Below are 126,920 nucleotides of genomic sequence, written 5' to 3' on the forward strand. Positions count from 1 at the left end.
TTCAGGCAAAGATCCAGTATTGCAGTACAGCAATACTGGTCAGTCCTAGTGGCTAAGAGGCTGAACCAGCCATTCCTAGCAAGTTCTTACAAGCCTTAGCAAGTGTTGCTAAGATGAGTCACCTAATGGAAGAGCAGCTTGGATGAGATAATGAAAACCTAAGTCTGCAATAGCAGCCAGGAAAGAAGAGCAAGGGGCTGAAAGATCATAATGTTACAATTTGTGATTCAATTTGCCCATGTTAACTCTGAACTAAAAGCCTACATATCCAGTTCCACCTGGAGATGCCACTATCCATAAAGGCATTATTACTGTTCATTGTTGTCTTCCAACCCACTGGCCTCCTGAACTGTGGTCAAACATTCAAACAGTTGTTCTACACTAAAAGGGGAGAATATTGGAAGAGTTGGAAGAGCTGTAATGCTTCCAAACAACTACAATGCCCACAGCTGAAACTGGCTATAAGACCACCTAGAGACATAAGAGATCACTTGGCATTCCCAAATGAAGCCCTGCAACATATGACAACAGGCAAGGGGAAGTTGTACAGCGGCAACTGTGTATTTTTTGCCCGATTAAGTATTTATCAGCTGTTCGCTGCTCATATCTTGTCTTAAAATGCTGTTCCAAAACATTTCCACATAAATATCAGAACCAAATAACATCTTCAAATCACAGCAGAAAGTGCTGGGAGAAACTTGGAAAAGTTATCTTGTCTGGTCTCAAAACCAAACTGCATCTATCTCTCATTCCAGATTGGCAGGTGACCAATAGCTGTGCATCAATAGCCAGAAATTGCAAACCAGAAAATCTTGAATAAAAACATTACCTCAAAGATAGTGGCCCAAGAAGAACACTTTCCACTTTATTCTAAAATGTTAATTGCGCTTGTGGGTTTTTGCTAAATTTGTTTTTACTGCACCTATGCTATAGGGTACTTGCTTTAAAAAAGCTAAACATTTTAAAATAATGAATTGATGCATTTTCAGTTCAAATACAGAACTAAAAAGCCGGCTCATCAGAGCAATTTCAGGCTGCCCTCAGACCACATGTACAAAGGCACATGCTTGAGCACTGAGGAATGAACCTTTTACAACTACCCACACATGATGAGCTCAGACTCTGCTTTCTCTAACATAACCAATGTGCGAGATGCGCCTCTGTGTACAGTGTTTGAGTCACACCCAGGAGCCAGGGAGGGTAAAGATGTTTGTAGGCAAAGATGCTTTGTACTCTAATATCTAGTCCTAGTTTACCCAAGATATTAAAGATCCAGTTTACAAAACAGCTACACTTAAAGCAAGAGTATAGCAGCCTGTGTTTCCATGACTTTTCATCTGTAGTCAATTACAAAAAGGTACTTTAATGATAAAATGACAAATGTAACAAACAGGAAATGCTGAAGAAATTTCAACCGAAGAAAGAACTTTCAGGGATTCAGCAAAATTTTTCTTCTTTCATGCGATTTCAAGAGATTGGTGAACTGCTATGAGAATTACTATTAATTTTAACACGTTTTCCTTTCAAAAGAGTAGCAGCACCTATTACACAATCTTCTTGTAACACAGGGCAAGACATGGATACAATTCAATACCTGTTAAATCACACATGTAGATTCACTTGAAGAAAGAAGATCTTTCTCTTCCCTGGTCACACAAAAGAGTACATAGAAGCACATTTAAAACATAAGAAATCAAGCTTCCAATCCTTGCTTTCCCTAAAGACACCTGAATTAATATTTTCTATGTTACTGCGAAAGAACTTAGTTATTGGGTATTCTTACAGATGAAAGAAGTGTATTTAAATTTTTTTAGTATTTATAAGAGTAAGGACTGAAGTCTAAGCATACCATGCCTTCTAAAAATGCCCTAACAAGCTGTGTTTACTGTCACAGCCTCATGAATATTTAGAGGTACTTATGAGGAGGAACAGCTTAACCTGACAATATGCTTTTCTGGTATGTGACCAATTATGACAAGATACTATTCTCAGTGTATGTGGTAAATACAGTCTCCCATTCTGAAAACTTCTAACAGGGTAAGAAACATTTTCCTGCACCACTAGCTTGAGTTACTCTTATCCCATATTTCAGAAACCTTTCCAAACAATACCAGTAGTTTTGTAGTTTTGCTGGAAGCAGAATAATAGAATATGCATGGACCATGAGTCAGAGGACTTTTCTACACACAAGTTGGATATTCTCTGTGAAACACAGCACTTCCCTTGAGGAGCACAAATTCTGAGAGAAGTTATGTCAGAAAAATTGCATTTCCAGCACAGCATTGGATAAAGACTTTTCCACAGCCTTAAAAGAAAGTCACCTCTGCTGCTTCCAGCTATCATCCCAGGAGGCAGATGAGACCAGAGGCTACATATGCTTTCAGAGAAAGCAATTTTTAGTCATGCTTTACACCACCAAAGACTGTACTTTATCTAAATTTGTTTCACCATTGCTACATTCTAAGCAACTACTAGCAGCTACTATTTCATATCCTATTTGCTAAGCAATCTTCCCAATAGCCTAAGGAGAAGAGTAGAACTATCCCTTTATCAACACCTTGCTGGTGAACTGAGTGTAAATCAGACACTAGATCACTACAATCATCATGAAAGTTTACTTTTAAGTTACTTCTCTTGCAGTGGCACCAACTGACAAAGATCCTACAGAAAATAATTCACAATACAGCAGATTCCTATCTCTACCAGACTTATTTGCCAAAATGCAGCAGTGGTGTAGGAACAGGGAAAGCACCAGATCTTCAGCAAAGCTGCAAAAGACCACCAAGGGACTATAAATAAACACTTATCCAACCCTGTAATTTTCAGTATGCATTTCTTAATCTGAGCAGTTCACAACAGTTAACAGAGCTGTACAGAGCAACAGTTCAGCAAGAAAAGAACAGGAAGCACATTAAGACACTTACACAAAGCCTTAACCTATCCTATGCCAAGGGCCTTCCACCTTCCACCGTTTGCAGCCTCCCCCTGGAGCATTGCAGCCTTCTGTTCACAAGTCTGCATCCCTTCCCTTGTGCTGCTGTACTGTTTTTATCCATGTCCTTCTGTCATCTCCTGTTCTCCTTGCTCTCCCAGCTCCCTACCTGCAAAGTCCAAGCCTAATAAGTTAGGGTTTCTGCAGGAAATGGAGGACACTGATGCAAGAATCATCTTTTCCCCACCTCATGCTTCCCTACCCTCATTTCGTATCTTTTACACAAAAGAAAAAACAAAATCTAGCAAATAAATGGTGGAAAGTGGTCCTTGAAACAGCATGCAGGCATTTCCCAGTGACATCCATGCTTAACAATCAATTAACATGCAACTCTTGCCTCTGGTCAGAGCGTGCTTCAACCAGCTCCAACAGCATCGCAAGCAGGAAAACAAGCAGGGATTTTGAGCTGGAGGGGATTTTGACCTGGTCTTAATGAAAACTATTAGGGCAAAGTATTACCAAAAACCACCTGTGGCACGAGAGGGGACACCCAGGGGAGAAGAGTCACCTGGGGAGATCCCTGTGATAATTTTCTTCTTTGATGGCCATCAGAGAGCATTTTCCCTTGAGATTCTTCTTTCACTGTTACCAAAAGTAACTGTTACTATTAAAGCTGTCATTTGCCATCAGCCATGGACTGTCTCATTATCCTTTGTGCTTGAAAAACACTACTTCATATTGAAAGAAAGTACAAAAGATTGCATTTGTTCTTGTGCAGGGGGGCAACAGCAGGTTTATCAATCACATTCTTCATGAACGTTTGTGTTACTGCAATGACCTCAATTTAAAGACCACAAGGACACAAAATCAGAAGACTGTTTTCTGTACAATTTCCTCCTGTAGCAATGTATTTGTATTAATCAAAATGTTCTTAAAATGTACACCATTATTGACAAAAGTTCACCATGATAATTAAGTACAGGCTTAATACAATATAAAAATATCAGTTGTCTCAAAGATTATAAAAACTTCAAAAGCAAAAGTTACATTTTTAAGAACTCAAATGGCCACATGGCTATTATCCTTTTGGCTCTGCTGAAAAAGGAAAAATTAAACTCACTGTACAAATCTGGTTTTTCAGGCTTGGAGGTACATGTGATCCAGTGTCCAAAACAGAAAGAGTTCATCAGCAATTAACCAATATCCTGTATTTTAAAATATATTAGCCACACATAACACATTGGTGTTATTCCTAGCATTTGAAGTATCCTTTAGTGTAATTCATGGCTTATATAGTCCTTGACTCCAGGTTGTTCTCATTCTTTCTTTTTGGTGAAGTCATATGGTTTCCACCACTGTGCAAACTGCAACACCTTTTTCCGCTGCTCCTCGAAGTTCTGTCTGATTCCTTTTCTCCAGAGCCGTGGTTCCAAGTCCAGCATGCCACCAATAATTTCCTTTGCAGGTAAAAGTAAGATAGATAATGATAAATGCAAAATTGCCATATAAGTTAACACTATCTTATCACAGAATAAAGAAATATGTATTTTCAACTTATGAGATTGTCCATTTTCTTCAAGTGCTAATTAAAACTTCAAATTCTGAAAAATATATCCATTCAAACATAGAACTGCAGTTGTTAAATGGTTGCCTCAGCAAAATTCTTGTAAGCACATCACACTGATGTACTGCTTAAATATCCTAACATTGCAAGACTGTTCATGCATTAGTGCATTTGTGATTAAGGTTAGTTCAGAGAAAGAAAGCTGCTCACTTTGCTGTTTCTAGTGTTATATTTCTCCCCCAATTTCTCCCATGTTTTTGCAACACTGACTCTTTCAAAAAAATGTTTTCTGTGACACAGTAAAGAAAGGAAGAGTGTATTACAGCTCTCCCTGTATATGCATTTTACACTATACATACCATGAGTAGCAATTTAACCACACAAGGATTTTAGTAGGAGTTCTCTGTAAGTCTGTATGCGTATGCACACTCATTTATAAAAGCAGGTGTCAGTGCACCTATGTATCAATATTATGGCCATGACAATTCTTAAGTAGATGCAAGTATCATCCATCTATAAGATTTTATACCCATAATTTCAAATATCAGCAGTTCAGATCAAATTAAAAGAAACACTAATTTAGAATCACAATCTTAGTATCAACTAGTGAAAAAATCAACTACTTCATTCAACAAGCCAAGTTACAATGACTCATCAAGAAAAGACAGATAATAAACGCAGATAAGGTACATCAAAGTAACTGTTCGGGCAGCATCTTGGTTTAATTACTGAAATTTTCCAAAACAGACTGTAATTGGTAAATTAATCTTTTACATAACAATACCTTTCCAAAGTAATGAGGGAAATTGTGTTGATCTTCAATCACGTGAGCAAATCCTCCCTGAAGGCCAAAGTCCACAGAAAAGTATGGCAACCCTTTAGGAACCTACACATGCAAAGCCACATTTTCAGATGTTTAACAAACATTGCTGGCATTTAGTCAACCTCCCCCCAGGAGAATGAATTTGAACATGGTTTTGCAGTTGATAGCATCATGTTTTATTTTAAACTACCTCTCAAACCAACTACATGTAGGATAAAATTGCAACAGAGAAACAAAAAAGCAAACTGGTAAGGGAAAAGAACAATATACAGCAACTGGACAAAAAGACACTGAAGAGAGGATGACTGGGTGGCAGAACCTCCAGAGGCCACAGCTGGAAAAGCAGGTAAGAGATGGGGACACCAGGCAGCAGTGTGCACAGTGGGCAAATGCCTCCCTGACTCCACATCGATGAATTACCTAAGTTTAACAAAGATAACCACTAGCAAGCTGCATTTATTAAAGATGTTGACTTTGGTCAACATTCCTATGGTAATGGGGAATATTTACCCAGTAAAAACACTGTCTCTTAGGGGGGAAGGGCAAACACCTTTTTGGACAATAGATTACCAGAAACCCCCTCTATGCGAATGGACAGATATTATCCTTAGCTTGCCAAATCAGACAATAATTCTGTCAGCCTAGAGGGGAGATGCGGAATATCTGCCACAACAAAGACCCTTCCGTCTAACAGAAGTGGATCCATTTACTGCTACAGTACTGCAAGTAATTTGTGCTGTTTGACTGCAACAAGTTATTCTTCACTCCTTTAATTGCTGAGGACGTTTCTGTACTGGTAAAATTTACAAAGCCTCCAATTCATAAGCATTTCCTCTGCTACAGTCCAAATAACCATACAACTTTCAGGAGGCATGTTCCATATATTGCTTGAAATACTGACTCTCAAAATAATTAAGATTTAATAGAGAGGAGCAATGTAGCATAGCAAGAAACATTTAACACTTTAAATTGACTTTTAAAAAAATCATTAAATAAGGAAAAATTGGTTGGCAGGTGACACCTTAAAGAAAAGGTCAGCTTTTTCTTATTTCTCATGATTTCTGCACACAATCCACTCACTAGGTAATGTCTCAGCCATGTCTGACCTTCTAGCCAGGTGCCACCATCTCCCAATACAACTCCCCAAATTCCCAACCTCAGCTCAGTCTCTAAGCCACACTCTCCAATCTTCCTGAAGCCTACAGACATTTCTTACCCAACAATAATATTAAAATCACACAACTGTGTAACAATTTATGCTCAGCTTCATGGTATTACTGTAAAGAACTGTCCTGACTTAATCTGAAAACTGGCCTACCTTCAATAAATATATATAATAGTCACAAAAATGTATGGCTACATGATACACATCTTCCACCTCAATATTAAAATGACAGAACAATCTTTGAACCTAACCGATCCAGCAGTATTCCTTTAAGATTTGTTCATATAAAGATGTTTCATCTCAGTATCCAGGAGACAGAGAGGGTTCTGTTCCCTTGTTTTACAAAACAAAAAACATTCATAATGCTATTTATATTTTCACTTCATAAACTTAGCAACACAAACAGCTGTTCTAGGTTAATGAAAAGGACAAATCATATTTGTTCCAGGAAAGCAATTTGCAAATCTTTGATCTACCTTAATTCTTAATCAAGAAAATTATGCCAGTACATGTCCTCAAAGTGTCAGCTTTGTTCCCAACTAATGCTGGCAGCTTAGTTCACCAATTGTTGAAATAAATGGGAATCTTTTCCCTAATGTCACTTAAGAGTGCAGACTGGTAATTCTCCTCATACCTATGCCATCTTCTGGTGCACTAATCTAATTGTGTTCCCTTTCTTCTGTCTTTGAAACAGTTACTAATGGAAAAATGTTAGAAGAATTTGATGATAAATTCAGGATACAAAACACTTCATTACTTACAGATTTCCGAATGTCTTTTGAAGAAAGATCAATTAACTTCTTGTTCATGGACCACTCTTCATCAGACTCCATTATAGCTTTCTGTAAAATTATTTTATCAAGAGGTGAAAACAGTCCTTCATACAGCAAATAAAGAACTAACTGTAGTGAAGTACATAGTAGTAGGGCAAGTAACAATAACCTCTTAACAAAGTAATTTCATTTTTGGTAACCTGTCTCATTTCCATAAGCTACTTTATAAAGACAGTATACAGTATCTTCAGACTCACACAATTCAGATCTTCTGTTTCTTTTTTATTTTAATTTAAGTTTTGCTTGACACAAGTTTCAAACAAAAGGTCACATTCTCTTTTTACTCACCCCATACAAAACCTGTTATGAATTCATTACACTAAATTAGCCTTCTTTCTGTTTTAAACACTAAGAGAAGAATCCAGCTGAGAAGGATGACTGCCCTTAAAAACCCAAAGCTGACTCTGTATTCCCCACAGTATGGAATTGGGTATATTGTAGGGGAGGTACCTTTAAATTTAATTTGCAGTGCATTTTAATGGTAGATACTTCTGAAATAAATGACATTGCATTAAATCTTGTTCTTTCTGTTTCCTTGAGTATTCAAAGAAAACACAGGTTTTACCAGCACCTGAAGCACAGCAGTCAGACCTGACAGGGGGAGGGTTTCAAATGTGGTAAAAGTTACTGTATTGTTGCTCACCATACCGCTGCCTCACTTCATCAAAATCTAATCACATTATTTCCAAAAAGCATAAATAGTATTTCAAAAATCAAATAATATAATTTACTTATAAAAGGCAAATAATGAGTCAGTTGCTGAAAGCTCAAAGGACACAGTTCCAGGCAGAAGCCTCAATGAACCTTTTCTTAAAAGGTCAGGGGAAAAAGACCAGAAAAGCTGTAGAAGAAATATCTATCCTGCTGTAGAATGTTCATCAGAGGCCTAAGACACATGTAAAATTTGGGCTTACTGAAATAAAATGGGGATGAAACAATGTCTACATTGGTATTTCTTAATATAGGTAACATTATTTTCTCACTGAATGTTTGCCAAGGCACAAATATTCTGTTTTTAAGTTTATAGTACAAGACTCAAGTAAGAAGTACTGCAATCCTTAAAGCACTTCAAGAGGCTACAATTCTCTCATCTTCTTCTAGCATTTTCAGTGCAGACTTGGGACAAATGCTCAGTGAAAAACAGCTCTTCCACTGACTACTTGAAAGACCGAATTATTTCATACTGCTTATCTTAAGATCAAGGAATATTATCAAAGAATTGACCAGAAGAAGGACCAAAGAATATATACTTTCAAAACCAGCATTTGAATATATTTTTTTCCCAGAAACAGATGAATTATTATATATTCATTCAAATTACTTAATAAAAAAACATTTTCATGTACCTTAAAGTAGATTGGAGCCATATCGCCTACTTCTTTTGGAAGAGGAATGCATTCATATACCATATGATACCTCTTCTTCATACTCATGTTTGTTTCTAGGAACACACAGTCCAAGTCTTTAGCTTCAAACATTTTCACCAATGCATTTCGGAACATCTGTTTAAAGGAAAAAACATGTGTTATTTAAACTAACTTTGCAGAAATATCAGATATACTGTATTATTTCACTAGCTTATTATATTAGTAATAAACTAACAATAAAATGGAAAACAGTAGTAATCATACTAGGAAAATTCTTTATTATTTACTAATTTAATATTAACTATATTTCCTATGATGAAAACATAGGAAGCCTAGGAAACTATTTTGAAATACACAATATAATTAATGCAATACACAATATCATTAACACTACAAACTTAGTTTTAATAAATACCACGTATTATTACAGCTGAAATTGAAACTATGTTGAACTTCTCAACTGTAGTGCTGCACAAAACAACATGGTTTTAACAGCAGGCCCCAAGCTTGCAATTCCTAAGAAGGTAATGACCTGTCTTTTACTGACTATAAGTACAATTAGCCTTTTACTACTCCTTCCAATTATACAGTTCAACAAAAAAAAATTTAAAAATGAAAGTATTTTCACTAGGCCTGCTTGATCTTTAAGTAAAACACTAATAATTGCCTCAAAAAATAAATCCACCATCTTCACTGTTTGGAAGCAAACCAAATGTAATACTCACTACGTGTGGCCTCAAGCTACATTTACCAGTTCCCTGTCAGAGGGAGGAGGTGCTGCACCTACTCAAAGTGTATTTCAGTCAACAATTCTGATAGCTCCAGTGTCAGGGTCCTGCACACACCCAAGAGGCCCCGCAGGGGCTGGACCCTACTTGCTGGAGCTCTGGTTGCCTATGCAGGTGGGAAGCTCTGATGTGCTTCAGTTGTGAACTGGATCAGGTCCAGCAGAAAGAGATAAGGTATTACAGAGTGGTGACAAGTGTGGTCCTGGCCCCCTGTCACTCAGGAGCTGCAATTAAGTCCAGGCTTTTGGTCCTTGCCTAAGCTGTTTCAAGAATGCCTGGTACCTGGCAGTTCTTGGCCCTGACTTCATTTCAGACCTAAGCCATCACTGTAAACCTGCCTGGCCATCATGGGGCCATGGATGACCTTGGCTTCTACCACAGGAACACTCCTGGCCTGGTCCCATGGGAGTGTTCCTTGTCATGAGATGACTTCCCCTACCTGCCTTGACCATCACCTTGAACCCCTGACTTGCTTTCCTGCAGAGCAGCTGGCTCTGGCTGTTCCCTGGCTCTTGACAGTTGGCATTTGCATCCAAGATATGCAAAAGCATCATTCTATAGCTTACAGTGTTCAGATGCTGAACAAACTATCAAGAACAGGGGATGATTTCTGATAGTCATTCAAATGCTTTTTCAAGTGCACAAAAGATCTAACTTTCTGATAGGGTGAATGCTTCTGAAAGTTTCTCAAGATCTTGAAAAATGCTTTTTTTAAAATGAAGATTTTTGTCTTACATGTGCTTCTATGACATTTCCAAGTGTAAGCCAAGAAATCACTGAAACTGTAAGAGCCTCATAGACCAAGGTACCATAGCCCGAAGACTCACATAATTCATAGGTAGTCCTTTTTTCACTGCTATTTTTTCCCAGTTAACAATGCTCAGCAGTACAAATAGCACCATTAAAGGGCAAATCCCATCTAGATTCCTTATCTTAATATAAATGGAGAGTTGATGAATCAAATATACATAAAGAAATACACATCAGCAACATCAGCAAATACTGAAGTAAAATAGAAGGAAAACAAATCACTACCAGGTTTTATTGCAACAGGACTAGAAATTGAGCTCTCCATCCTTTTGCCATCTTGTTCAGTATGAATCAAACTAAAAGTCTTAGAAACATGGCCAAATATATATATATATAAACTAGGCATTTAAGCTCTTCAAAGCAGGCCCTTGTGCCCTGAATTTTTCCTCACTAATGAGCTGACACAAGAATGCTACCATCATTCCCCAAGAGCAACTGATGAATTACAGCCAGAAGACACTGCCCAGTGTTCCATGACTGATATGGGACTCTGCAGGACAGAGTGACAGGCTACTCTGGATTAACAACTTTTTGTCCTCTCCTTGTCACTCCAGCCACCAGACCTCTACTTCTGAAACACACTGAAGCAAGCAATGTGGTGAGACACCAAAGGCTGAGAAAGACTATGACTTACAGCTGCTACCCTGCAGTATCAACTGAAATGCAAAATCTACCAAAAAGCCTGGAATATCAGCTGATGTAAGCTAACTTTCACCAGTTGCATTTTCTTGTTTTTAAATACATTGGACTTTTCCTCCAAATTCTGAGCAGGCCAAAGTATCAAGAATAATTAACACTGGAAAGGAGAAAACTATCCACAAGAGGAAATAAGGCTTGGCTTATGCTTGGATGCACACAACATTAATACATGCAACAGTTCAGTCAACACAGAATGTGTAAAGATTTGTATCTTTTCATATTAAAAATATTCCATGCATATTTGCTTTGGCAAGTGAGCACATCAGCATCTAAACTACACAATACATAAAATTCAAGAGCTTGAAGGCATACAGCATAAAGGAACTGTTTTTGCTTTATTCCAATATATCCTAAAAAAAAAAAAAACAGTTTACACAACATTTTTTGAATACTTAAAGTGTGGTAATTTTTTTCCCTTCAATGGTAATAAAAAATATGTCTCTTGCATCAGAAAGTTAGTTTAGTCATTGACTGTCTGCTTATACTCTTGCTGATGTTTTCCAGACCCTTTCTTCTGTCATGCATATATATTGGGGGAAAAAAGTAATGTATTCATCACCTTCCAAAATACTTCACTGCAAAGAAATATCTAAGAATATCTATATTCTGTCTATGAATATATTCACAGGATCAAAGGATAATGGTTTTATCAACTAGATGCCTTTTCTAACAAGTAAAAGACTAGTGTTGAAGACAGGGACTGCATTTTCTTATCTTTTCATTATCCTATTTTCTTTCCATACAATTTAAAATTCGTACTTGTTTAGTTAAGAGCTTGGGGTAAACAGAAGATCAAGGATAAACATATTTATCACTTTTCCACATGCTCTTTTGTTCCTCCTGATCCTACTCGTTGCACTTATTTGTTTCTTATCCAACTTTCTTAGAGAACTCCTTTTCTTTCAGGTTGGAAGGCAGCATAATTTACTATATGAAACAACATCAGACATGAGAATCAATGTGGGGGGCAAATTTGAAAAGTCAGAGAATCCATCTGCCAGATTTGAGGCAAGACCAACGTTATTTAAATTATTACAAACTTATAAATTATGCTGGTTTTAAATCTCAGCAACTACAACAATGAAACCTTTCTCTAGTCTGACACAGTTTCCAATATTTCAATGTAAGAGGTGGCAAATTGTTTTCCCCTTGTAATAATGCTGATGGCAGGATAGGGGATTGACAAACACAGTCAATCTCTTAGGCAGAAGCTTGTTACATCCCTCCCTTGCTTTTCCAACTCCAAAGAAAACAGAAGTCAAAATCTTCAAAATGTCTTCATAAGAGACTTGGAAGCACATGCTTGGTGCTTTATTTTAGTAATTCTTTTCAAAAAAGATAGAAAATTGGATTTGAACAGGGATCTCATGAAAGTAAGGTGTTTCTCTTTTGATTAAAATCCACCCGAAAACAGATTAAAAAACTGAAGATATGTAAACAACATATTTGTATTTAATTTTAAATGATCTGCCTGCTCTGACAATTCTTTTCCTTTCCTTGGAACTCCCAAGAAAATCCTATGAAGCCAGTTATTCTATTTTCTGTAAGGGATCAGCTGTACCTTCTTCATTTCCAATAGACATTCCTCTAACATGGTTTCAAAGACCTCCAAGGATGCACGCTCTGCAGCATTCCAAGAAACTTCTTCTAGTGCTTATAAATTGAAAATTTGCTCCAGTATTTACTCTGCCTCTCTTTCCTGTTAATATTTGACTACTAATTTTCATCCACAGTGTGAGAAGGTTCTGCCTCTTAGTGGAATCAGAACAGAGCTGCCAGACCGCCAATTATGAAAATACATACTTATGACAAGGATGTTATAGTCCACAACAGAATTATTTTACAAAAGGGTAAACAGGAAACAGGAAACACTTTTTCAGCAGACCTGGATTTCTTCCCAGATGTCTTCATCCAAAAGAGTGGCTGCAGTATGGTGCTGTAGAGGGGCTATCAGGCAGTGACCTTCAGTAAGGGACTGGCTGCTTGGTAGAGACAAGTACACCTAGGAAAAGCAAACAAAAACTCAAGTGCCCAGCTTTCCAGCATTAAAAACCTTCCCATTGCTGAGGCCAAGAAATTCATCATTTGCTAAATTCAAACCAACAGAAGCCGTTAGCTACTAACTGCAGCAAGCTATCAGCAATTTTACTACTTTTTAAAAGGGCCCATTATCCAGTACATCAAATGAACCAGTATTCTGAGAGCTGAGTATCTTGAGTTCCACCACCAAGGCAGTAATATCACCCTTATAAACCAACTACCAGCTGGTATCATAGCTGCTATGAAATCACACTGTCTAGTGCACTCCAGTATTTTTTAATATAGATACATGGCTGTATGCATTTTATATATATATATATATATATATATATATATATATATATATATACAAAATGCATACTCTGTGTCATGGTTTAACCTGACAGGCAGCTAGACATCACACAGTTGTTCCCTCACTCCCTGTTCCCAGTGGGACAGGGGGAGAGAATCAAGAAAAAAACGAAGAATTTGTGGGTTGAGATAAAGGCAGTTTAAAAGGACAGGAAATTAAATAATGATTATGATAATAACAACAGCAACGTACAAACCAAGTGATGCACAATGCAAATTGCTCACCACCCACCAACTGTTGCCCAGCCACTTCCCAAGCACTGGCCCCTGGCCAACATCCTTCAAATTTATCCACTGAGCTTGATGTCATATGGTCTGGAATATCCCTAAGGTCAGCTAGGGTGAGCTCTCCTGGCCATGTCCCCTCTCAACTCCTTGTGCCCCCTCCACCTTCTCACTAGCGGGGCAGTATGAGAAGCAGAAGAGCCTCTGAGCACTACTCAGCAACAACTAAAAACATCAGTGTGTTATTAACATTACACTCATCCTAAATCCAGAACACAGCACTGTATCAGCTGTATACCTCCCAGCTGTATAACTCTGTATACTTGTACTGGCTGTGCAACTCTATAAAGAGTTTCAGGTCAAACGGAAACATCATTAATAAATGAAAACCATAGTAAAAAACTACAAAAAAGGCTATATTGAAGCATTTCAGATGTTATAAATCCAAATATTTATGCAACTTTTAAAAGCATTAACAGAAACAGAAAGGATTCCAAACCAAACTTCTGTCTATTTCAAAGGATTCTAAGCTTAGAAATTGAATTCTCCATCTAGTTTTCTTTGATATCAAGGCACAGTTCTTCAGCAGTTCAAATTTCCTTCAGTGAAGTGTGATTTAATCTTCCACAAATCCACTGACAGTCTAATCTCTGCACTGAGATTTTTCATTATTACTCTTGTCTGCTACAAATGTGAAGTCCTGACATCAAAGATTAGCTTTAAAATTCATGACAGATTTATATCTTTTTTGTCCTCACCCCTGATGAAGTTGTGGAATCAACTGAAAGAGCAAGGAAAGTAAGATGCAGAACAATAAACTGTCCATAGAAGCAACTTCATTCCTAATTCCTAAATACTCTAATATAATTTCTTTTTTATTTCTACGTTTGTGTTAAATTGCTATTTTCTTACCTTGGTGCCAATTGCAATAATAAGATGTTTAGAAAGTTCACTGCTGTCAAAGCAGTAGGGGCATTTTTCCATGCATGCAGCAAGTTGCTGGTGCTCACGGATAGCTTTTCTTCTTTGTACTTCCTCCTCTTCCCCACTGCGTGCTCTCTTGGCTGCTTTGGAAACGAACATGTCATCCAGAGTGTAGTACTCTCTGTCTGTTTTTTCCATGAGCTGAAAAGATATGCAGAAAAATTGCACTTATTTATAAAGTATCAAGAAAAAACACTTAGCTCTTTAAAAAAGAGCTTTCTTCCTTGAAAAAAAGCATAAAATAAATAAGCAGTAGCATTTCTTCCTTTCATATGGAATCTGCTGCAGATGGAATCATCAGGTACCTCTCCTGAGAGCAGTCATACACAGATGTTAAAATATAGATATATATGTGACAGCAGTGAGAAGAATATATTACTATATTCCATTTCAAATTAAGGGCTAGGTATTTCAATATTATCTTGACATAACTTTGGCTATCTTTAAATAGATGCACAATTTCATATATCATTTATATTATATATTTTATCCTCTCCCGTCTCCTCCTCCTCTCCTTTTACAACAACAGTTAAATCATCTTTTGTGAATTAACTAGATCATGACTCTGCACTTCATATTCACACTCTGCGAAAATATGCCAACAGTTATTCTTACCAAGGGAACAGGACTAAGCCATTTTGGGAAGAAAACAGTCTTTGCCTTCAATACTAAGTCCTTCCGAGTGCACCTGTTGCACGCCACAACAAATCTTAATATATTTTAGGATACTGACTAGGGTAGCCCTAGAAAAGAACTAATGTTAACTGAAGGCATTTGGAAGACACGCTATCATAACAGAGGCACAGTCTTCAAATTAAAGAAATACTTCCAAATATCCCAGGCATAGTTTCTGTAGATAATTTGATATTAAATTAAAAAAAAAATAAAAAAAAGGACAGAGTACGTAAGTAAATTTCCCCCCAAAAGACAAAAGCTCTTGCTTTTTCCAAATACTGCAGTTCTCTAGCACAGACCAAAACCTTGTTTTAAATATGTTGAGTAATCTTCTTATCAAACAACTGAGGAGGAGCCTCCTTAATATTACTTTATTCAGCTATAATACACTGAACTGCGTATGTGCATTTCCTACTGGAAGCCACTGCAGACTACAATCAACAGTTCAAGAGTTTAACTCCATTCTTCTTCTGCCTTGCTGTAATTCTACATTTAACAGAAAAAGGAGATTTCTGAGATTTAGGAAAAGTATGTCGTGGTTTGAATGTCTAAAATCAAGTCTCTGTTCTTCTGTCACAAAAGCATTAATAAGGTAAAGTTAGACCTGCAGCCGAAGCACTGCTTAGAGAATAGAAGCATTTTGTTATTACTAAACATTAAGTTTGGGATTTTTATTTAAATGAAAATTCTGCCATGAGAATGGAAATACACAGCAAACATGTCAGCTGGCAGACTAGAAAGGAAGAGTGGAAATCACAACATTTTGCCCTTCAGGAGTATCACACAGAGCAGAGAATACCATTACTACTCTGCTCTGCTTGCACTTAGAAGTAGTCATGGAAATTCCTGTTTGTTACACACTCCACAACCTCTTTTAAATAACAGTACTTTTCAAAATACTCCACAGAATACCTTGTGATAGAATAAATATTCATCTTATTAAACAGCCTAGAAGATGCCTCTCTTCAAGATGGATAAATTGCTGTATACAACATGATATCTGGGATCCAAAGTAAAATTCTTACATACAAATTAGCAAACTTTTATAAAGTAGGTGCTGTCTAAAATCCAGATTTTGTTTTTTCTGGTACAGTCATGACCAACAGATCATAGAACCATACAATGGTTTAGGCTGAAAGAGACTTTAAAGAGACACCTTCCTCTAAGCCAAGCTGCTCAGGGCCCCATCCAACCTGGTCTTGGATGCTCCAGGGATGGGGCATGCACAACTTCTCTGGGCAATCTGTCCCAGGGCCTGATTTCCCTCAAAGTAAGGAATTTCTTCCAAAAAACTGAACTAAATCTACCCTCTTTCTGTTTGGGGTCATTAGCCCTTGCTGTATCTGCCTGTGTGTAAAGTTGTTCTCTGTCTCTTTTCTAAATCCCCTTTTAGGTACTGGAAGGTGTTATAAGGTCTCCTTGGAGCCTTCTCTTCTCCAGGCTGAACAACCACAACTCTCTCCGCCTGTCTTCATAGGAGAGGTGCTCCATCCCTCTTTTAAAATATTTATACTTCTATTTGTACAATAAGGTGCCCAGTGAGTTCTGCCAATTGCATTATTTGGCTATAACTAAATCTCTCAAAAAGAAGTTAAAGGGGAATTGAAAGAACAAGAAGAAATCATTCTCTAAAACAGCAGAAGGAAAGCAAGTAATCATTTAAAAACCAATTTATTTCATACATATATATTCTTCCATACAAAAGACAGAGCTAGTACCCATCCAAAGAAGGAACTATGCTGATGTACTGGAGTTGCTGGAAAGCTGCTGTTCACACCTGCCAAACATTTTGGATGTCAATGCATTTTGGATGTTGCGTATTTAGTTTACTCTCGCCATGATTGATATTGTTTGGTATCGCCTTTGCTGCTCAGGTGCTGCAGAGATCAGAAAGATGCAGGAAGTAATTGTGATCTATTAGTTTAAAGTTGGGATGTCCTACAATACATCATTGAATTACCTAAGGCTAACAAAGGAAATTCAGGTATCTATAAGGGCAATGCACCTAAAGTCCTTGTTTCTAGCAGATATGGACCAAAGCCCAGAGCTGTGCTAAACTGACATGCTCATAAGACAGATCAGCTCTACAATCCCCAGTCTTCTTTTTCCTACTTCACTTTTCTTTATTCTGGGCTTATCTGCCACATTCTTCCTTCATATACATCCCCTTTTTTTCCAGCCTTCCCTTCTCTTTTGGCAAGCACTGATTAACCAGAGGACACAAAGGCAGCGTTAGGACTCCTAGCACCAGGCAAAATGACATGGCCTCCCACATTTCATAGCATAATTGTGCAACTGCTTCATTGCTACTCTCCATCTGATTTTCCACAACCAGGATACCGGTTTCATTTAACCAACAGAGAAGAATCACAAGAGTGCTTGCCCTGGCCAAGCGAGGCCTGTAATACACAAACATTTAAACAGCATTCAGGAAAGGCATCCAAACTTCCCTTAGGAGCCCTCTGGGCTTTCATTTGGACAGCTCAAATGCAGTGCAAACATGGCTAAAACCCAAGAAAAGGGGTGAGATCTCTAACCATTCAGCAGAGGAGTTTAGAAAGAAATCAACATCTGACTATGCATAAATTAGAATGATTTGAGAGAGAGAAAAATTACAGTGTTGTATTTTCTGATTAAATCCTTATCATGATAATTACCATGAATAATATGAATAAATTACATGGATTATTTCCTTATATAACATTCTGTTTACTAAATAATTGAAGCTCTTTTTAATTTTCCATGTTAGTGAAGCCATCAGGCACCGTGGCATGGGGCTACTTCCTGAAGTAACTCTTGCAAATCTGTGCAAAGTACACTCCAGGGGTCAGCCTCATTTTTCTGCCAACCTATGTTCAGGCCACTGGAACCATATCTCACAGCTTGATTTTAAACAAATTCTTTTTTTCATATTCCATAGTAAAACCCCTGGAGTCTTATACACTGCTGGCTTCCTACACACTCCACCTCGAGTGTGCTGCACGTTGTGTCTCTTATTGCTCCCTCTGCTGCTACTACTTGCTTTTTGGGTGGCCCCTTTGAATAAAAAGCCCTGCTAAAGAATTTAGTATCATTGTGATACTGAAAGGAAACCTTAAGAGACAGAATTCCTAATGATTGAGATTATGCTTGTATAATACCTCAAGTATACTTTTTTCCCCCACTTCAAATTTCCTTTGAAATTTGTGGATGAAATGGGAAATTCTATTAAACACAATTACCAGAGAAACAAAAGATACCTGCGTGGTTCCAGTGTGGGTTATTTTCAGCTTTTTTGTACTGTTTCTTTTCTGCTTATTTTCTTGCTCCAATTTGTATGCAACTATTGAACTTCTGCTTTTTCCTGTTTCCTTGCTAACGCAATCATAGCTGGAGTTACTTCCATATAAGCTAATAAAAGTGCATCTGCTTGAAAAATTTGTCAAAAAAAAAGTCTATAGATTGTATAAAATGTATCAGTTTGGGTTTAAATTGTCATGGCAACACTGACGTCTTTAAATGACAGAGCTAATATTTGTGGAATGTTGTATCATAATGTATTTCAGGAAGCTGCAAAGAAGAATAATCTATTATTTTGGAATACAAACCTGAGTGACATAAGAATACATCTCATCACATTTAAATTTATTCAGCATTTAGCACCTATTCTGAACAACAACATCACCTCAAAAAAGTTCTTCTGATCTCAAATAGTATTTGTTTAAGACAAATAAAGGCAGAATTTTATCATGTAAACCATATTACAATTCCAGTCTCCCTATGAACACAGACATTTAAATTTGTAGGTTTAATTCATCATATAATTCAGTGAATAGGCATTTTCAAAACCTATCATCACACTGAATTAAAGAATATTTTAAACACATAGTATCAAAGGATTTTAAGATATCAGTGCACAGAGTTCTTTTAAGGCCTGTGTCACTGACAAGACTACCCACCATGCTGGTGAGCAAGGTAGCTCAGGATTACCTTTGAGCAGCAGAAGTCAAGCGAAAAACAGATGACAGAGGACTGCTCAATGGCTAGGGACCAACCTCCTTTTTGTTTCTGCTATATGCAATGAAAACTGTAGATTTTGCTTGTGGATTAGGACTGATAAAACTGTAGATTAGGAGAGATGAAACTTTATATAAAGTCAATGGCAAAAAACGTAAACTAAACAAAAATACCTTCAGCCATAGAATTCTACTTTTAAAATTCTGATGAGCATTTCACTTTACAGTTATTCCTGGCCATAATTTTAATGTCTAGGAAAGACTGTCTTGCACAAGTCTTCAATTGCAACATATCTTGTAATTTTAACATAATTCTGGCAGAATCCTAAACGCTTATGCAGGAATCTAATATGGGCTACATCTACACAGTTCTTACTGTTCGCAGGTTTTCTTCCCTAATGCAGCTGTCACTGCTGTTGATTTGTTTCCACATGCAGAAACAGCTTTAACTTTGTGTCCACACAATATACACAGAAGGATGTTTAGTGAACTGAATTGAAACGTAGCAGAACAAGGTGTTGGAAATTATTTCTCTTGGGTTATTGCAATAATTATTTACAACAAACCATGCACATGATCTTTAAGTAAATGTAAAAAGCAACAGGGCACCAGAGCTTTGCTGGCTTTGTCATGTCCATTAAATATTGTGCTAAAATTGCTTCACCATGTGAAGAAGGAGAAGAGAAAGGTTCATTACATAATAGTAGCAGCAGCAGCAACATTTTGCATTTTTCACTTTAGCTTCTAAGGCTTTTTCAAGACTATTATTTTGGTTCATGATGATGGAAATGCAAAAATGTGAACAGGTAGATTTGCACAGCAAGCAAAAATGATTAGACTGAAAGTAATTTTCCATTTTACAGACTTTTAGAGAAGCAAGGAAAGGCAACATGCAAATTTCCTTTTTGCAAACCTATAATACCAGAATACCACTTGGCTAAATCCATAAAGGAAGGTCAGCATTACTAATAAAGCATTTTATTTTTCACTGCTGAATTCCTCTTAGGAATTACTGCACATATTTTAAAATAAAATTAGTTTCTGGCCAAAATTAAAGTGTCCTCATGAACAACTCAAATTAATTGTTCTCTCTTTCTTTAAGTAAAATATAACAAGAAAAGACATGCTTTAGTAGAATTAATACATACAAATACAAGGTAATTTCTCTTGAGGTTATGTTCTAGGAATCAGTCTCTAAACACCCACAACCATCTATTGACATGAGTGAAAGGATTACATAAGCCTTAACAGCATGAATTTGGGAAAATTGAACCACTTACAACAGTCAGAGGCTGAAGAAACTACAAACAGGGTACTTAAAACGATCAGCAGTGAAAATCTAAGACTTTGCACATATTTTGTACTCTAGAAATGTCAGAAAAAAACAGTTTTCAAATATTTTATTGACTTCTTTATATCCTCAAGTCATGCTTCTACAACAGTGAGAACCAAAACCATTTTCAAAGGTGAAAAAAAATAAAAAGTAGAAATAGTGTTTTTAATTTATAGTTTTTTCATTGAGACATAACAGCAAAACGAACAAATCAAACTCTAGGCCTGCCTTTTCTTCACATATCAAAATGATTAGTGTTGGGTTTTAAAAAGGTTTTTTTCACCGCTGTAAATTAAAGATTTGGGCCTTTTTCATGGTATTCATAAATTTGACATAATACCATGCATGGGACAACTGTGGGAAAGGAAACATTTCAAACTGCTAGGTAAGTGATACCCACATCAGCCACCTTCCAACAGAGGCCGAAGGGGAACAGGAGGCAAAAGCCTCAAGCACATGAGGAAACATGACTACAAAAATAAGAATGGACAAGAGGGCAATGATAAGTCAGAATCTAAATTTAAAACAAAGACTCAACAGGTAAAGAAACAGCAAGGAAACAGGAAAATCCCTCCATCTCATGTCATTGAGCTCTTGAGAAAAGGAGAGGTGGGAAAAAGATTTAATAAATACAAGTATGGCTTGAACACTGTAGATGTTTAGTCTGTCAATCTGAATGGGAGTCTGGCATGAGATAACATACAGACTTCCACCTGCCAATGGGATTAGACAGAGGTCTCATGAAGAGAGACTTTGAGTCTACATACTGATATTTCTTCCAAGTCCCATTCAAGAAAATAAATCCTTTCATGAATTATACTCTTCTATTTCAACATCCCCATCTCTCTCTAGAAAACTGCAATTATGTTATTATCTTCAATAACAACTAGCCTGTATTTCATTTGAAATACTGGTAAAGTGCTAAATATGGGGAAAATAACACTGATCTAGAGCAGAGCATTCAGCTGTGTAAAAGTCAGAAAACATGCTGGTCTGTCATTCTCCTTCTGTTACCATTTGTGAGAGCAGCACCTATTTCCTCCATCTTCAACAGCTGTGGGGCTGGAAGTTTCTTTTGGGCATAGTCTGGGAAAGCGATAGAACCCCTGAGAAAATCTCTGAAGGAAATAATAGTGCCCTAGACAATTCACAGTGATTAGATGACTGAAATTATTGAACAGAATTTAAGGGACACAATCTCCCTTCTCCCATTCGAGGCAGGATATCATTTGTAGACTTACAGCAGTTTCCTCCCACCACTCCACTGCAATACGACAGATTAATTTTTGTAGATAATTTTTTCATTTCTCAAATGAAGGCAGAAGGAGAAAGTCATTTATATGTGTCAAATTTGTGTACTATGTTATCAAACTAAAACTGGCAAAAGAGGTTTGTTTGCTAGACTTCCTGCTGGAATAAAACACCTTGCTGAAACCACTGAGAAGAGATGCAAGAATTTTGAACACTAACTTACTGAGCCCCAGATCATAATGCAGATACTCCATGTAGTATAGGCTTGTAAAGCACATAAATAATCATCTAGAATATCTGAGATAAAACCCAAATTTTTCAGACTGCTGTCAACACTTCAGTGGTAACACTGATCTTGTGCTGTGAATAAGAATGCATTCTACAGACATGGAAAGACATGGAAACCTCAGGGAGGCCTAGGAACCAGTTTCTTAACCTAAGATCAAGAAACAAACACCATCTGGGGAAGACCATCACATTTTGTGGTGACAGGATCTGGGAATCATCTGCACAGAAACTACCAAAAGCATTTTAGATCTTAACGGAGAAGAACAATTGCCATCTGAGATGCTTCTTTTTATGAAAGCCGAACAAAAATACCTTCAAAACCTAAATGTGACATTGCATAGGACTGAAAGACTACAGTACCATGAATTAAAATATGGACATTGCAACAGTAATTTTGGCTTTGACAAAATATCTACTTTGAGCATATGCTCCAACACACTTAGCCAGTAAATAAATAGTATGGCTGAATCTTAAAAGGTCAGTCAAGAAGCTTGTTCTAATAAAACAATGTGATGTAGTACATCTTTGCCTAGTAACAAAAAAGAAACACATTACTTAGCATCTGATCCAAAGCTCACTGAAGTTAGTAGGAATTCAGAGCCTTCCAAAACTACAACTTCCTATTTGTATAGGCTAGGAAACACAATACATTCTTGTAACATTATTAATAAATTCTATCCTTCAAAAAACCAAAAAAAAAAACAAGAAAAAAAAAAAAGAAAAAAGAAAAAAAGGAAAAAACCTTTGGAATGAAACAGTGTGACCATTTTATGTTGCAAAATCAATCTCCAGCAATGGCTAAGACGTATGGGGGAAACAACAGAATTGACTCTTCGACACATTTGCAGCTCTCAGCATTTACTGTGGAAATCATGAGCCAAAATCTACCTAGATCTCCCTATTCAATATTTAACAATGAAACTGTATTTCACTAAGTTGCTATATATTTTTTGCTCCCACTCACAATTAAGGCCTCCACTGCATTTCATGCTCTACAACACAAGTTCTAAAATTACCTTCTTCACTGAAAAAAAATCTCAAACCACTCCTTCATGTTATCTGTTCTGTGGCCACTTGCCATATAAGAAACAAAAACAGTTGTATTCTATTAAACTTTTATGCTAATTGTTCTAGTCTAGCAGCTGCCTTCCCTTACCCATCCACCCATTCCCCCCAAGCTGAAGAAATTTTGTTTACTTAGGTTTTCTTCAAATGGCCACTGCTCTGTGCTCCTGATTACAGGATATGCTTTAACAGCTTGGGCAGCATCCAAGATATAGGTGCATGATGCATTCACTAGATGCTTTAAAATGCTAAATTTTCACTTTTCATAACCTATAAAATTCTGATTTTCCTTTTAATCACACCATCACTGAGACAATGTTTGCAGACTCACGATGACTCTCAAATCAGGCATTCAGGCATCAACAGCCTCTTGTATATGTACAGTCATGTTCTCACTCAGCTTCAAGATTATCAACATTTTGCCTTCACCAACCCTGTCTTTCATGTGAATTTATTGCCTCAATACCTGTGATGGGACCTCTTCCTTTTTATTTGAGAGTTCTATAGAATAATCTCCTGTGTCTGAACCAGACATTTTAATTCCTTTTATACCCATAATGCCTTTCAGAGAACACTTAAAATAGGACAGGTGACTCACATCACTAAAATATGTACATCTCTCCAGCAACTCTTAAAGTGAATCTTAAGAATCAGCTCAGATGTTTCACAATGTTAGAAAAATCCTCTCTTTGTACTTGGAAATTCTACAATTTACAACGGCCCCCATTTTTGACAGTCCTGCATAATTCTGTAACCATAAACAATTCTCACCTTCCTTCAGGCCTTCCCTTTACTCAGGCCTCATGTCCTCCCTGATATTTCTAATAATAAAATGCTTAATTAAAAAGTCATACACACAGCACCTTACCTTTGATGCCATACGCATGAACAGTGAGTTTTGATCCTCCGCTGTTCTCATCTTCTCATTTTTGACCAAATCCTTCAGGTTCATACTATCATCATCCTGAAAATACCTTACTCTCTCTTTATCTACATGAGTAGGCATCTGGAAGCGAAACACATTAAAAATAAATATTAACCTGATCAGAAACATCAGTTAAAAAATTCAGACCCTAAAACCTTCAACAAGTTTAAAGAATCATGAATCAAGCTAAGCAGATCCGAAACAACTGGGCTAACAGGTCCATTTTATCTAAAGAGAAAAACATCTTTCCCTTTCTTCAATTGCATAAATACGTCTAAATAAAAATATAGCCTCTTCCCAAAGACACGATATGCTTATCACCCTTAAGGTATCAGAGCTACAACATTACCACTCGGGAAAGATAGACAGTACTTCACTGAAACAGTTAATTAGGTCATAAAAATGAAATATCCTAAAAAGTAATTTTCATTATTGACAATTCTAAAGCTTTTGTAAAGTCACAGACATCACTGAAACACAGTAACCACAGACAGTACTGAAAACTTGTGTGAACATGGTACCTCTAGGAAATGTTGCCACCTTAAAGTACACAAGGGAACAGAGATGTCCCTTAGGATAGGAATAAACTAAATTCCAAAGGAGTACAGGGAGTGGTCATTAATATAAAGCAGGATACCATTTTCCAAAATGGAAACAACAGGACGATGACAACAAATTCCTCACCCTCTTGTGTCTTTCACTTCTCCATAGCAGTGTTGCAAGCTGATCTGTCCGACTAATCAAGAATGCCTGCTAGAATTATGAGGTAGTGTCACCTCCTCTTATCTCAAAAAGATCAAAGTGCTACTATATTTACTGTTGGAAGCAATTATCCTAAGAATAAAACACTGCTCCAGCTTCCAAGTTTCTCATTGTTCCCCAAAGCACTTTGTTGCAAAGATTATGTCATAATTATTATTGTCATCAGTAGCCATATTTTTTGTTAGAACTAAAGTGAAATTAGCCCCCGTGACCTGAGTATCTCAGCAAAATCTTTCTTAATTTGGAAATATTCAGCTCTGCTAATCTTTGTTATTTACATAAGTTTATGTAATATAAACTAAAGAGACTGTGATAACTTTTCCTTGTACATGCATTTAAATAAACCCTAAAGTGATCCCTTGGGAAATGCAATCTGAAAATAAACTGAATATATGCGTAATAAATATGTACTCTAATACTTAATTACAATCATCTTCCAAAAGGAACTTTTTAACTACCAATTGTTATTCTGAAAAGATACTCATTAATTACAGCATTATAAAAGTAAAACTACATCAGTTAAGAGTTGTAGTTCAATACTCAGATTTGTAAAACTTACCACCTGCTGCTTTCTTCGTCCTCCTTTTGGCTCCAGTGGCTCTGCTGGTCCCATCACAGGCCATGCCCTTCCACTTCCATCTGTTCTCACAAGGACCACTTGTTCATCTTCTTGATGGCTTGAAGCCTGTGTCAGGTTTTAAGACATATTTTAAAAGACATGGTACAGACAAGCCAAAAGAAATACCTAATCCACATTAAATAAATGTTTAAAATCCTAAAGATTAAGTAACAGATTCTTTACATTTTGTGTGTTCAGTATAATTCAAAGTAGACAGTTTCACCTTAGTGAGGTATTCTTTTCACGTTCAAAAAGAAGAAAAGTACTAAAAATACATTCAAATAATTAAAGGCAGAGCTTTTCTTTCCCAAATAACCAAGTTTGTATTCTTGCTTTTTTCACATAAAGCTTTATCTCCAGAAGACACACAATGCTTCTGAAAGAGTTAAAGAGATAATACTGAATTAATAAACACCACCATCATTATAATGCTGTATTCCTGAAAACCATCTAAAAAGCTACAGCCTATTACCACTTCTTTTATGGATTGGGAGTGTAGAGAAAAAACACCCTCACTTCTGTTCCCCAAAAAGTTATAGAACCTGTCTTCATGGAAAGTTCTTTATATGGCCCTCACTTGATAGAGGGCCCCTATGTGGATATAGGGGATAGATATATTATACATATACACATACAGAGGGAAAAAAAGGCAGAAATTCTTCACCAAAAAGTAAGTATTTCAGTTTCTAAAATATTAAGAATAATTTAAAAAATAATTTAAAAGCCTGTGAACTTCCTGATTATACTCCAAAGATGCTTAGATAAATCACTTGATTAAATTAGAGCACATAATGGGGCCACTACTTAATCAGATGATATTAGGACAGCCTTTGTCAAATTTTATAAACAACTTCATTAATCTCCATTTCAAGTTATTTTCTACCAAACTGCTTTCCACCTGCCATCCTTGCCTAAGGAAAGCTTGTCCCAGAAACCCAAATAAAGTCTGGAAAATCTGTAGATACTGAAGCATACTTCAACAGCTTAATTACATTTTTCCAAGGAAAGTCATATGAAGGTAGAAGTTATGGACCAAAAAGCTACCTGGGTAAGCCAGACCTCTCTCTTCTGTAACACCAATGGCAAATCTCATTTTGCAAAGCAAACCAAGATGTCCAGCACAACTTTGGCTCCAATAACAATACTGATATTTGCAGAGAACACAACACAACTTATTTTCAGCATCAGCCAGATACATGTTATCTGTGTGTAACCTGTACCTATTGTGTTCCTTTTTCACAAGGTAAGGGCTTTTGTCCCTAATGGGAGGGGGAGAAAAGGTGGTTCATCCCAAGAGGAGTATAAAAAGGCTGTATGCATTCACCTCACACACGTCATGTGATAAAAAAGTCACAGCTGACTGAGACACAAACAGCCAGACTGGGGGGACCAGGTTTTACTGTGCCATAAAACCTTATTCACAGCAGATACAGAAAACAAAGATGAAGTTAACATCAATAAGAACGTATCACAGGAAACTTCTCCAATGCCACAATTCCTTTAAAACTTGGGTGACTTTACAAGTTTGGAGGTTGAACACATAACCATAGATATTGCAGCAAAATCTCAAAAATCCAGAGCATTGCTAATTAGTCTGAAATGAAATTTCCTTTGCAGAGGAAAAACTCGCCATATCCACATGGCCAAGTAGGGATACAAAGCTCTCCCAAGAGGACTAATCAAATCCGATAGCAGACCCTTTAGATCCCAGATCCCACATAGCAGACCCTTTACAGTTTTCCATGAATACTCTACCAAATAGCCACTTCTAAAGGGCCCTGTTTATGTGAAATCCTCTGCCAGGAGCATCTTTCCAGTCATTCAGCTCCTTTTACCAGCTCCTTTTACCATACAGTGTCTCCAAAAGGTCTCCCCTTCCCCACACCTTTGTGTTACTGAGACAAGAAAAGGATGAACTTTTCCATTCCCAGTCTCTAAACTTTAACCTCACTGTATACAAGACTTTTAAATAATACAAATCACTAAAACCAATAGTCATTACAACAGCAGTGCTTCAACTGCAAAGAACAGTAAATATCAGATTCTTATATCAACTTACAAACATTTAATTCCTTTTAAAGCCAGCCTCCCCAAATTTGTCTACACTAAATTTCTTAATACAGACATTTCCAAAAGCATTTGGAAATGTGCAGGCTGCTATTTTCCCAAAAGTTAATGGAATTCACAAGGTGTTCTTTGTGTTAGACTTTATTTGCCTTTGAAGAAGGGCTCTAAAATATTATATCCAAGCAACATTTGCACTTTTTTTTTCTTCCCATTTCTGCATGCTTACACACTAACAAGCAGCAGAAGAATATCTTCTTGATCTGAACTATGGAATGAGTTAGGACAGGGACATGGAACGGAGAGGGGAGCAACAGATATAATACATACTGAACTCTTTGGGTCAGAACCCTACAGCTGGCGAGGTTTTGTCTGCTTTATGAGGCTTTGAGGTTTTTTTTCTCCCTAATTTCCAAGAGTTCTGCATCCCGACACAAAGCATGTAATACTGACTATAATGTATTTAGATTTAATATTCCAGAGGGGGGGAAAAAGGCAAAAAAATTATAGTAATTTTTAGCTTTAGAATACAAAGTACAAAAGAATCTAAGTGGTCCTTCAAAGAGAGATTAAAGGAAGCAGATAAAAGGATAAAATAATTATGAACAGTATGAAGGCTAATGTGAAGTCATGTTAGAGACTAACAGCAAATGCATACTAGGAACCAAAATGAATTCAATGGATGCAAACCAAACATGATTATTCAGAAGATTAAAGATGTTATTAGAGGTAAAGACATCCTTCAGAACTCAAAACCCTATCTAAATAGAACTGACTTAAAAATACAGCATAACAGAAAGTGAATTGTATTCACACAAAAAATGGATTTTTTACTAGAATCTTACTAACAATAATTAGTAAAGCTATTTCTAAACACATCAGAAGCAAAAAGCTTTCTGGTAGAAAAAGATGCTCAAGTGGTTACAGCATTATCAGAAGGTGACATTTGAATAATATATTAATTAATTGTATTTTATTCAACAGCACTTTTTAAAATTAAAAAAAAAAGACCTAGAACTTTGGAAATCATCTTTAAACTGAAATATCAGTAAAAAGAGTTTTTTAAGTAAGCTGCCATGAAGTAATGATTTTCACTAGAGCTTCCAAAAAAGAATTCCAACATATAATGTCCACATCCTTGAGCATATACTATATCCCTTAAACAGGTCTCAGTACAAAAATATTGGAAAGCGACCAATATAATAAAAAGCTTTAAAATGTGCCAAAGGCTGATCCTGGGAATTGTGGGGCAATGTATCTAACATTTGTAATGGACAAGTTCACACAAGTATAATAAAAACTAGACTTCCTATACACTTGAACAATTACACCATACTGAGAAAGAGCCTTTGCAAGAAAAATCCACCACTCACAGATGTAATAGACTTTTTCAAAGGAGTGTGGATATCAATCTAACTGCAAGAGTTACTTAACCTTCTCTTTTTATCTATTGATATTTTCTTTACACTTGTATTCCCATGTCTATATGACATGGTATATGGTAACACAGTGTGGCCACTGTAATATAATAATACTCATCAATAATTATGCTCAGATAAATAATATTTCTATTAAGTACAAAAATAAATTTAAAAACATATATTAAAGTACTTTTAATATACCTATTGTTAAATGTTAAAATTGAAACTGGAGAAGAGGCTCAGTCACTATCCCTACATCTTGTGATGATTGCTAAACAAACAATGTAATTTACAGTCTGAAATGAATAAAAATAGGGTCTATTTCCAGAATGAGAGAGGAATTGTTTGTTGCCATTAATTAAGGAACATGACTTTTTACTTCAGGCCAATTAAATATGCAAAGTACACAGTTGTTCTCACCAAATGTACGAACTGCTATACAGCAATTAACACTCAACTGAACAAAACAAGCAGACAAGTCTGGTTCTGAAAGATAAAAGCTTTAAATTAAATACATAAATAAATAAGATACAGATCCGAATAAGAATTTTGAACTCTCCAGAGATTATCCCTGTTCCAAAGATAAGACTAAGAGAACTTGCAGCACGAGGAAGAAAAGCAAAAGCAAATTTCTAAAAACTAGGTTAAAAATTTAGTGTTTCAAGAAAGACTTCATAAATATATTAATGAGTCACTATTACACATTCAAAAGGTGCTAACACAGTAATGGGATTTTTAAAAGGTTTTACAAGATCAGAAAGTTGCACTGCCATAATTAGGCTCTTGTGTTTAATGCAAAGAGAAGCATTAGAAAATCTAATGCAGGCTGCAACACAGAGGTGAACTATTCTACAGAAGAGCATCTGTGTCAGATAGTGATTGGTTTGTATGTAAAGCACTGGACTAAAAAAATCCCAGAAACTCCAAACCATGGAAAAGGATTAGGTCTCTATTATCCTTTTTTTCTGCTAGTAAGTGACACCGGTTAATAACACAATAAGTAAAAAACTTCATTTGCTTCTATTGATATAAAGTCAGTTGCCCCTTTAAATTCAGCAATTCTTTGTCCTTATATTACAAAAAGGTTATTTTGGCTAAACTGTTTATTGCTCAGAATAAGCAGTTTATGAATCTTCATTAATTTCCTCTTTACAATTAATGTCTCTGACATTAGCCCTGCATGCAGAAATCCTTCTATTTCCACTCAGTACTTATTTTCTTAGAGCATCCTTACGATAGAATGATCAGAATATCATCTCTTGAGTAGAATGGCCACACACACAAATCTAGAGTCAAATTCATTAAGTCATACTGCCAGCCTGTGGAAGCAACACTGGAACTAGTGACATATAACTTTAAACAGTTTGTGATGTGTCTGTCCATTGATGCACCTAGAAATGGGGAAAACTAAAGCAACTAAATCTAACTTTAAAATAATATCCTGGATATCAGGAAGCCACATAGCCTTGAAAATACAACCTTAAAAAAAGCTCTAAATATTCAATTTGATACTTTAAATTGTTAGCTACACTTTGAAATGGTTAGTCACTTAGCTACATCAATGAGCCACTGTAGGTATGAGATTTAAGAAAATTTGTAAAAACTGTAATGACTAGATGGCTTGTTTTTACAGCAAGAACATCTGACAAAAAACATGTATACTCAGACCATAAAAAAAAAAGAGAAGTATTGCAGCATGTTGGTTTTAAAGTCCACAGATTTCTATTTCATCTTATCAACTGATTTAACACAGTGAAAGGGTAAATATAACAGTAAAGATATGCAGAAATTTAACATGGTGCTGGGAGAAAAACACAGCCAGAAAAAATGGCACCATCAGTTACAAGTGCTGCATGGCACTTGGATATGGTTTTTGTCTCTGGTGTTAAAGCACACTTGGAAGTTTTTGTATCCTCAGTTCAAACTCTAAGAAGTCTTAGCCATTCTGCCCTTTTATACTTTTTTCATGTACTGAAATGGTAAGATATTTTACATTATCTACTTACTGATACAATTTTTTCAACATGTTTTAATTGCAAAAGCAAATTTCCCATAAATTACATTCAGGAAGATAAATCGCTTTGTCTTAATTTGTCTTTGTCTTAAATAATTGTGTAATCCAGTCTTAGTGACATCAACAAGAATGTTCAGGAAATAAACTAATCAATAACACATACACCTATTATTTTTTAAAAGTATGCACTAATGATATGAAAGCTGTTCTGCAGCTCCCCCTTCATTATTCTGTGTTACATTTAGAGCTAGTCAAGTCTGTAGGGAAAACACAAACTTTTGCTGGAGAAAGAATGGCACAGCCATCTTGCAGACAAGAATCAAGTGTGATGGAACAGCAGAAATCTTCAGGAATTATGATGAGCTGAAAACATCTGAGAGTAAACAGGCCATGAGCCATCTGTTGCTGAATCTCCCCACCATGTGAAGTTCCAAATAAAATCTCAGATTTTTACTGTGCATTTAGTGAGGATCATTAATCCCCAGCCTTCCAGTTTTTACACAAGTGTCTCAGCTATACTTCTATGTCAAGCAATTTAAAATAATTTTAAAGGATTCTTTATATATGGTAAGTCTATCCTACAGCTGTATTTAGGTTCTGCATTGGTTAAGTCACAATGAAAGTTATGAAAACATATTACAGGTGAATTTTGACAACCAAATATTTTCATTGCAGAAAAATATCTGTGTTAATAGTCTCAATTCCCAAACCTAAAATTTAACAACCTGGTACACCTGCAATTTTGAACATTAATTTTCAGGGTGATTTGGGTTTTGCTTTCTTTGTGTTTGTTTAGCACTGGCTTGGTTTCTTTTTAAATAAAAACCCCCACACATCAGAGGCATTTCTTCTTTCTTTCACTTCCTACTCTGAAGTACTAATCACTATGTAAATTTTACATGTATACACACATACACACAAACACACATGTACACACACACACCACCTGACTTTGAGATAACTGCCTCTTTCTCCAAGGAATCACTGCCATTTTTAAGCTATTTGTGAACAGGTCAATCTTCAAAACATATGAAAATTAAACATACGTTCTTGCTTTCCTCATTATCGTTACTGGAACCGAGAGAACATTATTTCAGGTTTGATCCACATCTGATTCCTCTCAGCTACTCACTCCTAATGTGACATGGCTTACTTGTCTCAGGATAGTAACTGTGCAGCAAGTAATTTCTCTGGGTAAAGATCCAGCATGTTTCATACTGTCTCTCCTAAGGCAGAACTATATACAATGGGATGCTATGGACACAATTTCATAGAATCAGAGAATATTAAGGGTTTGGAAGGGACACCAAAGATCATCTAGTCCCAACACCCTGTCACAGGCTGGACCTCCCACTAGACCATGTTGCTCAAGGCCTTGTCCAACCTGGCCTTGAACACTGCCAGGACCGGGGCATCCACAACCTCGCTGGGCGGCCTGTTCCAGTGTCTCACCACTCTCACAGTAAAAAATTCTTTCTACTATGTAACCTAAAGTTTACCTCTTTCAATTTGCACCCACTACTCCTTGTCCTGTCACTACAGCTTCTAATGACAAGTCCCACTCTGGCTTCCCTGTAGGCCCCCTTCAGACAAGTAGGATTTGAGATTTAAGCCAAACTGTTTTATTCAGTTTCTTTTCTAAAAACCAGTGTTAGTTCTTCAAAAAGAATTTTAAAAAGCTTTATTTATATTGAGCTAGCTTCCCTAGAATTCTCCCTCAGTCTGGAGTCTAATGAATCTCAGGAATCCAAATTAAACATCAGAACTTCAAGACATCAAAATCTGTGTTCAGATAGGAGGTGTTGGAAACATAATCAACCTTATTATTTATACTCAAGAAGAATAATTGAATAAAAATAGCAGAAGCGCTTGAAGTACACTGAGTTCTTAATATTATGAAGGTTTTCAGTAAAAGATGAGCCCCACTTATGCCATGAAACTCACCAAATTAACTTTTCCTTGAACTATAAATCTTCTCCACATAAGCTGCACAAGCAATGGCCTGGAGTCTATTACTCTCACAGATGCAGCAGGTAGCCTAGAAAAGGTTTTCTCCTTTAAAGCAGCATCATGTCAGCCATTGCCAAGTGAAATGCTGTGCCTGCCAAAATTCAAGCCTTACTCTACAGATATCTTCTATGCCCAAGAGGCTTCACATAAGCACTGAATATTTTTCAGTAGAAAAACACTCATACTAGACCAAAGGCTGAAGGACTTCCACAGAAAATTCAGTTATTCAAATGAAGATTTTCTGTGATTAAATAATTCATATTTTCCCTACATATTCTCAAACGCATAACAGAAAAAGCCTATAGCTGTTTCTATTTTTCAGAACTCTCTTCCTTTAAATAATCAGTGACACTGTACCCTACCATGTTATTCCACCCAAAGTACCACCTTCCAGCTTTCATTCAATTTTGTATTGATTTTGTCTTTCAAATGCAATTCATCATTATTGCAAACTGTCTCTACCATTTGCTCAGCAGAGACTACTGTCTGTTTCCTGCATACTAATTATGTTCTATGGAATACCACAAAAAGCTTAGGGTTGAGAAGCTTTTCTTCTAAGCCATACTTCATTTGGGATTGAAAACACTTTTAAAAGATGCATACTCCTACACTACATTCATCCACCACCATGTTGTTGGACCAGATGTTCATGATAAGTCCCTTCCAAAGGATGTATTCTATATTCTGCCTCTTCCTCATTTAAATTTTTACGTTCCAATTTTTGTAGTAGCAAAACCCACCGCAAATTATGTGTCCCATAGGAGTGCTAATGTTCCAGATACAGTTTGTTAAACAAAAATGCTGAATAAAAGTATAAATTACATCAGTTGTGACTGGTACTGGCAATGGCAGAGGTGACATCCTCATAATCAGTATAATATTGTGTACCACTTTCAGAACAGAAATACAAACTCTGTTTAAGAGGTAAACTATGAACACATGGAAGTTGTTTTCTAAATGCTGAAGTCTCCACAATTTTCTGCTGTTTCCTTACATTCAATAGATATCATTTTCATCACCTATCCCAACTCAGAAACCCTATGATTGGTCCAGCAGCTTTCTCTTTACAGAGTTTCACCGGACTCAAAGTGCAGCCTTGCTTTCTCAAAATGCCCACACATTAGATAATAAGCACCTGAAAATAAGCATCATTCCATTCTATCCCAAATGAAATCAAAAGTTTTTTGATTTCCATAGACTCTGAAGGTTGCCTCCTGCTCAATCTTAAAGATAAAACAAGCACAATCTAAATGTGGCTCAACCATTTAACTACAATACCCATTATGAACTCAAATTCCATTACCAGATAATTTAACTGTATTCATACTAAAATTCACAGGGTTACATACTTAAGGCAGCCTACAGTGAACAACAGAGGGGCTCTACCCAAGCTGAGACTTGGTGAAATATATCAGCTGAGAAATACAATGTTTTTAAACTCCAAACATCAGTTTTTGAAAACTGTACTTCACAAGCACATTTTTTAGATTACTTGAGGTAGAATTCTTGTCTATGTCAAAAAAATCACAAAACTGGTCACTAAGTCTCACTGTAAAAGCTATATTTGCCTCTACTCCCGCTTACAAACAAAATAAAATTATATAAAATTAAAATAGGATTTAAGCTAGTACTTTATAGTCCCTTCAGTCTGTAGTTTCTTGGTCACTTCAAGGCAAAATAAACCAGCACCACTATCAAAAGAATTGATCCTGTTCTCTGTGCAAACCCCAGCCATTCATACACCCCCTTATACTAGTGAAAGTCCTCACTCAGTCACACAGGGAACAGAATTGGGAAATTGATCCGTGTCCAATTAATTAAGAAAAAAAACTTCCTAGGGAGATGAATTCAAAATTGCCTTCACTGCTTCCTGATTTATCTCCCCAGCTCTCCCAACAGAAACTGAAATAAGGCAAAGCCACACTTTAGGACCACTCAGCACGACACTGGCCATGCTGCTCTGTAGAAGCAGAGACAGACCTGCCTGAAACAAAATGTTTGTTACTGGTAATGGAGGCACAGCTATCAAACTTTGGGGTCAATAGGATACATGTTTGGAAAACCATTTCTCTGGCAACACTTCAGGTACCTCACTTGGAGTACACCTGGCTGAAGTGGCTGAGGCTGGCACTTGGGTGGTCTACGCCACAGGAAGGCTGAGTCATGCAGAGCCAAACACCCCTTCACAAACCAGCTTCCCTTGTGCTATGGGATGGTTTCTGAACATCTGGGCTGTTGACACACAGTGTGACATAGCTGGCCCTTGGTACACAGGAGTACCAAACACATCCTGCTTGCGTCCCACTAGTCAAAACCAATTCAAAGCTGTAAAACAAGTAAAAATACCATGGCATCACAAAGACAGCGCTTAGGACAGAGCAACTGTAAGCTCTGATGGACTTCTGACGCTCACGTAATACAGACTAAAAGAAGCCAGGAAATAGGCACAGGCAAAGGATATTCATAAATATTTACATCTGGTATTTTTGTAATGACTGTTAGTTGTAAAAATGCTCTAAATAAAAATTAAGATAAAAATCAGAATATGGTTGAAGACCACATCTGACCAAAATTGTTACCCATAACTCAGTACCTAAGGAATAGATGTCCACCAACATCTGTGAGGCTCATCCACAACATACTCTTTACTTCCCAATTTTAAAATCTGAATGGATTTTTTCCTGTGTAATTATACAACTCCAGTCTGCCTATTTTAGGGTTTTTTTACATATATGAAAAACATGCACTGCAATGAAGCAGAATCTACCTACACAGAGCTTTTGTAATTTTGAATTGTTCTGAGTTCAGGTGTGAGACTTAAATACTATCGTCACAAGGTAGTCAGGCAGAGAGCATACATTTTAATTCAGTTTAGTTTGTCTTCTAAAGACTGGACAAATACTAGCTGGTGTATGAGGTCTGACATGAAGCCTTTTAGGACAAAAAAATTTAGCGACTTCAAACTCAGCTCACTAACACCTGAGTTTTTACTATGGCGTTGGGGTCAAATTGAACAAGAACATTAGTTTTTGTCTGAAAGTTTCCTCTCCATTATGAGAGGTAATAACTTAAGGTATTAGCCCTGTTTCCTTATTTCACTGTTGGTACAGAAGAAGCTTTGTTACATTACTTAAATACCACCCTTCAAAAGGGATAACATTTGAAGTGCCAGCTTCTTCAGAGACAGCAGTCATGCAACAGCCAGCACATATCAGTTTCATTTTTAATGGAAGATTTATATCCTTGCTGAGGAAATATTATGAGTAAAAAAAAAAAAAAACATTGAATTTCCTAAAGTACCACGGACAAAGTTTTGTTTACCAACAAAAAGTACAATTCAATTTGAACAGTCACTCACCTGAAGTCACACTTTGTAATGTTCCTGCGTACATCTGATGTTCTCTAATTCAGCTGCTACCCGTATCATACATATAACATTAGTGCAAAGAAAATAAAAATATTTTTCCACTTACCTCTCTGCCAGACTTTGCTGGAATCTGTCCCTGAGTCTCTCGCAACTTGCGAGCACTGTCAAGTTTTGCTTGAAGTTCTGAAGCTAAATCCTTCAATGAAAGCGAGAGTATTCCATTTGTTTAACTATCTAAAACTTTGAGGATATTTTTATATCAAAGTGAACTATTCATTTCATTTTTTTCATAGAACATTTTAAACTCTAATGACACAAAATAGTAAAGAAAACATCAATATAATTCACACAATCCTTTATAGGATATAACATGAAAAAAATGTTCAGAATAGAGGCATCTGAAGTACAAGAACAAGCATTGCCATAAAAAGACCAGAAAATGTATTCTTAAGCATTATTAAATTCTACTACTAAATGCTTTGCATTAACTAAGCACAGGTATTACTTTACATATAGGAAGCTAAATAAGGAAGCCTGAATACATCATATGCTTTTTTATTTTTCTTGTACACACACACACAGACCCACACCCACACCCACACACACCTCCACATACTTTTACACACATCCATCAGCTCTATGGGTCTAGGGAAATATCTCTCAGAAATTTTTGCTATGAAGTTTCACAGCTCTCTACACTCCATCTCCAACTTCTGAGCTTCAGACCTTATTTTGAGAATTAAAACGTACAAGAGGTAGAAAAGAAGAACACTTTACAGTCTTGTGCCAATTGGTTTTGATGCTCCTGTGCTCCCTTAACCATCTGACTATTAACTAAACAGAAGTATTTCAGAATATCTTGGATTGCTAGGAATTGCCAGCCTATCAACCTGTAAAGAATAGAACCATTTATACCCTAACCCTCTGTCAGTTTCACTGACTGCACTCCAACCATCGTGCCCATTCTTCCCGCCCCAAAATTAAGTAATTTGATCAACACCAGGCAGCAAATCAGTAACAAAAATAGATTCAGAATTCATTTGGCCCACATGGCCAACCTTGAGCTCCAGCCACCAGAACATGCTTTTACATAACCATCTGTTCTGGTATGTGGGGATGAACTTGATTAAACAAGCTGCATTTTCAATCTGATTAGAGAAAGACCATGAAAAATATATAAAATGCCACAAGGCTATTATATATGATATATATTATATTAGGTATTTTATTATTTAAATTGTTGTTGTTTGGTTTTAGTTTTGTTTTGTTTTTTAACTAGGTTGATTCAGGGTGCATATACAGAAAACTGCATCTATAAAAATAATAACAAATTGTAGTACTGGTTTCTGCCACATGATTCGGGTCAAAACAAAACAAAATTATAAAATATTAAATGAATTACACTGTCCCCACAGGATACATGTATATTTTTCATCAAATCACTTGCATTCAGTTCCCACCAGGTTGAAAAGAAAAAAACCAGATTTATGCCCGAAGTTTAGTTAAGGCAATGCTACTGAATCTGAGCAGTATCAGAAAAAAAAGTTTACAAATTTTTGCTGCTTTCCATCAGTCTTTGGAAAACCTTCCCCTCCCCAGTACTTTAGCAATTAGTGTACAGATAGCTTACACTACACCAGTCCCTCACAAACCTATCATAATTACTTCCGTAAACATATTTTTCCTCACTAGTGTATGCTTTTTAGTATTAACTAAGAAAACTAGAGATTAATATATGAACACACCCATTTAAATCATTAACACTATACCTTAGTAGGAAATACATTCCTTCCAGTTACTTTTAATTCACCTTTGAAGCTAATAACATGTAAAATGGACACGATTTCTAGATAAGGTATTGCTGTTCAAATCTTTAAAGCTACATACCCACATATATGTCTAAAATCTGTGAAAAAAAAGAATTCATAACATAAAATTGGTTTGAGAAGAAAATATTTGTAAAATGGATATTTTCTCCTAACAAATTTTGAATTATCTGATAGGGCTTTAACAAGGATCAACACTGTGTCCTAGTCCAGCAATAATGACAAAACACACTAAAACTTTCCACAAATCAAAGAATCAGTAGCTCTTGAGAAATATTAATTTACCACTTGGAGACTTAACATGTTTTATATATTACTATAAATAAATATTTATTTATTATTTCTTAAAGATGCAGATTTTGCTGCAAATATTATGTCACAAGAGGCAACATAAACAGGTGCAGTAAAAATTAATCTTAAAAAAATAAATAAAAAGCCCACAGTGATAGCATTTGCTTCTAAAAAATATGAAAACAGCTCCTTAAGAGCAGCTATTCAGAGCCAAGCACTTGAAAAACACAGCTTAAAAGCTAACAGACTCTGACCTTGTTATAACTGAAACTTCCAGACAGTACTACTGAAGGGAATTAACTCATTATAGCCATATTTAATGTAATAAATAAAATACATAAACCTCCACATTCAGTGTTGCACAAGAGTGCAGTTCTTGTTCCTTTTAGGTAGCCGGCAAAACAAGCCACATTAAACGTGCAGCTGTTTCTCCCAGCTCCACAGAGCAACCTCAGAGCAGGACCACAAAACATTCCACAGCTGTTCTCAGTGCAGAGCTGGCTGCGGTGGCATATGCTATTCCTTTCAGTTTTACAATTTCCGTATCACAACTAATAAGCCCGCTTATACAGCAGAGCTGTGGACCACAAGCACCTACCATTGACAAAGCTGATGAAATAAGCAAAGCTCCAGACGCTGTTTACCTTGTAACAAAGACAGGGAGCTTTGCAGTTTTCACCTGCTCCCTTTTTTATAAAAAGAGAATAAATAATATAAAAAGGGCAGAGAACAACTGGTTTAGATGTGCTGCTTATCCTAAAAAGCCCGGGGTCCTGAATCCTCTATTTGACTCTATGAACTACTGCATTTAAATCAGAAATTACAGTAAAAGCAGTATTTTCAAATCCTATCAGATTCTGCAAATCTTTATTTGCTTGAATCAACACCCTTTTAAAAAAAAACACCCAAACAATTAAGTTGCTGTGAGCTTTGAAGAAAAACTGCAGTAAATCATGACAGTTTTTCACAGCCATTACCGTGTCTCCCATGAGCTCTGCTTTCACAATCCTCGCTCCCAGTCTGTTCATCTCCTCTTCACTAAGGACCCGAGGCGGCTCATCCTTGGATGATCTGCAAAACAGCAGGCGCACTAAAGACACAGAAAAACAGAGCAGTATTCACCTGTACAATTCAGCATGAGAAGCCTACTGTACTTGTACATATATGTCCACTGGCAAAATAATTGAAAAACAATGTATTATAAAAATGTATTTGCAGACTGAAGTTGCCAAAAACTCTGAAACCAAAGACCTTGAATCAAATTTTTATGAGGTTTGTTTCCTTTAACTTTTGAGAGCAACTCAAATGAAAAGCACTATCTATTAACATTCTCCCAGCATGAAAAAACAGTCAAGAGTCAGTAGAAGGTATAATCAGGAAAAAACAAGGGAAAGAGAAACAGAAAGTGTTATTTTAACCTACTCTAATTCTTCTTTCTGGCTTTGGCCATGCTTTTACTTCTCAGCTTCTGCAAAATCACCCATTTCTGAGTTATTATGTTTGTCAAATGGCATTCCTCTTCAAGATTACTTATTTTTCCCATATTTATCTGCTCACAGTACAGTCCTTACATCTGAATATTTTATGGCTGATACAGAAGAGTTTCCATGGAAAATTAACTGGTACCATTTTAAAAATATGAAGTCCTCCTAGAGAAGCCACAGCTGGTAATAAAGAGTATTGTACCTCAATGTAAGTATTAAAAACTTAGAATACAACTTTTTTATTTTTATAACAAATAATTTTTATGATATTCATTAAATATGGATCCCAGAAATACTGCAAAGAGGCATCAAAAAGGAAGTTTGGCCCTTGTTCTCAAACTAAAACAAATTAACTCTAAAAGTAAAATACTTAACACAAAAGATACATAAGAGTACAGTTATGATATTGGTTCCTGCTGTTAGAGACAGAATTCACTCACTAATCTATATGGTTAAACCCTGTAGGAGTAGAAGAAGGGGAATCTTTGAAGATGGTGTCCTCTTTAAGCAACAGATCTCCCCAGTCCTGAGAAAATTACTAGAGTTGCTTTTCTTTATTTTCAAGATGCCCAATCCAAACCCCCAGAATTCGGAATTTACTTTAATTTCACCAGAAATAAAACATGCAAAGATTAGGTTCCCAATGTTCCTTAAGCTGTATCCTTCAAAGAAAGGCAGACTACTTCAAAAAAGGGAACCAAAGGTGTTTATTAATTCATAGATGCTTTTTTTAAATTGTGCTAGTGCTTGACTCATTGTCTGAACTTTTCGAGACTTGAGACATTGCTTTGATTTGCTTTTTATCTTGTCTCAAATTAAACTCTGAAGCAGTCACATTATTAAGTGTGACTTCCAGCAAACACTAGCTGATGGACTTTTCCTCTGGGGAGATCCCTTGGACATCCAATCAGCACTTTTAATTAACCTGTGTCATAACTGTCCAAAACACTTTGATTTATAGGCTGAAGAGACTTCCTCTGTGCTTTAAAAAAGATAAAATTTAAAAGCCGTACTTTCAGCATGAGAGATGAGGAACTGAACCAGTAACACCTATTAATTCAAGCCTTCACCTCAAAGATTTACTTTTTGTGACTGAGGACTCTACCAAAAGAGTATATGTATTATAAGACTTGAAACTTTAAGAAGAAAAAGAAAGCAGCAGCTTATAAATTACTCTCAACAGGTATCTACTACACAAATCCAAGCCTGAAACGTTCCAAAAGCCAGAATTTTCTACAAAATACAATACAAAAACAAAAACAAAAAACAAAAACAACAAAAAAAAAACAAAAAACAAACAAACAAAAAAAAAACTTCTGACTGCTAGAAACAGGAAGGCAGGTTATTGACTATTCACTATTTCAAAACACAGAGTCTCAGGAGTTAAGAAGTCATCTTAGAAGAACTTGGAAATAAGTTATGTCAATAAGCAGAGGCTATATGGTTTTGCAGGCCTAAGTAACCCCCAGTTTACTAATGAGTCAGCTTAGTAATTGCATTGGCTAAGAAATATAATTAAAATATCAAAGAAGATGGACAATTGGGTTTAACAGCACCAGAACGGAAAACACATGCAAAGAAAATATGAGCTGAACAGTTTCTACATCTAGTTCGCTTCTGTGAGGAAAGAACTACCTTTTTTGTCATAATAATTGAATTCTTTGAACTTGAGCAAGTAAACCACTTCCGCACACAATCTCATTTCCCAAAATTTGCAGCTTCGTCCAGTTACAATTACCACTGCACTTAGTAAATGTGGCAGTTAAAAAAGGTACTGTTTTTGTACCTGCAACTAAAAAAAAGTGAATCACCATTCTTTCACAAAAAAAAAAAAAAAACAAAAAAAAAAGGACTGAAAAGAATAGCTGCTTCTGTAAAGAAAAGAATACTGAGGCAATGGTAACACTAACTTCCACTCAGTGATTACATGTTCTACAAGGTCTGGCTGGATGGGATGGAATTTATTTTTTCCACAGCAATGTGGTGGTACATTTTCCTCCACATTGTGCCTAGCCCTCCTCTTCCCAGGCCATTCTGCAATCCCAGGAATTTCCATTATGCTTTGGCCTTTGAAGACCAGTGAAGTATCCTTTGACTTCAGCAGGAACTCTTGCTAGGCTAAGGTGGGAGCACATTGTCTGCACCCGGAACTCCTGGTGCCTACCACAGTGGGGAACAAAGGCAGAAAGACTCAGTCAGCCCCTGGCAGCGCTGATCATTACTCACCTGAACCACAGCCTGAGTGGAACTGTACCATTGCTACTGGAAGTTTCAAAATTCTAGTGACTGTGCCAGACTGTGGCCAGGATGTAAATTTACTGATGACTGCAGCCCAGCACCTTGCGACCCCACCGAGAGCAGAAATGTGTGAGGCCCCCTGAGCTCTCCTAGACCACAGCAGGCTGTGCCAGCATTGCACTGAGTGGGGACACCTCTCAGAACTCACCAACTCACCAGTTTGCAAAGATTACAGCACCGTCATAGAAAGCTGAAACCCTCCACTCCTTGAGGCTCAACTCCTGCTTGTTGATAAATTTCAATACATTTGAAGTACTTCACTGAACTCAAGAGGAACTCTTAATAGGCATTTTTTATATATTCACATATAAGTATTTTATACATTTATATACTTCTATCCCTATATATGTCTTTTCATCCATGTGCATGCATGTATGAATTATTGGGACAATCTGAAAGAAAAGATTCATAGTAACAACCACACTAGTCAGATGACTGGAAGAACCAGCAAGCTGCTAACACTGGAGAACAGGAGGCCATGACCAGAGTGAAATGTCAGTTCTCTACAACTTGTCTGACCACCTCTCCTTACTACTCTCCATTGTCTTTCACAAAAGCAAGTCATGGAAAACTAAATTCCTGCTGCCTATTAAGTTTGTGTTTCCTTTCCCACTCCTATTAATGCTTCCTCTTCACCACAGAAAACACACTTTCTATTAAACACCTTCCGCTGTTTTTCATATGCTACTACTTTAGCATATGAGCTCATCTCACAAGTGGCAAACCTATCCCTGCTGTATTAATTATTTCAGTTTTCAGTCAGCATTTTCTACCATTTCAAAATTGTATTTTATAAATTCAATGACCGTTAAGATATTTTGGAGGTTTTTCTGCCTAAGAGGCCAATTTAGCCGCAGTGTGAAAGAAGCAGAAAATAACCTATCATTAGCAATTCTCAAATGTGCTGAGGAGACAGATCAGGTAGGGGATGTTCACTACTTCTGCTGAACTTACTTCTTCTAGCTGCCCTTAGCTGGAGGCTAAGACTCCTCCTTGAAACTAAAGAGATCTGATATAATCAGTGCTTATAATGTCAAAAAGGAGATAGAGCTTTCATTATATTTTGCCATGAAAATTACAGCAAATAAAAACCAAGTAAAGATGTTCATAAAATACCTAGAGGATGATATTTTACAGTCAGATAAAATTTGTTTCTTCTCAGGGGTATCACTTGCGCGTTCCTGCCGCGACTTCTCTTCTTCATCACTTGGAGATCTTTTCCAACTTTTGCCATCAATTTGTCCCCTAGTACCTGATGATTTTTGATCAGACTTTAATTTCTCATTGCTATCTTCTGTGTGTGTTTTGGTCCACAGTGCAGTATCTTCACCGGGTTTCTGGAAACGGCTGCTCAAAGAGCTATGAGCTGAGTCCTCCTTGGAAGAGAACTGCTTTAACTTGGAGTCTCTGGATGCACTGTAAGACATTAAATCATCTTCAGAGGGTTTCAAAAATTTGTGTTTCAAGTTGCTTAGAGATGAACTCCCCTCCTGATTTCGTTTTTCACTGGAGTATTTTTCTGCTTTGGAGCTGTAGCCCCTTGGTACTGAGTCTGTGCTACTGCGTCCACATTCCTGGTCTGCTCTTGACGCATCTCTTCTGTAATTCCTGTCTTCCTGCGCCCACCCCTTGCCATACTTCTCCCTGGAATAGCCCCCAAATGTGTGTCTGTCTCTATCATCTTCATCTCGTGTCACCTTTTCAATATGCTGCTCTTTCTTGTCTTTCTTCTCTTTCTCACTTTCTGAATAGTCAGTCTTCTTCCATCTTCCACTTCTATAATAATTTTCCTTTTTGGATGCAGCTTTTTCAGCTTCTTCTAATCGTGACTGAAATACCTCCATTGACTAAAAGAAAAAAAAAAAGTCATACCACTTTTAAGGCAATGGGATATTGTGTAAGTATTTCAAATTTGCTATAAGATCTCATATATTAAAAACATTTAACAAGAAAAATATGTAAAAGGCTGGGTAGCTTTAAACCCTTCATCACTTGAGAGAAGCTTCAGGTGCTGTTTTTTCTTGCTTCTTTTCACATTTTACTTTATACATTAAGTACTTGTGCCTTCATATGAAAGTAATCTTTTCCAAGCATCTATTAATATGAAGAAAATTTAGCTGAAGATCCTCACCCCATATCTCTCAGCTACAATTTCCTCAAAATTCCGCTTCTCTCTTTCAGCCTGCTCCTTCATCCTCTGGTATGATTTTCGCAGCCAACTTAATCCAGCATCTTCTACCACTGTAACTAAAGTAGAAAACAACAAGAGGTTGTAGTTTTACATCTCAAGTAATTATTCCTATTTAACCTTATTCTGTATGTGACACTAAAGAGTCACCTAAACTTATTGTAAAAATTGAAGTGCAAAAGAAAAACAGAATTAATAGACAAATACGATTACATAGTTTCTTAAGTTAATGCTGGTTATACCTCAGCAATACCACTCATTTAATTTAAGCTTCTCTAGCTTATCACAAGCAGTTTCCAACACAGGAGTGGCATTTGAGAAGCTGTAGAGTTTCTTCATGACATTAAAGAACCCTCCTGTCACTCCCACATCCTGTGTCCATTCTTGGGCATAGCCCTTACAAACAAGTGAATTCCCTTTCTCAGAAATTGAATGAATAACACACTGCTTCCCATGTGAGAAGCTAGAAGTGCTCTTGACATTCTGAACACTCACTCACTGATGCCTGCCAACTCTTACAGATCCCTGATCTCTGTGGCTCCTAAAAGTGGGCATGAGGCTAATGGTTTCTGGGACAGACTGTCCATAGGGAAAGGCTCTCAAAAAACAGACCCCACTCTTCTCTGCTGACAGAATACAAGGATCATTCTCACCACATAATAGATGTTTCATGACATTACGAAAAAGGCTTTTGTTACTGTATTTGCTGGAAATAAGCATGATAACCCTAGGGTAAGGAAAAAAGTGAAAAGGCTACAGAAATACTATTCTTCACAAACTGTATCTGCAATGTACTTCATTTTGATGTGACTCAGACTTCTGTGGGTGAATACTTTAAAACTGTAATTTGTGCAATGGAATGAAAGGAACCAAATGAGTTGACAACAATTTATCTTGTCTTGGTTAAATCATGCTTTTCTGTAATTAGTTCAAAATGGAGAATTTTGTAAGGATATTGAAGGTCAAATCACTCAAGATTAAAACCCAGTGAACAGAAATTCTGCAAAACACATACTATGATACTAACCCAATATTCACTATGGAATTTTTATCCAAATTTTACTTTATTACCTACATTATTAATAATTTATATATTACTCATAATCCTATTACAACAGGAGTAACAACACTAGGAGTAATTTTTTAGCAACACAGAGTCCAGAAATTGGAGACAGAAATGTAAGATTATTACTAAAAGTTGCTCTTAACCTTTCTTAACTGAAGTCTCTTCTTCCTTCTCTGGTGGCAAACCTGTACCACCATCTTTCCAATAGGGGTTGAGTTCTCTCTCAGACAGCATGGCCTAAAACAGAAATAATTTCAATGTTTGCATAGCATATGGTTTGTATTTTATGGAAGATCTATAAATTTTGAGAGACTTGTGTGTGAAGTCACACAACTCACCACCACCACTTTCATGGTCTAAGCATCTGTTGTACACATTGTTTTGTGTACCAAATAAAAAGCAGACAGTCAGGTGCAGAAAACACAGGAGTATAAACCTACGTGGACAGCAAGTAGCTGGGTGGGAGAGTCTATAAAAATCATTCTTTTTTAAGATTAAGAATACATATAAATTGTCATTAACCATAAAATACATGCTGACATTCTGGTGATTTAAGATGTCCACATTAAATGGTCCTCCAACAGCTCTGAAATAATGTTCAGAAAAAAAAATGTGAAGAAAAAAATTTCTAAAATATTAATCCCTTGTCTAAAGACAATAATCAAGCCACTGCATAGTACACAAAAACAGTGATCCAGGTCAGTCTGGTTCCCAAGAACAACACAGCTAAGTGGGAAACCTAATAGCAAGAAAGAGCCTGCTGTGAGATGTGAGGACAAAGAAATATTAGCTAATGATCCATCACTGTGTTTTCAGACTACACAGCATTTAACAACGTAAAAGCCTCTGTACCCTTCACTTAAATACAGTAACTTAAGTAAGCTTTTACCACTCTAAACAATGGTGCTCCTTTCACACACCATGGAGAAGACCACACCAACAGTCTGTCATTGTTACTAACAGAACTTAGTACTAACAAAAGTAGCTTTCTCCTTACCTAGAAGTTAAAAGGCTTTTCTCCACAAGCCTGATGTATGAAGCCTTCCATCCAAACAGACCAATTTAATTAAAATCATTATCACATCAGGCATTAGTTTTAATAACAATAAAGACTTACATATTTGAACCAATTCATTACTTTATTCATTACACAAAATTAGTAAAAGGCAGAAAAAATTAAGATATTAATTCCTCCTACCTGCTCAAGTTCTTGAGCTTTCTGCCGTTCCAATACTTTTTCTTTGTGTCTTTCACCTTTGACAGCTGCTACTGACGTTGTTTTCAATGACATGAAGTTTAAATTCATCCATTCTTCTCTCTTTAAAATAAACACAAAGAATCAGTGTTCGTAATTCCAACAAAAACATGGCTTATATGCTAAACCAAAGCAGTGCAACTACTGACAAATGTAGCTGACAATAAACAGTATAGGTTCTACGTATGAAATGCTTCAATGAAAGGTAAATATGATTTTAAGAACTCTAATCTTCCAATTTTTAATACTTAAACAAATTTCATGTCTCCCTGTAATATGAAATACATATTTACAATGGTAGTTAAGACATTAGTAAACATGCATACTGTACAGTATTAGAAAAAACAAATTAGAATCATTAGAATAAACAAATACTGTACATCTCATTGAGCTAACTCTAATCTCATTATCTCTTACATCTCTTCTAGTGTATACAAAATCTGCAATCAGTATCTGAGCATAGTTCATGCCTCAGATATCCAGGCACTAACTGCACCTTCAAACTTAACAGTTATACATCTAAATTCTGTGAACTGTACCCACAATAAAAGCTAGAAAACTGCATTAATAGAACCTAAGCAAGACCAAGGAGATTTTAAAAAATAAGGACTAGACTAGAGAAAAGCAGCATATTAAAAGCCTAGATATATCTACTACCTTTATACAGGTTAAAACCTGAAGCCTCAAAAGCAAGCAGTGACATACACATTGTAAGCAGTTACTCTATAAAGGCAAGTATTTAGAGCGATTCAGTAATTCTAGTAGAGCAACCAAAATGACCAGATTACATCTATTTTGAAACATGTCCTTGCAGAAGAATCTTCCTATCTTCAACAGAGTTCAAGACTGAGTTGTCAATCTGAACAGATGCCATATGTCACTTTGTCTCTATTATTCAAAAATTATGTTAGGCAACATGCCAGAGAATTTCAGAGGTGAAACACAGCACTCCATTTCTCAGATCTCTCCAGGAAAGAGGAGGAACTGAAAAATCACCTATCTCCAAGTGATTCCATAATACCTATGTCCACATCAGCAAGCAATGTGCATCAACAAATGTGGATGTACACAGGACCTCTGGTGGTCATCTGGTCCAAAGCCCCACTCAAGCAGGGCCAGTTGCCAATATATTCAGTTGTAGAACAGCCACCAAACTTGTGAAGAAAAAAGTAACACGTCTAGTTAAAACCTTTAAGATGATGTTGTCAAGAAAATCAAACTAACTTGTAAGAGCCTCAAAACCTGATAGGAGTTGGTGTTGGGCAACATTAAGAGTAGTGCCTTACCAAACACTCGGAACTATTAGGTAGAGAAGTCTTCCAATCAATGAAAAGTAGCACCAACCAGCTAAACAAAGACATTTGTCTGTAAAATAGGTTTTGCTCAACACCGCGAAAGAGCTCCCAAGAAACCTAAGCATGTTTCACAAGCTGAATTTATCTCTGGAGTAGCTGTGAGCCTGCCCACCTGCAGGGAAGGTTCTTTCGTATCATCTGGTTGCTTGTTGACCTTCCAAGCCTCTTCTGTGTCATCTGACTGCGACACATTTGACTCAACCCATTCAACTGAAGAATCCTAAAAAGAGAGTTTAATGTAAAGAATAAAAACAATACCTTAATATGCTACTTGATAACATGCAATACTTAGCAATTATATCAATAATCAAAATAAATGCTGATTAGCATTACTAATATAATGTTTAATATTTTAGAATACTGATAATAAAACCAGAATATTAATATTCCCATAGGAGATTGTTCCATCATGATCAAAACATTTCACTTCATAAGCACATCACAGCATGCAACAAGACCTCATACTGGCAGCTTATTTGCGTAACTCTACTAAAACAGTCAGAATAAAAAGAAAATCAAAACCAGTTGGGTTTATGACATTACAAAAACAAAATTTAAAAAAAAATCTACATGCAATACTAAATATGTTTCATATTTTAAAAGTTAGATCAGTTACACAGTACAATATAAATCATGGTACATGCTATTGCCTGCTATTCTGTATTCAGCTTCCTACACTTGCATTTGCAAACAGCGTACAGAGATTTTTCACTTGAATCCAATAGGACAACATTGAACAGAGTTTCTCTGTTATTCACATGAACCTGTCTTAGGAGTAAAAGACTTTGGACAGAAGTTACAGTCAGGACTGTGTTGTATCCTAGGAGTCCCTGCTGTGATCTAAAGGGTTTTGGTGACTCCCATGGAGGATGTGGGACATTTGTGCCTTTGGTTACTTCACACACTGATACTATTGTTTATCTCTAGTATTAACCCCTGAAAAATAAGTCTCATTACAATAGACATTCCTTCACTCCATAAAAGCAACTCTGAAAATTACAACTAACAGTGCCATTTGACTTGCACCAGAAATGCAGGGAAGATGTTTTCCACAATGTGGCCAGAAGGCAGCACCCAGATTTCAAATGCAGTCTCTGCACTGTCTCACCAGAGTGCCCTTCCATGTGAAGGCATGTCCTTACAGATTCAACTGTACAAGTCCTTCAGACCCATGTACAACTCCCATGTTGTTGGGAGTGTCCATGGTTGAACATCTGTGGAAAAAGGCAGAGGTAATTTGTGCTTAAAATCAAAAAATTTGTGCTTAAAATCAAAGTAAATTCTTTCCAATTTTAGATACATCTTTCTATCATATACCACACACTACAGGGTCTCTATGAAATTTTCCTCTCTATATCAGAATGAGGATTTTGTTTTTCATTTTATCTCAGAATCTATAAATCCCTTAGTTCCTAATGAGTGAATTTAATACCATAAAATTCAGGAGCACTTATGTAACAGCCTATTTTAAATTGACTAAATACTCGGTACATGAAAACTGACAAATTTTGTTGCAATTTTTCCCAACAGAAAATGGTAAGAATGAATTACTTATTTTTAAGTAATAAAATTACTTAAAATTTACTAACCATGCGTACCCACAGAGACTAAAATGGTTCAAGTTTTGAGACTGTGATTTGAACTATTTTAAAATTTCTTACTTACGGAAGAACTATCAAGTAAGTCATCCTTCTTTTCAGATTTCTGTTTCTTACTTTTCTTCTTTTCCTTCTTAGCTTTTTTGGAATGCTTATCCTTTTTCTTCTTTTTCTGCACAGAATGTTCCTACACGTAAATGTTTGTAAATGAGACACAGTAAACCAAATCATGCGTACACAAAAAAAACCAATCAAAACCTACTTACCAAACCTCACTGAAAAAAGGTGAAATACACATAAATATCTTTTATTTTTACTACCCTCTCCTTCTTCTGTAGGGGAAGGGCTGGGGTGGTAGGGGCAGAGAGGGCATACTTCACATTCATGATCAATCTTTCTTCCCCCTCTCAGTATCTTTTTCATTGGAACTAAGGCACTACAACTAACTACTACACTACATTTATTTTGGTCAAATCTATTTCTTCAGGTATCATTACATTATCAATACACATCTTTCCATTGTTGAAATATCTGCACATTAAAAGGATGTGATATTCACAGGCTCCATTAAGGCTTCTCCTGTGAATGAACACAAATGAGACTGCTATGAAGCCTTAAATACTCCAGATTTCTTCCCATGGGACTATTATTGTCTGATAGCACTTCCTTTTCTGCATTTGGTAGGAATTAAAACTGGAATTGAATGACAGAATTTTTCCTCTTGGTGAATAAAAGATAATGTCTACCTTAAAAAAGCTATTATCAAAGCATAAAGAAATCAGAAATTGGGATGCGTTTAAAGATCGTCTTAAAGTCCACCAAGTCTTCTGTTCATACAAACACTCTGTAAAGTTAACAACCCAATTTAATTATTTACAATTTCATCACCTTTTCCAGTGGTTCCACACGTTCATTCACATCAGCAGGCATCCATGAATCTTCACCTCGCAGATCCTTGAGCAGCTTGCAGCTCTCCTTCTTTTTGTAACTAATTTTGGCCTAAGATGAACAGAGAAGAAAAATAATCAGGTGGAGCTCAGTAGCATTTCCACACACAATGTTGAGAATTGCATTTCAGGCTTCAGAACGTTCCTCCCATTCTAGTTAGGGAGATAAAACTAGAAATACTTTTACTCCTTCTTCTGAAAATACAACCATCACTGCAAAGAGTTTCAATTCCTAAAAAGGATTTTTACAAGACACAACAATAAAATAATTATTTTTTCAGCCTCTGAAGTTCACTCTGTTATGCTCAGCATAAACATGACTTCAGAAGGAAGTTTACTTAAGTATAACTTGTCTTTAGTAAATACTTTATCCCATAAATATATGCCATATATCACCCTAGGAGGAAAGTTATTTTATATTATTACAACCCTAATTTTGTATTAGATAAGTCTTGCGATTTTCAACATGCTTTTGGGTTTTTATTTATTTGAGGGTCTTCTTTTAAAATAACTAAAATCAAAACAAAAACGAAAGGTAGAGTTTGAAATTCTCATCCTTAAACACCAACTTTTATCAAAAAGTGTTGTCAAACATAAGCCAAGAGAACATATACAAGTTTAAGAAAGAACAATATTTAAGACAAAGAAGTCTCAGGAGATCGGACAACAGTTGAGGTCTTTCCTCTGGGCCACCTATTAGTTCTCCAGATCCAAGCCTGTGCATTGCACAAGACAGTTACCACCCTACCACAAGGCAATTTCTCTTTTTTGATATAGCCAAGAAGAGAATCTGCAGCTTTTGTCCTGACAGAAAACAATGTTTGCAGGAAGATGACAAATACACTATAAGGGTTCAAAAGAACAGAAATACATGCTAAAAAAATAAGATTAAAAGGGGATTTTTTAAAGTGCTAACTCACAAGATAGGATTGCTGTTGTGTTTTTAAAAGTGGCACAACACAATGAACTCAAAAATAAAAAAAAAGGCCACTACATAACTGTGCCCAAACAAAACAATCTTTTAAACTTTTCACTGCCTACTTTCTTAGCAGTTCATTCATGTTTATCCATGTGATAAACTTTCTAATGCACTTAAATGCAAGCAACACAAGGCTGCTACCCAGACTTCATGATTTTAAACAAAGGAACATTGTAAAATAAACAAAAAAAATACCATAAATCAGCTTGAAAAGAGGCCAAGACTGAGACTTCCATCTCTAGAATGAAACTGACAGTCTACAAAGGTGAGTACTACCTCTTAAAAATAAAAAGGCAGGCATAGAGTTAGGAACACATTTAGACATCTATTCCAACATCAAGTCATTTTCTAGTTTACAAGTAAACAAAGTAACAAAAGAATAAGCAGGACTACAATTCAGTGAGAGTGAAATAGCTGTTAAGTACAACACAGCATCACTAAAACCACCCAGGACTCAAAAAAATGCAGGTGTGTTTCCTGCAACTTCTCCATCATACAGAGAGGCAACCCTGGTCACCCTACGACATCTGGGACAACACCCTTGAAAATTCATGCAGAAATATATCAGATTGATATACTTTCTTCTAGTCCATGTAGACAATGATGGCCCTTTCGTCTTAAAAATATGCTCATCTGACTAAAACGAAGTAACTAAATATGCCACCATTTTGGACAAGTGAAGGATACCCTCAGCTTTGCAACTCACAAAATGTCTACAAGCCACAAACTCCAAATTTAAACTTATAACTGGACAGAGATGAAACAGTAGAGATAAAGGGAACCCGAATACAGTTCTAGATGGAATTAAAACAACCAAACCCTGACTCCAAGTTTGTTCACTCCACAAGCAACACAAAACAAGTTGCCAAGATGGAGATTGAAAAAAAAAGGCAGGCTTTTCTACATATTCCATTTCACTTTTGGTTGAGAAAGAACTGCAGCTGGAGTCAACAGCTCCCTTCCACCCTTTTTGCAGTCCTCCAGCCCATAAATCTATAAATGCCACAAATAAAGGCCACTCAAGATCAGCTTGTCAACATTTCTTCATCGTAGATATTCTCTGCCTCTCATGGAAGACTGAGCCTCTTATCATTTCCTATAATAACAAGTATATTTTAAATAACATTACTATTTCCCTCATACTGACAAAGTTACAATAAAATGAAGTAATGTAATAAGTAAGGCACAAACTGAGCTTTTATACTTTTTATTAGATCTAAAAATAAACAGAATAAATGAGGGCAAGTATTTAAGTAATTGAGATACATCATTCTAATGAAAGAGGTGGATCATCGTTTTGGCTGAAGTACACAAATACTCATTTAGAACACAGATTGACCAGAAATCATCATCAGACTACAGACTGCTGTCTCCTGAATACTAAATGAAATAGGATTGGGCAAGATGAATGTGTAGTGGCAGATTGACCACCAGGCTGCTAAAACGAGAAGGACAGAAACAAAAGCATCAGATGGAAGTTTGTGTCTCCTAGACAAGGATACAAACTATAGAAGATTCTTAACAATATATCTATGCAAGATCAAATAAAAAAAAAGAAAAAAGAAAAAATAAGAACACTGCCTAGACATCTAAAAAGATGAAAGAAGTAGTAATTTCACCTAAATTACCATTTTAACATAAGACTAGAAAGTTAGCAGCAATACCCTATAAATCTTTCTGTCTCTAAAATCTAGCTGTCTCAAATTATAATATTCAATTTATATTGTTCATGAAACTTTCCCCTCACACACACACAATTACTTCAAGTAGAATTGAGCTGGAAAATCTGCCTACACTACTTTATCAGCTTCAAAACTTACCTTCATATTCTACTTTACTTTTCAAAAGCTGCAGGCATACTAGCATGAGATAAAATGTAAAAAAGAAAGAAAAACTAATTAATTATCCTGTCAGATTTACCATTCTACTTATGAGGACCAACTCTAATAGTCTCACATCTGTCAACCCAGAGGAGCCCAAGCATTTAATTCACATTAAGGTTCATTAATACTTACAATACCACAGGAATACCCAATAATTTATACTTTCTCCCTTTACAAATGAGGTACATTTTAGGTCACCACAGCACTATTTTTCATTTTTTTCTCCATAAATAGGGATTATACATTTCTGAAATACCTCTGTTTCAAAAGTAATGCTTTAATTATGCAAATGCCTGTGCATGTACACATGAATGTACACATTACGAGCAACAACCTGTCAAAGAAGGACAAGCGTCATGCTGCACTACACACTTCTGCAATACCCTAATAAAACTGCTCATGGTTTCCTTTGCAACAAAAAAGGTGAAGTCTAAGGCTGGCAAGGCACTCTGCAAGATCTGTTGTTACAGTGCTACAAAACCAGTAATTATTCTACTGCACTATGTCAGCAATGTTTGCCATAGTTGAAGAGAGCCAAATTTTACAGACTTTACCACAAGTAGGCGAAAGGGGTTTGAATTTCACAGATCCATCTGAATGTGGGAGGAAACCAAGTTCAAGGAAAGTGCCTTCTGGTTTCCATCAAGTGGGTCATTAAGGCCAGCCCACCCAGAAGCTGACAACATGATCTACTAAATGAATAAAATTTGCTCCAAAGCAGCCTGTAATACACTGCAGATGCAAAACCCAAAAGCTATAAAAATTACATCATGTCACACCAGGAAGAAGCAGAAAAGATCAAAGACACTGCCAACTGCCATGTTATAGGTCATACAATAAATGGAGCTTGTTACACAGCAGTCCCTCAAGGATGTCCAGAAGGGATGGAGGGATGAGGTAAAAATTCCCTCCCCAGCTCACAGAAACCCTGACCAACACTCCTTCCTGACCTCAACTGTATTTACTCTTTCAGCTCTTGTGAAGTCCAGGGAAACTTTTCCATACCATTACAAACACCTTGCAATTTTCCACCACCTATAACTGTGGTCAACCTCTAGTTCTCTAAATGATAATCCCCATGAATCAATAGTCAACTTCTTCATCCAAAGGAAGAAGGACAACCTTTTCCTCCACAAGCCATCAGAAGAAAATCTACAGCACATCAGATCATTACAGTATGACAAAAACATTCAACAGAGAGAGCACCAGCTAAGCTGCTGTTCTGCCACCTGCCACTGAAGGGCAGGGCTCCATCCCACACCTCTCCTCTCTGCACTGCCCCTGACATGTTCCCACCACCTTACCCACCCAGGCCTGGTCCTACACTCCAGTCTCAGGCAAAGGCACTTCCAGGACTACTGTGACACAAAATCAACCCCACCAAAAGGATGGTGCAGCTTCCTGCACAACAAGCTTACAAGTTGCCACTCTAGCAAGGTCATCAAGGCTCAAGGAACAAAGGGGAAAAATGCACTTAAGGAAAAAGAAGTGTGGAAAAAACTTCTTTTCAGCAGCAGCTTTCTGTTAAAAAAGTTCAAAAAATCTAACACCTAGCCAGTCCTTCAGACACCAACATAAGGCATTCAAAATATCTACAATAAGCTTTTCTTTCTAATTTCAGGATCATCCCCCATGCTATCATACAAACTACCCCACTATTTTAACTGTTTTGATAATCAAGTATCAGAAAGGCTGCTATGCCATGGTATTACCATTCCATTATATTCCATCACCCCAAAGCTCAGGGACAGAGAGCCCTGGTTACATGAGTGCTTATCTCTAGGGAACTTGAACATACCCTTCTTTGTAGCTCTGATGCTTTTCTACCAATTCTCTGTCTGAATAACACACTTATTTTGGTGAATTCTTAGATTATTTTTCGAGTCTCAATATTCCAATTATTGCTACATCCACAAAGACTTCCCAAGGAGAACAACAGTGGAAACACAAGAAAGAGCTTAGCTTCCAGCCCAACTTGGGAACTTGCAACTGAGTCAGAGAGCTGCCTGCATCACCACCTCCTCCAGACACAGCTTTGCCAACAGGAAATGTCACCACTCTTGTCATTTTCACCTGCCAAAAGGCACAGAAGAAAGGTCACTGAAACGACTATCACTTCAATCATTTAAGCTTCTTGTGATCAATAATCAAAAGTCAGATGTGATTTAAAGAGCAGCCTACAGGAGATGTCAGCCTTCAGTAAGAAACATCTGGGAGGCAGCAGAGGTTCTGCTGGTACATGCAGACACAACAGAAGCTATTACTGCTAGGAAACCATAAACAGGTATTTCTTCTTAATGTGACATCTGTCTTCATCACTGACCTTCAAAAATGACCTCTCTGTTCAAAGATGTTGCTTGCAAAAATGCACAGAAGTGCTCTGACAAAAATCCGAAAATCTTTTGTGAAAATGCAGTATTCATTTCTCAGCACCATTACTCTTCTAATACCACATACTGAAGAGCTGAAGTGCTTATTTCCTTCAGCAGATAGAGCTGGGGATTTAACACTTCATGAAGGATTTAAAAAGGAAAGAACAAAAAGGAGGTGCTTATTATTACAGCACAGGAGCAACTATAACCCCTAACAGAGACATGTTTTGCTACTAATTTCTGCCTAAGGAGAGATTTCTGTAATTTTCCACTGAAAACTGCAATGTAAAATTCTGCCAAGCACTAACTATTTAGTGCAATACAACAAAGCACCCCATCACCTCAGCAAATACTGATCACTGCAAAAAGCCAACTGTTTGGCTTTTAGGAGGAAACACCTAATCATACTTCACCAGGAAAACCTGCTGATTTCTCAGCTTCTTTAGAGCTCTAATACTGTGAACTCAGTGATACTGTTATACACTGCTTGTTGTTTGCTTTTCTTTAAGTTGTATTTCCAAAGAAAATAGAAAATGTAAACCAAAAATTTAAAGGGAGAAGTCTAATCAAAAGCATCAAATAAGATGTTTCCAAAAATAATGGCTTGCAAACCTAAAAACAAATTTTTCAGAAATATAAATAATTTTCAGAAATATAAATAAGTAAAGCAAAACACACAATTTCTTGTTTGTGCAATGAACTTGTTTTATGGTATCAATTTATTTTCATTGTTTCAATAATACACATTATTTGACCAAGGTCTTATTTATCTACACTCAACTTCCGATCTGTCAGTAATGCTTAAAAATTAGAAGGCATGATTTTCTGCACAAGAAATGGCCAAATCACAACACCCTCAGAGGCCAAAGAGTGAAAGACTCAAAGTCCATGGAAAAAAGCCCCAAGTAACAGAGGAGCAATCCTAAAACACAAAAATAATATATGAAACAACAGATGCAAGAATAATCCAAAATTTGAAGACTTGATAAGAAGTGTTCATATCTAGGAAAAATACACATCTCTGCACTTACCACAACACCCATCAGATTCTTTTCCTGCTGTAAACTTGTAAACCAAAACAGCAGTGTCATGAACTATCACGCTCATCAAAACAAGTTGCTATTTCTGAAGCTTTCTAATGATTTGCATGTAAACACTTCATTATTTGATTACTGATCATTATCATAAACACTATCAGCCACTGGGTTTTATCAGTGCAGTTTGGAAGACAGACTACACAAATAAAAGAATACACTTCCAAGATTTAAAAGAGAAATCTCGATCAATTAATTGTGTGGCATTTTGGTTCATTGAAACAAGCACAAGTTCAATATTTCATAACAAGAAGCTCCTTAAGGTAAGTTGGATGAACATCTCATCTTTCCAGAAACATATCTACTAAAGTACAGTTATTTCTGCAAATTTCTCAGATTACCAGAAGCAAAGACTGCACAGCTTTCCAAGTGACTTTCCCAAAGTAAAGGGATTCCAGGATTACAATCACCAAGTAACTGTCTTGACTGCATTAGCCAGCTGTGATCATCTCTTGCTGCCTTTCTAAGCAAGAATTATTGCGACCCATTGAGAAAAAGTGTCACAATAGTTTTCTCCCAGTTCTGTTCATAGAAGGGATCCACAAGGACCATCAATGTCCAACTCCTGCCCCTGCAAAGGACACCCCAAGAGTCACACCATGTGCTTGAGAGCATTGTTCAAACACTTCTTGAACTCTGCCCGGCTGGTGCTGTTGCTGTGACCTCTTCCCTGGGGAGCCTGTTCCAGTGCCCAGCCATCCTCTGGGTAAAGAATATTTTCAAAATATCCAACCTAAACCTCCCCTGACTCAACTGCAGGCCATTCCCTCAGGTCCTGTCACTGGTCACCACAGAGCAGAGATCAGTGCCTGCCCCTCCTGTTCCCCTCACAAGGAAGCAGCAGACCATGATGACATCTCCCCTCAGTCTCCTCTCCCCTACACCGAACCAGCCAAGTGACCTCAGTCAATCCTCATATGCCTGCAACCTCTAAGCCCTTCACTGTATTTGTGGCCATCCTTTGGACACTCTCCCACAGTTTAATGTCTTTTTTATATGGTGGCACCCAGAACTGCCCCCAGCACTGGAGGTGAGGCCGCCCCAGTGCAGAGCAGAGCGGGACAATCCCCTCCCTGAACCGCCTGGCTGTTGCACTGCAGCAGGCAGTCCAGCCATAATCAAAGTAAAGCAGAGAAAGTCAATACACTTAGGACATTAATCTGCTCTCACACAGGCAGCAACAAGTCCATTTCTGAAAAGCAGACAGCAGAGTATTGACATGGTAACTATGACATCCTCACGCTTTCACATTATAAAATGCTAAATTGACTTTTCACAGAAATAATAGAGTATCTACAGGAGAAGTCTTAAAAATATTGGCCTTTTACATAGCTATATTATGTTATTTAGTCCATAAATGGGAAGAGGAAACATTAAATGAGTTAAAAAAACCAAAAAAACTTTCATTCCTAAATTTCCCTATCAGCCAAATAAGTAACAAAGGAATCTACAGCTTCCTTTGGCCCACATGTACTTGTACAGGATAAAATGCTTACAATACACTTCTGCTAACACATTCCAAAACTTTGGTATAGAAAAGGGGGTGGGGGGGGAACTCCCAAACTTCAATATGTCCTCTCCTTATTTCAGCTTTTTGTTCTTACTGCAAGGAATAAATAGTTCAAGGACATTCATAAGATGATGAACACAGCAATTCCACAAGCAACAGCAACAAAAACCATTTGATCATTAATGTATGTTTCAGTATTACCCTAATACAACCAACAGAATCTTTGAAAATAAGAGAACCTGACTTAGCTTTAGGTTGCTTGGAAGTGAAAACACAACAAGGTAGAAATGTAAGACAGACTCTATATTGTCACTTTCAGTAAGAAGCTGGAAAGTCACACTGGGGAGGTTTCTCATCAGCCATATAGGGACTAAGCCTCTAATGGTTAACTTCTGTAGAAAACAACATCATTGTCTCCAGATCCATTCCTACACTCCATGAAAAATGGACTTGAAGAATCATAGTGGCGAGTATTTCACAAATTATACTCCATTCTATTTACCTGTACTGGATTAATCAGTGCTCTGACATTGTCAGAACTGAGAATCTAAGCTAGTAACCCAATTAAAAAATGTCCAGCAATGCCCAGGGAAGCTGACATGTATCCAGGTTTAAGTTCAAAGTGAACCATCTCCAAAATATTCCTGCATCCTCCAGCAATCTGAGGCTCAACAACTTTTCAACAACAGCTTCCAACATATACTTTACATTTTAGGCTGTTCTTGTCTGGATAAAGTGCAGTGCCAGTATTTGCAACATGCTATAAAAGAGACTCTAGAATTTCTCTGTGCATCATCTGAAAGTTCACTTCTTTTGTCTGCTTTAAGCTGGCTACCTGCAAAATCCTTAATACAACCTAGTCCTTAACCTGAAAGAACAGCAGGTGCAGTGTTCAGTGAAAGAATAGACAGTGTGCAGACAGCACTTTCTATTCCCTTCTCCATACCACTTAACAATTTTACAGAACTCTCTTGTATTAACTTCATTTTCAGCCTATCTTTCCTTGTCTCAAAACCTCCAGAGTCCTTGGCCAGTCTGCACCATGATCATGTCTGCACCTTTCTTCCCACCTTCTCCAAGGTTGTTTGGCTCTTCTTGAGATGCTGGGACCAGGGCTGCATAAGCAACTTGTAAGTACACAGAAATGGGTAACATGTCTGTGCAAACACTTCCTTTGTTCTTTATTCATCTCACAGTAGTTCTAACACTTGATCAGCTTTTGTCTAAGCAATGATGTAGCATCTTTATAGAGCTGTTTACTCCCCAGCTGTTAGTTTTGAATGGCAAAAGCCAACACTGAGCGCACTCCTTTGTTGTTTGCGCACTGCTTTGAGTGTTTGCCTTACTCCAGAAAATTAGGGCTGTGCACTGGGTTTTCTTTAGTATCTCACAAATATTACGGATGCATTTTAAAGATGTTCATGTAGGAGTAATTTGTATTCATGGCATTTTAAAAATATGCTGAACAATACAAAGATGTTTCTTGTTCAAGTCAAAGAAAATTACAGAATTCAACAAAGATCCTACATATATACCTTTTAATACACTACAGCTTAGCAATAAGAAAAAATATCAGATTTGGTTTCATTCTAAAAACTCCAAACTACTTTCTCCAATATTCTTCAGCAAGGCTGATGAGCAGAATCTAAACTTACAAGAATATATTAACACTAAGAGTTAGGACCTGTGAAGCTACAGTATCATCAAAGAACTCTTGAGACATATCCTAACAGCGGAGTGAGAAGTGTAGCCCCCCTGCTCAAGATACCAAACTTTCTAGCAACTACTGGAACTGTGCCAAAGACAACCTGTTCCCCGGGCAAAAGGCCATGAATTGTTGCTGCCCCTCTGCACAGCAGAGACCTCAGGGGCCAGCCAGGAGAGCAGGCACTCAGAGACACTGCAGGAGCCAGGGACTCAGCAGCATGAGCCCAGACTGTGGCACACTTAGACTGCAAGGGTATAAAACCTCAGGGATTCCGTTGTTCGGGGTCCCTCCTTGGAGGCACCCAGCTCAAGCTGGCTTTGTGTTTTGCGCCATGATTAATTAAATTGTTGTAAGGATCCAGATGTCTCTGACTCTTCCATGGAAAACCTGGGGTCAAGCTGGTAAGGGAAACTTGTCTGACCGACTGTGAGTGTTGTGTATAGGGAATCAAGCAGAGCACACACTGGCTCACTGGAGCTGCCCTCCACAAAGGGGTTCAGTGCCAGCAGTGACAGCCTCGGGTGCTGGGAGTGCATCCTGGATGGGGGACTGTGCTTCCTGAATGGTCAGCCAGGAGAGTTTCCTTAACCCCATCACTGGGGTTTTCAAGACATGATTGAACAGAGGACTAAATAATCTCACCTAGGCTCCCTTTCCCACAGGGGGTTGGACCAAGTGATTTTTCAAGGTCTTTCCAGCCAGGGCTGTTCTAGGATTCTAAGCCAGTGGCATTGGCCCAGGCAGCTGTACAAGGGCACCAGCTGAGAAGGAAAGGTGAAGTAGCGTAATAGTGCCCTACATAAGCTTTGCTTGCTGTTAAGTGTATTTTCTGAACATCCAAGAGGTTCAGCTGAGCAAAGGAGCAGTTCGAGTAAAGCAACAGACATCTTAACAACATCAACAAACTTTTGCAGGGTAGTGTGATTCACTATTACTAAGTTAAACAAATTTCCCTTCAACTGCTTGTCAAAAGGGGGGAAATCACTGAAGGGAACTTTTATTGCCAAGAAATGGTTCCATAACTGTACAAAGGACATGCCCACATGATATATTACATAAAATCCTCTCTCTTTCTGCTTTGCCTTAAGAAAAGGCATCACTGTTGTGTAAGCATCAGGCTGTCCAGGCCATTTTCCCACTACTTTTTTTCTGACACTATCTTTGCCCAGGAAGATTTGGCTGCTGCTTACCCTGGCCTTCCTTTTGTCAAAAGCCCATCATCACAACCTCATTCTCTTTCCAAACTTTGTCTTTCTCTCTTACACTTCTGTGGTTATCCCCCCTTAAACCTCAAAACAAGCCACGTCACTTAAGTGATGTGCCATTTGTGACTTCAGCATTCACTCTACCTATAAGTGACAACAAGAATCACCACAAATACCAAAACCAGGCAGGTTTTGAACAAAATGCATCAGGATTATCACGGGTCTCCAAGTCGTCACAGCAGCTCTACCAAAGCACCTGTGAGTGAGAGCCTCCTAATCCTTGTCTTACAGTACAGCAACATATCACCAGGCAAGTAATTGGTCCTACGAAATCAGGCTCCCACTTCCCAACACACGCACACAACTTCAAGTTATTACCACTCCATGACCAGAATGCTGCAATGGAGGGATGCAGGCTCTTTAGGAAAGACAGGCCACAAGGAGATGGAATCACCTTTTATGTCTCATTTAAGGAAAGGCTGAGACCTGGGCCTGCTCAGTCTAGAGAAGGCCGGGGAGTGAGGGTGGTGTCATCTTACCAATGTATAAAAAAATCTGAAGCGACAATGTAAAGACTCCGGCTCTTTCCAAAGGTGTAAGCACAGAAATACATACTAAGCGAAACACCAAGAGGATCAATACCACAAGTGGCAAAACGCACGAAATCAGGTGGCTGTCACGCAGAAATTCCAGACTGCGTCCTGCCACTGCCGGTGCGGCGGCCCAGCTCCCCCGGGCACAGAAGGGGCTCTCCCCACGGCGAACCCGCCTCCGGCTGCCGCGGCCAGGGCAGCTTCAGGAGAGCACCGACCCCGCAGAGCACCCAGCGCCAAGCCTGGGGAACGGTGGGGTGCTGAGCAGCCCCGGGGCAAGGCTGGGCCGGGCCGGCCACCCCACCTGTGCCAGCAGTGCCTCCCGTTCCCGCTGCTCCCGGCTCCGCTCGCTCTCCGGCCCGGACGCCATCCGCACAGCCGCCGGAAGCCGCGCAGCGGCCGTACGGCAGCCCCGCCGCGACACTGTCGTGAACGGCGTCCCGGGAAATGGCGCTGTGGGGGCGGTCGGCTGTGGCTCCTCTTGACGGGGCTGCGGGGCGCGGCGGGGACAGCGGGGACAGCTGGGCACGTGGGACACGGGGGCACGGCAGGCACCTCCCCGGAGCCGAGTCGGTCCCTCAGCTCCTCTGTTCTCGCCGGCGTCCGTCGCGACGCACTCGCCTCATGACAGGGTTATAGAATCGTAGAATATCCTGAGTTGGAAGGGAGCCACAGGGATCGTCAATGTCCAGATCCTGCACAAGACCATCCCCAAGAATCACACCGTGTGCCTCAGAGCGTTGTCCAAATGTTTCTTAAACTCTGCCAGGCTGGTGCTGTGGCCACTCCCTGGGGCGCCTGTTCCAGTGCCCAAACACCCTCTGGTGTGAAAGAGCCTTTCCTCAAAACCCAACTTAAACTTCCCCTGACTGAGCTGCACGTCAGTTTCCTCGGGTCTGTCACTGCCCACCACAGAGCACAGATCAGTGCCTGCCCCTCCTCTTCCCCTGTCAAGGAAGCTGCAGGCTGCAGTGAGGTTTCCCCTCAGACTCTTTCAGGCTGAACACACCAAGTGACCTCAGCCGTTCCACAAATGGCTTCTCCAGTCCCTTCACCGTCTCCATTGCCCTCCTTTGGGCACTCTCTAACAGCTTTGTATCTGTCTTATATGGTGGCACCCAGAACTGCCCCCAGCACTGGAGGTGAGGCCACCCCAGAGCAGAGCAGAGCAGGACAATCCCCTCCCTTGCCCAGCTGGCCGTGCTGTGCCTGATGCCCCTCAGGCCAGGGTTGGTCCTCCTGGCTGCCAGGGCACTGCTGGCTTATGTTCAACCTGCCACAGACCAGGACCTCCCAGGTGGTGCTGCTTTCCATCCTGTCATTCCCCAGGCTGTCTGCACATCCCATCCCACACACCCAGGTGCGTTCCCCACACCTTGCTCTGAGCTCCCCAGCCTCACAGGTGGAGGTCACAGCAAATACCATGTCATGGCACAGAAGGCTGTTGGAACCCTGTGCTGCTTGACCAACAGGACCACACAGTCCTGCAGTGGGCTCTAAGGAAACTTCCCTGCCCAACCACCCAGAAGCCTCTCCAGCAGTCACACTCATACCACCTGAGCTGCCCTGGCAGTTCCACACTCCACAGTCACACAAGGTTTCCTTACCGGCTCGACCCCAGGTTTCCCATAACAAAGTCTCTGATGTCTCAATCCTTAAAATATGTAATCACAATACCACAACAAAATAACAATTTGAGCTGGGTGCCTTCGAGGAGGGACCCCAAATGAAGAAACCTCAGGGCTCTTATACCCTCACAAGCACAGTCCAAGCAGAGTCATATCTGGAGCCCTGGGCTCCTTCCTGTCCCTGAGTGTCTGGGCACCTGGCTGGCACCACACATCCCTGTGCCCTTTGGCAGTTTCACCATCTCTTGCCTCAGGCTTCTCCTCAGAGTTCAGCCTGCAGCTGCACACCAAGCACTCAGTGTAATCCTCAGCACGGGGGATACTGAGGTCCAGGCTCATCCCTCCTGCTGGGCTGAAATTCCCTTGCACAAATCCTGGCCTGCTTGTTCAGACCGGCATTAATGAGAGTAAACAAGGGAATGTGGCCCAAAAGATGCTCACAGGTTACAGAGCCATGCAGTGCCCAGTGCTCCCCGTTGCTGTGAGCACCTCCAGGTGATCTTCCAGACAATTTCTTGCCCGTTTGCAGCCAGTTCATTGCATCCATGCTAGACTGTGACCTCTGTAATGTCAGGGTGCTGGCTGCTCGGGATGTGCCTGGGTGACCAGAGGGAAATTCAAAAACAGGTGTGTTCAAGCACTTGAAAGTTGCAGTTGGCCAACAGTATTTGATATGGCTTCTATGCCTCTGGTTCAATTAATGTTTATCTGGGACATAATTTCTTTGGGATGAGATCAGAGCATTAATAATGTGTCTGACACCAAATGTGTCCACAGCTGCCAAGAAATAACGTTCTTTCGGCCAAGATCTGAGTGAAGATTTTGGGTAATTTGTTAGCTATTTTCATGGGACAGTATGTTTTCAAAGTGATAACAGTAATTTAATCATCATCTCCATGGTGGTATTAAATATGTAAATTGAATTTGCGTATTTGTTCAATTTATGCTGACAGTTAACAGCATCTCAAGACAAACCTGTTGTAGATCACCACTAGGTGTAGAATGATAACTGATAGACTTTCATAGGCACCATTTGGAAAAGCAGCATGTGAAACCTCTTCAGGGAGCCATTTACAGAGCAAACAGATGGATACAGAAGATGTTCCATCAGGATTGACTAATGCTACTTCCAGTCCTTGGCTATATGCAGCAAAGTACACTGCTTGAGAGAGGAGAAGCAAGAAAAGAGCATGTTTGCCTCATTAAGGAAAGCCTCTTCTCTGATTGTGATGTGCTCTTCTCACCAACAAATTGGTTTCTTTCCATCCCAGTGCTACTACTTGTTCCAGGCAGCCAGCAGAGTATCTCAAGTGGGTGCTCTCTAACTCACTCAGCACACAGCCAGGCATATGGGCTTAATAGATTTGTATTAAATCTAAACAGAAAATTGATAGTCCATGAGCTGTGCCAACTACTTGTGACTGAATCAGTTTAGGAAGTATTTGAAAATGAGAACAGAAAGTCTGGAAACTGTGGCATAGCGTGAATAGTGACAGATGTGGACAATTTGGGAGTGAGAACAGGGAATGTATTTTCCACAGCAGAAAGTTACAGACAAAGAAGAGGATTCAAAGCATGGGGTGAGCTCTTGCAGTGTTAAGTGCTATTCTTCATACCTGTAACCCTCCATGTCATTAATAGGGTGGTTCTGTAAATTTTAATTTAAAAACATTTTCTAATACTCCTGGTTTTAGGAAAGAAACTATGACACAAATATGCTCTAGAATCTCAAAAACCGAAGAACAGTAAAACCTAGAAAGTTGTATCTGAGAGCTGCCTTTAATTCTGAAGTCGGTGGTTAGGGAAATGGTGGCATAATTTAGTTTCATTTCCTCTCCTTGTTCAAGAAAAGTATTTTCTCAAAGGAGGCAGGTAAAAATTAAAGTTTAGCCTTATTTCTTTCAAGATATTAGTATGTCTCAGAGCTCCTCGCATGATCAGAAATGGTCAGTGAGCCTAGAGAAATACTTCTTGGTATTCCACTTTTAATGGTCAGCTGGGAACCTCTGCTCAGTTGTCTCATTCTCTGTGCCAAAATTAAAAGGCTAATAAAACAGTAATGCCTTGGAGATAGTGATTTTTGATGAACTTCAGGGAGGAACTGACCTTTCCTAGTGAAGTATTTTCCATTTAATGGCATATTTTACACTTTCTCTGAAAGAAACTGGTGACTCTCCAACTGACCTGTGTTATAAACCTCCATGCTTCTAACTTTCACTACGTGCCTTCAACTTTCAGCTTGATGTTTTATTTTTATTTCCAGAAGGTAAAAAAAATCCTCTCTACTCAGTGTGATCCTGAGCAGTTTTCTTTAAACAAGAGGCTAGGTTTCACTAAGACAAAGGAGGTTCTTTTTTTCCTGAGAATACAAAATCTTTTTCCACTGTGATGCTGGAGAGAATTTCTTACCTCAGTTATAACAACACATTATGAAGTTCTCATACTAAAGAAAAACAATATCCAGCAAGATGCTGGTAAGAGGACAGAAAGGGGACACACCCCAGTCCAAATATAATTGGTTTCAGTTAATTCTCATTCTGTTAATTTTTAAAACCACCTGGTTTTCAGTTGCCATTGCTTTGCATTCAGTTCTGAGGGATTACTTAGACTCAGATAGGAATTTTCATTGTCTTATCTCAAATAAAAATGTCAGTCCATGGAGAAATTGCAGCGGAAAAAAAACCAAACAAACATGGAATGATTCAATTACAGGGAAAAGCATATTTCTTTCATAGAAATTTCATTATGTTTACTGAGGAGAAAATTAAAGCAACTGTGTCTAAATTCAGTGCCATAAAATGATAGAACACCTCAGCCAAAAATCAATGCAGCAGCAATGCCCAGGTTATTAGTTGCTCTTGCCTGAATTGTGCTGTGAGTGCCTCAATTGTGCAGTGAGCACCTGAAGTGAAAAACCAGACGATTTTCTACTGTCCATCAAGAAGAGTGCTCCTGGCAGCAGCAAAAGAGCCCCAGTGGCACTGAGGCTCCTGACAGCCTCGTTTGGACAGGGGAGCTCAGCTTGCAGTGAGAACAAATGAGGAGACTGTGGTGGATCGAACAATGATTCATCCATTGTTCCATATTCAATAGCAAACTGCGAGTTGTCTGCCCCTGAGCAATAGCTATTTTGTTAATTTCCTCAGTTTCTTTGAAAAGAGATTATTGTTTCGGTGGTAGTTCAGCAGACTAGGGGGGTGGGGTTTAGAAACATCCATTTTTACTCTCCCCACCCAAGTTTCATGACTGTAATAAAATGAATCCTTCACCTGGGAAATTCTCCAGTAACAACTTGTCAGTTCTGGGTTAGTGGTTGGACTCGGTGATCTTGGATTAGAGGTCTTGTCCAACCTAAATAATTCTATATTCTACTAATAAATGTTTTGTGAGGTAGCTGCTACACATGTGAAATAACTCGTTCACTTCATTTCTCGGGAAGCATTTACATGCTTTGTTTGTTTGGCTTTTTTTCCTTTCAGAAGTTGAAAACAGTTTTATCAGACAGGAAGCTCACAGCAGTGCTAACACTCATCCTGTCTGTGATTTGCTGAGACTGGTAACACACCTTTGGGGAGAAATGACTACATCTTCTCGTGCCTGCTCATCTTGGAGAGGTCCAGAGCTGCACATGTCAGGGAGCTTCAGATCAGCTACTTTGAAAGTGAGACACAAATACTGACTCAAGATCATCGGGCTGGGGCAAGGGATTAAAGCCCTGGGCTTTTATTTATCAGTCCCTCTCCATCAGACCAGGGCAAACTAACTAACTAAAATACTCAGACAGAGTTTCAATGCAGTGCAACGGGTTGGTTTTGGTTTTAAATGAGATTAAAGCACATTTTTGGCTTTTAAAGGTAGGCCAGTTCCAGAGGCCACGTTGTAGCTAGTCCCACAGAGTTGTATCAGCCCGTTTGTTGCAAGAGCAGCAATACCTTAAACTGATTTTGGAGACACTGTACAGAGTAACCGCAGCATTTGGCTGCTCCTGAGACCTTGGGGCTCTCTTTGTCCTTTTCTCCTGCAGTGCTGTAGCTCAGTCCAACACACGCTCACATGGGCAGCACACAGCAAACTGAAGGGAGCTGCAGAAACTGTCCCAGCTGGACTGTACACATGGAGTATTGCAGGAGATTCACTGCAATACAGAGAAAAAAGAAAGTTGGGAGCATGTATTTTTCTTATGAAAAGGTGAACACTTGTGGGAAAAAATTGTTGAGACCAGTGAGGTCTTGCTCCATGGAAATGGCTCCAAGGCACCACAGCACCGTGACAATAATCCTACAGAGAATTTGACTGCCACACAGAGTGTTCATAATTGTCTCTTTCAGCAGCAACTTGAGCAATTTACTCCTCTCCAATTTTCACCCCACAATTCCTGAAATTGCTTTTCATTTTTCTTTGTGTTATACTACTCTGTTTAGAGGGAAGGGCAATTTCATATCCAATTCTTGTCTTAGCCCTTGACCCAGAAATAGCTGTAAATACTGAGTAATATGCCTGACATCCCAAGTCACTGTCTTTGTTACTGTTCTTGACAGGAAACCCTCTGACAAGTGCGACACTACCAGCATGTCTTGCCACTCACCTCATTTTGAAGCATAAAGACCCCTCTAGGCCCTTGTTGATGCTAACACACAGGCTACACTAAGCAAGCCTATCTCAAAGCATATGCCACCATGCTGGATACCACTGAGCTGGAAACAAGACCAGAAGTGGAAGGACACTGGAATTCTTTTAGTATGCTTTTTTGGCTATTCTGTCCTAGAAGTTTCAGAATGGAAGAGACCATATATGGCCTATAGTCAAATTCCCTTTAATATTTCCCCATGATGTGGTTTCAAGCCCCCATCTTGCCTTTCAGAAGCATCTCAGGGAGCAGCTGACACAAGCAAGATATAAATACATCCCTGCAGTGTGTCCTGCCAAGAGAGTGGATTCAGAAAGGGATTGGTCATACAGGAATGATATCTTATTATGACGTCTTTATGCCTTGTAAAGCCAAGCACTTTTTATACAGGGAAGATGGGCAAGAAGTGATTTTTGACCTTATATTTACTCCTGCCTGTTCTCCCAGGAGACCACTTGGCATGTCAGTCTGAACAAGTGGATTGACTCAGCTGAGAGGATTATTTGGAAGGAACAAAGGTGAGGCAAGAATTCTGTCCATCCTAACAAACCTCCTACCAGGGATCTTGGAGTGATAAATCTAGCTGTGGCCTGCAAGCTGGCTCCATGTCTTTCAGGTTTTGTAACAGAAATGAGGGAGCAGCACCAGAAATTGCACAATTATGTTTATTTAATCTGCAAGATATCAACAGAAAGAAAGAGATTAATCTCAGTGATTCCTCTAATTTGAAGCATACAGATAAGCTACATCTTCATAATCAGCATTTCTTCATTAAAAGGAATTGGTGCAAATGTTTTTCACTCCAGAACACCTTCTAATTTACATCCTTTTCAGATACAGCCTGAGACACAAGAAGGCCTGAGACACGAGAAAAATGCATGATAGATAATTTTTTTTTCTTTTTTAGTGTATTCTTAATACTCAACAGTTGGACCAGAGGAAATATATCCTCTCATTGTGGTAGCTTGGTGAGAGGCATTGTTGAATTCTAAATGAAACCCCCTCTGAACCTTCCTCAGAATATAGGATGAAGAGTGAAGAAAGTAAGATGCAAAGAAGGTACATGCAGCAGAAATCATTACAATGGCAATTAAAAGAAAAAGAAAAAGAAAAAAAAAAAAAAGGAAGCCAAAAGGGTCATGTAGGATCTGCTAGGGACTGGTTTTTAGATAAATGAAAACCATCATCAGTCTAGTTACCAGATGGGCTCCTTACTAAAGGGCTTTATGTCAAAATCTCTCAGCCTGAGGTGCCTATAAGAAGCCCAGAGATAAATAACTGAGGAGAGGATTTGAACAGGAAATATAAAGTGTTAGGATTTTCAAGGACACAAGCATGTCATTACTTATGAGTCAAGGAGTTATTTCTGTATTGGTAAATTAGGAAATCTAATGTGGGTGAGAATTCAGAGGCCATGAGACCAGAGAGGAAATACATACATAAAGAAAGGTGAAAAGATGGATGGCACACACAAACAAGTCCTCAGAAAGGGATGTTGTGCACAAAAGATTGATTTGCAAAGAAAGAAAAAGGGGGGAAAAACCCAGCAGATTTGTGTTAATAGATTTAGAGAGGACAGGAGAATGTGTAAAGACCATGTACTATGCAAATCCCTTTTGGAAACTGAGCAAGAGGCAAGTGGCAAAAAAAGAATGAACAACCTCTTCTCTGTTTCTTATCCTTGCCATCTTTAACTAGAAGAATAAGGCAGTGTGAAAAGCTGGGAAGCTTTGAAGTTAGAACTGAGGGCAGGATTTGCTTTCTAATAGCAGGAACGTGGGATTCACTGTAATTGTTCTAGCAAAGCTCTAGATATTGCCAGATTGTAACTTGAATTTTTGCCAGAGAGAGCTGCAGCATACTGTAAAAGACTCTGCCTCCCTGAGACGAGTGCTTTAGCAGTTCCCTGGTTGCAGTTTTATGCTTTAAATTCATCCAAGTGTATGAGGAACCTAACGTTAGGGACTGATGTGTGTTTGAGCAGTTGTATGTGATGAGAAACATGCTGCTTCATCTTCTGCTCTGCACAAGGCATCAAAGATGAACTATCTGAGGAGACAGGATGGCTCAGCAATACACTATGAGCTACTTTCATTGTTCGTAATTTCTAAACTCTCTCTAGGCCTTGGAACCACAGTTTCAATTTTGATCTAGAGTCTGAATAGGACATCATATGAAGAAGCACAAAATCATTTATAAAAATAAATTTATCATATTGATTTATTCTATTGACTTGTGCTTTGGTTCAATCGTTTTCCTTTTAATTAAATTTCAGTAGGAATATAATACAAAGACATAACTAAGAATAAATACATCTACATCTATACAGTTGATTGTCGTGACTGAAGATTGGTTTTATTTTTTTTTTCTTTTTTCAGATAAAGGGCATCAGTTTTTAACAAAAGTAAGCTTGTCATCATGTTAATAATAAGGAGCATTTCTGCATTGCAGGGAGAAAATTAATTACTCATATTGCACTGAAATATCTCTCCACTTTATTTGCTTGTGAATTGGAAATTTCCTGCTACCACTTTCATAAAATCAAAGGAAAAAGTACTGCTGTCATTAGGGTTGCTGTTTTGCAATGGCAAAGCACAGGCATAGCCTGCTTAAGGGGTAGAGAAGAGTTTCATGTCAGAGCACTCTCTGTGTCCCTGATCCAATTTAAACAAGGATACCTTTAAAACAGCTTACAATACTGGCAAAGTTTCTGAGAATTTTACAGTATTAGCACACCAGTGGTAGCTTGCTGCAAGTGCAGAAATGTGACAGGAATACTGTACAAAATTATGTCAGCCAGATAAATAGTCCAGGGTCTTGCTATTGAGCTGAGTTGTAGACTTCAACACAGGTGTCTTTTACAGTTCAGTGAGGTGGCTTGGCCGAGATATTTGTGGATGAGAGCACCATCAGGCACAGGAACATGCTGTCTGCATTCAACAAGCAGCTCCATAGCAAATACCTGTTAAGGAGGCAGGTGAGAGAAGGAAAGTGTTTCATTTGCAGCCACTTGAGAGGTCAGGCATGGTCTTTCACAAAGTTTAGACAAAGCAATGCAATTCTAATTCTGTCCCAAGAGGACATACACTAGTTAAGGCAGAGCAAGTTATCTGCATAAAAAATTAGGGTCCAAATGCTGATATTGTCAGTATAATCACTTCATATAAATTACATTAACACACCTAAAAGAGATTTGTAATAATGAATGAAATGTCTTTGCCTCTTTTCTCCACAATAAATTACAGAAAACCATAGTGACACACACAAAGTGATAATGACAAGAAGTCCTTAATTGTAGCAGCAAGAAGAATACACACAACAGAGCACACTGGAGACAGTAGCTATTATTCTTCTTTAGTATTTTCATTTATCATTTCTTTATCATTTTCACTTTGCAAGTGGGAAGTGTTTCTGCAATACTTACAGGTGTAACAGAACTGGAATTCTGAAACTAAAAGGTTTTTTTAGATTCTGGTAAACGTGAAAATTTTGTTATGAATGGAAAATGTAATCACTCTAAATCTCTCATAATTTAAGTATCTGGGAAGGCTCCCCATCCACCTAGTACTGTTAGGGGAATAGTTTGCAAAACTCAGAACATTTGCTGCATGCAGTGACAGCTGCATGACATTTATTTCTGGCACACAGTTCCCAAACGTGCTCGTTGACATTCACTTTATACAGAGAATGTCTGACATCTGTATTTGTACTTATATGATTAGAAGTTTCATATTCATAATGCTTCTGTGAGAGGAAGAAGATTCCTAATCCTGGTATGAGAACAGGAAGCAGCTGCAGAAACATGTGACGAAGTGACCATAATCTCCATTCCCCATCCCTGTGTCACTGCAAGGAGTTGTTAGAGGATCAGAAATAAAATGAAGACTGGGAAGAAGGGAAGGGTGGGAAAAGGTGTTTTTAAGATTCAGTTTTACTCCTTTTACTTCTCCTTTTTCTACTCTGGCCCATGATGGTGATGGGTGAGTGATCTCTCCCCAATATCCCAACCCACGAGCCTTTCATTAAATTTTCTCTCCCCTGTCCAGCTGAGGAAGGGCATGATTTAGTGACTTTGGTGGGCACTAGAGGGTACAAGAGTTCATCTTTTGCTCATGGTGCCAAGGCCAGTCCTTCAAGCTCTCTTAAGAGAAGCTGTGGTCCCCATTCAGCTTTTTGTGGCTCTCATTCAGCAAAGCAATGCAATCAGCATGTTGTCCTTCACCATCTGCTATCCTACACGTCTCCCTGCTAAGCTGAACACTTCCAGGGAAATCCAGCCTCTCTGAGGTCTGGAGTTTTTGTCACAGGCTTGGCTGCACCACGACATCAGACTGAAGAACCTCTATGAAGTTAAAAGAAGTTCTTCACGTTTTGCAGGTTCCATTTTTTGCCTGCCTCGGAACAAGAAATCACCTCATTGTGTCCTTTGCTTTAAGCCCAGGAATGCTCTGAAGCCCTTGTTTTGTCAGGGCAGGACAGTGCAACACAAAATCTGTAACATTTAAACCCAACTGCTGACCTTAAAAGAGTTTCATCTCATTACCACTTCCAGGAGGTAAAAAGGGGCTAGTGAGTACTGCAGATGGCAGCTGTGGCTGCATGTAATTCTGTGTTGTAAATCTCTGCAATACATGTTAACATCTACCTGCCCTCCTCCCTTGTCATTTTCTCCTTCACCACTTCATTCCTCTTGGAGCATCTGAAGAGACTCTCTGACTTTAACCAAATAAATATTTCATTACATTTCTAGGCCTCAGAGGATTTCAGAGTACCTTTAACTTTTATACTGCCTCTGAAGCGATAGCATGCCGCTGGGACCGTCCTCTGGCTCACAGCCTTCAGAAATGCCAGGAAAAGCCTCTTTGGTAAGGAATTATGTGCAACCCAGTGTATTTGTCCAAGCAGTGTTGCCCAAGCTGGTGCTCCCCATGCCAGAACCTCCTTCCAGAACCAGGACGCCCTGGAATTCACCACCACTGGGCTGCCTAGGACAGGAAGAATGACACTTTCTGCTCTGAGCCAGCATGAAATGGATGGAAGAGGTTGCTGTGACTCAGCTAAAAGGAATACCTTGCAGGAAGACTGATGGCCTCCAAAAGACTGACAATAAAATCTGACTCTCCTCTCAGACATCCCAGGTGCTTCACTGCAGACCTGGTGAGAGGGACTGTGACTTATTCATATATATCGCAGTCAATAAATGATGTTAATCAGCCCAGAAGGCAAGAAATGCTAAGTGTGACACCAGACACTGCCCAATGCTACCTCTGCCAGGGAAACAGAGGGAAAGCAGGAAAGCTCTACAGGAGCCACAGGGCCTGCAAAAAATAGATCAGTATTACATAAAGTCCACATTCCGTTATTCAGGCTTTGTCTACTTGATGCATTTGAGCCCCCGGTTAGAACAGTGCTTAATCCTGTGTCCAGTCAGAGCCAGCAGTGAATTTGGAGGCAGCGCCTCTCAGCTATTCTCAGTCAGAACAAGGGTACGTTGAGTAATCGAGCACAACTGCAGACTTGATTCCTAATTTGTCACACAAGGTCATGATATGGCAGCACTTCAGACAGACTTTCAAGGAGTAATTGTTCTTTGCCAGAACACTGTATATTCTTTAAAAAAATGCAGCCACAGGCAATGTACAAACCCAACAGCAGCTGCTGTGTGCTCAGCAGGAGTCCAGGCACCAGCAAACACAGGGCCTTGCAGGCACAGAGCTTCAGAGATGTGTCCTCCTACTTTATTCTACATGAATGCAATCCACATAATCCAAAATAATAGGGAGCCCAGGTTAGTGAGTTAGTTACTGCACAGAGACCCAGCAGAGGCTCTCCCTGCCCTTTCTCACCAGTGACACCCTTACTTCGTGTAGCACTGGTTAGCTCTGGTGCCACAGTCCAGCTGGGAAAGGGGTGAGTTCCTGCACCCAAACACTGTGTCCCAGTACTAAAGCCAGCTCAGGCCTTGATGCAAGACATGTTTCCAGCTATGTGACATTCATTGAATGTGTGCAAATCAGCCCCTGAACATGCCCAAGAGGGCTCATTGCTACAGACATGCTTCCTTTGTTGTCCAAAGAAAAGGAATCAGTTAGGACAAGGCTGCTGCTACATGGACAGCATGTGCAGCTGATGAATGAGACCTTTTTTCCCAAGGCTCTTTGGAAGCAGACAGCCAGCACAGCACAGGCCAGGTGACTTGTGGTGGCAGCAAGTTCCTCTCATACTGCTCTCGATCCCCTCGCATTTTCTCCATTACAAGATGGGAGCCTAGGAGAAATGGTGACTGTGAGCAGGCTGCCAGCACAGCAGCCTTTAACCTGCACATGGGAGGCAGGTAGGAGTAGGCCAAGCTGTCCTTGAAGTCCCCACATGATTTAGGATGGGCACTTTGGTTTGTATGCCATTATTTACAGCAGCACGACCTGCCAATACCATAGAGCTTGCTACAACTACAGGTAATCAATCAGTATAACAGCATAGCTCAGCAGCACTGGTTTCCAGAGGCACCAACAGCCATTCATCCTACAAAAGTCAGCCCATTATTTTAGCTTCAGAAATGCATTCCAAGTGTCACGCTCCTTTGGTAGCACAAGAGTTGTAGCAAATAAATTGCACTAGTCCTTGCTGGCCACAGCCAAAAGAACTGCTCTGAGTCAGCCAGCCCAGCATAGTTCCCCTCTACTCCAGTCCTTTGCTCTTCTGAAGTGTATTAAATAAAACTTGCTCCACTGCCAACATTTAGGGGTTGAAAATATCCACCAGAAAACCTGCACCAATATTGCCTTCACTTTAATATTTTTCCCTTTTTCCCCTGGGGGATGGCAGGGTCACCCCACCCCCACAAGTCCTTATGCTACAGGCACAGAGACGCGCACTCGGAGGAATGGAGGTGTGTAGCAGAGCTGGTCTGGCTGTTCCAGCTGGGCTGCAACTCACACCCCACAGGAGCTTTCACACAACACTACAATGAAGAGCTACAGAAATCTGAGGATGGACAGCATGAATTGTGGGTATTTGAGAGTCAAGGAAGAGAAAAATGTCTGTGGTATCCCCACTAATTTTCCAGTTACCTTTGAGGAAATCATTATTACCACAACCAAGAGAGTAAATTCCAAACTGAAAGAGATCTGCCACCCCTCATAGACACCAATACAGGCAAGACCAAACTTGAGGCAACAGTTTGACTCTTCAGCTTAACTGCTTCATATGCCATTCACTCTGTCATCCACAATTTTACACAGCAAACAGCTCTGCCTTTCCTGCCCAGAGCTCCATTCCAATTAGCTGTGGACTGCAGGGAAAGCACTGCAGCTACATCAATATAAAATGGTGTAAGAGAAGGGAGAACCAGGCCCTTTGTCTTTAAAAGCTCAACACTGGTCTTGGTGATTTGCATGGGCAGTATTTTCCCACTTAATCCTCTTCACTATAATTCAGAGAAGTAAAGCAAACACTGCAGTGGTAGTAGCTGAGTTTGGCCATTGTTTTGTTAACATATGCACACAGTGCCAGCCACTGTTATTAACTCAATGCACAATCTTTATTCTGATATTTTAAAAGAGGAAATAGCTGCAGCCCACATTAAAAATACCTTTCACAAAATACCTTTCACTGTAAAAAACAAAGAAAACTCTACAGATAGTACAGGAAGCATCACAGGCTACAACTTTTCTAGAATCACACACCAGTTTCCCTGATCGTAGTAACTATTTTGGACCCTCACAGAATCCAGGGATCTGCACACTGCTTCTAGTTCCCCTTCACAGAACACATGGTAATAGCGGTGGAAAACAGGGCTGAGTTCCTGCAATTCTTTGGAGCCACCTGGAACCAACATTGTGTCAACACTTTCCTCCTTCTTTTTAGTACCACCTTTCAGGTGCCAGGGAACCAGCAAATCTTGAGAGTGAAAGGAGGTTCTGTTAATGTGAACAGGCAGTCTGAAATCTGCTACTGGCTTGGCACCACAGCCTTCACCCTTGAAGTCATTAAGGAGTTTGTCGGACCATGCTGAGTCTTGGCTGCTCTTTTCAGGCTCTTGCTCACTAAGTGGTCTCTGGGCCGTGCCAGTATTCGTTTCCTTGCCTTTGTTTTTACTACCATTCTTTTCCTTAAGGTATTTAGACTTCTGGTTTTTGTATTCTTGTTCCATTGCCCAGACATAAATGAGTGCTGTTCCACCAGGTCTTAGAAGCCGAGCCAGTTCCCGGATAGTAGCCAGTCTCCGCTCCTGGAAAGGAAAACCAAAAGTGTGAAGCTACTACATAAACAAGAAGTGAAGAGAATGGTATGGCAGCAGTTTCTCCTTACCCAAGATACAATAAAACTTGAAAAGAAGGTGTTTTTTCCTGCTATTTATTTTCATTCATAATATAGCCCATCAATGTGTGCAAGCTGAGACATTGTCCTAAACACAGTTTCTTCACCAAGACACCATTCATGTCAAGCACTGGAATAGGCTGTCCAGGGCAGTGGTGGATTCACCATCCCTGGAGATATTTAAAGGACCTGTAGATGTGGTACTCAGGGACATGGTTTAGTGGTGAACTTGGCGGTGCTGGGTTAACAGTGGGACTTGATGATCTTAAAGGTCTTTTCCAGCCTCAATGATTCTACTATTCTTTTTCCATTTGAAAATAGTTCTGTTCTGAGCAGGATTTCTTGGACATATCAGCCCACCTGGAAAAGACAGACACCTTTTCAAGAAGGTGATTCAGTATTTTAAATCCCAGATTCAAATCTACCACACCTGATGATGCACAGGCTAAGTTTGCAGCTGAAGGGGTCTGACTTACAGCTTAAACACAGGTCCTCTGACCACACAAAGAAAGATATGTCAGCCTCCTCCAAAACAGAGTTCCTTCTATTATTTTTTTACTGAATTTAGAAACATGCACTGCATTTATGGTATGGAAAGGTCAGTGGGACCCCTCTAAGATGGTCTAGAAACTTGTTACCATGACACAGTTTCTGCCAGGAGAACCTTACCTAGCCCAGAGATACAGCAGACTGATGAGCAGTCTCCCTTTTGTTTGGAGATGGAAAACCAATGCACAGAATAAAAAATGACAAGATCTGCCCAAGAGCCCAGTATGTGACCCAGGAAACAACAGATCTCTTGACTCCCAAAGCACAGCCCCATTTTCCAGTGTCATTAATTACAAACACATGAAAATGAAACCCAAACAGAGGACCAAAGCTTCAGGGGGATCTGACAAGGCAATAAGGGCATCTGAGAAGCAGGGGGAGAATGTGAACTAAAAGTCTAAGAAGCGCAGTAGCACAACAGCTTAACTCTGCTCTGACAACTGATTACACCAAATGCAAACTTTTCTTCTCATTTTGTTCTTGCCTTTGCTTGTATTGCAGTATTAGCAGCTCTGCACAGCAATCCAGCAGTACAGTGGAGCAGAGAGAGGGGTGACTTACTGCTGTTGAGAAGTGGTGGATTACAGCAATAGAGATGCAGGCGTCACAAGAACCACTGCGGATTGGCACTGACAGGGCATCACAGACAAACGCCTGGAAATGCTTTTCTCCACAAATATCCACCAGGTTTTTGCTGCGATCACAGCCAACCTAGAACAGAAAATGTTTCATTAAGCTTTTCTTGAGAGGACAATTACAAGACTGGAATATGATTTTCATTTGATGCTTACAGTAATACAGTCATCACAGTCTCCTACTGAGGGAGCACAGTTTAAAATCAAAACAAGAGCAAGTGTGAGAAAATAGCCTTAAGAGGAGGTTATAGTTCCCAGATATAGACGAAAAGAAAACAACCCTGATGCGGACTTAAAACAAAGATGAAAGACACTGGCTATGAGACAGCTCATTATAGCACCCTCATTTTGAACCAGCTTAAGACAGACCAAGTTTCAACCTAACTTTACTTCAAAATTCATTCAAGGTGTCTTGAAATGAGCAAAATGAGATGTGACCTAACCTCAGTATTCTCTTTTCATTTCAACTGCCATTTTTAACTTGACAACATTTGAAGCGCCCAAATAGTGAACTCACAAAAGCTGATCTACAAGTGTAAACAATTATCCAGTGACTTTGGTGGTATCACTATACTATGGCATACAGCTTCACTCATCACCCAAGTTTTGTCATTTCAGTGTGAAGAAGTGCTCAGATATCTTTCTCTTACCCCTCATTATCACAATCCACAAAAAATTTAAGCTCAACATAATTTTACAAGGTTCTGTACAGTCCAGTGAAGTGACTCCTAGGACCATTTCTGAATGCCTAATAAAGCATTAATTTTTTTCCCCTTTTAAACCCAGCAGTCAGCCCACTACCCCTGCCCAGTATCCACATCAAAGGCAGTAAAACAAAACTTACCATCTTTGAAAAATCAGCATCTAAAAGTGTTTTTTACATACTTGCATAAAAAAAAAATCTAAATTGATCAAGACACCTTCTGAAAGAAATAGTGAGGCATGTGCCACCCTTGTTTTCATGTCCACCATGCATACTGAATATGCAAACCAAAGCAGGCTACCAGGTTTTAAACCAAACTCTGCATGTATGAGAATAATAAATTTATTTGTTTTCAATTACTAGCAACAAGTAGATAGCAGAGAACAGGTTCAGAATCCTAAATAATTGCTGTTGACAGTGTTTATTGCATTTGACACCGACAGAATACTAAACCATCTTTGACACAGGAAGAATAGCAAACAACTCACCCTGCTTAATCAACCCAGAAGAGACAACAGTACCACTAGAATTAAAAACCACTTTTGCAATGATTAATGAAAAAATATTTATTTTCCATCATAATTTTTAATTTTATCTGTTGAAGTCCTTTTATCTTTCAGCCTACCACCACAGTTTTGAAGAGAACCAGAATTCTGCTCCAGTCTTATTTCCTGAAAGCTTACCAGTGAGCTGCCCTCTACTCAGGTCCCTGACTTTTGATCCAAAGTAAATGAAACAGTTGTGAAAATGCCAACCTGACAATACAAGATAATCCTCCACAAAAAACTATGAATATGTACATATTATCCTGCCAATTAGCAATAAACAGACCTGAAAAGATCAATCCTAACATTGCTTTCTTCACACTCATTCCTTGGTCTCTCGCTTTTACTGAAGCACTGAGTGAATTGTGTTGTTTATGAATTAGAAAAGGAAACCCTTGCTTACTTGAAGGCAAACAAATCCCCATCATTTTACACTGGCAGCCAACTGAAGTGTCTTTAAATTACTCTGGCAACCTGCATGTTAGTGATTGCACACCTCATTACCGGTACCTTTAACTACTTCTGCAATTAAGACATTGGCTTGCAGTACTTAATAATAAAACTCAAAGGACCAAATTCACTGCTGGCAAAAGGAAGAAGAAGAAAACTTGCAGCTTCCATTGACGACAAGCTTTCCCAGAAAAAAACTGCTTTGGACCTCCCCATCTAGAGTGAAAATGAGCTGGATAATGGAACACAATCCCCCATTCCCAAAATGACCTTGAAAAGGACTACAATGTATGTTGATGAAATCCAATGAACTAAGAATGAGAACAAAGGCATGACTGCCAGATTGCAAAGTCCTCATTTGCATCTAAATTATAGCAAATATTATGAGGTCAGGTTTACATGTACTGACATACTTTCTAAAGCAAATGGACATCCAAAGCAAAAAGATGCTGTTTCACAGGGAAAATGGAGACCTTGAAACAGAACACTTTGAACACACAGCTGCTCTAAAATAGGTATATTAGGCTAAAACTTTACATGGTTTTAAATGTAAACAGGACAATAGGTGCTATGCATATATGCATAAATGGTGAACATAAGGGATCTCCACAGATGCCTAGCACTGAAACTAGGCAACTTTAGCATCTTTGCTAGAATTATGTCTAGGTGATATTTCAAAATAATTATAATCACCATATTCCTGCATTTTCTGACTTACAAGAAACATGCATTCATTAAAAACAAAAAATACATTTGTTTCAGTCACTTAAAAAACCAATAAGGTAGCAAAAAGATACCGTAAATTAGTCCATCTGTACAGAAAACATTTACAGCAAGGGGCAGAGATCCCAAACTCAACTTTTCCTAATTCAATTACTAACTGATTTTTAAATTCCAATGCATGAAGAAGCTTTGATTTGATGGAACTTCATCTACAGAAGAGTTCAAAGGACTGTTTTAATTGAGAACAGGTTTTTCTCTCTCTAATTAAATATATAATCAAAACATTTAAAACTAATCTCAAAATATAGCTGGAAAGCTTTAATTTTTGCCAGTTCATATCTCTATTTTTGATGCTCAGGACAGGATATTTACTGTCTTTGATGGCATCTCTCCCAGAAGAGTGGAGAAAGGCAGATGAATTACTATTAGTCCAGCGTCCAAACCCAGAATAAGCTAGTACATCTCTTGGTGAGTCAAGCTATATTTGTATATTTTTAGGCTTTCTATTTCTTATTATCTATGATTCTTCTCAATTATTTCTTATACCTCAGCTTTCCAAATCAAATTCCTTGCTCAAACTGCACAATTTCTCATATATATCTCAAATAGCATGGCTGATTATTCAGCTGAGTCTACCCCAGCAAGTCCACCTCTCAGCAAGTCATTCCACACCTTTCAATATTCCCATAAAGAAGGCTGGCTTTTCAGATTTTGCTCCAGACATCCATTCCCACATCCCTGCCTTTTTGGGAAGTACCTCCAAGCCACCTCTTCACCACTTTTTGTGATGTAAACAATGGCTCACAGGAGCTCAAGAGTGGCAACTGACAGTTACTGTGACTGAAATCCACTTGGATTTCAGGCACTGATTTTCAGTGTATAAGGATAAATATTAACTGCATCCAACTCTTACTTGAAGACAGGAAATCTGTATTAGTATGGAGGCCTGTAACTCTGTAACTAGAACTCCAATAAATACAAAACTTAGGGAAGGGGCAAAGGTTATGTCCTCATTCTGGCATATCACACCCTGTCTGGGCACACTGGATAATGCAAACCATTAGACAATCAAATAAAAAAAAAAAAAAAAAGGCCAAGATAAAGGAGGAGAAAGGAGGGAGAAACAAATATAACACCAGTGACTTGTCTGAGTGTGCAGCAGCTCTGTACTGCCCTTCCTGGAAATAGATAACAGGCATTTAAGCCATCCTGCTCCTTATGTTCTCATGCACATTCACCTCCACCTTTACAGCAAGGAGTAGCTAAAGAAGCTACTGATTTATAAAATCAGTTCAATGCAGTGGTTTGGTATAGATCACTGGGGGGAAAAAGACACTAATAAATAGGTAGCTTTGTAGTTATGTTGCAAATCTGCAAAAGATAAATCCTCTTGCATGCTGAAAAAAAGATAAGACAAGATAGGTTGAGGTTACCCACCACTATGTGTTTTCTTTCTACATTATCTCATTATAACTAACTCAGCCTGGTAGACTTAGTTCATTTATGTATCTGGGAACCTGATTTATTCAGCACATTACAAAGTGATGAACAAAACAACATCTAATTCTGAAGTCCAGCCACCAAATGGAATTATGTCGCTCTCCAGAGACACGCCTCAGCTACTAACAGCATGAGAAGCTCAAGAAACCAAATTACATTCCAGTAAACAATTCATCTGAGTCAGGGTTTCAGCATTCTTTTCATGTAGCATTTTGCTTTTCCATTGCATGTAGTCAGGGTATCTCTGAAAGCAAAGTGCTATGCCTAAGACCTGTAGTTCATATCTCAGTGACAAAGCAACAGAACCAAGTTGAGCAATTCAGCTTTCATTCTAGTTTTGTGCTGCTCTCGCCCAGTTCCTTCTGAACTCTCTTCCCAGATCTCTCACCCATTAATGACTCTTATTCACTGAGAGACAAGAGCAGGAAAGGTTCATCTGTCTCACCCTTCAATTGCTAAGACATGGTGAACTTACTCCAGGTATACATTTACTAATTGGTTTTGTCCCTCCTGCTTTTACCCACTACTAAAAAGTCCTTGGGAGAGGAATCTATTCCAAATCTGTACAAACCCAGTGCAACTAAAACCCACCTAACTTTATGCAGCTATACCACAGAAAATAATCATTCTCCTCCCTACATCCTGGAAAAATCAAATTTTTATATAGTTCTAGTAGATTGCAGTTTGGGACAGTAATGCAGAAAACAGAGGTGCACATCTCAGAGCAAAAGCGGGTCTTACAATGTCTCGTGAAATATAACCTGTGTTACCAATTACCTCTGAATGACACACACAACAGAAATAGGAGTATCTGTATTAAAGCAAATCATTCTGGCTCCTCTACTGGCTTATTTTTTTCCCTGTCATCATTACTCTGTCAAGTAGAGTAATTTCTTTATACAAAACCAAAACATATCTACCCTATGGCATTTTCAGTTATTTGCCACTGAATTTCCCACCAATTTATCAGTTCAATTAAAAATGTAAACCACAAATTTGAAAGACTTCAATGACTTTTCATTCACACTGTAACCCTATGCGGATTTTGAACTTACACATCACGACACCTACCTGAACACTGGAAACAAGGAGACAAAACTAAAGTGCATAGAAATTAATGAGATCCTTGCAATAACATCAATGAAACCCTCGTGGTAATCAGGGGAATGGCTAAGGCTGAAAACACATTGTTCCACAAAAAGAAAAGCTCTGCTTACAGAGATGACTATTAAACTTGAAAGCACCTAAATAAAATCTGTTAAAATAATTCCCCCAAATGAGATTGGGTGAGGAGAGAATTGTGGAAAAACAACAATAAAACCATGTCTCTTTTTTGCTCTCATTTAAACAATAAAAAGGTGGGCGAGACAGAAAAGGTAATCTGAAACTGTTAAATTCAACATTTCTCCAGCCTTTGTGCTAGCTACATTAGGCATGGATTCCACCTCCAGCTGAAACATCCTTAATGTGAATTTGTTTGCCATGGAATTGCTGCTCTCTCTCTGTGTCAGAATAATGCAGCCATTACAGCAGTGCCACTTTTGCTGAGCGCAGACGAACTCGCACATTTCATTGTCACATGGGATACTCAAGTAGATAAGGCCACATGTTATCATCCAGGGAAACTGAAGCAACTACAATAGCACAGGCCACAGTGGAGATGTTTTCAGACAGTACCTGAAGAGTAGAACATCAAGAGAGCTACCTTAGCTGTGATCTACCATTAGCACTGCTACTTAAAGCATAAAAGCATATTGCTTGCCTTCAGGAAATGCTTGCCTCAGGTTTTCAGTACTTCTGAGTCAAAACACCCCAAGCTACAGAGCTGTGCCAAAAGTGCCTTATCCAATCCCTATATCAACTCCTAATTTCACAGCACTGCTTTATTGCTTCTTTCCCAACAGGACCTGGGCTAAGAGCTCCATTACACTGTGCACAAAAAAAATAAACTTAGAACTTACTAAGTTTATGCCTGGATTTTATGCTTCCAACTAAATAGGAGTAAATAAGGAAGAAAACTGATGCCCTGCATCTAGAGACCATTCCTTTTATCCCAACAATGCACCTGATACATAAAACATTCTGTAATCCTCACCCTCAGCTCCATGACTAAACCATGGTAGATAGAGCAGCACTTGAGATACCTTGTAAAAAGTTTAAAAACACCTGTAAACACAATATACACAGGGTTTTCTTTAGCCACACTTTGGCTGCTACAGAAAAAAAAATCTGGCAGAAAGGAGTCAAATCCATCCTCCTGAGGGTCTGTGCTGATTTGTAGATGAAAACAACCAAATGCAAAGTCAAGAGTCTATCTCCATCTAAGAACACTAGTTGTCACCACTGGAAAATAAAGTATCAAGGGAGGCCAGCTGAATGAAGCAATTCTGAATGAAGATTCTATTTTTCAACTGATTCAACTGCTTCTTTAATAGTTTCCTCCCCTTCACTGTTATTTTTCATGTTTTTTTATTTCTCCTGCAGACACATATGGAATTAGGTAGCTCCTAAAGTAACAGAGGAGAGGAGCTGGCTTTCCTTTTACTGCCAGCCAATATGTGATCTTTCCTTTTCTTAGCTGGTTAATTGTGGGCTCTAGAAAACAGACTGATGATGGCAATTTCTGAACACAGTATCTTGCATTAATTTAACTTTAAAAGTCTACCAGAAACCTCCACTACTGCAATTTACCAAATCCATTCTAGGACCAGTTGACCCTCATGATACTCTGATAAATGTTTCTCCTCTCTAGTTAGGCTTGATGATTTTTCTTACACGAGTCAGGACTGAAAGACAAAAAGACTGAAATGTACGAAAATTAACAATTGGGCTAAAGCAGTCAGGCATGACGATGCCTACTTATTAATTGGCTGATGTTGTTCTAGCCCCTAAGAACAGTAAGGGAGATAATTTACTAACGCAAACAGCATTATAAATAACAACTTATCTTTTTTAGCTGAATATAAATAACAGGATAGAAACTCCTGAAAAAGACAAACAACTCCAAGTTTTACTATCAATAATGAATGCCTTGCCCTACATATAAGTTTTCAAGTCTGATGGATTTCAGGGTGCTACACAGGACAAACGTGTGAAAGAATCAGACAATTGTGGAACAGGAGAGAGAAGATACCATAACATACACTTCTCTGAGATTTCTCTTGGGTTAAAACAATGGCAAGTTTGACTCTTTTTTATTTCCCCCGAAAAGGTCTTTTAAATATTTGCAATGAAAGTTATCTTTTGGTTCATATTTGTACATACTTCATCTCTCCCTGACAGAAAGGGAGAGATGTAAAACTGCACTAAGTACAGCCTGTGAGACAGTGAAACAGAGAAAATGAGCAAGAATTATGTCAGAACTGTCTAAAAGCGAAGAAAAGGGAGTGAAAGGCCAGAAATCTGTACCAAAGTTGAGATCTCCCTGTGAATTTTATGTTGGCATATTTACTGGGCCTGTGCAAAGAGCCAGAGGTGGAACAGCCAAACATGACATCATTCACAAATGAGACATGTCACCAGGCCACAGGGAACTGAAGAGATTTTGAAAAATAGCATTGCCCATGGAGATTTCACCCACTCACCAAACAAATGAAAATTTCATTGGAAGCATTCAAATTGCCCAAACCTTTAATAAATTTATCCGACACGAATGACAAGAAAGGCTAAACCATCCATTACAATTTTTCAATCCACTGCATCCATTACTATTTTTTTAAAGTATTTTGAATTACAAAGCAGAAGTGGCTTTGAAAAAAAGAAAAAGGTAAAGCACATAATGAATACATGTGGAAACTTAAGACAATTGGTACTCGATCTTGGATCAGGAAATAGCTTTGTGTTCTCGGCATTCTTCCAATGCCATCCTGAACCTCCAGAAAGTGCTTTACAGAATAAACACCAGAACCAGTGAAAACAAATGACAGTAGCTATACTTACCATGTACAAATCCTCACTGATGCCAAGGTACTTCCCGTTGCCACAACCAATATCAGCCACTATTGACCCTGTTGGCAGGGACCTGAGAAACTCTACAATTCGGGGCCATGGGCTATGCCTGGTGCTGCTGAAATGTGTGGCAATCTCTTCATACACCTTGTGTACATATTCTTCCTCCAGCTTTGAGGCCTCCATCTCATTCTGGGGAAATGAAGGTTGCACCGGTTTCTGCTGTCCTTTCTGGCTGTCACAGACAGATGGGTAAACTAGATACAGCAACAGATACAAAAATATTCATTTTTAAGCAACTCCTCATTGATTAAGCATATTTAGTAAAATTAAATTACAAGTGAAATATTAAAATGCAAAAAAGGCTTCAATTCCCCTTTATCTTTTAAAAACTGAAACACAGTTTTTGGTCAAACCACAGAAGTGTTTGATGACCTGAAAAAAAGTAACCGGCCCACATGTACCAGAGGCTGTTTGCAGTGATCATTAATCTGCTATGTTAATGATGTTTATGTTCTCAAAACTGAGACGGTGCCCCCAATGCCAAAGACCACAACATCATTACAATTCAGCCTCTGAAACTGTTTCAAGGGCATAAATGGACTTCAGTTCCATGTATTCATTGAGCCACCTGTCTGTTATTATTTCTACTGCCCTAAGCCAATTTACGTGGCTCTGTCACAGCAGATATGACTACTTCTTCTCTAATGGACCTATTTTCTCAAAATTAGAGGCCCCCTCAAAAAAAAATCAAAACTGAGGAAAAAACTTGAAGAATAGTAATTATTTCTGTTTTGTTACATTATTAAGCACTTGAAATGCTAATGAAACACAAGACTCGAGATTACTTGCCTGGCTCTGGAACAAGCCAAATGCCTTCCCGTAGAGAGAAACTCCAGCAACCACATGAATGCAACCAATTCAAGCTATATAGTATGCTATGAACCATCCAGGAATAGCTATGATGACTGCCAAACCTACCCAAAGGAATCAAATAATTTTCTCAAAGCAAAAAAAAGCTACCTATTGGTGATAAATAGCTATTTTGACTTGAAGGTTGCCTCAAGACACTTACTGCAATTGCAAGGGCTTCTCCTCACTTTCCTGAATGTAAATGACGTCCTTGTTTCCCTTCGATTTAATGTTAAATCTCCAACATCAGCAGTGATTGTTCTAACTTTCTGCCCAAGTTCTGATGCTTGAACAACATCGTATTTTCTGGGTGTGATCCTGAAATAAAGCAACACAAAATTAAAGAATAATTCAATTTGCATCAGAAAAAAACCACAATCCATCTTTGTAAGAAGGCAATCCCTACACTGAGAGAAATATGATTACAATGTCGTATTTAACATATTTCTGCCTCTCAGTTTTCAACTTATTCAATTTCAGAGAGAAAAGAGATGACATATAAACTAATGACATGAATTGAAGTGTTGTTTAATTGCATGTAATTACATTTCCCTTCCCTCCCACCACCTTCTTCCATAAAGTTTGATTGTTTATTTGTCTAGTACTTTTTTATAAATATTTTAAAAATATATTTATTTTTGTCCTGGTTTTGGCTGGGATAGAGGTAATTTTCTTCTAAGCATGTGTGCTAACAGCAGCAGTGGTGGGTTTTGGATTTAGTACGAGAATAATGTTGGTGACACACTGATGTTGCAGTTGTTTCTCAGTAATGCTTAGTCTAAGTGAGGACTTTTCAGTTTCCCATGCTCTGCCAGTAAGGAGGGGCATGAGAAGCTGGGAGAGAGCCCGGCCAGGACAGCCGACCCGAACCAGCCAGAGGGATATTCCGTACCACAGAGCATCCTGCTCAGTGTATGAACTGGGGAATGGGCTGGGCATCAGTCACTGGGGGGTGAACAACTGCATTGTGCATTACTCATCTCTCCTGGGTTTTGTTCCTTTCTCTCATTTCCTTTCATTACTATTACAAGGACTTCCCAATGTCAAAAATAAAAAGCTGCACCCCCTCTTGCTTGGCACAGAGTGGTTTTACTATTGCAGTGCCAAGAATATAGTTTTGCCAAGTTAGCCAACCAAATATGAAATACATCACTAATCAATTTCATCAGAAAAGTACATCTTCCACCTATGAGTCAAAAAGAGACTATATCTTTTGTCCTCCTTGAGGACACTGCATAAACTTATTTCTAAACTATGTGTTTCCCTTTCACAGAGAACTGAACAAAAATGCTTTTCCTGCATGCTTTGTTAATGGGGTCAAAACAAAGTCTCTAATTCCTTGGTGTCCAAGCATACACACTGAAAACATGTCCAGATTAATTTCAAAACTGACTCTTGTGCTCTTATAATTTGACTTCTGAGGTGTAGATAGAAGGCATCACAAATATTATTAAATATATTTTGACATTATGTATGCAAGTGAATTAGTTACAACTTCTCGCTGGATGATTTTAATTTTGATTACAATACGACGTTCCAGCGGCACGATGCAAAGCTTACTCCAGTTGAGTATCTTGACCCACTACTGCTTTTAAAACCATATTGAAGAAATATATTTAGGAAAGGCGGACAAGAACCAGCACAGGAACCATTTGTACACAAGTAGAAAGGTCTGGGATCTTAATTTTCATGTAGTTTATTTATTGGTTCTCAAAAGACAAGAAAGAAAAGGTACAAGGGAGTTAAGTAATAATCTCATTCCACATTTTAATAGACAGATACACTATTCCAACTTCAATGGCTGCTGGCCAGTAGTGTAAGTGCTCAGCATGTATCCTTCTGCCTCCTGGGAGTGTGGCTGCCCAGCGCTGCCTTGGAAGGAGCAGAGCTGGTAGTCCTGGAGAAAGCTGAGGCCTCAGAAAGAGCGAGCCCTCCTTCCCCTGGGAGCTGTGTTGAAATGGAGGCTGTCCCCCTGGTCCTTGTTCCAGTTACAGCCTCAGATGCATACCCAGCTCTGTCTGTGCACAGCCACTCCCCTGACCCTGGGCTGGTGTTCCAAACTAGTCTCAGCACGGCCCATGGAGCTGCCTGATGCCTGGGGTTGGCGAATGCCCACCAGCTTCCCTGGCCAGCAATGTCGCTGACACGGAAACTGCACTGTGTTCTCAGAGTTGTACGTGACTTTCCAAAAGACAGCTGATGGTATTAGACAGGACAGCATAAGATGCTTACAATGCTGGTATCTATATTCAGTCCTGTATATCAAACAATAAGGGAGTTCACTGTCCTGGGCTTCTATACTGATGCACATCAGAAGTACCAAGTGCTTTTCACAACCATTTAATTTAACGAGGGAATATACAGGTGGTATAAGAGCTCTCTAAAATTAACAATGTAAAGGTTATCAGGGATTTCATATTCACCTGTTTTCATAATACATATTAACCAGCAAAATTAAAAGGCAGAAAATTTTCTGCCAATAAAAGGATTTGGTGTTAAATTGATACAGAATGTAATTAGTGTCTCCAACTGACTACTGAATCAGTGGTGGCTTGGGTCAAACAAAGGAAGAAATGCTTACTATGGGCATTTCTGTCCAATACAGGATTGCCATACGCTTCTGAAATGCATTACTGTCACACTCAGAGCTCAGCAAGGTTTTAGCCTTTTTACCAATTTCAGCACTCCAATTTCAAGTATCTACCAGTGGTACATGATTTAAAAAGCATGTATTTAGATTCTACAATAAGCATAGCCCCAAGACGTATTTCAAGAAATACTCTTAGCAGCATCCCAAAACTGCTTAATGCAGTCTTACCAGTAGCTAAAGTGTCCCTAAAGCAGCTGGGAGCAGCTCAGGAAGACTCCCCTCTGCCACACTCAGGCTCTCAGTGCAGGGGAAGTCAATCTTTTAAACTCTCAAGCCCCTCTCTCAAGCCTTTGGCATATGTAATCCAATGGGAGAAGTTGTGGGCTGAAAAGAGAGAAAGGGAATGGTGACACTAATTGCACTACAATCAATTCTTTGCCAGCTCAGAGTCATTGAGAACTTTCACACTGCAAATGTGAGAGCAATTTCCGTCTGAAACTTCACTTACGACAGCAGCAGGAAACTACACCTCAGGGACTGGCAATTAGCTCCCTAAATCCCCAAGTTTTTCAATTTAAGCTAAGCAGCATCTGAGCAGAGGAGTGAATTTGGATATTAATTATAAAACTTGACTTGATTTCTTTCAGGCAATTTTAAACAGAGAATGTCATTAAAAAAGCAAACAAACAACATTTATTATTCCTCTGTTATCAGCAATGCAGGGACTCTCACACATACCCATGTGTCCACAGGTATCTGGATTCTCCAGTCATCACCAATAAACTGCATCGGGGCAACATAATTGCCACTGTATGGCCATCAGGGTGTTTGAAATCCATCACAATCTAAAAAGAAACAAAACCAGTCACCATGAAGGAGCATGACTTATAGAGCTTCATATACAAGCCAGGTATTTTCAAGTCCTGGCTTTGTCTGTTCCTCTAACGCGTTCAACTGAATATTGCTATGAAACAGCTACCTATTTCCTAAGGATGCAAAAGCCTCCAGGTCCCCTGTCCTAAAGCTCCCTCCCTTTCAGCATAATGTTCAAATCTCAGGCAGTCACAAATACATATATATAGAGATAATTAAAATTACATATTAATTTCTTTTCACAATAAACACTTGGTAAGGACAGTAGCACCGTTCAATCTCTGTGTGTACCTGTGAGGCAGGAAAGGACTGCTATCGCACAACTAAAGGCAGCTGCATGAGAGGAAGAGAGGGCTCATTTGCTGTATCTCAAGCATCTGAAAGTTATGTACCGGGACTAAGGCCATCAGCTACTGTCTTTTTGTGATGTCTACACAGAGAGACAAGTTTCTCTACAGGGTTATTCATCCTAGTGTAAAATGTAGAGCTAAGTGATGTGGAATGACCCCATGCCCTCTGGAATTGCCTATCCACTCACAGCGGATGAGCTGAGACAATTAGCTCAGTAGATACATAGTGTGCAGATAAGCAGTGTTAGGTGAGAGAAATAATTTCCAACCTGCCCATATTCTTGGAGATTTAAAGCACAACAAGCAAATCCCAAGATCCTGCCTAACGTGTCAACTACCGACCATCTTTTTATTATCTGCCATCTGGCTTTCAGCCACAGCAATATACTGAGGTAACACTTTCAGCTTTATTCCAATTTCACAGCTCAGATGGCAGTGGTACATTTTGCTTCTGCTTGGGCTAGGAATGTTATCCTTTTACATTTCCCAAATGAGAGAAACTCTTGCTGTGGAAAATAAGGAGCAGGTCATTTAAGCAAGCCAAATGAGTTGCAGAAGACTTACTGAAAAGGAAAAGTGGTCAAAACCTATTCAAGTCAGCAGTTCTTGGTACACTGGAGAATTAGCACCATGAAAATGCTGCCATCTGATTTGTAACCTACTAAGTATGCAATTTAAAAGCAGACTTACTCCAGTATGCCAGATTGAAACAAATTAGGCAGTTCTCTTTCTGCGTACAGATGCGTTTCACAAAGAAAAAGTGGTGCAACAATCAGTCATTCAGCACAAAAACCCAGCATGACAGAGACTGAATAAGCAAGACTCTTAAACACTACAAATTGCCACTAACAACAATTACTATTTAATGTTGTGCACACTGAAGCAAAGCACAGTGGCATTTACATTTTTAGGAAAAAAAAATTTATGCTGTACTATCACTCAGGTGGAGTGGCATAGCTTCTCCAGTTGGGCTATCTAAGGCAAAAAGTGATAAGGGTGACAAACAGTGGGGTTTAAAGGGGTACAGAGATATCAGGGAAGAGTGATAAAGCATAACTATAAGCTCCAATTAAAGATCATGAAATGCTTCAAACAGCTGCGCAAATAGGTGAATGGCAGCCACTTGCTACTGTACTTTGGACTTTGCAATTTCTTCTAGGAAACCTCAATGAAGCATGGGGTGAGAAAGGAGAAAATACAGTGGACTTTACAAATCTGATGGGGATGCTCTCCTGTAAAGCACAGTATCAGCAAGTCTCTGCAAAAAGATGGAGCTATCTCGCAAGGCAAATAAATCAGAAGATAACTAATCAGGACCAGCAAGTAAAGAAAGAAAAAGGGGAGTGAAGTGTAGGATGAAATGGGTGAGATTATGCCTCGGTCTGTCTTATGCCTCTCTGGCTCACTGCTGCTGGGGACAGGAGTGAGGGGACAAGATAGAGTCCAGGTTCTTCAGCAGTATGGTACAATAAGCTGAACACAAGAATGTCTAGATTCCTTCCTGGAAGGAATCCCGTTACACCACTGGTCCTCTTTCTGAGTCAGTAGTAACTACAAAGCTCTATTCTTGAAGAAGATATTAAAAAACTGTATTTTATCCATGAATCAATGAGGAGACCTTTAATGGGTCCCCTGCATTTCCAGTTCCTGTCTCCCTCCAGGGCCCAAGAGGACCTTGTTCCCTTTCACTTCAGCATGCCAGACTGGTGACTCCATACAAAGTAGTGGGAAACAGCAGTATCTCCAGCTCCCTGCCTTCTCTGCTGTTTTACCTCATTCATCTCCAGTTCCTTTTCCCCTACCATCTGTGTGGTCTCAGAGTCTCCTCACAAGAGATGCTCCTCAAACCCTGTCCTGTAAACAACTGTGCATCCAAAATAACAGAGGTTCAGAGTGCTCTATAGGCAGGTGACATGTTGGGAATGAGAGGCCACAAAACTATCCCCAGCATCTGGATTTTCAGGCAACAATGGCAGGAAAATAAAGAACAGAAGAGCATGTTCTCCTGGCAGAATTTCAGCTACACTAACTCAACGAGAAATACAGGAAACAAAATTTCTGTTGATGCAGAATTTGAGGCTGAAAAGCAAGAATTTCTCTTGGTAACATGTAGTTCTCACCAGAACAGAATCCCAGCTCTGTTCCTGCCTTTCTGGGAAGGGGAAGCTTCTGTACTACAATGTCATTTTGTGTAGCAGCTCCCCCCATCTAACTGAATTTCATCCTTATGAGAAGCTGTGATGATTTGGGAAGGAAAATATAAATAAAGGATTAATTTACTTGAAAATGGGCAATGACATAAAGTAATTAGCAGTAATTAAAAGAGTCAAAAATCCAAATCCAAAATTTACTTTTTCTTATGAAGCAGATTGAGGTCCTAAGCTAGAATATATTAAGGTTTTGCACTGATCTATTAACAACAAAGTTGACACTGCAATTGAGACAGAGAATAAAATTTAAGCAACACCTGAAGAAAATTATTATAATTCCTATGCTTCATCCTTTACCTAGACTAATTGCACCTGAATACTTAAAAAGCCAAGCAGGAGTACTTCTTCTATCCTTTGTTTACAGCACAGTAAAGAACATTCAACCTAGAAGGACTTCTGAAGAACCCTGTTCTTATCTCTGGCAAGCCTGCTACTGACTGAAGTAGATAACATTCCCACACTCCTCTATGTGTCTTTATCCTGGCAGAGCATTCGCAATTGTCACTGTCAAACACACACGCAGACCGAAGATTAACGCATTTGCTCCTCTTTTTAATTTACTAAGGACTTACAATCAATAAAGCAACTTTGCCACTGCTGAATCAATCTGCTTCATGACAGCTTTGCTCCACAGGAGCTATTTCCAATTACTATTTTTGTTTTTACCTATCTTCTTTTTTCTCTTAAATGGCAGAGTCAATAAAGATCAAATTTCTAGCTAGCTCATGGTGTATCATCCAAGGATTACAATCAAAAAATAAAAACAGTGGGTGCTATACAAGTTATACCATTTTTCCTTCTACTGTGGAAAAAGTGAGTTTCTGAATATAGGAAAAAAACCAAACTTAAAAGAAACAAACAGTTAATATCTATTTGTGGTTTTAAATAACTTGTCATGATGCCAAGTTATTTAAGAGAGAATGTTCATGACAAGGGAGCACATGAACCAGTAAACAGTTTTCAAGGATGGCTAAGCATCAAAGCAAAGAGACACCCACATTGCGAACACTGCCATACTTTATGCCACAAGGAACAAAGTGCAAAAATCAGAAAATAATCCAACATAAAAAGGGAATAAAGTATCTTTTTCTTAACACCTCAGGGTGCAGAAGTCAGCACCACCTTTCAGTGCAGTGGTACTGTACTTCATGAAAGAGTAGGAGGATGAAGGTGAATGACTGGTCTATCAAACAAGTAAAGATTCAAAGGGAAAACAGAAATAATGCAACACAGCTATAAAGACAATGTCAATAAGAAATTCACAGCTACAGTGGGGATTGACAATTATTTTTCTAAGCTTTGTCTCTGATGCAATTTGTATTTGATGATAATAGACTACCTTAGACGAAACATACTCTAAAGCTAAAAAAGTACAATGTGGAATGCTTCTCAAGTCTCTGACATTATTTACTGAATTTTGAGAGAGCAAAGACAGATTATCAGCCTACATAACAGTTTCCCACATGTAAAACAGATGAAAAAGAATGTCTTCTTCAAAGACAGCTGAGAGGTTTAAAGCCCACACACAGAGCTTCAACAACACAGTGGGACTCTGCAGAGACAAGAGCCTGCTGGCTCACACAGGACCAAGGCAATTAATTGGTAACATATAGCACCCTTCACTGCAAAAACCATGCTAAATTCCAAAATTTGGGATTCACAAAATGCTGAATTTTCAAAGGAAAGCAATTAGGATTATCTTTCCTGAATAATCCACATCACAGGAGGTTTACCTTATGTAATATATGCAGATATTTACATCATGTATCATGTACATACTCTGATCATACCTCAGAAAATGAGTGCAGCACTGACAATCGTGACAATGAACTATTTCAGTACTGCCTTCCTCAAAAATCTCACAACACATGTGCAGGCCTCCCCCATATCAGATCTATACCAAAGCATACCATCTCTTGCTAAGCCTGTTTATCCACTTAGGCACTATGGTGATGTTACTCAGATGCTTAATATACTTACTAGGCTTTCTTTCTTCAAAAGTTGTATTCAATTTTCCATCCATGCAACATGTTACTATCTTCCTGAATTCTCTGTGTAATTTTAAGTATCTATGCATTTCTTTCTGTTAATCAAAGTCTAGCATATAGGTGTTTAAAAATATTTCAATATATGGACAGCACTTTGTTCTTTTATATCTGATGTCTCACCTTGTTATGATTTTCTTGGTACGCCCATGGAGTTGAGTGCATCCATTGAACAGCACACCAGTACCTCTGCTAGTTATTCTGTATGCCACTGACTCCATGATACAAATTCCTTTATTGTCTGGCCTCTCTAAAAGATTAATGTAGTGCACAAGAAGAGAAAAACTATTGTAATTTTCAAGCTAACCACAGTTGGATGGAGGAGCTTCTAATCCTCTGCAGGCGTTGTCACAGCTAGTAGGAATATACACCACTCTCCTTTTGTACCCAGGGATTCATCTCTGGAGGTTCACCAACACCAAGTCATTAGAAATTATCAGTCACCTCACTAAGCTGTGATGTCCAGTGAGGTGGAAGCTCTGCCCAGCCCTGGCAGAGGTTGGGATGCTGGTGGTACTTATGGCACCATCCCACAAACTTCTGCTCAAGCTGACTCCTTGTTTCAAAAGCCTTTAAATATGTCAGTTCTTACTGCCTCTAAAGGTATCAAGTTTCTTTTGTACGTCAGGACATGAGCTGTGGTCTTTGTACTTTCCCAGATCATTACCTGAGTTAAAACTCAATGTTGTGTATTAGACTCGTATATAAAAGGCTTTCAATCCGTACAGAAAAAGGCAATAGTTGCATTACCACTGCTCCCCCCTCTCTCCCCCAACAGGTATAGATGTGTCCTTTCTGGAAAGTGCTAGCTAACCCAAGCATAAAACCTTGATGTCCTTTTGTGAATCCAGAGTCAAAGAGTCAGTCAAGTTCCCAACAAGAACCAATGTAGTCATTCTCACTAACATTTCATCTTCATCCTTTAATAAATTGCCCCCCTAGATCTTAGCTTAAAACTCTTTTAGTACACAGAAAGCAAGAGGCTAATGCTGTTAGTCTCCATGTAATTTCTTTTACTGACTTAGCCTCCTCTGCAGTATTTTCCATTCTTCCAGTCATATATCTTCCCTCACATGCACGGGTGCTACAACACTGGCATACAGGGAAATGCTTCCAACAATACCAGGGCAGAATGTGCCTGAAATGCACCAAATCATTCACCTTCCCTTCCAAATGAAAGGAAATTTCTATGGTTTTGCATCTCTTGCTTTCTAATGGAGTACAGTTCAATGGAAGAGCACAAGAGGACTCCTACACATCCTGACCCTGATGGCCCCCAGAGGGCTCAGTCTGTTAAAGTGTAAAGCCCAGATATGATAAGAAAGCAGTTCTGTGTCCTCAATTACATCTCCTCAGACTTGCCCTTAATGTGTTACTCTATGTCCTGAAAGCAGATAATGCTTATTTACATGTCTAACACTGTACCAAATGTCCACCAAGAAACCACTAAACAAGTCCTTCCAACACAGACACAGCTGTTCTGTAATAAGCACAGATTTATATGCAAGTATGATATTTAGAGGATCCTAATATTTAGGATATTTAGATGAGCCTAAATGGATGTGTATGGTAGCACACGGTCTATGTGATGCTGTGGCATATCTGTAATTCTTCCACACATTTAGAAAAGTTCTCAAGAGGTTTTCAACACCTATGAGAAAGGGAAACGCTTCAGCATTCAAAAAGCACATCTCACCTTTCTAAACCATTGATTGTTTACCAGTATCTGTGGAAATACACACAATTCTCATGTTACTGAGGTTGCAAATACACATAAGCAGGATTCCCTTCAACTGTAATTTTACATCCATTCCCTGCTACCTGTACATTATTATCCTGTCATCAACCATTACAGGCTTTAATTGCAAGTTTGCTACAGCAGAAGCAGTGTGAGGAACAGTGAATAAAGCCTCCATGCTATATAAACAGTAATTGATACAGCAAAAACCAGGCTTTGCCTGAGTAATATTGCCAAACATGGAATAATACAGGTAAGTGTAACCTACAGGAAAGAAGACCTGAAATATTTACATTCAAAGTGTAGACTCATACTACAGACCCACCAGCTCTTGTAAAATAGCCCAAGTCCTTGCAGGTTCAGTGTATTTCAAGGCATGGGTAAAACATGCTGCATGTTCATTATCCTACGTTGTGGAAAACCATCTTCCCTCACTCTCTACAAACACTGGGATTGTTCATCAAACCTTACTCTCCTCTGCAGGTTTCAGCTTTCTGCTTGCAGTGCTGTAGTACAGGAATTCAGGCTAATTTTAAGACTAGGGAGGAAATAGGCAAATCAGTTCAATGTTAAGATCTACATTTAGCCTTAAGTTTTAAAAATATTTGGCCTTAAGATTTTAAAACAAACCATCAGGGAACTGAAACCTATGAAATGAAACAAGAGATGTCTAACTCAGCATGAGCTGAATTATCCCATAGTCTGGACTGACTCAATCCCCATTGACTACAGAGGAGCTCAGGCATGCAATGCACAGGTAAATGCCTACTCATAAATACTAAAATTTCACTCAATCCTGGACTAAATACCATTGAAAACAAGTTATTTCATAAGCCATCCATGTATGGATTCAGCAGATGCTTCAACTTTGTTTAAATGAGTTCTGCTTTAATTAAAACCTCTTCCTGCACTATTATCACGACTAAAATCTTGGCCCCTACATACTGAGAAAGTAGTATGGAAACAGTGTGGTGCTGAATACCTGTAATTCAAATGGATGAAGTGATAAATTTATGCCCTCATAGTTTGAAACAAAGGTCAGTTAGTCCTTCTCACACCTGCATCTAACAGCTGTCCCAGAGATCACTACAATAAAAGAGAACTGCCAGGATACAAGACATGAAAACTGTGCCTTCCCAAACTAATTCTTTCATCATATCTCATAAGGGCTGACAAGACATGGTTTTTAATCTATTGCTATAGAAACTACCATATGGCCTGTTTCTTAATCCTCTACATCTTCACTGTAAAAGGGAAATCTACTGAGGAACAAAGATCTGGGTATGAATTTAAAGAAATTGCTTACATACATTAAGAAACCTCATTCCTTAGCAGTCAAAAGCATATAACCCTCAACTCCCTCTCAAAAAAAACCCCAAAAAACCCAAACAAAACCCAAAGAAAGCCAATGAAAGCCATATTCTTAGTTAATGATGTTTCCTGTGGCCATAAAGTATAATTCAAGACACTGCATGACACAAAGACACTCCTTTAAAACAATTTATAGAAAATTGTTTTATCAATTACTCAATTGCTACATTTCACCCCACAGAGCTCCCACACATCTGACATATACATGTTATTTTAGACCAGGGAAAACAACCATAAAAGAAAAACACATTCTGAAATTTGGATAGGAAGTATTCCAACACTGCTGATTTTCATCATAAACAACGTCATCTCTTTCTCTTTCTGTCATCCCCTCCATCTGCTTCATTAGTATGACTGTCTTCTCATAAAGTTACACAAAAGGGCTCTAACCAGGGCCCCAAAATCTGGCTCTGAAATTACAACCGACCGCATGAACGCACATGGCAGAGATGCGGGCAGTTAACAGGAAGGGAGGAACAAGAACACCTCCCAGGGAACTGTGAAATGTCCACTTTTCTGTTTCTGCTGCACCATCAGCCTTGGCTTCCTCCAACCATTCCTCTGCTGCCCCAGCAAACAGACCAGGGTTTTCCCTGCACTGCCCCTGAGCAGTACTAACAGGCTGCCTGCCTGCTTGTTTCTCTGCTAAAGGCACAACTCTCCCACTGACGGAATGATTCTGCCAAGTGTATCAGCATCACAGGTCTGACAGCTCCAGCACTGTCAGCTTTAACTGCTCAAAATTGCCAGCTCCTCAGCAAAAGTTTAACTCTACTGCAACAAGAGCTCTGTGGAGAAACCCCTCTCAAAACATAGGTGGTAAGAAATACAGAAACAGAACATTACAGCATGCAAAATACTCAGATTTGTAAAGATAGTATAAATGCAGACAGACTTCAAATCCCATGTGCTACCACTTACTGCTATTACAAATTCCTGTCCAAAGCCAAGAGAGACAATACACCACAGCAGGAGCTCAACAAGTTAAGCTTGTTTCTTTGCTTACAGGCTACTTGTGATTATTATTATTGACTGACTAGGCATTTCTACATTAAATTTGCCAGTTTTAAAATAGGCTCCTATGACAGTAGAGATGACATCAACAGCTAATGAAATTAGATTTCCTTACTGAATTCCAAAACTGAAGTACAGTTGAAATGCAACAGCTAAAGATAACTTTTTAATGCACTAGTTCAGCCTGTTTGCTGTTAAATGGTAGCAGACATCAGGATTCCATTTCACACAGCAGGTACCGACCTCCTAAAAATAACATGGGGAATTAAAGTAATTTCCACTGATGAACCTCTTGACAAAGCAGAAAATCCTTTAAAAAATGAAGAAACTAGTAACTACTAAAAAGCAACACAGAGGTTTCTATTAAAAATTTAACTATATTTCAAGAATGATAACTCAAAACCTGACTCAAAAACAACTTCAGCTGTAAAAATACCAATTGAAATGTAAATTCAAATGTTCTGTTAGTTTTCATAGAACAGCTTGGTTTGGAAGTGACTTTCAAGAGCATCTAATTCTAAATCCTCTCCCAGGGGTAGGGACACATTCCACTACACCAGTTCAAAGCACCATCCAGCATGGCCTTGAACCCTTCCATGGGTTCAACCCTTCCAACAGGCATTCACAACTTCCAGTATCTCACCAGCCTCACAGTAAAGAATTTCTTCCTAATAGCTAATCTGAATCTCCCCTTTTTCAGTATCCATTACTCTACTTCAAACCATTCAAACCACTTCAAACCATTACTTTGCATTTTGTCACTACACTCCCTGATAAGGAATCCCTCTCCAACTTTTCTGTAGGCCCCTTTTAAGTACTGGAAAACTCTCCAGTCCTCTCTTCTTTAGGTTGAACAATCCCAACTTTCTCACCCTGTCTTCAAAGCAGAAGCTCCAGCTTTCTTGTCAGCTTCATAATCCCCCTCTAGACTGTCTCCAAAAGGTCCTTGTCCTGCCTAGGTTGGCAGCCCCAGAGCTGTATGCAGAACTCCAAGAGGGGCCTCATGAGAGAAGAGTAGAGGGGCAAAATCCCTTCCCTCAACCTGTTAACCACATTGCTTTTAATGGTCTCCAATCTGATGCTTCTTTTATTTTATTACAATAACTATTTTTTTTTTCACTGGAATAAATAGAAACTTCATATTTAAACAGTTAATTCATCTCACTACCACAGAAGAATAGTTCATTTATCATAGTGAAGGATACATGGGAGGCATGAAGTGCAAAAGAGAAAAAAAATGGTTTTAATTTAAAATGAGTGGTACTGTATACCATAATATAATGTTTTTCCAAGATTGTTACCTACCTACATTTTTCCTACCACATAAAAACCAATTAGAAATATGTAGCAACAGCTATGGAATAGCAAGATACTTTTTAGAGAGTACATTGGCTTTCACTGAAAAATTCAGTATCTGTATTTGTGTGTCACGGTAGCGCCTTAACAGCCAGACGTCTGAGAATTGAAAATGAAATGGTGCTGCCTCAGCATACAAAATAAGCACACTACAGAAACAGCAAATAGCCTGGAGACAACAGGTTCTGTTAAAACAGAATCAAGACGGTAAAGGAATTAAGCAGAAGCTTTCATTCATTATTTAGCAGTTATGACCCCAATTAGAAAATCTTAAGCCCTACTGCAGACTGCAAACATTATAGAGAGTATTTCAGTCACAGTAGGCGTTCTCTCACAATCACACAAAAATAACTGGAACCATATGATATTTCTTATAGCATCTCAATGTATTTTTCTATGTGATACTGGGTGGATTTCATTTTCAAATTCTTCCTAATTGCCGTTTCTTGTATCTCTCTTTCCACATTCACCTTGGATATACTGCCCAGAGGAGCTCAGGAAACAAAGAGAACATTCTTCCCACAACCCTTTCTCAACACTAAAACAGCTCAAACAAAACACAGGATGCTTAAAAAGAACAACCAACTGACTGTGAAGAAAGCAAACTGGTAAGAACCAGAAGAAGCCACAGCTCTGCCTTCCCCCTCAGTAGCCAAAATAATGGACCATGAACAGGAAACAAAACCACTACAGAGAATGGAGTAAAGCAACTTCCCACTCTTGCAAACCCAGGAGAAAGAGCTTATCAAGTCACAGCACATTCTGCACATTCAGCAATCAAACCACAGGGCACCTGCCTTCCTCAGCACTGAAGCAGGAGCTACTAGGCTTTGAATAGTGGAGAACAGCTTTATGGAAAGGTATGGGGTATGATAATTTTCTTTCTTCTGTGGAGATGAGGGCAGGCTGGTACAAATCCTACAGAAGGGAGACAAGAGACCAACCTTTTCAGAGTTATTCACCTGGTATTGGCCCACTCATAGTTAACACCCAGCCTCAGACAAAGAGGCAGCTGGAAACTAATGTCTCACCAATATAAGAAGGGGAGCAAAAAAGAATATTTTTACATACAAAACTTTGAAATATGGCTCTGTTATAGCTTAGCTTTGTTCTTCCCAAGTAGCTGAGGAGACATCAGAGAAAGCAACATCTCCTCACTGTTGTCCAGTTTCTTCATAAATTACTGCCATACAGCTTCTAGATAAATAATGCTACCAAATCATTGTTCTGGGGGGCAATTCTTGCCAAATCAGAATGCTCTTCTTGTACCACCTCAATGCAAATTGGAATTGGTGAGTGAGCAGATTCCTACACCACTTGGGAAACAAATGCTTGTCTACATTAATTGCACACAGTGCAACCTTGCTCTTGTTATCCTTGGCTAAAACAGGAATTAGCCTATTAACAACCAAGGAGGGTTTTTTTTACTGCAGGACAGGTTCTCTCTGAATAGTTTACATGAAAAGCTGGGCTTTCAGGATCCTTCCAAGGGTTAAAATAATTCACCAGGTGGAAACATGAGCAGGACGTGTTGGTATCTGTGAACAGAATCCTGTATGCAAATGGGAGGAGACATCTAGCACAGAAAAAAACCTCAGAACAGAATGTTTCACCTTTCCCAAAAGAGGCAGTTAAGACTGCTATGAGTATTCCCATGAAGGGGCTGCAGGCTTTGTTGCTTATCTCAGAGGGCATATCTCAGTGTTCAATTACATCAAAAGGAAGTTTTCCCTTGATTTTGGTGGTTCTTGTATATCATCCCAGCTCAGTGATAGTCAACCATGATGTGACATGGACAGAAAAACACAGGACATATCTATAAAGAGCAAATGCAAACAGGAGAGACAGATTTATGAAGCTTGATACATTTAATTTGCAGTGCTCAGCACACCTTTCACATGGAGCAGCTCCTCATTAGTTTTCAAAAATGATATACCACTTTAAATGGGACAAATCAACTAAATTTGGCATAGAATTATAATTTACATTCATTTGTGTTTCCAGCTAAAACCACCGCAAGTTGCTATTCTTCAAGAACCAATAAAATCCATGACTGTAAGACATGTTTCTTGAGTTGCATCTGTCTTACAGACTGGAAAAGCACATCACTGAGCTTTAGGAATCCTACCTCATCTGAACAAACTTCTAAACTCAGCATTAGGTTGTCGTGATTAAAATTAGTATCTTCCATTTGGCTTCAGAGACAATTTGATTCTATTACTACTATTTCACCCACTACCATCATCCTGCCAGCATCGACAGAGAAAAAAACTTTGGTATAGCCACTACCACAGCAATTCTTTAAATAGGTAAGACGCTTTCTGCCTTCCCTTACAAGAAAAATAAAGCAATATATATATAAACAGCAAATTAAACTGAATTAGCAGCTAACCAAAATAAGCAGAGTAAGAGCTGGACCACACAGCAATATCCAGTGCCTGTCTACCTTATAAAGCTCATGCAAGACACAAAACAGCTGCTGGGTACAGTCTAGACTTTCTAAAGGCTTCTCATAAAATCTCTCAGCTATTACAGAAACAGCTGCTGCTATACCAGCCACAGGTTTCTGTTTGTTAGCCAAGACAGACTAGAAATAGATCAACAGGTAAGAAGCAAAAGTGCCAGAAAAAGGGTCAATTATCAGACTGAGAGATGAGTAGAAGCAGCACACCTCATTCTATCAGTTCTAAAATGACCATACTCAAAGGTTGTTCAAAAGGTCTGGTGAAGCTTTTCTTTGAAACATTGCTCTGCTTTCATGGCTTAAGAGAGTCACAGGTTTTCTTTATAGATCAAAGCACTTAAGACCCACAGGCTAAGAGATGATGAATGTGCTCAGATGAACAGAAGCTAGGCAGAGGTCAAGGATGATCCATACACAGCCCTCCCTCTTTAACTCTGAGCCACAAATCTGACTGACATCCCTAAAGCTTTCCTTCCTCAGACATTACGTTGGGGCCTAGACAGAGCATCACAGCAGTTCTGTGTTTGTACCAGCCTTTTGCCAGCCCAAGACACAGGAAGCAGAGTAAGGCAAGGAAAACCAGAGCTAAGGAGAAGAGAATGACAAGCCTGGGGCTGCATCCAAGGAAAATGGGACACAGCAACATAAATCAGGATATTCTGCCAAACCAACATCCCTTTGGAGCAAACTATGACTGTGCTTTGCTGTCTGGCAGGGCACAGTGGGTGCCCCATGGCAGTCTCAGACACAGCAGGGCAGAGCTGACAAGAAGGGACTACAGTGTTGATAACTTTGGATTGGGAGCAAGATCTGCAGCCAGCAAGGGAAAATTCTTCTATGGGTTGGATATGTTCATAGCACTACTTAGCTCATAATAGAAATGATACCTTTGTATTTCTAAAGTTTTAATGAATAAAGGCTTACACAGCAGCATATAAAATGGCAAATTAGAAAAACTGGCAAAACAGAAATCTCAATATTGATCAAGCTCCTGTGGCAAACCTGAAAAGAGAAATTCAACACAGGTTAAAATTAGGATTCTTTTGAGACAGCTGCAGACTTGGCCAGGCTTCTGATGAAATACTGTAAAACTGCGTATCTTTAGAGACACCAAATGGAGGCACTGAAAATAACACCTAACTAAAATAAAACCAAATTTATTGACAGAAAGGACTGATCCCTGTTTTGCAGTACTTTGTTCATATTTATGGATACAGAACATGATTTGCCATTAAGTTTAATAAAAGACTGTTCACCGAAAATTACCATATTGCCTTGTCTTTCCTAGTATGACAACTTCTGAATAAAAGAAAATTGAATTTAATAACAGAGCACTGAAACTGATATTCATTAATAATTTCAGTGTATCAACTCCTATAAAGACAGGGCGAATGTGGTGATTTATAAAATGCAGTTACAGGCCCACAGGACCTTCTAAAAGTCTCATTTTACTCTGCAGTTTCCCAGGAGATGGCAAAGAAATGGGTTACAAACACAAAAGATCAGCCTGAGACTCCCCCACTTTTCCTGAAGTATTATAGGACAAGACAAATCAACTCGCCCTGCTTTGCCCTCTAACTATTCAGTGGTTTTTATAAGCTAGGCAGAAGCACAATGCAATAATGGGATTTTCCTCCTTCAAAACAAGTTTAATCTATCTTGTAAACTCCTCAAAACACGATGGATTGCACCAAACAGGGCCACCACTTGGCCACTCTGTGCCCCTTGATACAGCTATTTCATGAGACTGAGATAGGAAAGAGGATCTCACACCTACATTTTCACCTCATTTCATGCAGGTGTAAGAACCTGGATTGCTGTAGATTATCTGATGCAAGACAAATGCAGCATTGTGAAGAATCACACCTTTATTTCTCAAGATTGTTTATATTTAAAATGAACATACATGCCAATAACTATTCCTTCTTCAACATAAATCAAGTTTGCAGAAACAAATTAAACATCACTAGTGGGCTGCCCTTGGGATTGATACCGGGGCTAGTGACCTGGATGATGGGGCAGAGCACACATTCAGCACATTTGCAGAGAAAATCAAAGTAGAAGTGGCTGATATCAGATGGTTGTGCCACCACTCAGAAGGATCTGGACAGGCTGGTCAACTGCTGCCAACAGGAACCTCATGAAGTTCTACAGAGGAATTATTCCATGTATCTTTACACACTGGCAGCTGATGAGCTAGAAAGCAGCTTTGCCAAAAATGACCTTGAGGTCCTGGTGACAAGAAGCTGAACATGAGCCACAAATGCATTCTTGGAGAAAAAAAGGCCAACAGCATCCTGGGTTACATTAGGAAGAGCACTCAGCTGGTAAAGGGAGGTGATCCTTCCTCACTTCTCAGCCATGGTGAAGGGCTATCTCTTGTACTCTGTGCAGTACTGGAACTGGACTGGGCTTTCTACTACAAAAATGCCATGGACTTATTGGAGCAAGTCCAGGACAGGGCCATGAAGATTATTAAGGAATATCTTTACATAAGAAGATGCTGAGAGAGTTGAGATTGATCGGCCTGGACAAGGGATGACTCAGGATCAGGAAAGATGGCTCTTATTAATGTGCATAAATAACTGATGGGAAAGAATGAAGAAGAAGGAGCCAAATGCTTCCTAACAATGTAAATCAACAAGACAAGAAACAATGGGCACAATTTAAATCCTATGCCATTCCATCAGAACACAAAGAAACAGTTTGGATTTTTACTGTGACAGAAGTCAAATACTACAAAATATTGCCTACAGAGGTGCTGGAGTCTCCATCTGCATAAACATTCGAAACACAACCAGACACAGTCTTGGACAACCTGACCCTACTTCAGCAAGAGCTTGGGCTACATGACCTTAAGAGATTCCATCCAACCTAAACAGTTCTGTGGGCCTGTGAAGATGATAAAAAAGTTTGAGAATCTTGTGGTGATAACTAAGTCACCAGGCAAGGAGGGTGTTTGTGTTTAGTCCTCTGTTCTGCCAGACTCCTTTTTCATAAGACAAAGCATTTATTGTAGTTATTAATGATCACAATCTGCCTCAGATCCTGGAGGGGCGAGCATATATGCAATTGAAAGAAATGCGCTTTCCATTACTCAGTATAATGAGGCATTCTGCTTCCTTTCTTTCCTCTGAAGTGTCTGCCAATTTCCAAAAGAGAATACAGAAACAGCTGGGTTGCAAGGTTATTTCTTCATGGCACTTTTTATTTAGATGTGCACATTTACTGTTGAGGAGAACAAAGAAAGGACAAGACATATGGCTTTATGCATGTTTTCCACCACATTGCAGCCTGATGTATTCAGGTAGGAAAAAACACCCTACAGAGAGAAAAATAAAGAGAAGAGAAAGACACCAAATGTTGATGCTGTATGTGTAAGTCCAATTATTTATTAATAGAGTGTGTAAATTTTGCCTGTGGTAAGATTTTATGGGAATAGAGAAAGGGGCTTCGCTCCTTAAATAGGTAAATCACATATTACTGCAACTGATATTTCATTTTAACATCAGATGAAGAGCTAAGTGCACAAAACCACAAAGAAATCATAAAAAATTGTAGAAGTACTAGAAAGAAAAACCATAAATAACAGAGCATTTCATGGGCCACTGGCTTGTTTAACTACATCTGTGTTTTGACTGCCTGCACCTGAAAAGTGTATTTATGGCCCATTAGGAAAAGGCACTGAAATTTGTGAGAAACCTAACAGGCTGTAATCCAATGCCTACGCCTGAAATATCGAGAAATGGTCCAAGTCTGGCTGTGTCCCTGGTTGAAATGTAGACATTCCAGCCTTTTACAGCTTCAAAACGCTCCATGCAGTCCACTTCCCAGAAAGATTTCTATTTATCACGTGATTAAAATCCTGTGCTTTTGGCCATCTCTGAGACCATCAAGGTCTCAAGTATGCTGAGGTATGCTGCAATGCAATAACCTAGAAATGCACTGCTTATGGTGTTACATCAATGAAGTAACAGAGCATCTGTGCCAGAGTCAGCCTTTTCATTGGAATGGAAAGGATAAGAACACCCAGGGCTGCAGTACTAAGGCAGAATATGTAAAATTAAAGCACGAAATAAAGATGAAGGAAGGTCAGTGGAGACCAGAATGCCAAGATTTAAAAATCATTGTATCAATTATCTTTCAATCATTGTATCAATCAATCTTCTAGTGACAACTTATTGCGGTTACTTATTTAATTAGCATATCACACCACCTTTCATACTTGATATTAAGTTCAGATTAATGTGGACAGACACCATGAAAAATCAAATTAACAATATAAAAATGGAACTTCTCAGTAAAGCATCAGACCACATGCAAACATTAGGTTTACCTCAGCTCCCAAACTGAGAGAGATTATTTCATCTTCAAAAGCAGAATGTGTATCAGTATGAGGGGGAATTCCTGTTAAACAAACAAACAACAAAAAAGTGAATACAATAATTATAATAATAACAACGACAGTAATAGAGTGCTATCTCCATTGGCAAGCTCTATTTCTATGGATGTCCATATGGAAAACTGGGATGCATGGTTGAACAAACAAAACTTACCATAAACAAGGGAACTGAGTTCCAATTTGGGGCAACTGTCTTACACCCAGATTAGATGGACAAAATTAACTTAAGTGTCTTGTATAAGCAGTAGAAATACCTAGAAGATGGTTCAGGTTACACCAAGGCCTTGCTCATTCCTGGATGACTCCCTGATGCAGAGAGAAGCTCAAGCACTTGGCTCTCCTTGCAGGCAGTTTAGCCCTTAGCAGCAACAGTTATGGTACCTATGGTGCTTTTGGGCTTCAGTTCATCCACGATAATGTATTTCTTCCCCACTCTCTTCACAGAGGAGTAATTTCAAATCCCTCTACTTCCTAAGCAAATGACTGCATTAAGAATTTCAGCTTCAGCACTGAGACCTGCTGCCTCAGAGGCAGGCACTGTTAGGATCAAGTCTGCCTGTGCTTTGCACTTCCTAGGCAAAGCAACATCCCTGCTAGGCTAACCCCTGGGTAATACATCTGTTAGTGTGTGTATGAGTACACACACATAACTGAGAATTGCCAAAAGGACAGTCATTTTAAAGGGTTTGTTTAGATTTTTCTTTCATATCTGCTAATTGGAAAGAAACTGCCAATCCCTGCAACTTGTGTCACACATTTTAATGCCAAATGCTGGAACAGCAGTGTGCATGCCACAGCGAGATCTCACCACATGGTGGGGAACGGCAGTCAGCAGTGGAGCAAGGGAGAACAGCAGACAGCTTGGGAGAAGTGCAACTGCACCTTTCTCTCATCCACTGCAGGCCAAGGCAGACAGAGTCCTTCCCATACCATTCAAACTGAAACAGTTTTATTTGTTTATTAAAAATTCTACCCAAGTTCATTTTGGGCTCTGTAGAGAGCTCCTGAGTTGAAGACAATTTTTTCTGAAGTGTCAGTCAGCTTTATAAAGCACCCTTAGTATACAGTAGATTTTACATCCAGACATAAACATTCTGAATTCCATTAGTTTCAGCACAAACAATACAAGTGTTTTGAGACCAACATCTAATCTGACAGAAAATCAGTGAGACTTGAAAACCAAGGACAGACAGATACCCGTTTGATACAACTCATAACTTTGCCTCGGTAGAAAGCACTGAGGCTTTGCTTCAAGAGGCACACTGAAGTCTGCGCAATTCACTGTGCAGTAAGAGAACGCTAACAGCTCTCCACACTGTCACCAGTAACTCACCCAAGGCCACACTGACCCATACACCTCATTTAATGTATCTTATGTGTGGCCCCTCCAGCTTAGATAACGATAGCCATAACTCACTTTCAAAAATTTCAAGTATAATTTCCAGTGAAAAAACAGCTCAGAACCAAGATGCAGATGGTATTAATCTGACTGTGTTCTGTGCTCATTCATATGCTAACGATTTGCACTTAAGAAAGGGTATTTTGCTTTGGGCTTGGGTTTTTGTTTGATTTTTCAAAAAAACCTGCTTCCATTCTTGATAGAAATCTACAATTCTAACTAATTTCCTCAGATGTCCCAGACAGAAGTACAAAACTGTATCAATTTAACAGATTGTCAGATACACAAACAAATAGGATCAGCTTTTCAGACCCTTGTTCAGCAGACACTGTAATAGCTGCCAGACATTAATTCTGAAAGTAAAGCCATTGTTCTTTCTTCCTAAGGACAAATGAGATACTCAGCCTGGAAAGCAACCCAGATATTTAACCTTGATGACTAAGCTTAGCAAAAGGTACAGCACGTGATTTGTTCCCTAGAAGTGTGATTAGAAGCTTGTTTTTCTTCAGAAGCCTCCAGTTTGGGAAAAAAATACAAAAATACAGTAATTCCTTATTGCTAGGATAAGGGAACACTGCTTGCATCATACTTAAGATTCCATATATCACATATATCACACTCCATATATCACATTGTATCATATGTACTAACAGCAGGAACCATTTCTTGGAGACTGTTTGCACATTACAGGAAGCAATAAAAGTCTGGAGTAAAAAAATCCACTTAACTAGAAGACCAAATATGACTGTTTATTCCTATATCTTTTTACAGTTACTTTTCAAATCGTGGCCTTGGACTCACACACCATTATTTTCCATAACAATGGTATCAAAAACTGCACTTCTAAACCTAAGTTCCCATGTGCAGAAGAAACCAGTATTAAGACTTGAGTTTTGACTCAAAGCATCTCTGGTCACAGAGGAAATACACTAAGCAGGTGCTTAAATCCTATTCCTACACCATTCCACAGTTAGATGCTACACTCTCCTGCTTTTTAGTGATGTTGTACTGGTTTGACTGTTATGTAGTTCATTTGCTCACAGGTGCCTGTACGGTGCTATGCTTTGGATTTGTGATGAAAACAGTGTAGATAATACATGGGTGTTTTACCTCTTTCTAAGCAATGCTTACACAGCATCAAGGTCTTCTATGGCCCTCATGTTTCCCCACCAGCAAGTCAGCTGGGGGTGCACAAGAAGCTGGGAGAGCACACAGCTGGAACAAGTGACCCCATGCGACCAAGATATCATGATCAGTAATAACACTAAGGGTGAAGTTTACTAGGCATGCCATTACTCAGGGACTGGCTGAGCACTGACTGGCCAGTAGCTGAGGAATTTTTTTTTTTGCATCACTTGTCTTCCTTTGTTTTGTTTGCTTTGTTTTTAACTTACTAAACTGTCCTGATCTCAAGCCATGAGTATTCCTCACTTTTATCTTCCAATTCTCTCCTCTGCCTCGGCGAGGGGAGTAAGCAAGCAGCTGCATTGTGCTTAGTTGCCTACCAGGGTTAAACCACTATATAAAATAAAGAGTTCAAAATTTTTGAGGGACAAACAAACTTACCTTGTCCAGGTTCATACTGATTTACAGTCAGTTGATCAGGTTTATGTTTGATATATCCCTGCTTTAAGCACTTCTCCAAGAATGGGTTGCAAATTTCAGGAAGACCTGATTATAGAAAGAGAACTGTAAACAAGACAGGACAGCTTTTTACAATAAATATAACTAGGAAAATACATAGAAGTAGCTTCATATACATGCAAGTCCATCTTTAATGATGATTACTCTGCATCTGCTGCTAACACACACATCAGAACTGGGGGCCTAATCTTCAAGTCCAACATTCTTGAAGATCTCAAAATTACAAAGGCAACTCTTCCAAGGCCTCTGCATTCAGAAACAGATTACTCCTTACAAATGCAAACTGTAGTACCTCTACAGTTAAATAAAATCACATCAAATGAGATGAAAGGTTTTTGCCAATTACAATAAAAAAGTTGCAGTTAAGAAGCAAAATTATTATGCAGAGAGTCAATTGTGCAGAAAGCTCTCTAAAAAATTTATTCCCTGGAAATCTGTTACTGAATTAGATTAAATATCACCAAAAAATCTACTAAAGTTAAGCTGGTCTTGAAACAGGAATAGAAGGCATAGTCCACCACTGAACCTTTGGTTTGCTGTTTTACCTGAGGACTTGATTGAAAAATTCCACTGAAAGTAACACCAACAAACATGTTTCTACTATCCCTTCCATTAATCTACTGATTTGTATTCTTGTTTTCTCCCAAGAAGTGCTTATGCTTTTCTGACACATAAAATAGTCTGTGAGACTAGAAAACAATTCACATATCAATTCTCTTACAGTGATATAGCTTCACAGTTAAAAATCTTAAGATAACCAGAATCCTTCTGTTGCATGCTATATCCATCCAAGTACACATGCACCACCTTAAACACCTTCAAGTTTTACAGGAATTTAACTCTCCTATTTCACTATTTTTAAATCTAAGTCTATAAGATGACTCACTTGCTTTGCTCTGACTCACAGCTTTCAACTCCCAATATGAGTTATTGAAACCTTTACAAAATTGCTTTCAGAGCAAAGGAAATTTTATTTCAGTGTGCATCCAGCAAGCTTCAAGCTGGTTGAGATAAATATATAGAGCAAAATACGTCACATCCCCCAAATAAATTAATATGCAATTTGTAACACATAATTGTTTTATGGAACAAAAAGCTAAAAAGGAATGACAGTTACAATCCCAAAAGCCTTATTTGACCAGAGCTCAACAAAGGGCAGCATCCTCTGGCTCCTAGTGATTGGACAACAAGCTTAAACCACTAATAATAATTTGGAATGAATCTCAAAATTCAAAAGCACTTTAGTGTGTGCTTAAGATACAGCAAAGGCTCTCCTTTAACCAGACTCTCACAGCCATAACTCAGCAAGGCTTAAAGGCTTTATATAATGGTTCAAACATCAATGCAAAATAAGCACAGTTCAATAGGGAAATTCTCACCTCCAGGTAATGGTTTGTCTTTATCAACATTATTGTTATCATAGCGAAACTCATATCCAAAATGCTTTACTCTTCTATGCTTTAAAGTCTTCTGGGCTGTAAAAACACATAACTTTAAAGTAAGATTAGACTACATAAGACTATATGAAACATTGCAGGCAATTTACCATGTTTCTCTCGTCCATCCTACCTGTTAAGCCTAAACATTCTTTAATTAGCAGTTAAACAGTGTATGTGACTCTTGTTCTTCATGCACACACTTCTGCTTATTATTTTTTGTAATTCATCAAGCATCACATTCACTGCTGTTCTGAGTCAAAGGGATCGTGTTTTTATATATGCAAGAAGCAGGGAATACCAATTGTTTGAGCCATGCTTAATGCATCTTTTTCTTGCCCTGATCTCTGAATTGACACCTGATGAATACCTACAGATACATCAACATCCATCATTCTCACTAATCACCAAGTTACACATTAGCTAAGGTCAGCATAACCTTTTGTGTTGCTCCACGGAACAAATTTACACAGGAACTCTGAAGTGATTTCCAAGATATCATTTATTGAAGGATTTAACTCCAAAAGCTCAAGTGAAAGCATCCAGAATGTATGCCTCACTAAGTTTTGGTTTTTTTACACAAAAGAAGACACAGCTCTTCAGCTGGACATCAAATTACAAACAGTCTTGTGCTTAGCACAAGACATATAAAAAATACTTTGTCTCTGGATGAAGGTTTGTTATTCAAGTAAATCCATTCCAGAATATCAATTCAGATTACTTGTCCCAAGGAACTGATCGCTTGCAGTATAAGATCTAATTTCTAAAATGCTAAGAGCAACCTCAGAATAATTTCTGACAATACATTTCCCAAGATGTAGACTTCCCGTAACCTGAAACTGCAGGAAAAAAGCAGCATAAAAGTATAGAATGTCTGGATTCCTATAGTTGTACCCACCATTCTGAGCATCTTCATCTGCTTTCCAGTCAATACTTTCCAAAATCCTCCTTTCTTCCTCTGGAGAAATAATGTTCTCAATTACAGTTAAGCCCGGAGGCAAGCTTGTAGGAACAGCATTTTGCAAGGAAACTGAGGTATATGAAAAAAAGAGAATTTTGTCACTCTTTAGAGAAAATAAAAACTGTGTTCCTATGAAGATATCATTACTTTGTATGAGAATATAGCACAGTTGTAGAAAGGCTTAGTGATACAATGGAGCCCTCATTGTGGACTTATTTGGAGAAAGAATGATCTCTTTTTGTCATGACAAAACAGGGTAAGTAAGGCCCAAGTTTTACATCATTCCAGCGCTTTCTAAAATTTTACTGCATAAGACAAACAAGACTTTACACTATTCAAACACAAAACTGCTTGTAGCTTTCCTGTAAAAATAACGGTAAAGAGAATTTCCCAATCACTTCAGGTTCTACCTGAATTTCATTTTAATTTTGTAGAATTTTAGTGATTTACCGTATCAGCAGCATCCACAGACAGAGTATTCTGTAATCAAATATGGACAAATATGTACAGAACACTACCTAGGTGAAAGTAAAACATCACTGATGTTGGGACATTCAGTTTGCTATCCTAAGAGTTCAAAAAAAGCTATTTGCTAGCAGAATGTACAGACAGACATCAGGAACCGTTTTTACTAGACACTATGAAAGCTCACAGAAAGAGCAACAGTTCCTGTAGTAAATTGGTTAAAATCAGCCAAAAAAAATAAATTGGGGGGAAGAGGGAAAAAAACCACAGAAATTTCATTGCGTATATTTTTCCTCTTGGAGCTGAGATAGAGACTGCAAGACCAGGGTCACACAAGAAATCCAAGGAACTGTCCAGAGATGCCCCAGGCTGCTTAATCACAAAACCCTCATGCACAGTACTGAATGGTCAGGAAATTACTCAAATCTTTTTTTTTCCTTTTGCTTCCAAGTAATAGAGTTGAAATTAGAGTATCCTAACCTGGAACACAAGGAGCAAAGATTATTTTAAGTTCTGAATCTCAGATTCTAGCTTTCATTCTCTGTGTCTACTTTCAAAAACTAGTGTGCTTTTTTATCTGTATTTACAACCCAGGAAGTAAAAGCAAAGGGGAGCAGTATGCAGGAAGCTGGATACATAGGAGAGCAGAAAAACTGTACCTTTTTCCACAAAATTAATATACAGAACAATGTTTTGGCCACAGTCTTCCAATGTTACTTCCTTTCCATTAAGGGCATTAAAGGCTTTCTTGGCTTCTTCTGTTGTTCTGTATTTCACAAATGAGTATGGTTTATTTGGTGGCATTAAAAGTGTTTCCATTGCTCCATATTCTTCTAGTATTCTGAGCAATTGCTGTCTACTCATCCCATTACCAAGACCAGCATTGGCAATAACCAGACTCTAATTGAAAAAGAATTAAAAAATAAAACAAAAAGAATTAGTGACTATTGTCAGTTCATTTGAAACTAATATTTTACCAAGAGAACAGCACTATAAAGAAAAATTAAACCCATGAGCACTCTTTTATGTATTCTGCACAAGATATTTACATTTCCATGAGTTTGTTACACAAGGCTAAAGCAACCTTTGCTTGCACAGCACATGGTGTGGCTGAAAGCCTTGCAACCTCTAGCAGAAACACCTCCTCAGTTAATGCAGGCTTTGAAGTGGCATGTGTGTGACAAGTGTACTGCAAGCAAACAGTGGCACAGGCACACATAATTTTGGTGGTTTCTGGAACAGCTGGGAAAAGTGTTTAATTAATTCAAACAACAGCATTTCACTTCTCCAAAAAAAAAAAAAGAAAATGAGGTTTAGAACTGAAGAGGAGGTTCATTAAAAAAAATTATACACTGAGCATGGCTGTGATTATGCCTATTGTGAAGGCTCTGTTAACATCTGTTCTAAGCTCTGCATCAGGCTGTCTGCCAAGGATCATATTTTTCAAGATTTACCTCATAATTAATTACTGCTGTTTCCTGGAATGTTATTGATGGAGAGACCCATGCATGTGAAGGACACGCAGAGAGAGGTTCAAACCACTCTTTTCACTTAATGTACAAAGAATCCACTACACAACTGCTGCAGCACATGCAACTGATGATGTAATTTAGAGACAGTCAGACTCCTGCACAAAGCCTGGAAGTATTTTCTACATTCCTGACACAAGTTTACCACTAGCACTATGATTTTGTTTCACATATCACTTAAATGTTCTGTCACCATTAAGGACCTTGCTGGACCCCAAAATTACTCTTTGGATAGATTAGATGGATAATTTGGTACCTGGGACAGTTTCAAGGGGAACAAGTCCCAAATTACAGACCCATTTCCAAGCAACACTAGACAGTTAGTTTTCGCTCTAAAGAGGTTACAATATAAACAAGATTGCTGAGTCATTAACATCTGTCCATGTGGTTTGAAATCTGAGCAAAAATTAAACCAAATTTTATTACAAGAATGTATAAAGATCTAACTCATGTTTCCATATTTGAATGGGAAGAATTTTCAGGATCAGGATGAACAAGCATAGGTTAAATGATACTGCCCTACAGTGTTTCAAGCCATTTGTATTTCCTAATAAATGAGAGAGGGAAATTAGAAACTCTAACTTCACTTTCTGTCTGCAAGTTCCTGTCACTTTTTGCTACATCATTATCTGTGAGGTCACTCTCTGATCTGCTGTAACTCTTCTGTGGCAGAACACTACAAATCAAAAACCCAAGTAGCTTCATGCTAGGTCACTTTTTGGAGAGGGAAGAGAAAGCTGTCCCCATTTAACCAGCTGCAAATCAGCCAACCAGCTCAATTCCCACAGAACCACAGCCTTAATAAAAACAAGATGGAAAACATTTCCAAGATAAACATGTTTTTAAGGAGGAGTTTAGATAAGACAAATCACATTTGACAGAGAACCATAGAAGATATAAAGGAACAAAAGTTAAAAGCCTGAGGGGAAAAAAAAAAAGAAACCACAAACTTTTCTTCTCTTTCTCTATCTACTTCAATAGCATTTCCAATGCTTCCTCCTGCTCCTCAAGCAGAGTAACTACTGTTCCAGGTTTAAAAAACCTTATCCAAAGGCCAAAGTCTCTCTATATACCCTGAACTGCTGAAGTACAGTTCTGTTTTGAAATCAAAGAAGCAGAGAAAACCCACAATCTTGGGAAGTCCATTTTTAAAAACTGCATTTCACACAAGACACATGTGAGTAGAGAACACAGATAAGCATCATTTTAACACTACCATCAAAATCGTAACTACCTGTGTCGCATGGGAGACACACTTTATGCCCTCATGTCTCATCAACGTATGCTGAGCTCTGACCTGCTTCCTCAATACCTTCTTCTTCATTTTCTGGGCTTTTAAATGATCTTCACTCATTTCAGCTTCCATACTGGTGTTCTGGAAAGCAGAAATAACACATAGTAAGTGTCCTGCTTGAAAAGGATCTCTCCTAAAAATAAAGCTTTAAAAGATTGCTATGATGCTTGATTTCATTTTCCCATTTTTCTCTTCCTCTTCACTCCTTTATTCACATTCACAGTATCACTAGATCCATTTGTGGGTTTTAACCTGTCTGCCCCTTCTGTTTTCATACAGTAATTTCAGCTGATTTCCTTCTCTCTCCAGTCTCTCCAGAGCAGAACATGAAAAAAAAATTATGTGTGGAACTGCCATGAGATTTGTATTGTCTCAGCTTCTCAGTTATTCTCATGCCTCACCAAATGCTTCAGTTTCAAGGGGAACAAGTAAAATAAAATGTTTGGCTCCTTTTACCTAATTGCAACCAAGTGTGACATTTGGCCAAACTTGCCTTTCCTGAGAGTAGAAAAATGTGCGCAATACTTACATGCCCTAGAGCAAGCAACTAGTATGCTCCACACATCATTTACCACACCTCCCAAATGTAATGAAAATCACATTCCTGTCGTGCAAAGGAACAGAAAACTGTGTACATACATACATACATATATATGTTTATTTATTTATTTATTAACTACTGAATTTTATGGCAACACAGAATTTACCAACCAGTGAGTACTTAAAGGTCATTCTCCAGGTTTTGCTGCATCTTTTGCCCCTTTTGGTCTAACACTACATTGAAATCATACAGTACCTTCCCACATTTCTTTGAGCCTGCATTCTTTTCTTTTGTTTTTCTACTTCCTTCAAATCCAAGGGAGGAGTCCAGATCTCATGTAAGATGATGACAAAGCTCCCAGACATTGATGCAGTTTGACTTTGACTTTATCTCTCCCTATAACATAACCCCTTGCCTGTATTTTAGAGGTATCTTCTCTTCTTTGCCAAAAATCCTCCTAACAGTATAGATGGACGATCCAACTGCAGCTGTCTGTCCTATTCCATTCTTTTATCATCACCGATCTGACAACAACCCTTCCATCTTCTCTTCCTGTCAAAAAATGAGGTTTTTTTCAGTTATTTTTAAGGGAAAAAAACAAAACAAAACTAGGTCAATCACCCCTATATGTAATTATTTAACTCTGTCAACTGCCCCAACAGTCACTCATCCACTTGCATGCCTTCTGTCTTGCATGACTGCAGAGCTGCTTCCCAATACCTAAACTGCAGACACAACCATGATAATATGACAATGTACCACAAAAAATGGTAAAGATAAAAAAACCCTCATATTAGTCTTTGCTGCAACTTTGTTTTGAATGACTTAGCAAAAATTTTGTTTTAAGCAAGCAGTGATATGCTAGTAAAATTGTTGTAAAATACTGAAGTGTTGCACAGGATCCGTATTCCTTGTGATTGCTGCAGCATTACCATCATCAACCAGCACAACTTTTAACTGCACTGCACAAGAAGAGTCTTTAAGGAGAATCAGAATGACAAAAGCACTCTGTGGAAATAAAGGATTCTAATCTCCCAAAAAGGAGCAGGATAAAGAAGATAAAAAGCAGTCTTCTTGCTGCCAAGGAAGACTCAGTCTTTCCACTTACTACTTCATCCTCCTACCATTCTTCTTCCATTCTCAAACACAATTTTACAGTGGTCTTAAATGAATTGAAACCCTTGTCAACAACAATTTCAAGCAAATGTGGCAAGTTACTGGCACAGTGGGCATCAACAATTCTCTCCTGATATGGTTTCAGATGCCTGCTATCAAGTTTGAGGTGGCACATGCAAGGCTGTAACAGTTTGAACCCTGACTTCCTGGCATTATTCGTTTTTACACATGCCTAACCACATAAAGATCACATTTATATCTGAGCCTGACCAAAAAACCAAAAAACACTTAAATTACTCAGCACCAAAATCCACCATTAGACTCTTGACATTTCCTAGGATCTCTCAGAGAGAATTCAATCACAACCATGCTCACATGCAATGGAGGCAAAATGCACAAGACAAAAATCTCACAAGTAACAAAACTGAAACAGGGCAGAGTGTCAGAAAAAGGATACGACTACTACAACAATTATTTCACATGACTTCAGAAATGAAGTGTAGAGGCTGAAAATATCAATGGGTTATGGAATCAATCTTGATCTCGGCAAAATTAGTTTTACTACAGATTTGTAGGAATTGTCTGCCATTTCCCTTTAAAGCAACAGTGCTCATTAGGGGCGTTTTGCTTATTTTATACTGTGATTTTTCCCTTCCCTTACTCAAATTCTTGATACCCTTTTAAATAAGCATTTTCCCTCCCTGATGGCACACTTGTAAACAGGCCACAGCTCACTATTTGAAAACAACATTCTTCCTTCTAAAGATAAATAGCTCAAAACAGTTCAAAGTAAGATTCTTCACTTAATCGACAGTGTTAAATACACAGAGAGCAATGGTACTCTTAACCTTCATGAGTTAAATAATGATCAAAAAATCTCAAACTTGCTTAAACCAAAAAAAGAAAGCACAGTGAGAGACACACAAAAAAAGCAAAACTAAAAAAACAACACCCAAAAGCATAAGATGGTTAGAAGCCTAAGTAACTGAGAGAGGAAAAATAAAAGCCTCATGAAAAGAAGCACAAAAAGGTTTTATGAAGTAAACTCTCCCAAGTGCATCTAATGGGTTACCCTTACCAAGATTCAGCTGACTTGCAGGCTCCTTCAGCAAGCCTACTATCACCAAGCTGTGCAATTATAAGATTTCACAGAATCATTTAGGTTAAAAAAGGCCTGTAAGGTTGAGTTCAACTGTTAATCCAGAACTGCAAAGTCCACCACTAAACCTTACGTCTCTAAGCATCACCATCTACACAACTGGGTGCAAAAGGCTTGGCCTGTCCCACCTTGTTTCACTTGCCACACACAGGTGAACAAAGGCCCACATCTTTACAGCCTACACATGTGCAGGTTCCTCTGCAGAGGGTGTAGGCAGTCCCAAACTACTCCACAGGAAAGAGACACATCTTTGGCTTAGTGAGTTTACAGAAAGAGAGCAAAAATACACGACAGGTTAATACTTTGGAACCAAGCAAATTGGATTTTGATGGAAAAGCATGAAGGCTATGTACATCACCCATACCAGTCAGACCACTGTCATGCAGCCTGAAGAACAGAGGACTTCAAACTGAAAGGGTCAGGCCTCTCCCATAACATCTACACCTCTACATACTGGAAGACTTCATCTGATCTCTGGGGAAAGCACTTCTGAGTTTAGTCAGGCCTTCAGTCAGGTCCTCACAAACGCCCACATTCTCCAGGCGAAAGCAAAGAAGTCACACCACAATATTTGTTAAACTAGCACAGAAACTGAAGCTGAAAGACTACTTTTTATCTTTTCATAACCCCTGAACAAAACAGCTGAACAAGGGACAGATGAGGTGTGACTCAGCTGTCTAAATAGCATATAACACTGGCAGAGATGACCTAGCCCACAACACTCAGCCTTTCACCTGCTGCTCAAGAAGCTGAAGACCTTCCTGATGTGCTGTGTCATGGTTGCCAGCATCACTCTGGTGCCTCCAGCTTCTGAAGGTATCTTAAACAGTAATACCTGCATAGCTGAGATGGCAGAATATTCTCTTGGTCTCCAGCTGAACTGGGTCTAAACTCTGTGTCTTGTCTGTTGCATCATTACTAGTGGCTCAATTTGGCAGGCACAGGAACCAAGTCTGCCCTGATTTCTGAATACAGGAATCATACTCAACTATACAGAAGTAGGAAACTTCATTTTCTAGGATCTCACACCTCTTTTAGAAAGGCCAATACAACTACAGATGAAAAAGGATTAATCCACGGTTGAATTCATTACTGTTACCACCTAGTTTTACAACAAGTATTTTTAAAAAGTAGCTCCTGAATATACACACTGAAAACGGTTGCCCCTTGCAATACGAGCTAAGGTGACACGCCTGAAGTTACTAGAGAGGTTAATGTAAAGCTTTAATGCAATGCACGAAGCTTGTTTGCCGTAGAAGCCGCTTCTGAAAACTGAAGTACCTGGCGGCCGAGCAGAGCGGAGCGGCGGCTGTCGGCAGAGGGAGCGCCACGATCAGGGATATGCTGGGATCTCTGTTACTCACTTTTGGCTTGGTTTTGTGCCGCAGACACGCCACAACAAAAGTATAAGGACACAGTATTCACATAAACATCCGGGGGGGAACACATTCAGGAGGCCCTAAGGTGCGATTTAAGAGCTCCAGCATTGGGCAAACGCGCCTGAAGGCACATTCAGGCACCAGCATGTCCCGCGGCTGTCCCCTCCCTCCTCTGCTAGGGACAGCCCGCACCAAACCTCCCACCGACACCCCGCAAACCCCCGGGCCCTGGGCACTCGCTGCGAACAGCAAGGATAAGAGGAATAACCACAGGAGCGCGTCTTAGAATCACAGAATGTTAGGGGTTTTAACAGACCTTAAAGATCAACCAGTCCCAACCCCGTGCCATGGGCAGGGGTGCGTCCCACCAGACCAGGTTTTTCAAAGCTTTGAACACTGCCAAGATTGGGGCACCCACAGCCTCCCTGGGCAACTTGTTCCAGGGCCTCACCCCACTTACTGGGGTGTCCCTTCTTCTCTGCCCTGAGAACACACTGAGGAAGCTATAAAAGCTGTGAGGAAGACGTTGGGACTGATTTGGCCTTCTCCTCCTTACACCACCTCGTCCTGACAGGGACAGAGATGGAACCGGGGCCGCGGCCAGGCCGCCGCGGGCTCGGCTCCCCGCACAGGGCGGCACGGCGGGGCCGGGAGGGGAGGAGAACCAGCAGCAGAGGCCACCTGCGCTCCCGCCGCCCCCCGTCCCCAGCCAGAGGCGGGCGAGGCCCGAGCGCTGCAGCCCCGGCCCGGCGGGCGCGTTACCTGCAGGAAGCGGCCATGTCGGGGCGGGCACCGGGCCCCGGCACCGCCCCCCCCGCGCCGTCATGGCACCGCCCCGCCCCGCTGCCCGCCGAGCGATGCGGTCGAGGGGACTTTAGCGACTGCGCGCGTTTGTCGTTTTATTGCGGGTCAGGGAAGCCAGGCTTTGAGGTTCAGCGAGGCTAAGTGCCAGGTCCCGCCCTTGAGTCACCACAACCCCGGGCAGCGCTGCAGGCTGGGGGAAGAAGGCTGGGAAGGGGCTGGGGGTGCTGATGAGGAGCAGCTGAACATGATCCAGTGTGTGCCCACGTGGCCAAGAAGGCCAATGGCATCCTGGCCTGGATCAGCCAGGGTGTGGCCAGCAGGAGCAGGGCAGTGACCGTCCCCCTGTACTCAGCACTGCTGAGGCCACACCTGCAATCCTGTGCTCAGTTCTGGGCCCCTCACTGCAAGAGAGACATTGAGGGGCTGGAGCGTGTCCAGAGAAGGGCAACGGAGCTGGGGAAGGGTCTGGAGCACAAGTGCTGTGAGGAGCAGCTGAGGGAGCTGGGGGTGTTCAGCCTGGAGACAAGGAGGCCCAGGGGGACCTCATCACTCTCTGCAAGTGTCTGAAGGGAGGGTGCAGCCAGGTGGGGTGAGCCTCTTCTCCCAGGTAACAAGTGACAGGACAAGAGGATGTAGTCTTAAGCTGCAGGAAGTTCAGGTTGGACATTAGGAGACATTTCTTCCTGGAAAGAGTGATTAGACCTTGGAATAGACTGCCCAGGGGGGTGGTAGAGTCACTGTCCCTAGAGATGTTTAGGAAAAGACTGGTCGTGGCATCAATGCCATGGCCTGTTGGACATGGTAGTGTTGGGTCAAAGGTTGGATTCATGATCTCTGAAGGTCTTTTCCAGTCTAACTGGCTCTCTGGTTATCTGGCAGCAGCCAATTCTATGTGCCAAGATTTCCCAATGACCAGGCCAGGGCTCTCCTGTGGAACAGAGCCGTATCCTGGGGAAAGGGACATCCATGCTGGGTGGATCCAGGGCAGTTGGTGTGGCAAGGGGAAGGGGGTGAGCAGCCCCTACAACCACCTTGCATGGACACACATGCTTACTGTTGGGCACACCACAACATACTGTCACTGTGCCACCTCCTGTTCCTGCTCATTCCATGCTTCCCAGCTCCACTTGCCAGAAGGTCCTCCCCGTGCCACCTTTTCTCCAAGTAGAGCCAGCTCTTTGCCATCCTCCTCTCCATCCAAAGTCTCCCTCTGAGTCCTCACAGAACAACTGCAATGCTTTAACCCTACGTGCAGTGGGACACCGTTCCTCAGCCCCACACCTGCCTCCATTCCTTCACTGGAACTTCCTCCAGCACAGGGGATCCAAAACCAGATGGAGGAAGCCACATCCACACTGCAAGTTAAAGACAGCTTCCACCAGGCCAGGATGGATTAAAGACAGCATCATGGCTTCTCCGGGGCTCACACACTCACTGGAAGAAACCATCCCCTGGGCAAGCCACCATCACAGCCAGCACTGATCACGTTACCTTTGGCATGCCACAGCACTTGGGACAGAGGAAGGTGAAACCATGCCACTCCAGACAAGGCCATGTGAAGACCGAGCCCCTGGTTGTACATAAATATTCCTCTGCACCACTCTTGACCTGGCAAGCAACCCTCCTAAGGCTGTGGAGTGAGCCCACACTGGTGAGAGGCCTTCCTCAATGAAAGGAAGCATCTCCACTCCTCACTGACTCCCTGTGGAGAAAGTGGTCCCTTAAATCAGAGATACAGTGTGCAAGCTTTTGCTTCATTTTTCTTCTTCATGAGCTGCATACTATTCCCCTAGACATAACCATTCTCCCTTCTTTATCCAAAATGCTGGAATTTGGGATTGCCTACCTTTTGTTTACCTGACATATATCCTACTTCTCACTGCATCTTGTTACCTAAAGCCTAAGGCTTTTTTTCTCTTTCTCTGTTTTAAGTATGAAGCTAATTTTTATTTTTCCTCCTTCGGCCTCCTGTGGATATGTAACCTTTCTCCGCATCAATGATGTATGGGATTCCCAGGCAGGTGGTATTGTAAGGTGTGACTGTTGAGCCTATAAACCTGTAGATTGAAGCCAGCTCCTCAAGTTTTTCCCAGATGCACACTCTGGAGGAATCTACCCATGGCTGTGCTTGCCAAGAAGAAAACAACAAAAAATCCAACTAACCAAGAAACAACAGCAACAAAAAATCCTTTCTCTTTCCCTTGGAATGCATACCATGCCCTATGCCAAGGACACAGCTGTTTCCTGTACAAAAGGTACAAGTGCACTAAGCATGTGAGGCTGACAGGGCATATCCACCAGCCTATAATATTTGGGAGGTAGGAATTACTTGGTCAGAAGGGTGGCTCCACTTCTTTTCCTCTGCCAGTCACCCTCTGTCCTTGACCCACACAGTGGATAGTAAAGTGTTGTGATAGCACAGATCTTCTGCCTAAGTTTTCTTGTATTTGAAGTATGAACATTTGCTACCTACCTAGTAAGAGTACAGCATAGAGCTTGTTTACCTTTGTGAATGCTAAGCCTTAGCATCATCTGCTCTTCTTGTGAGCCAGAATGAATGGAGAAAGAACAACCAGGCTGCACCAACAGCTGCTGTCTCTATTAAAATATTCTCTGAAGCTCTCAGCCCTGGAAACCACCCAACCCTGAAAGCTGCTGAAAGGATGATGCTAATGATACCAGTTTGTAATTCATTACCAATTTGTTCTGACAAGTGGGAAATACCTGCCCAAAGGTTGTTTCTTTTAAGTGTCCACATTCCAGATTCTGTGCACTCTCCATTCTATCTGCATGTCTATGTGTGCTGTCTGGGGGAGAGCAAATTCATTGTGAGGTTTGTTTTTTTCTTAAGTATCTCTGTATGATTAGCAGTGGTCAAGAGTTTTTCATGCATATAGCAATAATATTTCCTCTGATAATGCATCAAGATTTTTCTTCTATAAACAACATTCTTACATAGGAAATTTCCACCATTTAAAAGGAAAACAGTTAAAGGCTGGTTAGGGGTTTAATACAAGCATATTTCAAACCAGAACTGTTATGCCCTTCATGATTTAAGCCCAGAAGCACTGTGCATTCTTCTCCCATGCTGGATAAGATGCATACAGGCTCCTCCTACAGATACCACAGTGCTTATTGACAAGTAAAAATACATCTCCATTAACAACATTATCACTGACTAACCCACAAAAGGGTTCACAGAATTGGGGATTGAAATACATTTACCTTTGATGTTAATATAATCTCTGACTTAAAGTGCGTTAGCAGAAAACTCACTATTTCTTTTTTAAAAATCCCTTTTATATAATTTTAATGTTTTGGTTTATATGTCAGCAAATATTCTAGTTTGAGATTAAATTTTTATAGTTTTATTAAGAAAAAAAGAATATATCAGAAAATCTTGGCTCTGGCTCTATTTTTTTTTTAATTGATAATGAGGAAAGATATCGTCTAAAGCAGAATATCATGCTCCCATTTAATCATAGGTGAAAAATAAAATCCTACTGACTTTTCTCAGAAACAAATTACACTATTTGCTATGCTGTTAGCTATTATATCTTGGCCACATTCCCAGGGAGAATCAAGGCATTTGTCAGTCCCTGGGAATCAACTTCATAGGACAACAAGTAAGCAACTGTGTCCTTCTAGGTCCTTCAACAAACAAGAGGTTACTGCTCCTTAGGTGGAAAGATAGTCTTACTTCCTTGTACAGCAAAGCAGCCAAACCATGCTGTAGCCTAATGTGATCACTCTGGATTTCCATTAATTTCAAACCTAATTAAAAGGGAATCGCAAGAAGATAGGATTTGCTATATCAAATCTCTTGGTATAAGAAACTGCAGTTTAAGAATCATGACAAATAGGATATATTTCAGGACAGCAGTTTGTTACAGAAATAAGAAGAAACCTCTTAGCACAAAATCCAGCTCAAAATCACCCGTGACTACTCCTGTAGAGAAGTACTGTAATAAAGGATGAGACACAAGATAAATTGTTTTAGGATAGCATTCATGTAATAATTCAGCACTTGGACAAATATGTGTCCTAAATTCAACCTAAATTTGACCTAAATTCAAAATGTGCAACTGCTGCTGCTTGAGATAATAAAACTCTCCATAACAAACCTCTGCAATGCCAAGGGCTTATATTTTTCAGTACTAAGGCAAGGCTGGCTCTGTGCTGCATGTCATTTTTATTCTGTGTTTGTGCTGTTCATTGCTAGATTTTCTATTTCTTTCTAAAAAAGAAAAACAGTCAGAAAAAAAACTTTTAGAAATTTGTTAGCAAATGCATAAGACTGAAAGAGACATGAGAAATCTGAGTCCTGTTAAAATCAGAGGGATTTTCAAATGCTAGTGATCAAAATGCTTGTATCTCAAGAGACTTAAAATGTCAAGTAGTATCAGTATGCTTTCTGGTTTCTAAGCTTTAGCCTACATTCTGTTAATATCGCCAAACTTTTTCAAGCTTTTTTCCACAAATGTAAGATTTTAGAGTACTTTTCTTCCCATTTCCTTTAATAAAAAAAGCTGCACTTTTCCTGAAATTTCAAGACTCAGTGTACTGGAACTTCAAGAAATATACTACATAGCATAAATCTAACAGTGAAACTGTAATATTTGGCAACACTGCATTTCTGGCACTAATACGTGATTATTGGCAGGTTCACTTCCATTGTTACCAGGTGTGATCCTCTTGTGGAGCAAGCTTCTTTAGCATGATGACACAGCTTTTTCTGAGCAGGGAGATTTCAGTTCTCCACTGGGACAGCTACAGATCTTGCCATCTGCAGAACCAAACCGGTCTGCAGAACCAAACCGGTGAATGTTTAGGTTTGGACAGGGGTTAGCTAAATGGAACGCTTCTGCTATGCCGTGAGATTGCACTGATGATGTTAAGCCTGTTTATTAGAGGCAGGGAGGAACAGCTTTAGGTTCTGTTGTCAGACACACTGCAAAAGCATGCCTACGCTTCTGGGTGACCATTAATACTGCACTTGAACTGGGAGCACTGTCTGTAAGCCCCAATTAACAGAATTTTTTTTTATCTCTTTCTGGTGAGTCTTCAGAAAATTCCTGTGAACTTTCAGGCATAAGACAGAAATTACTGTAATTATGATGTGCCTGCTACAAGTCTGAAGATATTTCATTATACATACTCCCAGTGCAAAGAATCAACTCTTGAGAGGCTCTTGCTACATGTGGACACAGATGTAAAAAACCAGATAATTTCTTGATTTCATTAAGGAAGACCCCAAGAGATGTAAATTCCCTAGACATAACTACTGGAAAGCATAATATCCATGAAGTTAATTCAAAAATTCCCAGTGAAGCTCCTGCCAGCTTTTTCTGCTCAAATAAAACCTCTCAGTGAATGGTCCTCAGCCTTCAAAGTCCCACATGCACCAATACTAAGCAAACCATACATTGCATGGAATTGTTTTGTCCTCAGTTTTATGCCTTCCTCTTGGCATAAACAATCTAAGTGACCTAGGGCTTTAAATCTTTCCAATGCCATGCAAGCTTTAAATAAAAGATGATAATTCTCTGCTGAAAAGTAATTGTTGCTTTCACTGCTGCTGTGACTCTCTGCAGTTCAGGCAAAGTTTAGGTGAGATCATTTGCCAGTCTAGTACACTTTCTGGGGTGTCAGAAAAGTGACATGGAATACTGAAAGAACCATACAAAATATTGATTTCCCTCTAAATCATTAAACCCATCAACACATGGTGTAGTTTAGCTTTGAAGGCAATGTTGTTAGAAAGAGTCTCACAAAATATTTGTTTTCTCTGACATGGATACTGAAAATTGTCATCCCTTCAAAGTCTGCATGTACTTTACATTCTCTTCTGGCTCTTTATGCCTGTTTTATTTAAGCAAATAGGAAATTTATATATATATTTAATGCTGTTTGAACTATGTTATACTCTTCTGGCCGTACAGTCAAAATCTTACAGTAACCTGGGAAAACAGTTCTGTCACAAACAATTAGGATTTGGTAGGCATTCAGGAAGCAATGCGACCTTGCACAGGGATCCTCCCTGATATCTACACCAGTCAGGCAGTCTGCTGTCCTGCTATCTTTGGAAAACATAGTTTCTCACAGTTATAACTTCAGGGCATAAATGTATTATAAGGACAATCATGGAGTATCAGGCTCTGATTCTGTCTGCTTGAGCACTCAATACATTTTTAAGGATGCAGTGCTTGCAGTTTAGAC

The 126,920-nt window shown here is 39.1% G+C and overlaps 2 protein-coding genes across 6 annotated transcripts; both read right to left on the reverse strand.

The window, feature by feature from the left end:
* Positions 1 to 3,817: 3,817 nt before the first annotated feature.
* Positions 3,818 to 62,855, reverse strand: CWF19L2 (CWF19 like cell cycle control factor 2). Of its 2 annotated transcripts, none has more exons than XM_038137656.1 (18): positions 62,327 to 62,855; positions 50,620 to 50,730; positions 49,799 to 49,918; positions 48,246 to 48,353; positions 46,722 to 46,841; positions 45,667 to 45,760; positions 44,401 to 44,516; positions 43,386 to 44,116; positions 39,465 to 39,558; positions 36,477 to 36,566; positions 25,438 to 25,560; positions 24,057 to 24,194; positions 14,510 to 14,722; positions 12,867 to 12,983; positions 8,664 to 8,819; positions 7,246 to 7,326; positions 5,281 to 5,382; positions 3,818 to 4,389 (listed from the first exon to the last, which is right to left on the reverse strand). In XM_038137656.1, exons 1-18 carry the CDS (start codon positions 62,390 to 62,392, stop codon positions 4,249 to 4,251), a joined length of 2,721 nt encoding a protein of 906 aa, XP_037993584.1. In that variant the 5' UTR covers positions 62,393 to 62,855; the 3' UTR covers positions 3,818 to 4,248. The 2 variants fall into 2 exon arrangements, with proteins under 2 accessions (XP_037993584.1, XP_037993573.1); XM_038137645.1 differs by having other exon boundaries at positions 25,435 to 25,560; positions 62,327 to 62,851.
* A 12,938-nt stretch (positions 62,856 to 75,793) lies between these two features.
* ALKBH8 (alkB homolog 8, tRNA methyltransferase) lies at positions 75,794 to 120,709 on the reverse strand. 4 transcript variants are annotated; one of them, XM_038142301.1, is made up of 14 exons: positions 120,660 to 120,709; positions 119,800 to 119,888; positions 116,659 to 116,795; positions 115,643 to 115,783; positions 113,539 to 113,779; positions 112,352 to 112,483; positions 111,397 to 111,492; positions 109,940 to 110,044; positions 106,909 to 106,979; positions 89,890 to 89,996; positions 86,725 to 86,879; positions 85,641 to 85,906; positions 77,707 to 77,856; positions 75,794 to 76,507 (listed from the first exon to the last, which is right to left on the reverse strand). In XM_038142301.1, the coding sequence occupies exons 4-14, from the start codon at positions 115,772 to 115,774 to the stop codon at positions 75,938 to 75,940; spliced, it is 2,025 nt and encodes a 674-aa protein (XP_037998229.1). In that variant the 5' UTR covers positions 115,775 to 115,783; positions 116,659 to 116,795; positions 119,800 to 119,888; positions 120,660 to 120,709; the 3' UTR covers positions 75,794 to 75,937. The 4 variants fall into 4 exon arrangements, with proteins under 4 accessions (XP_037998229.1, XP_037998201.1, XP_037998211.1 ...); XM_038142273.1 differs by having other exon boundaries at positions 116,499 to 116,795; XM_038142283.1 differs by lacking the exon at positions 119,800 to 119,888 and having other exon boundaries at positions 116,499 to 116,795; positions 120,660 to 120,699.
* Between the last annotated feature and the right edge of the window lie 6,211 nt (positions 120,710 to 126,920).

This window comes from Motacilla alba, chromosome 1, assembly GCF_015832195.1.
Source record: "Motacilla alba alba isolate MOTALB_02 chromosome 1, Motacilla_alba_V1.0_pri, whole genome shotgun sequence".
Taxonomy (NCBI): domain Eukaryota; kingdom Metazoa; phylum Chordata; class Aves; order Passeriformes; family Motacillidae; genus Motacilla; species Motacilla alba.

What these genes read in the sequence shown, in the direction of transcription:
- ALKBH8 (XM_038142301.1), bottom strand. Translation starts at nt 115,774, where the DNA reads ATGGAAGCTGAAATGAGTGAAGATCATTTAAAAGCCCAGAAAATGAAG. An exon ending in CTCTCAGTTTGGGAGCTGAG is followed by an intron (nt 89,997 to 106,908) that starts GTAAACCTAATG and finishes GTTTCTTTTTAG; the next exon opens with ATTGTGATGGATTTCAAACA. An exon ending in GAGAAGCCCTTGCAATTGCA is followed by an intron (nt 85,907 to 86,724) that starts GTAAGTGTCTTG and finishes TGCTGTATCTAG; the next exon opens with TTTACCCATCTGTCTGTGAC.
- CWF19L2 (XM_038137645.1), bottom strand. Translation starts at nt 62,392, where the DNA reads ATGGCGTCCGGGCCGGAGAGCGAGCGGAGCCGGGAGCAGCGGGAACGG. An exon ending in ACTTACTTGATAGTTCTTCC is followed by an intron (nt 48,354 to 49,798) that starts GTAAGTAAGAAA and finishes CTCTCTTTTTAG; the next exon opens with GATTCTTCAGTTGAATGGGT. An exon ending in TCATGCGTATGGCATCAAAG is followed by an intron (nt 14,723 to 24,056) that starts GTAAGGTGCTGT and finishes ATATCTTTTCAG; the next exon opens with CTCATGGAAAAAACAGACAG.